Source organism: Sphaeramia orbicularis, chromosome 8 (genome assembly GCF_902148855.1).
Source record: "Sphaeramia orbicularis chromosome 8, fSphaOr1.1, whole genome shotgun sequence".
NCBI classification, from domain to species: domain Eukaryota; kingdom Metazoa; phylum Chordata; class Actinopteri; order Kurtiformes; family Apogonidae; genus Sphaeramia; species Sphaeramia orbicularis.
Genome location: NC_043964.1, coordinates 10,690,255 through 10,815,928, shown reverse-complemented (window position 1 = coordinate 10,815,928; position 125,674 = coordinate 10,690,255). Strand labels below are relative to the sequence as shown.

The following is a 125,674-nucleotide window of genomic DNA, read 5'->3' as shown; positions in this document are numbered from 1 at the left end:
TATGGACTATAAATAAAGACACTGTGTTAAATGTGTCGGTCCTAGTGGTTTTTCTAATTCCAGACATGTGGGTTTTTCATGAATCTCAGTCTCATTCCAGGTTTCGTGTGTAACCCATCGTGTCCACTTGCGTTACATGCAGAACCTGCCCAGTTAAACGCATATAAATCACAAATGATTTTGCAATAGCGGTTATTTTGGTGAAACACTCTGTCTTGCATAATTAGTTCAATTCCCAAAATGTACCTGTGAGAGAATAAAAAGATATCCAAAAAAAATGTAGCGTGTAATTTTCGTGTCCTTTTGACCATGTTACACGCAGATTTTTGTATTAACTATAATGTTAAATAATATAAAAATGTGTTTTATCTGAAAAATAGTTTCTCTTTTATCTCAGTCAATATTTTTTTTTTTTTAAATAGACCCAAAGTGCTTCCAAACTTGCTTCATAACATTAGTCTACATCTGGTTTGAATTTTTAGTCCCTCTGTCCTGCTTTTAGGGACCAGTTTCATAGAAGCACCTATTTGGTAATTTCCACAAACATTAACTATGGGGCCAGTCCAGTGCCTCAGTGAGGTCCACAAGCATGTTGGTTTTTATAACATTATACAGTGATTCAGAGAGATTTTATGGATATTTTGAAGCTGTGAATAGTGAATATGAGTGATTTTTGTCAGTTTACGACCTTACAACAGATGTTTTATTGCATGTGTTCACTTTTTAACAAGTGCTGCTTGGATGTTTTATGGCAAGAACAGGTAGATTGACAATATCCAAGAACACATTAAGGTTGAAATTTTGAAAGTCTCATTCTAGGTTTTGTGTTTAACCCATCGTGTCCACTTGCGTTACACGCAGAACCTGCCCATTTAAACACATATAAATCACGAATGATTTTGCAACAGCGGTCATTTTTGTGAAACACTCAGCCTTGGATGATTAGTTCTATTCTCAAACTGTACCTGTGAGAGAATAAAGAGATATTTTAAAAAAAAAATAGTAGCATGTAATTTTCATGTCCTTTTGACTGTGTTACATGCGGATTTTTGTATTAAATATAATGTAAAATAAAATAAAAATGTGTTTTATCTGAAAAATAGTTTCTATTTTATTCAAATAGACCCAAAGTGCTTCCAAACTTGCTTTATAACATTAGTCTACATCTGGAATTTTCGGGAATTTTGGGAATTTTTAGCCCCTATGTCCTGTTTTTTGGGACCAGTTTCATAGAAGAACCCATATATAAACATATGTATGAGTGTGTGTATAAATATATAAATATAAAAGAGTAATGTAAAAAGAAGAGGGTGGTAAATATATATTATTAATATTTTATGGAGAAGGGGCGGGGTTAATTAAGTTGCACTTCGTCCCGCCCCTTTTCATGCACATAAATGAAACTATTGTGCTGTTTTTCTTCCTAACATTGTCTTGATTGTTGATTTTATTTTGTCATTATTCCTGTTTTACTTGTTCACATATATATTAAAGTTCATTGCATGTTCAGAATAAATCACTAAATCACAAATCACAATTATTCAAGAGTTATTTTTTGGCGTAAACCAATCATGTCATTATTCATAAATATTAAAACTAATGTAAATAAGTTCTGAGATGCTTCTAACAGGTGTGTTTATAATGTGGTCCAGTATCTGATATGAGAGGCTGGATCCTGTTCAGGTTTAGTGGGATTGTTCAAATCCTCTGGTAATTATCCGCCCTCCTGTCTGTCTGAGTCAAGTTAGACAAAACGGAAGGAAAACACCGGATGTGACAACCTATCAAAATAAAAGCAATGTTTAAAGAACTAAATATAGCCAAGTTACAGTATGTGTAGCTTAAAAAGGGATCTGTTTGGTTCTGTGTTTAAAATACAATATAATAAATAGTGGTCTACATTTACAGGTATATTTAGGATGAAAAAAAAACAAATTTTATAACATGCTTCTTCATGTTATGTAATATTAATAAATCTATAGTAGTGTGGACTTGTAGTTTTTGATGAGATTACATGACCTTCCTATTTACTATAAACTTGTAAAGAGTTGCTGGTTTGATTCCCTAGATCAGCAGAGAAATTGTTGGTAAATGAGCCTTTGAGTCTGACACGGCAGTTACGGTTAATCTGCAGTGTGTGGTGTGTTCGCATAGGTTTAGTTAGTAAAGGGTTAAAAAAAAAAAAAGACGGGCAGGTTATGGTGTGTGTTGCATGAATGCATGTGTGATAAACTGACAAATGAAGAATATTTAGTCTTACATAAAAAAAAAAAAAAAACCCTCAAAAACAAACAAACATAACAGTCCTAAAAAATAAATAAAATAAAATAAAATAAAATAGATAAAATAATCCTAATAATGATTTTAAAAAATAAATAAATAAATAATTAATACATAAGTAAATAAATAAAACAAAAAAAACATAACAGTCCTGGTGGATCTGTAGGTCTGTTTCTATTCTTAGCTTTTTTTTTTTTTTTTTTTTCCAAGTCACAATTCTGTCTTTAATCACAGAATTCTGACTGTTTTAATAGGTTTTATCATTGGTCTGAAATGAAAGTCAGAATTCTAAGAAAAAAAAAAGGTGAATTCTTACTTTTTTCTCAGAATTCTGCCCTTTTTTTTTTTTTTTTTTTTTTTAGATTTCTGACTTTTTTTTTTCTAAATTCTGACTTCTTCCTCACAATTCTGACTGTAATCTCAGAACAATAATAAAAGAAAAAACTTTAAAACAGTCAGAATTGTGAGGAAAAAGTCTGAATTCTGACTTTTTTCTCAGAATTCTGACTGTTTTAAAGGATTTTTTATTATTGTTCTCAGATTACAGTCAGAATTCTGAGGGAAAAAAAATGTCTGAATTCTGACTATTTTCTCACAATTCGGACTTTTTTCCTCAGAATTCTGACTTTAATCTCAGAATTCTGACTTTTTTCTCAAAATTCTTAAAGTTTGAAAAAATATATATATATATTATTATTGTTCTGAGATTAAAGTCAGAATTCTGAGGGGGGGGAAAGCCTGAATTCTGACTATTTTCTCACAATTCTGTATTTAATCACAGAATTCTGATTGTTTTACTTGTTTTATCATTGTTCTGAAATGAAATTCAGAATTCTGAGAAAAAAAAGTCTGGATTTGTACTTTTTTCTCAGAATTCTGCCCTTTTTTTTTTTTTTTTTTTTTTTTTAGAATTCTGACTTTTTTCTCTAAATTCTGACTTTTTTTTCTCTAAATTCTGACTTTTTCATCACAATTCTGTTTTAAAGGATTTTTTATTATTGTTCTCAGATTAAAGTCAGAATTCTGAGGGAAAAAAAAGTCTGAATTCTGACTATTTTCTCACAATTCTGACTTTTTTCCTCAGAATTCTGACTTTAATCTCAGAATTCTGACTTTTTTCTCAAAATTCTTAAAGTTTGAAAAAATATATATATATTATTATTGTTCTGAGATTAAAGTCAGAATTCTGAGGGGGGGGGGGGGGGGGGGGGGGGAGAGCCTGAATTCAGACTATTTTCTCAGAATTCTGACTTTTTTCATCAGAATTCTGGCTATTTTAAATATTTTTTTATTATTGTTCTGAGATTAAAGTTTGAATTCTGAAAAAAAAAAAAAGTCTGAATTCTGACTTTAATCTCAGAATTCTAACTTTTTTTCTTAGAATAATAATAAAAGAAATATATTGGACCTTTTTTTTTTTTTTTTTTTTCCAGTGGTCCTAATCCTCTTCCTTATACATTCAAACTCTTTTATCAAATTCATTTATATCATTACAGATCTCATTGCCTATAAGAGATGCACATTATGAAAAAAAAAAAAAAAAAGCTTTAACCCAAATTAGACCCGTTTATTACTCTGTGTGATACCATTAGTTTTTTTTCCCTTCCTTTTTTCTATTATGACGCTGTCCTTTATTTTATTGTGAAAGGTCCTACCGGAAGCCCCTCCCCCTCCACTCCACTCTAGATAACTTGGAGCGGCTGTGCGCGAGCTCTCACACTTGGAGCAAGTGATTGGAGGATAAACTGAGGAGCGCGTGTCCTTCACCTGGCTCATCCTTCCATCGGGAGACTTTTCTATTCTTTTTTTTTTTCTTTCTTTTTTTTCCTTTTAATTTTACCCCAAATGTTTATTCTTCAGACAAATAAAACCCCTTTCTTAGTGTCAAGGCTGCGTTAAACCCGAGGCGTCGAAGCGCGTTTGTTATTTCTAACATCACTTTGAGGTCCTGTTGGTGTTTTTTTTTTTTTTTTTTTTTTTTTTTGGGAAAAGTGCGCAGGGTTTATCCAGGATTTGCGCCATGGCGGAGGAGTGAGGCGCACTGTGCCAAAATGCCTGAGAAGTGGAATATAAGTTTTTCTCGTCGGTCCTATGGAATATAGTCCGATTTTACACAATCTCCATGTTGTGCCATCACCCCACGTGAAAAACAAACTGTTCGTCTTCTGCATCATGCTGTCCCTGTGGGTCTATATGATCTATTGTTGCGTGGGCTACTGTTCAACTGTGCCAAACTTGACGTACGGTTCCATCAAAAGACACGCACACGACGCAGAAGTGGACCGCCAGGGTTCTGCGTCTGCGGGCGCGTCCAGAGATTTACTGAATAATGAGAATGAAGGAGTGGACAGCAGAGCAGAGGAGTGGGAGGAGAGCAGAGGAGAGGCCACTGACAATAATAATAATAATAATGCCATGTCAGGGTTCCTCAATGAGTCTGAAAGTAAGAGGCTGCCCCAGGCCATCATCATCGGGGTGAAGAAAGGAGGAACCCGCGCACTGCTGGAGTTTCTGCGTCTGCACCCGGACATCAGAGCGGTGGGAGCGGAGCCGCACTTCTTTGACCGCAACTATGACAAGGGACTGGACTGGTACAGGTACTGTGCACTAATATGGTTTAGTTAAAAAAAAAAAAAAAATATGACAAGGGACTGGACTGGTACAGGTACTGTGCACTAATATGGTTTAGTTAAAAAAAAAAAAAAAAAAAAAAAAACTATGACAAGGGACTGGACTGGTACAGGTACTGTGCACTAATATGGTTTAGTTAAAAAAAAAAAAAAAATATGACAAGGGACTGGACTGGTACAGGTACTGTGCACTAATATGGTTTAGTTAAAAAAAAAAAAAGAAATATGACAAGGGACTGGACTGGTACAGGTACTGTGCACTAAAATGGTTTAGTTTATTAAAAAAAAAAAAAAAAAAAAAAAAACTATGACAAGGGACTGGACTGGTACAGGTACTGTGCACTAATATGGTTTAGTTAAAAAATAAATAAATAAAAATAAAAAAAAAACTGACAAGGGACTGGACTGGTACAGGTACTGCGTACTAATATGGTTTAGTTTAAAAAAAAAAACAACAAAGTTAGTTTAATCCCTAAAGTATTTTACACTAATATGTTTTGGTAAAAAAAAAAAAAAAAAAAAAAAAAAAGTTCATTTAACCCATATAGAAACAAACATGCACTGGACACCAAAATGATCTACTGATATAAAAAGTTTAATACCTGTTGATGTTCTAATCCTATCAATACATGTAAATAAATAAAGTTTATCATCTTTTCATGGTCACCTATTCTCAATAAATCTCATTTCCATCAGTAGTCTGGTGGCTTTTACAGATTATATGAATGTAAACATCATACATTCTTTCCATATAAACAGCTGATATATGTATATACAGGGTGGGGAAGCAAAATTTACAATGAACATTTAGTTGTTTTTTCTCAGCCGGCACTACGTCAATTGTTTTGAAACCAAACACATATTGATGTCATAATCATACCTAACACTATTATCCATACCTTTTCAGAAACTTTTGCCCATATGAGTAATCAGGAAAGCAAACGTCAAAGAGTGTGTGATTTGCTGAATGCACTCGTCACACCAAAGGAGATTTCAAAAACAGTTGGAGTGTCCATAAAGACTGTTTATAATGGAAAGAAGAGAATGACTATGAGCAAAACTATTACCAGAAAGTCTGGAAGATACTATTAAAGAAGAATGGGAGAAGTTGTCACCTGAATATTTGAGGAACACTTGCGCAAGTTTCAGGAAGCGTGTGAAGGCAGTTATTGAGAAAGAAGGAGGACACACAGAATAAAAACATTTTCTATTATGGAAATGTTCTTGTGGCAAATAAATTCTCATGACTTTCAATAAACTAATTGGTCATACACTGTCTTTCAATCTCTGCCTCAAAATATTGTTAATTTTGCTTCCCCACCCTGTGTACATACATATATATATATATATATATATATATATATATATATATATATATATATATATATATATATATATATATATATATATATATATATATTTTTTTTTTTTTTTTTTTTTTTTTCATTTTTTTTTTTGGGGGGGGGAAATGATCTTGTTTTGTACAAAGGCAAAAGTTCCAAATGTCAGTTTAATAGCACTGTTCTTATTAGTTTCAATAGGAAATTGTAGGGAAAAAAAAGTTTAACCCATAAAGACCCAAACAGCCGCTGGCAACCAAAATCCTTCACTCATATAAAAGGTTTAATACCTGTTGCTCCATTAAGCCTATCAATACATGTAAATAAATACAGTTTAACATCTTTTCATGGTCACCTATTCTTAATAAATCTCATTTCCATCAGTAGTCTGGTGGCTTTTACAGATTATATGAATGTGAACATCATACATGCTTTCCATATAAACAACTGTTTTTATTTTTTGTTTTTGCTTTTTTCTTGTTTATTTCAGGGGGAAATGATCTTGTTTTGTACAAAAGTAAAAGTTCCAAATGTCAGTTTTAATAGCACTGTTCTTCCTTTAACTTTCAATAGGAAACTGTACGGAAAAAAACAAAAGAAAAAAAACAAAAAAACAACAACAAAAGTTTAACCCATAAAGACCCAAACAGCCACTGGAGACCAGAATCATACACTGATAGAGTAAGTTAAATACCTGTTGATGCACTAATTCTATCAATACATGTAAATAATTGGTGTTTGTCGTCTTTTCATGGTCACCTATTCTCAATACATGTCATTTACAAAAGTAGTTTGGTGGCTTTTACAGATTATATGAATGTAAAAAGCATACATTCTTTCCATATAAACAGCTGATTTTTTTTAAAAAAATGTATTTATTTATTGGCATTTTTTGTTCATTTGGGGGAGGGGGGGGTATCTTGTTTTGTATGTTAATATTAATTTAATAGCACTGTTCTTCATTTAACTTTCAATAGGAAATTGTAGAAAAAAAAAAAAAAAAATTCAACCCATAAAGACCCAAACAGCCACTGGAGACCAAAATCATTTAGATATAAGTTAAATACCTGTTGATGCACTAATTCTATCATTATATGTAAATAACTGGTGTAAAATACAGTTTGTCATCTGTTCATGGTCATCAGATATGACCATTCTGGGGGGATTTACATGTAGCTGAGTTTGAAGGAAAGTCAGTCAGTAGTTTGGTAGTTTTTACAGATTACATCAATGTAACAAGAAAAACACTCTGAGAGCGCAGACCTCCGCCAAGACAGATCTATGTGTCACACATTCTTTCAGTATAAACAGCTGAATTCTTTTTGTTATTTTTTGTTTTTTTGGCATTTTTTGTTCATTTTAGGGGGGAAATGATCTTGTTTTGTACAAAAGCAAAAGTTCCAAATGTTAATTAAATAGCGCTGTTCTTGTAACTTTCAATAGGAAATTGTAGGGAAAAAAAACCCCAAAAGCCAATCATTTACTGATATAAAAAGTTTAATACCTGTTGATCCACTAATTCTATCAACACATGTAAATAATTGGTGTAAAATACAGTTATTCATCTTTTCATGGTCATCAGATATGACCCATTTTTGGTGGGATTTACATGTAACTGAGTTTGAAGTAAAGTCATATTCTAAATAAATCTCATTTACATGGCCTTTACAGATTATATCAATGTAAAAATCATACATTCTTTCAACATAAACATGTGATTTATTTATTTTTCTTTTTTTTTGTTTATTGTAGGGGGGAAATGATCTCGTTTTGTACTAAAGCAAAAGTTCCAAATGTCAATTTAACCCTTTCATGTATGAATTACGAGAACCTTAATCAAGATTTTTTGTTTTCCTGAGTGTTTTTATTCCTCTTTAAGCATGAAAAAAAAAACAAAAAAACAATACGATTGAAAATTTTCTTCTGAACCTATTTTAAATGGACTTCCAAAAATGTCCATTCAGCTGGAAATTTTTGAAGCAAAGAAACATATATTTACTGATATATTGTGTGAAAACTATGAAATAAAAACATTTTTAATGCTGCTATTCTGATGTTTTTACACATTTTAACATAATCTAATACTAGTCACTTCATGGAGATAATATGCAAAAAAACTTTTTGTTAAAAAAAAAAGTTAATTGCAGTCAAACAATAATAAGCAACTGATTTACAGTCAAACATGTTAGTGCAGATCAGGTTATCAAGAACAGCAAAGTTACAGTAATGAATGAATGTATGGGATGATTCATAAGCGTTTATTGTGTTGGCTGATATGGAACTAAAACAACAAAAATCCATGAATATATAACAGAACACCTTTGAACAGCTGTCCACTGTAGTGACCACTATGCATGAAAGGGTTAATAGCACTGTTTTTCATAACTTTCAGTAGGAAATTGTAGGAAAAAACCCAAAAGTTGAACCCCTAAAGACCCAAACATCCATTGGAGACCAAAACCATTTATTGATATAAAAGGTTGAATACCTGTTGATCCACTAATTCTATCAATCCATGTAAATAATTGGTGTAAAATTCAGTTTTACATCTTTTCAAGGTCATCAGATATGACCCATTTTTGGCACGATTTACATGTAACTGAGTTTGAAGGAAAGTCCTATTCTCAGTAAATCTCATTTCCATCAGTAGTTTGGTGGCTTTTACAGATTATATCAATGTAAAAATCCTACATTCTTTCCATATAAACAGAAGTTTTGTTTTCCTTTTAAGGGGGAAATTATCTTGTTTTGTACAAAAGCAAAAGTTTCAAATGTCAAGTCAATAGCACTGTTCTTCATCTAACTACCAATAGGAAATTGTAGGAAAAAACCCCCAAAAGTTTAACCCATAAAGACCCAAACATCCACTGGCAACTACACCATCTACTGATCTAAAATGTTTAATACATGTTGATCCACTAATTCTATCAATACATGTAAATAATTGGTGTAAAATACAGTTTGTCATCTTTTCATGGTCGTCAGATTTGACCCATGCTAATAACATCACTTAATTGTTAGTTAAGCATGAAAGTGAATTAAAGCAATAGGAAAACGGTGCGTTTGCTAAGTAATTAATAGTTCATGGTCATCAGATATGACCCATTTGGACGTTCAGAGGCTCCGTAGTTACCATGGAAACAGCGTCATCTTCTACAACATTGATTCACCAGTAAAACCCATGGAGTTGGATCAATGACAGTGGATGGAAACACTGAGTTTATGTTCAGTTCTTGATATGTTTAGCTATAAAGTCACTTTTTCTTCAGTTTTCTTTGTTTCTGATATAATAAGCCTCAACTTTAATCGGAGCTTTAATGAACATTTGCAAGATCAATAAATTAAATTTGGGAAAATACCTGATTTTCATTTAAAAAAAAATGCAAAATACGGAGGATAATAATATAATAAACAGTGATAAATCACTTAAGAAAACTTAAATAAAGAAAAAAAATTAATCTGAGAACTGCCACAAAAGCAGCATTGGGTCTTTATGGGTTAATTGTTGTCTAATCAGATGCTAATTATGCTAATGCTAATAACAGCACATAATTGTTATTTAAGCAAATTAAAGCAAGATAAAAAATGTGTGTTTGCCAAGTAATTAATAGTTCATGGTCATCAGATATGACCCATTTGGACGTTCAGAGGCTCTGTTGTTACCATGGAAACACTGTCATCTTCTACAACATTGATTCACCAGTAAAACCCATGGAGTTGGATCAATGACAGTGGATGGAGACACTGGGTTTATGTTCAGTTCTTGATATGTTTTGCTGTAAAGGAGGATAATATTATAATACATGGTGATAAATCACTAAAGAAAAGTTAAATAGAGAGAAAAATATTAGTTTTTAGGAACTGACATGAAATTAGCACTGGGTCTTTGGGGTTAATTATTGTTTAATCAGATGCTAATTATGCTAATAACAGCACATAATTGTTATTTAAGCAAATTAAAGCAAGATAAAAAAATGTGTGTTTGCTAAGTAATTAATTGTTCATGGTCATCAGACATGACCCATTTGGACGTTCAGAGGCTCTGTAGTTACCGTGGAAACACGGTCATCTTCTACAACATTGATTCATCAGTAACAGTAGATGGAGACACTAGTTTTTATGTTCAGTTCTTGATATATTTTGCTGTAAAAGAGGATAATAGTACAATAAATGGTGATAACTCACTAAAGAAAAGTTAAATGGACAGAAAAATAATAGTTTTTGGGAACTGACAAAAAACTACCACTGAGTCTTTATGGACTAATTATTGTTTAATCAGATGCTAATTATGCTAATGCTAATAACAGCACTTATTTAAGCATAAAACTGAATTAAAGCAAGATGAAAAATGTGCGTTTGTTAAGTAACTAATAAATCATGGTCATCAGATATGACCCATTTGGATGTTCAGAGGCTCTGTAGTTACCATGGAAACACCGTCATCTTCGACAACATTGATTCATCAGTAACAGTGGATGGAGACACTAGTTTTTATGTTCAGTTTTTGATATATTTTGCTGTAAAAGAGGATAATAGTACAATAAACGGTGATAAATCACTAAAGACAAGTTAAATAGAGGGAAAAAATATTAGTTTTTGGGAACTGACAAAAAAATTAGCACTGGGTCTTTATGGGTTAATTATTGTTTAATCAGATGCTAATTATGCTAATGCTAATAAAAGCACTTATTTAAGCATGAAACTGAATTAAAGCAAGATGAAAAATGTACGTTTGTTAAGTAATTAATAGTTCATGGTCATCAGATATGACCCATTTGGACGTTCAGAGGCTCTGTAGTTACCATGGAAACACCGTCATCTTCTACAACATTGATTCACCAGTAAAACCCACGGAGTAGGAGTTGCATGGAGTTTTTATGTTCAGTTCTTGATATATTTTGCTGTAAAAAAAAAAAAAAAAGGATAATATTATAATAAACTGTAATAAATCACCAAAGAAAAGTTAAGTAGAGAAAAAATACTAGTTTTTGGGAACTGACGTAAAAGTACCACTGGGTTGTTACGGGTTAAAACCATGTGACCTCAGGAATGAAGTGTGTCAAGTGAGAGCGTAACATCCACAGAATTCCCAACAATGATCACTTTCCTTTGGGGGGGGGGGGGGGGGGGGCTTTAATATGAGTACCTGCAGGTATACTTAAACCCCTCGTGTTACACAACCACAGGTCACGGAGCTCAAATAGAGCAGGACAGAACTTGCACAGATTTTTCGTAAAAACTCAAATTCGCAGTGACATTTTAGGTTTGTCTATTTGCCGAGCGCATTGATTTTCTGCTTGTTTACACGACCTTCACCCAATGTTCCCTGACTGTTTATACACCTGCCCGTACACGGAGATTTGCTGTTCGGGACAGGGGCGCCGGGTAGTAAAAAAGAAAATGCACGGCAGCTCTTTAAGTTCAGACCTGAATGCTAAATGCATCTGGAAGAAGCGGTGGCTGGTGTGTGATGGTTAGGAGTCAGCACGTTACATCATACCATCATCCTTGAGCCGTTAGACGTGTGATTCAGCATTCTGAGCCCCCCTGTATTGATTCAGTGGCTGTAATTTGTTTAGATCTTCAGTCCAAATAGACATTAGCATCGAGGACAGAGATCAGGGATCTCCGGCTGCTGTCATCTTCAGCACTTTCCCTTTTTACCACTGAATCAGATGCACCACATGCTTATGCAACTCTGGACTTTTTATGAGAACATTAACCCATTAACCCTCTAGTATCCGGGTGCGCCTTTTAGGCACACTTTGCATGTCGTTTTAAAAAACTTCATATTATTTTTCAAAATTTAAATAAGGTTAGAATTCAAAAGTTGTTCATTTTTGCATGATCTTTAACCCTTTCATGCATAGCGGTCACTCCAGTGGACAGCTGTTCTATTGTTTATTCATGGGTTTTGTTGTTTTAGTTCCATATCAGCCGACAAAGTGGACTTTTATGCATCATCCAAAACACTGCAATTCATACAATTACTGTAACTTTGCTGCTCGTGATAAACCTGATCTGCAGTAACATGTTTTAGCGTAAATCTTTTCTTTTTTTTGCATATCCTCCTGAGACCCAGCAATGCATTTTGTCCTCTGTAGTGGACAAAACTTTGGCAGTTTTACTTTAAAAATGCTGTGCATTACAAAGGACATTCCATTAAAAAAAATCAATAAGTAAATAGAAATAATTTTAAAAATGTATCTGAAAAAACTGTTGCATTTTGCAGTTTGGGAACTGCCACAAAATTAGCACTGGGTCTTTATGGGTAACTATTGTTTAATCAGATGCTAATTATGCTAATGCTAATAACATCACTTAATTGTTAGTTAAGCATGAAAGTGAATTAAAGCAATAGGAAAACGGTGTGTTTGCTAAGTAAATAATAGTTCATGGTCATCAGATATGACCCATTTGGACGTTCAGAGGCTCTGTAGTTACCATGGAAACACTGTCATCTTCTACAACATTGATTCACCAGTAAAACCCATGGAGTTGGATCAATGACAGTGAATGGACAGACTTAGTTTATGTGAAATTAATGATATATTTGACAGAAAAAAGTCAGTTTTTCTTTAGGTTTCTCAATAACCCTCAACTGTAACCTCAGCATAATGATTAAAGTACATGATCAGCCAATTAAATATAGGAAAATACCTGATTTTCGTTCAAAAAATGCAAAATATAGAGGATAATATTATAATAAATGGTGAGGAATCAAATAAAAAAGGATGAATAGACAGAAAAATTCCTTTGGGAACTGCCACAAAAGTAGCACTGGGTCTTTATGGGTAACTACTGTTTAATCAGATGCTAATTATGCTAATGCTAATAACATCACTTAATTGTTATTTAAGCCTGAAAGTGAATTAAAGCAATAGGAAAAAGGTGTGTTTGCTAAGTAATTAATAGTTCTTGGTCATCAGATATGACCCATTTGGACGTTCAGAGGCTCTGTAGTTACCATGGAAACACTGTCATCTTCTACAACATTGATTCACCAGTAAAACCCATGGAGTTGGATCAATGACGGTGGATGGACACACTGGGTTTATGTTCAGTTAATGATATATTTGACAGAAAAAGTCACTTTTTCTTCAGGTTTCTCTATAACCCTTAAATGTAATCTCAGCATGATGATGAAAGTACATGATCAGCCAATTAAATATAGGAAAATACCTGATTTTCATTGAAAAAATGCAAAATATAGAAGATAATATTATAATAAACGGTGATGAATCACGTAAAAAAGGATGAATAGATGGAAAAATTCATTTGGGAACTGCCACAAAAGTAGCACTGGGTCTTTATGGGTAACTATTGTTTAATCAGATGCTAATTATGCTAATGCTAATAACAGCACTTAATTGTTATTTAAGCATGAAACTGAACTAAAGCGATATGACAAATGTGTGTTTGCTAAGTAATTAATAGATCATGGTCATCAGATATGATCCATTTGGATGTTCAGAGGCTCTGTAGTTACCATGGAAACACTGTCATCTTCTACAACATTGATTCACCAGTAAAACCCATGGAGTTGGATCAATGACAGTGGATGGACAGACTGGGTTTATGTTAAATTAATGATATATTTTACGGAATTTTCTCTGTTTTCGATATAATAACCCTCAAATGTAACCTCAGCATAATGATTAAAGTACATGATCAGCCATCTAAATATAAGAAAATACCAGATTTTCAGTGAAAAAATACAAAATACAGAGCATAATATTATGATAAATAGTGATAAATCACGTAAAAAAGGATGAACAGAAAGAAAAAATTAATTTAGGAACTGCCACAAAAGTAGCACTGGGTCTTTAGGGGTTAAAAACACACTATCTGTGGAAATATTGATCCTTTTTGTACCAAATGTCTTCACGGAAATGGTTCGTCTCTGAAAGCTTTACATCAGAGCAACCACATTGTTCATAAAAGATAATAGAGATTCTTCCATTTCAAGTGTCCAAATGACTGAGCGGAGGGATTAAGAGGCAGTGTCAAAGGATCTAGACACGGTTTCAAAGCTGGCTCCGTGATGCTACAATAGGGGAAGCCAAGCATTGTTCAAAGGACTTCTCGCTTAAGCTGCTTTAAGAATTTCCGGAACAGGTTTAAGGCATTTTTGGATGATCAACCACTGATGAGAGCGCTTTTGTCTAAGTGTACACACCAAGCAACCATTAAAGAAATTAAGGTGAATTGTTTTCCTTCAAGGTTTTTTCTAACTCTTCACTCTGTTTCAAGTTAAAAAGAGAGTTTGTACGTAAAAAAAATGAGATATGTCTGAGAGGAAAGTTGAGCCATCCAGTGTCAGTGTCCCCCTGACTCCAATTCACCCATTCATACACTTATATTTGCACTATTTATAAAACTGAGTAATTTGCACTATGTATAAAACTCCAACTCATTTGTATCTATCTATCTATCTATCTATCTATCTATCTATCTATCTATCTATCTATCTATCTATCTATCTATCTATCTATCTATCTATCTATCTATCTATCTATCTATCTATCTATGCCCATTATCATCCATCCATCCACTTTTTTTAAACCATTTTTTAAAATTATCTATTTATCAAGTTCACATTTTTCCATCATTATTGCATTTCTATTAATTTTGTTTATTATTTTGTTCATTTTCTTGCTCATTTTGGTCAGTTTTTATTCATTTAATCTCATTTTTGTTCATTTTTCATTGATTTTGCTGTGTATGTTTGTGCATTTTTGTTCATTTTTTAGTTTATGGTTATCATTTGTCTTCATTTTGTTAGTATCTATCTATCTGTCTGTCTGTCTGTCTGTCTGTCTATCTATGCCCATTATCATCCATCCATCCACTTTTTTTAAACCATTTTTTAAAATTATCTATTTATCAAGTTCACATTTTTCCATCATTATTGCATTTCTATTAATTTTGTTTATTATTTTGTTCATTTTCTTGCTCATTTTGGTCAGTTTTTATTCATTTAATCTCATTTTTGTTCATTTTTCATTGATTTTGCTGCTTATGTTTGTGTATTTTGGTTCATTTTTTAGTTTATGGTTATCATTTGTCTTCATTTTGTTAGTATCTATCTATCTGTCTGTCTGTCTGTCTGTCTGTCTGTCTGTCTGTCTCTCTGTCTGTCTGTCTATCTATCTATGCCCATTATCATCCATCCATCCACTTTTTTTTAACCATTTTTAAAAATTATCTATTTATCAAGTTCACATTTTTCCATCATTATTGCATTTCTATTAATTTTGTTTATTATTTTGTTCATTTTCTTGCTCATTTTGGTCAGTTTTTATTCATTTAATCTCATTTTTGTTCATTTTTCATTGATTTTGCTGTGTATGTTTGTGCATTTTTGTTCATTTTTTAGTTTATGGTTATCATTTGTCTTCATTTTGTTAGTATCTATCTATCTGTCTGTCTGTCTGTCTATCTATGCCCATTATCATCCATCCATCCACTTTTTTTAAACCATTTTTTAAAATTATCTATTTATCAAGTTCACATTTTTCCATCATTATTGCATTTCTATTAATTTTGTTTATTATTTTGTTCATTTTCTTGCTCATTTTGGTCAGTTTTTATTCATTTAATCTCATTTTTGTTCATTTTTCATTGATTTTGCTGTGTATGTTTGTGCATTTTTGTTCATTTTTTAGTTTATGGTTATCATTTGTCTTCATTTTGTTAGTATCTATCTATCTGTCTGTCTGTCTGTCTGTCTATCTATGCCCATTATCATCCATCCATCCACTTTTTTTAAACCATTCTTAAAAATTATCTATTTATCAAGTTCACATTTTTCCATCATTATTGCATTTCTATTAATTTTGTTTATTATTTTGTTCATTTTCTTGCTCATTTTGGTCAGTTTTTATTCATTTAATCTCATTTTTGTTCATTTTTCATTGATTTTGCTGTGTATGTTTGTGCATTTTTGTTCAATTTTTAGTTTATGGTTATCATTTGTCTTCATTTTGTTAGTATCTATCTGTCTGTCTGTCTGTCTGTCTGTCTGTCTGTCTGTCTGTCTATCTATCTATTTATCTATGCCCATTATCATCCATCCATCCACTTTTTTTTAACCATTTTTAAAAATTATCTATTTATCAAGTTCACATTTTTCCATCATTATTGCATTTCTATTAATTTTGTTTATTATTTTGTTCATTTTCTTGCTCATTTTGGTCAGTTTTTATTCATTTAATCTCATTTTTGTTCATTTTTCATTGATTTTGCTGTGTATGTTTGTGCATTTTTGTTCATTTTTTAGTTTATGGTTATCATTTGTCTTCATTTTGTTAGTATCTATCTATCTGTCTGTCTGTCTGTCTGTCTATCTATGCCCATTATCATCCATCCATCCACTTTTTTTAAACCATTCTTAAAAATTATCTATTTATCAAGTTCACATTTTTCCATCATTATTGCATTTCTATTAATTTTGTTTATTATTTTGTTCATTTTCTTGCTCATTTTGGTCAGTTTTTATTCATTTAATCTCATTTTTGTTCATTTTTCATTGATTTTGCTGTGTATGTTTGTGCATTTTTGTTCAATTTTTAGTTTATGGTTATCATTTGTCTTCATTTTGTTAGTATCTATCTGTCTGTCTGTCTGTCTGTCTGTCTGTCTGTCTATCTATCTATCTATCTATGCCCATTATCATCCATCCATCCACTTTTTTTTAACCATTTTTAAAAATTATCTATTTATCAAGTTCACATTTTTCCATCATTATTGCATTTCTATTAATTTTGTTTATTATTTTGTTCATTTTCTTGCTCATTTTGGTCAGTTTTTATTCATTTAATCTCATTTTTGTTCATTTTTCATTGATTTTGCTGCTCATGTTTGTGTATTTTGGTTCATTTTTTAGTTTATGGTTATCATTTGTCTTCATTTTGTTAGTATCTATCTATCTATCTATCTATCTATCTATCTATCTATCTATCTATCTATCGATCTATCTATCGATCTATCTATCGATCGATCGATCGATACATAAATCGGCTAAAATTTGCTTAGAGGTCTTATTTCTGTCTTTGTGCAGAAGAAATCCATCTAAGTGAATCCCTAAAGGAACTTTGTGTTGGTAAATACAAGTTCTGCAAATTTACAGGATTTCAGTTCTGTTCAACATGTTGATGGTCATATGAACTATGTTTTCAGCTCAAAAATGTCCAATTTCATCACAATTAATGCTATTTTTTCATGTCACAAATGGCCAAGTTATATTTGAACTGAATTTACCTGAAAAACAAATATTCTATTCTTTTAGATTCCCCAGTTTTTCTTACAGATTCTCTCCTACATATCACATGTTTTATTTTGACAGGTTCAATATGGAGTATGGTGCTGATCCATCCTGCTTATGTTACGCCAATACATACATGAAGAATGTCACACGTCACTTTTTAAATCAACAGTTTTCTAATAATAAGCATTTTTTATAAAGAAATAACAATTCTATATTGTTATTTACTCTTTAGTATGATGTTAAACTATACAATAAATAATTCTGATCCTAGTTTTTGCACAGGGATCATTTGTGGAAACGGTGACATGGCTGCCGAGCATCAGTCTGATGGGATCTGTAACAACCATGTCACATCTGTCCACTGCCACATTTTGTGTTTTTGTGTCAGCTGTTATTGTTTTAGATCCACAATACTAACATTTATGAATAAGAGGATAATTAGCAATAGTAAGTATATAAGTTTATTACTGATAAAGTACTGGTACTGACCAGAGCATCATGGGTAATGTCACGTCCGTCCACCAGCAAATTTTCACATACTTGTGCTATTCCAAATCCAATATTTCTGAAACTAGAGCTTCCACTGTCAAATAATATCAGTAGTCTGTGCACAAATGGATTAGCATTATTTCAACACAGTTCTATAAATTTCTTACATTTTTATTTTTTATTTTTGACAAAAATGGCCACTCATTTGACCCCCCGACTAAATTTTAGCTGATATATATATATATATATATATATATATATATATATATATATATATATATATATATAGTAAGACCTAGTATGTTGTATGATAAAATGTGAGAAAACATCAGATTAGCTGCATTAATATTTTCACACAGTATATCACTTTCTGTTAGTGCATTTTAAACACGTTTCTTTGCTTCAAAAATTAAATGCATGGTGTCCAGCTGAATGGACATTTTTGTAACTGCATGAAAAATAGGTTCATTAAAAAAATTTCAATCACATTATTTTTTTTTTCATGCCTAAGACTCAAAATCTTGACTAAAGTTTTCATAATTCATACTTCATTTTCTGCAGTTAAAAGCTCTTTGTTCATGTTGGTGACTGCATATTAAACACACAACAGCTACATGTGGGAAACATTTTATCTGGAGACGTGTATAATGATGGTTATTGTTCCCACAGAGGTGATGTGGCTAATTAAAACAACTTGGCTTGAGTTGTCACAGTGAGAGCGCTGTGCCACAGACTGACCCTGTACAGCAGAGCAGCATGACACAGTCAGCCCTTAATGATCATTTAGTGGAGGGAAAAAAAAAAAAAAAAAACGACACCAGCTGATGAACCATATCATCGTTGAACAAATGACTTTTATCACACGTCTTTGTGTGACATAGTCTAGTGTGAAATAGGCCAGTTAACGTATCTGTTTGGGAAAAATAAATAAATGTGTGATGTTTTAGGCGCAGGCCTGGTAAAACTTTGAATCTTTTCTAATCATTTTACAAGTATTGATAGAATTAGTGGATCAACATACACTGTAAAAAAAAAAAAAAAACTATCATTCCAGCAGCAGGGGTGCTGAAAAAATACTGTAAAAAAACAGAAAATAACCATCTCACAAAAATACGATAATTTTCCATAATTAAAATACAGTTTTTTGCCCTAACTTTACATGAGATTTTGCATATTTTTTGACTTTTTAATGTTTAATAAAGAATATTTACACGTATTAAAACAATCAAATTACCTGTATATATATATACATACATATATATATATATATACATACATATATATATATATATATATATATATATATATATATATATATATATATATATATATATATATATATACATAGAAATAATTTTCAACGAGACTAAGTTGTACAATCCACTGATAAAAACTGTATTTGGACAGTGTATCAGTGCTTATACATGTTATACATTCACAAAAACACATTTATTCAACATTTTGGTTGTGAATCCTTCCGTAATTACACAAGATATCTGTCAATTAACAAACAAGTCTTGTTAAACTGACAGAACAAATACTTCTTTTATGGTTAATTGTCAGTAAGTTTATCTCATTTTATTTTATTTTTTTTTACAGTATTAAACTTTAAATTAACAGTTTAATCTCATAAACAGAAAAGAAATATTTGTGAAATGATGATACATTTGCAAATGTATTTTAAATATTTTTCTGTGAAAAAATAAAAAATTTCCTTTAAAAAAAATGAAATTTTTTGATTATTCACAGTTACAGTTTTTTCATGTTATTTTATATTTGACATGTAAAATCACAGTCTGTTTTTGTCATTTTTCCTGTATCTTAAAAATACAGGAAAAATCTGTAAAATAAACAGTGAAAATTCTGTTAAATTACAGATTTTTTTTACAGTGTACTAGATCAGTAGATGCTTGTGGTCGATGATGGATGTTTGGGTCTTTATGGGTTAAAACAGACTCATAACCACTGATGTTTTCTAACCCTTAAAGACCCAAACTGCCTCTAACAACCAAAACCATCTACTGATCTAAACTGTTTAATACCTGTTGATCAACTAATCCTATCAATACATGTAAATAATTGATGTAAAATACAGTTTGTCATCTTTTCATGGTCATCAGATATGACCCATTTGGACGTGCAGAGGCTCCGTAGTTACCGTGGAAATGCCATCATCTTCTACAACATTGATTCACCAGTAAAACACATAGAGTTGGATCAATGACAGTGGATGGACACACTTATTTTTACATTCAGTGAATGATATCTTTGCTGAAAAAATCACATTTTCTTCAGTTTTCTCTGTTTTTGATAGGAAAACCCTCAACTTTAATCTGAGCTTTAATGAACATCTACATGATCAGTGAATTAAATAAAGGAAAATACATGGTTTACATTGAAAAAACTCAAAATAAAAAGGATAGTATTACAATAAATGGTAATAAAACACTTAAGATAGGTTAAATATAGAGAAAAAAATCTTTTGGGAACTGCCACAAAAATAACACTAGATCTTTAAGGGTTAAAAGGGATTCTTCTGGAAAAATAAAATGTATTGAAATGTAATGTAGAGATTTAATTAATCTTTTCTTTTCACAGTCTTCTTTTACAACATTGATTCACCAGTAAAACCCATGGAGTTGGATCAATGACAGCGGTCGTAGACACTTGTTTTATATTCAGTTAATGATATATTTTCCTGAAAAAAATCACTTTTTCTTCAGTTTTCTTGGTTTTTCGGTATAATTACCATCAGGTTTAATCTGAGCTTTTATGAAAAGTTCAGGTTTATGTTCAGCTAGGGATGTAACGACATGAAAATTTCATATCACGGTTATTGTGACCAAAATTATCACTGTTATCATTATTATCGCGGTGTTGTTAAAGACCCAAACAGCCACTGGCGACCAAAACCATCTACTGATTTAAACTGTTTAATACCTACTGATCCACTAATTCTATCAATACATGTAAATAATTGGTGTAAAATACAGTTTGTCGTCTTTTCATGGTCATCAGATTTGACCCATTTGGACGTTCAGAGGCTCTGTAGTTACCATGGAAACACCATCATCATCTACAACATTGATTCACTAGTAAAACAATTAAAATTTTTAAAAAGATGTACAAATGAACTATTATTCAAAAATACAGAGCTCACGATTGACTAAAGAAATGACTTGTTTAAAAGACCAGGATCAATATTGGCAGTTGTGATAAGGACGTGATTTACCTGAATTAAAACATGTATTCTCTTGTGTTGTATGATTATATTGATTTTTTGTTTGTTTGTGTGTTTTCTTGTGGACATATTGAGTTAATTGTAAATAGGGTTAGGCAAAATAAGTCTTAACTTCAGCCTGAACCCTTTTGGTTGCATTGTATATGGAACAATGGATATATTGTTTTTGTTTGTTTTTTAAAGTAATTAACCACCGAATAAACTACTACTACTACTACTACTAAAACCCATGGAGTTGGATCAATGACAGTGGATGGAGACACTTAGTTTATGTTCAGTTAATGATAGATTTTGTTGAAAAAGTCACAATTTCTTCATTTTTTCCATTTCTTATATTATGGAAAATCAACTTTAATCTGAGCTTTTATGAACATCCGCATGATCAGTGAATTACATTTGGGAAAATACCAGATTTTCATTGAAAAAAAATGCAAAATACAAAGGATAATATTATAGTAAACGGTGACAAATCACTGAAAATAGGTTAAATATAGAGAAAAAAATCATTTGGGAACTGCCACAAAAGCAGAACTGGGTCTTTATGGGTTAATCAGATGCTAATTATGCTAATGCTAATAACAGCACTTAATTATTTAAACATGAAACTGAATTAAAACAAGATGCAAAACGCGTGTGTGCTAAGTAATTAATGGCTCTTAGCCTTAATAATGCAAAATAAGTGTTTTTATCTTGCACTATTAAGTCGAAACAACAAGTAAATCTTAAAATTAACCCATAAAGACCCACGGCTACTTTTGTGTCAGTTCCTAAATTAATGTATTTCTCTATTTAACCTTTTTTACGTGATTTATCACCATTTTCTTCTAAAATTATCCTCTGTATTTTGCATTTTTTTCAGTGTAAATCATGTATTTTCCTATATTTACTGCTGTGATCATGTAGATGTTCCTGAAAGCTCAGAGTAAATTCAATGGTATTATATCAAAACAGAGAAAACTGAAGAAAATGTGACTTTTACAATAACTGAACATAAGCCCAGTGTGTCCATCCACTGTCATTGATCCAGCTCCATGGGTTTTACTGGTGAATCAATGTTGTAGAAGATGACAGTGTTTCCATGGTAACTACGGAGCCTCTTAACGTCCAAATGGGTCATATCTGATGACCATGAACTATTAATTACTTAGCAAACGCACATTTTTTCATATCGCTTTAATTCAGTTTCATACTTAAATAACAATTAAGTGCTGTTATTAGCATTAGCATAATTAGCATCTGATTAACAATAATTAACCCATAAAGACCCAGTGCAAATTTTTTGGTCAGTTTCCCAAAAATGAATATTTTCTCTCTTTTTAACTTTTCTTTAGTGATTTATCACTGTTTATTATAATATTATCCTCTTTACAGCAAATATATCAAGAACTGAACATAAAAACTAGCGTCCTCCATCCACTGTTACTGGTGAATCAATGTTGTAGAAGATGACAGTGTTTCCATGGTAACTACAGAGCCTCTGAACGTCCAAATGGGTCATATCTGATGACCATGAACAATTAATTACTTGGCAAACACACATTTTTCATATCGCTTTAGTTCAGTTTCATGCTTAAATAACAATTATGTGCTGTTATTAGCATTAGCATAATTAGCATCTGATTAAACAATAATGAACCCATAAAGAGCTACTTTTGTGGCAGTTTCCAAATACATTTTTTTTTTCTCTATTTAACCTCTCTTAAGTGATTTTACACCAATTATTTACATGTACTAATAGGATTACTGGCTATTAAACAGTTTACGTCAGTAGAGGGTTTTGGTCGACGGAGGATTTTTGGGTCTTTATGGGTTAAAGCAGGGGAGTCAAATATGCGGCTAGGGGGCCAAACGCGGCCCGCCAAAGGGTCCAGTTTGGCCCCTGGGATGTTTTTGCCAAGCGCAAAAATTCCACAGTCTTGAAATGCATTAAGCAAAACAAAACAAAAAAAAACAAACAAAAAAAAAATTGCTTGATTTAAGGAAAAAATCTTGAATTAAGCCAAAAAAAAAAAAAAAAATCTTCAATTAAGTAAAAAAATCTTGAATCAAGCCACAAAAATCTCAAATTTAGCAAAAAATCTTGAATTAAGCCAAAAAAAAACAATCTTCAATTAAGTAAAATAAAAATCTTAAATTAAGCGGGAAAAAAAATCTTCAATTAAGTAAAAAAATATTGAATTATGCCAATGATGTTTTTGCCAAGCGCAAAAATTCCACAGTCTCGAAATGCATTAAGCAAAACAAAACAAAACAAAAAAATAATTGCTTGACTTAAGGAAAAAATCTTGAATTAAGCCAAAAAAAAAAAAAAAAAATCTTCAATTAAGTAAAAAAATCTTGAATCAAGCCAAAAAAATCTCAAATTTAGCAAAAAATCTTGAATTAAGCCAAAAAAAAAAATCTGCTATTAAGTAAAATAAAAATCTTAAATTAAGGGGAAAAAAAATCTTCAATTAAGTTAAAAAAAATATTGAATTATGCCAAAACAATCTTTAATTAAGTTTTTTTGAATTTTGAATTAAGCCAAAAAAAAAAAAAAAAATCTAGGATTAACAACTTCAATTTTTTATCTTTGTTTTAGTGCAAAAAATAACATTATATTATGAAAATACTTACATTTACAAACTATCCTGTAAAACTAAAATGTGAATAACCTCAACAAATATGAACAACCTGAAATGTCTAAAGAAAATTAAGCACAATTGTAACAATTTTTCTGCCTGTTCCTCAGTGTTTAGTGTCTTTGTAGATCTGACCCATAATGCACATGTGGAAATGAGAATTTGAGGAATAATATTGTTAAAACTGCACTAAATTTTCTTACGTTTTTTTAAATTTAAATTTCAGTTTTTTCAGGGTTTTTTTTTTTTTTGATAGTTTATAAAAGTAAGTATTTTCATAATTTAATGGGTTTTTTTACACTAAAACAAAGACAAAAATTTGCAGTTGTCATTATTTGTAGGTTATTATGTTATTATTTTTCTGATCCGGCCCACTGCAGATCTAATTTAGCTGAATATGACCCCTGAACTAAAATGACTTTGACACCCCAGGGTTAAAAAGTCGAAACAAAAGTAGTCGAGTTACCTCATGTTTTGAAGGCACCGGGGGAGTTTAAATCGGTTTGATATATCTTACAGCGCAGGTGACTTTAGATCCGAGTTGTTGTTTTGACGTGTTTGCCGGTACGTTCACTTTGTTGCCCCTAAAGTAATAATGCACATCAGGCTTTGGAGAGTTTAGCCGTCTGCTGGGTGGTCTTATCAAACCCCCTGCGGCGGTTTCGGGAGTCGCGCCTACACTATTTATCTGCGGTGATTGGTGTGTCGGTCCTGCTGGATGTCTTCTGTGTCCATCCTGACCGAGCCCTCCACAGAGGAGAGGCCCCGGCACAGCAGGACTCCAACCACAATACAGCACATTTCACCCATAGTCAGAAAAAGGGGAAATAAAACGCAGAAAAAGCAGACAATTGTGCCAACAATTACCCACAGCCGAAGCACAAAAGGAAGTCTCGACAGCCGTGGGAACTGCTTCCTCCGTGGGTTCGATAAAGCATCATCCTGAACTTCCTTCCCTGTAACGTACTCTTTTGAACAGGTTCACTGCGTAGCTATGTGGTGTTTCAGATTCAGATTCAGAAAACTTTATTATCCCGTACGGTAGGGCTGAAAGATATATTGCAGGGTGTGCAAACTGATTTTCAATTCAGAGGCCACATTTAGGCCAAATTTGAATCTGAAAGGTGGGCCGGGGACCAGTGAATAATAACTATATATATAAATAATGTCAACTCCAAACTTTCCGTCTAGGGGCTGCTCCGATTGTAGAAAAAAAAAAAAAAAATCACGATTATTTTAGCAATAATTGAAATCACGATATTAAAACGATTATTTGGTAACCTTAAAGTTATTTCTTTTCTTGCAAAACAATGTAAAATATACCTCTTTAAACATAAATAAGCTTTTAACCACTAAACAAAGTATGTTCACTTTTGTACGAAACAAAAAAATCTTTGAATGCAAATAAGTGTACTGTAAATTCAAGTATGTTTCCTTTTGTAAATAAATAGTGCACTGGAATTAAACTGCTATAGACTTGCCATAGAACTGGAGCAATAAAAAAAAAAAAAAAAAAAAAAAAAAAAAAAAAAAAAAAGCTCACGTAAAGTGCAAATAATAAATTCAAGTATGTTCAGTGTAGTATGAAACACAGTAAATTCAGTGGCGTGCCGTGAGGTTTCAGTTCAGGACTTCTGTTTACATCAGCCATCTAGAAAATGCACGTTAGGGTTATACGGGTTAGGGTTAGGTTAATACGGGAGTTGCAGCGTAAAGAGATTCGGAAACTGAAGATTGCATTGCAGACGAAGTTGTAGACGGAGTTGTTTTTATGTGTTTTTAGTTTTTCACAAGATTATGATAAAGGTGGCGGTGGTTCAACTTTAGATGGTCACAAAGGTTTGTTGTGTTAGCGGTCGGTGCGGACACAACTACGAAACACTTTTTGCACGTGATGTGTTTTTGCTCTTCGTCTTCTTCATCAAACCCAAAGTGATTCCATACATTGAATTTGACTTGCCTTTTTTGTTTACCAAGCACTTCTGCTGTGATTCTCCTGCCGTTTTTCCAGACCGCTAGGTACACTTCCTCTTGGGGGACCTGCCGGCTAGCTGGCAGCAGTAGCTTAGAGGGGGGCGGGGCAGAGCAGCTCATGGTAGCTTGCGTGCGCTTGAATTAAAACGACTCAAAATTAATAATCGTTTTTTCTCGATTACATAATTTTTTGTAATCGTGCGTGTAATAATCGAAATCGTAATTGAATTTTGATTAATTGCACAGCCCTACTTTCTTCTATGTTTAGAGCAAAAAAAAGTAACATTATGTGATGAAAATGTTTACATATACCACTATTCTTTAAAACAGGGATTAAAGCAAAATTTTTCATCTGGAAAATTTTCTTCTGGTCAAAATCATTGGCCACTATTAAAATGATGCAATACAATACTACTATAGCGTACACGTTTATATAGTCAAATTTGGCAATACTGTAAAACACACTGAATGGAGAGTGTACAGGTAGAAGATTAGTAACATGGGTAGAAAAAATGTCATGAGTGGCATTGGTGGGGGGTCCGGGGGTCCTCGCCCAGAAAATTTTTAAAGCTTCAGGTCAGTTTTGGTGCTCTGTGGTTAATTTTAAAGGGTATGAAACCTTTGAAGCAAGTGAATATAATAACTAGAAGAAAACCTTACTGCAAAAAATGAGTGAAAAACTTTTTATTTAACAATTTAGGAACTTCTAAAACATAACTCCAACTCCAACAGCACATGAATTTTGGGGAAAATGTCTGTGTAAAAACCTAACCAACTAATCTTTTATTTTTTCTGCTTTATATTTATATATATTTTATATTCCGTCACAGATACTCTCTGAGGGTATTTAAAATACAGTGGCTTTGCAAATACCAAGGGTGTTACTCATTCATTCAATGTTATCTTCGTACTGTACCACACAGATAGAAATAAGATGCTAAACGGGTCAAAATAAAGCACTTATGCAGTCGGGCGCGTAACCGCGTAAGGCCGCGGCGCGCACACCGCACGCATGGGAAGGGCACATACACACAAACACACTAGTCATATACCGGCAAGAGGAGATAAGCTATGAACCCAAACATGAAGTAGATTAGTTCTCTGTCTTCTTCCCTTTTCGCTGTGGTTCTTTCATAATGAAACCTACTTGTTAGCACTAAACTAAGTTAGCGTCTGGAGGCTGAACTTCGGTAAAGCTGAACTTGTCCATGTGTTTCTGAGGCACAGAATGAGCAGCGTTTCCTTCCAAAGAGAAATAGTCATCAATCTGTCCTCCCGACATAAAAATAAAGAAGTCATCTTATTCTCATCACTGTTAAACCTATCCGCCCCCTGTGCGTGGCATGTCTGTGTTAAACACCTGCAGATCTAGGACAAGATCGCGGTGCCGACTGGACTCCGCGAAACACGTGGGGAAGTTACTTCAATATGACTCCCCCCCCCCCCTCAATTTTTCCATTTGACGGAAATCCATCGTGGTGACGGGAGAACTTTAATCCCTGCTTTAAAACAATGTGAATAACATGAACAAACTGAAATTTCTTAAGAAAACGAAGTGCAATTTTAACAATATTATGTCTCAGTTTATCATTTAAACATGTAAACACTTCAGACATTTCAAAATGTTTATATTTCTTGAGGTTATTCGTGTTTTGTGAAGTGTTAGTTTGTTTTAGTGTAAATACAGTAAAATGACATGAAAATTTTCACATTTACAAAGAGAAAAATTTGGAGTTGTGAGTATTATGGGTTATTCTGATAGTATTTACTGATCCCGAACCCACTTGAGATTAAATTGGTCTGTATGTGGAACCTGAACTAAAATGATTAATATCTTCAGTGTAATTTTTGAATTTCGCAAATTCATCCCAGGGGCCGGACTGGACCCTTTGGCGGGCCCCCGGGCCGCATGTTTGACACCTGTGATATATTGTTATCGATATCAAGATGTGAACATTCAAGATATTAACCCTTTCATGCACTGTCCACTCCAGTGGACAGTTCTTCTCCAGCTGTTCTCTTGTATATTAATGGGTTTGTTGTTTTAGTTCCATATCAGCCAACACAGTGGACGCTTATGCACCATCCCATACACTGTAATTCAGATCATTACTGTAACTTTACTGTTTTTGATAAACCTGATCTGCAGTAACATGTTTAGTGTAAATCAATTGTTATTTGTTAGACAAGAAGGGTTTTTTTTTCCTTATTATCTCCATGAAGTGAGTAATTACTAGCATTAGAATATGTTAATATGTGAGAAAACATCAGATTAGCAGCAATTAAAAAATGTTTTTATTTCATTGTTTTCATATCACTTTCTGGATATTGGGTTTTAAACACGTTTCTTTTACTTCAAAAATTAAATGCATGGATATTTTTGTAACTCCATAGAAAAAAAAACTCGATTGCATGTGTTTTTTTCATGGCGAAACACTGAAGAAAAAAATCTTGACTAAGGTTCTCATAATCGTGCATGAAAGGATTAATATCGAAAAAGCAACGATATAAACAATATCACTTCCCCCGTGCTCGTCCTGCATGTACAGCTCTGGAAGTCACAACAAATTTAATTTCTTTGTACTTTATGTTAATGTTGATGACTGGCAGTGAGTTCTTATAAATAAAACTGCACTTTCCACATTCTTTTATATTATGATGTTAGTATTTTCTGAAAAATGCTTGTTTTCACCGAACCCGTAGTCATATCGTATCGTACCGAGGTATCTGGCATGAATATCGAGATATGAAATTTTGTCCGTATCGTTCAGTCCTACCATACGGGCAATTCATTTGCCGCTTACCACAGACATTAGCCCACAACCAAAGTGCCAATGTAACAAACATAAATAGTGCACAAATATATTTTTTCATTTGTTTCATTTCATTCCATTCATTCCAATCTAAATGATTGGAAATAGGGCTGCATGATTAATCAATTTTAAATCGAAATCGGATTTTTTTAATAAGGAACGATTTTTAAAAAAGGGAAATTGTGAAATCGATTCATCTTTCTCGTGCCTCCGGGCCACATGCCTGCGGGCTACCGTACTTGTTTTTTTTTTTTTAATAATTAATTTAGTTCTCTTGCTAAATTTTTCATTCACAAATGTAAGTTCTGTAAACACAAACCAAATATTATTTATTTTTTGAAAGATGTTGAACTTATTTTAAAGCTTTTCGATAAATCTGGAAGCAAAAGGCTACAAAAACCATCAGTATTTGCTCTGATTTGGACATTACAGGGTGGGGAAGCAAAATTTACAATATTTTGAAGCAGGATTGAAAGACAGTGTATGACCAATTAGTTTATTGAAAGTCATGAGAAGTTATTTGCCACAAGAAAATGTCCATAATAGAAAATGTTTGTATTCTATGTGTCCTCCTTCTTTCTCAATAACTGCCTTCACACGCTTCCTGAAACTTGCGCAAGTGTTCCTCAATATTCGGTGACAACTTCTCCCATTCTTCTTTAATAGTATCTTCCAGACTTTCTGGTAATAAGTTTGGCTCATAGTCATTCTCTCTTTCCTTATAAAACATCTTTATGGACACTCCAACTATTTTTGAAAATCTCCTTTGGGTGTGACGAGTGCATTCAGCAAATCACACACTCTTTGACGTTTGCTTTCCTGATTACTCATATGGGCAAAAGTTTCTGAAAAGGTATGGATATAGTGTTAGGTATGATTATGACATCAATATATGTTTGGTTTCAAAACAATTGACGTAGTGCCTGCTGAGAAAAAACAACTAAATGTTCATTGTAAATTTTGCTTCCCCACCCTGTATATTGTGGTGTATTTCCCCTGGCAAACTTGTTACGTTATTTTCTTGTTGTATACATTGTTTTTATACTCTACTTCATTCAATAAAGATTTAATGAAGAAAAAAAAAAAAAAAACTTCTGTCGGTTCATCACGTAATACCATCACAGATTCGAGGTCGGAGCAGTGCCTCGCATTGTGGGCTGCTCATGAAAACGACATGCTGATTTCTGGTGTCCTTTGTAGTTTTACCCAAAAATCGAAATATCGAGTTTTTAGGAGGAAAAAAATCAGGATTTTATTTTTTGCCAAAATCGTGGCAGCTCTAATTGGAGAGGAGCAGGATGACGAAAACTTATAATACCTGCCCCTTTCTTGAAACATCTGCTTCCATCAGCTACGTTGCCATTACAGTTATTACAGTAAACAGTTTACATAATAGTCAGTGCAAATAAAACAAATCCAACATCCATAAGTTGAATTACGTCATTACATGCTTTCATAAAGCTTCTCTATTCTTTCCATATACAACCTCTTAAACTGAAAAATATTTGTGCAGCTCTTCTCTTCCACTGCCAAAGAATTCCACAATCCTGACACCCACAACAGAAATACACATTTTCTTCACATTAGTCCGACCCTTTGTTGTTAAAATGAAACCTCCTTCTATGTTCTTCATCCTGTGATACTAAAACAAATAATCTCTGTAAATTTGCAAACAAAAGTCCGTTTCTCGCTCTAAACACAATCCGCAATGTCCTTAATTCAGCCAATTCTTTAAACTTAAACAATCCTGATTTAATAACAACTCATTTGTATGTTCCCCGAAATTAACATTATACATGATTCTTATTGCTCTTTTCTGTATAAAAACAATGGCTTTGTGTTACCCATATATTGTGTTGCCCCATATTTCAATACAATAACTCAAATATGGCAGAATAAGTGAACATATAAATTATAGGATATAGGATCATTGAAAGCAACGACGAATAAATGCATTTAAATAATCAACAATAAATAACCAATAAATACCAATGCAGACTAACAGACCCTACTGGTTCTGCTAACCATTAAAAAAAAAAAAAAAATCATAAAAAATGATTAAAATGTGCTTCTGTCTGAGGTTTAAAAGTGTGATAGCTGAAGGAAATAAAAGATTTTGAATATCTGTTGGTTCTCCTCTGTGGAGGCATGGTAACGCTGGTGTTCTGTCGAGTTGAGCTGCTCCGTCGAAGTAGCTACCAGTAGCTTATATCGACGACGACGTCTATCGATTAACGCTACCCTATCAAAACATGCTACTTACATTTCCACACGCCTAGGCAAGGCATGGCAAGTTTATTTGTATAGCACATTTCAGCAACAGGCAATTCAAGGTGCTATCACACAGGACATTGAAATAAAAAGAAACACATTATAAAAGAAACATGTAAAGGTGATTAAAAACAGTAAGTAAGAAAACAACACTAAAATCAAAAAAAACCCCAAAAAAACAGACATATAAGTAAGAGTTGCAGTGCAGAGTTTTCCAAAGAGAATATAAAATTAAAAGTCAAAACGGTGAGTCTTTAACCTTGACTAAAACAACTCAGACCTCTCAGCAGACCTGATATTTCTGGTAGTTTGTTCCAGATATACAGAGTGTAGAAACTGAACGCTGATTCTCCATGTTTAGTTCTGACTTTTGGAACACAGAGCAGACCTGCACCAGATGACCCGAGTGGTCTGGATGGTTCATACTGGACTAGAAGGTCTCCGATGGATTTTGGGTCCAAACCATTCAGCGCTTTATATGCTAGCAAGAGAATTTTAAAGTCTATTCTCTGAGAGACAGGGAGCCAGTGTAGAGACCTCAGAACTGGACTGATGTGGTCCACTCTCTTGGCCTATTTGAAAATGAAATAATGCTTCTACTGTAGAAAAACGCCATTATTTACTTGGGTAAAGGATGCTCATTTTGACAGGCTTTTATAACTTCCATTAAATAAAGCTACCAAAGCTACCATTATTGGCGTTTGTTGAACTAACTTAAACAATAATCTAAACGCCGTTAACACCCACCTGACCCACATACTTAACGCTAATATCATACCATGGGTACGGTTACATGATGTTTTTTAAATCCGATTTATTTTTCCAGAAGAAATTAATTCAGAACTAAAGTATTTTCTCTTGTTTACATGGAAATGTTAAACCCGAATAAAGGTTTACATGAGGTATTAATGAGGTAGATAAGTGAGGAAAAGGGTTTGCGCTGCAGTGCTCACGTTGCCTTGTTCTTGCAGCCCTTCTGTTAGCTTAGCTTAGCATAGTCACTGCATTTCCATGGTCACACATAGCCAGTTTTTTAAAGGTGATTTGTTGTCTTTTGAAAGTGATTTTCTGAAATCCGATTCTCCCTAATTATTTCTTTAGATCTGCGACTTACTGCACTCATACAATCTTGGGACTGTTGTGTTGACGGAAGTTAGAAAATCTTTTTGCTGGAAAGGATGCATGCGCTAAATTAGCTTTGCTTTACCGTTTTAGCTTTGCATTAGTTTTTATTTCCCAAGATTTTATTAGTGCAGTAAGTCACATCGCCATGATTTGAGCCTCAATTTGTGATCATATTGACCCCAGCGGACTAAAGGAATGATTAGGGAGACTTGAATTTCACAAAATCACTCATAAAATACTGCAAATCACCCACAAAAGCCTGGCTACGTCTGACCATAGGAATGAAGTGATTATGCTAAGCTAGGCTAAGCTAAGCTAACGGAAGGGCTGTGAGAACAAAGCAGTCGGTGCACTGCAGTGCAAACTGTTTAGCCCACTTATCGAACTCATTAGTGCATGACAAATGAATGAATAAAAAACAAGTGGTGAACTCTTCCTTCAGGGTTTTCCAGGCTGGTAGATCCCATCAGAATAGCCCACTGGAACAGTTCGGTAAGACTAGACTGCATTGCATATTCTTCCGCCAGCGCAGAATGTGTGCGTCATCGCGACAGGACAAGACAACGAGCATGTGCAGAATGGAAGGAATAAAGTCCAAACGGAATAAAGGGTTTACATGTCCCAGGAATAATTTAGTTTGGAATAAAAGGTGGATTAAACCAGTGACTTTATTCGGATTTAAATTTAATCCGAACTATTCTTTTTCAACTGGAATAAGGTGTTTACATGGACATCTAAAATAGGATCTAACGTTTATTCAGATTAAACCAGGAATAAAAGTTGTCATGTAAACGCACGGATAAAGAACTTCCTTACGCTATTATCATCTCACGTCAATATTCTACGTCTATCTTTCGTGCACATGCACATAATTGCTTCCATGCTTACTGCTCAAAAGGCACTATAAAAGAAATATACTTATAAAATATGACTCACTTCTGCCTGGGGGAGCACAAATCGATGGGCATTTAAACTGTGAAAACGCTTAGGGCTTGCGCATGCTCAGTAGCGCTAGGTAGCTGAACTCGACAGGTAGGGTGGCTCGACAGGACACCGGCTTGAAGGCATCAAAACAAACTCCTGACGCAACACATGTTGAGGGTCCCTTGTTAAGGTGGTCTCTGCTTTTCTCACAACCTGAAGCTCCCAGAGGGAAGACAAGTCTCCAAGTCTGACTCCAATGATCTTGGAGTATATTTTTACAATAGCACGCAGACTGTTCTTGTCTTTCATAGTTAAAACATTGAACCAACAGATAACAGAAAAAGTTAAAAGTAGGGATGTCCGATAATATCGACCCACCGATATTATCAGCCCGATATTGGCATAAAAATGTAATATCGGTGAATATCGTTATCAGTTTTTTTGCCTATCATTAAAACCGATAAAATAATGCCTTGATTTCACCGGCATTTACCGACGCGTAAATGAAGCATTGTTTGTAGCTTAAAGAAATGTGCAGTTTTCAAAATTGTCCAGTAGAGTTGCCACACTGTAATAGACTCAGGGAGGGAAGGAGAGAAAATAAATAAATATGGCATTTATTCCACAACTTAAGTTGAAGTATGTATTCTTTGCACAGTGTTTACATTTTAAAAGACTTGTTGCATTTGAGAATGCATCCAATGGGGCATCACAATAAAATTAGGCATGATGTGTTAATTCCATGACGGGAGATATGTGATGTTACCTAAAATTAGTTTAATATCCCACATATATCGGCAGCGGTATCGGTAGATATCTGAATCGGAAATTAAGCAGTGGACAATATCAGCATATCGGTTTTTGGCAAAAAAGCCAATATCGGACATCCCTAGTTAAAAGGCTTTCAATAAATGAACAATAAAAGTTCCTTAAAATCTTTTCACTGACATTAACCCATAAAGACCCAGTGCTATTTTTGTGGCAGTTCCTTAATATTTTTTTCTCTATTTTTAACTTTTCTTAAGTGATATATCACCATTTATTCTAATATTACATTCAGTATTTTAGCATTCTTAAGTGAAAATCAGGGATATTCCTATATTCAATTTACTGATTATGATTGATGTCCATAAAAGCTCAAATTAAAGTTAAAAATTATTATATCAAAAACAGTGAAAATGTAAGAAAATGTGACTTTTTCAGTAAAATATATCATTAACTGAACAGAAAAACCAGCATCTCCATCCACTGTCATTGATTAAACTCCATGGGTTTTACTGATGAGTCAGTGTTGTAGAAGATGACGGTGTTTCCACGGTAACTACGGAGCCTCTGAATGTCCAAATGGGTCATATCTGATGACCATGAAAAGATGACGAACTGTATTTTACACCAATTGTTTATATGTATTGATCGGATTAGCGGATCAACAGGTATTTAAGTTTTTATATCACTAAATGATTTTGGTCACCAGTGTATGTTTGGGTCTTTATGGGTTAAAAGAGTTCAGTCTGCTCCTCAGATGGATTCTCTGTTGGTGTTGCGTACAGTACTCACTTCGAAATGTGTTTTTTTTTTTCCTCTTGAGGGTCCATATATAGAACAAAAACAATGAGTGGCCTTCTTATTAACACACTGAGGGTGTCAAGAGAAGACAGCATAATCCTCCTCAGAACCCCCAGGGAAACTTCGTACAGGCCAGTCGCAGATAGAGGGCAGTAAATTTAAAGTGAGTCTTTAGAAAAGCGCAACAGTATTATGGAGCTTCGGTGAAAAGAGATGCTTGGAGAACCCCTGAGGTCTGCATTAACCCCGACAATAAAAGAGCAGACAATTAGTGTGAAACATGTTTTTTCTGCCTTCACTTTGTATGCAAATGTGCTCAGAAGGGTGAAAGTGCCCTTTGACGAAGCCCAGCAGGAGTTCATCAGAAAGAGCATTCATTGGAACCTACCCAAGGAAAAAGACTCAAACACTAGACTTTTTTTTTTTTTTTAGCCACAAAGTTGACTTTCAGGGATCCGTGTGTAGAAACTAGCATTTCCCCCCAGAGTAGTTCTGTTTGAGCCCACTCGCAGCTTTTTTGCTTACTCAACACTTTGGGTTCTTTGTAATGACACGGGGGGATTGGTGTAAAGGCAGAAAGCTTGCCGTATACAGTAGTTATCTCCCAGCTTAAACTAATGTATCAGCGTATTCTGACAGGAACAGAAAGAAAAAAACGATGATAAAGATAAGGAGACGCTTCCCAAAGAAACGCTTCCCATCCCGACTGTCGTTTCATACATCCATAAATATTTCCACACATCGTAGCGTGTCGCCACCGAAACTTTATATTCGCTACAGAAAGCAATCCTATGCTTCTTCGTCGTTTCAATTTATCTTTAGCATTCCTAGAAAAAGTCGAAGACGATGTCAGTTCTGGTAAATGTTCACTCCCCCCCCTCCCCTTTATTCTGGAGATTGAAGATTTAATTTGCAAAATAAGTGTTTTTATCTTACACAATTAAGTCGAAACAACAAGTTAATCTTAAATTAACCTGTAAAGACCCAGTGCTACTTTTGTGTGAGTTCCTAAATTAATGCATTTCTTTATTTAACCTTTCTTACGTGGTTTATTACCATTTATTCTAAAATTATCCTCTGTATTTTGCATTTTTTTCAGTGTAAATCGAGTATTTTCCTATATTTACTGCTGAGATCATGTAGATGCTCCTGAAAGCTCCAAGTAAATTCAAATATTATATCAAAACAGAGAAAACTCAAGAAAAAGTGACTTTTACATTAATTGAATTGAATTGATCCAACTCTATGAATTTTACAGGTGAATCAATGCTGTAGAAGATGACGGTGTTTCCATGGTAACTACAGAGCCTCTGAACGTCCAAATGTGTCATCTGTGACACCTGTGTGTTAAAGTGTTTTTTGCTCTGCTAGTGCGTTGTATGTTAGCTATCTCCTGTTTCTAAGCTAATATTACTAGTATTGCACGCTGTTAAGGAGCAGATAAGAGGCATTTAGGAACCACTATAAGGTTTAGCCATTAAAAAAAGTACCCGAGTTATCCACACAGAAGTCAGTGTAAAGGCTGTAACCACTTCTAAGCTAACAACCAAGTCAGGCATTAGCTTAGAAGTGGCGTTAGCTAACATCAGCTTTTTGCTTACTTGACAGCTCGAAAGCTGGCCGTATACAGTAGTTATCTCCTAGCTTAAACTAATGTATCAGCGTTTTCTGACAGGAACAGAAAGAAAAAAACGATGATAAAGATAAGGAGACGCTTCCCAAAGAAACGCTTCCCACCCGACTGCCGTTTCATACATCCTTAAATATTTCCACACATCGTAACGCGTCGCCGCCGAAACTTTATATTTGCTACAGAAAGCAGTCCTATGCTTCTTCGTCGTGTCTAGTTATCTTTAGTGTTAGCATTCCTAGAAAAAGTCGGAGACGATGTCAATTCTGGTAAATGTTCACTTCCCCCCTCCCCTTTTTTTTTTGGAGATTGAAGATTTGATTTGCTGTGACACCTGTGTGTTAGAGTGTTTTTTTTTGTTCTGATAGTGCGTCGTATGTTAGCTATCTCCTGTTTCTAAGCTAACAGTAGCTAGTGTTAAACACTGTTAAAGAGCAGATAAAAGACATTTAGGAACCACCATGAGGTTCTTACACTAAAAAAAGTCCCCAATTTATCTACATAGAAGTCAGTGCAAAGGCTGTAACCACTTCTAAGCTAACAACCAAGTCAGGCATTAGCTTAGAAGTGGCGTTAGCTAACATCAGCTTTTTGCTTACTCGACACTTTGGGTTCTTTGTAATGACACGGGGGGATTGGTGTAAAGGCAGAAAGCTTGCCGTATACAGTAGTTATCTCCTAGCTTAAACTAATAAATCAGCATATTCTGACAGGAACAGAAAGAAAAAAACAATGATAAAAATAAGGAGACGCTTCCCATCCCAACTGTCGTTTCATACATCCTTAAACATTTCCAGACATCGTAACACGTCGCCGCCAAAATTTTATATTCGCTACAGAAAGCAATCCTATGCTTCTTCGTCGTGTCAATTTATCTTTAGTGTTAGCATTCCTAGAAAAAGTCGGAGACGACGTCAATTCTGGTAAATGTTCACTTCCCCCCCTCGCCTTTTTTTCTGGAGATTGAAGATTTGATTTGCTGTGACACCTGTGTGCTAGAGTGTTTTTTGTTCTGGTAGTGCGTCGTATGTTAGCCATATCCTGTTTCTAAGCTAATATTACCAGTGTTGCACGCTGTTAAGGAGCAGATAAGAGGCATTTAGGAACCACCATGAGGTTCTTACACTAAAAAAAGTCCCCAATTTATCTACATAGAAGTCAGTGCAAAGGCTGTAACCACTTCTAAGCTAACAACCAAGTCAGGCATTAGCTTGGAAGTGGCGTTAGCTAACATCAGCTTTTTTGCTTACCCAACACTTGTGGTTCTTTGTAATGACACGGGGGGATTGGTGTAAAGGCAGAAAGCTGGCCGTATACAGTAGATATCTCCTAGCTTAAACTAATAAATCAGCGTATTCTGACAGGAACAGAAAGAAAAAAATGATGATAAAGACAAGGAGACGCTTCCCATCCCGACTGTCGTTTCATACATCCTTAAACATTTCCACACATCGTAACGTGTCGTCGCCGAAACTTTATATTCGCTACAGAAAGCAATCCTATGCTTCTTCGTCGTGTCAATTTATCTTTAGTGTTAGCATTCCTAGAAAAAGTCGGAGACGACGTCAATTCTGGTAAATATTCACTTCCCCCCTCCCCTTTTTTTCTGGAGATTGAAGATTTGATTTGCTGTGACACCTGTGTGCTAGAGTGTTTTTTGTTCTGGTAATGCGTTGTACGTTAGCTATCTCCTGTTTCTAAGCTAATATTACTAGTATTGCATGCTGTTAAAGAGCAGATAAAAGACATTTAGGAACCACCATGAGGTTCTTACACAAAAAAAGTGCCCGATTTATCTACACAGAAGTCAGTGCAAAGGCTGTAACCACTTCTAAGCTAACAACCAAGTCAGGCATTAGCTTGGAAGTGGCGTTAGCTAACATCAGCTTTTTTGCTTACCCAACACTTGTGGTTCTTTGTAATGACACGGGGGGATTGGTGTAAAGGCAGAAAGCTGGCCGTATACAGTAGATATCTCCTAGCTTAAACTAATAAATCAGCGTATTCTGACAGGAACAGAAAGAAAAAAATGATGATAAAGACAAGGAGACGCTTCCCATCCCGACTGTCGTTTCATACATCCTTAAACATTTCCACACATCGTAACGTGTCGTCGCCGAAACTTTATATTCGCTACAGAAAGCAATCCTATGCTTCTTCGTCGTGTCAATTTATCTTTAGTGTTAGCATTCCTAGAAAAAGTCGGAGACGACGTCAATTCTGGTAAATATTCACTTCCCCCCCTCGCCTTTTTTTCTGGAGATTGAAGATTTGATTTGCTGTGACACCTGTGTGCTAGAGTGTTTTTTGTTCTGGTAATGCGTTGTACGTTAGCTATCTCCTGTTTCTAAGCTAATATTACTAGTATTGCATGCTGTTAAAGAGCAGATAAAAGACATTTAGGAACCACCATGAGGTTCTTACACAAAAAAAGTGCCCGATTTATCTACACAGAAGTCAGTGCAAAGGCTGTAACCACTTTTAAGCTAACAACCAAGTCAGGCATTAGCTTAGAAGTGGCGTTAGCTAACATCAGCTTTTTTGCTTACCCAACACTTGTGGTTCTTTGTAATGACACGGGGGGATTGGTGTAAAGGCAGAAAGCTGGCCGTATACAGTAGATATCTCCTAGCTTAAACTAATAAATCAGCGTATTCTGACAGGAACAGAAAGAAAAAAATGATGATAAAAATAAGGAGACGCTTCCCATCCCGACTGTCGTTTCATACATCCTTAAATATTTCCACACATCATAACGCGTCGCCACCGAAACTTTATATTCACTACAGAAAGCAATCCTATGCTTTTTCGTCGTGTCAATTTATCTTTAGTGTTAGCATTCCTAGAAAAAGTCGGAGACGATGTCAGTTCTGGTAAATGTTCACTTCCCCCCCTCCCCTTTTTTTCTGGAGATTGAAGATTTAATTTGCTCCAACAACCCCCTGGGCTTTTCCTTGAAGGCAATTTGTCAAACTGCAGCACTTATTACAGCACTTTGGAAACACCAAAACAAAACAAGTTCACTCCATTATATCCCCTAGAGTTGTTGACTTCCTCGTCTTTTCTTTTTTGTTGGATCTTCAGAGAGGATGTTGTTTCCTGCATCTATCCTCCTCTCCTCTGCAGAGACCCCCTAACAGCCAGTCAAAGCAACTTCAGAAGGCAACGAGCAGATATCTGTCTCAGCCATCTTTGTTTTTTTCGTCTCTTTGTAGTCTTGTTAGCTTCTGCTGATCCTCTCAGACCAGGCACGAGTCTACGGGGGAATTCCCAACCGTTACGTATTAATATGAAACTTCAACTTCACAAACTAACCACTTTGCATGTGTGTCAATGTGAAATACACTGTTTTTCGCACATATTTCGATGATGATGATGAAATTCTTTATCCGGTCATCACATAATGCACAGGTGTCAAACATGCGGCCCGGGGGCCAAATCCGGCCCACCAAAGGGTCCAGTCCGGCCCTTGGAATGAATTTGTGAAATGCAAAAATGACACTAAAGATATTAACAATCAAGGATGTTAAAATAATTTGAGGTTATTTCAATCTAAAGTGGATCAGACCAGTAAAATATTATTATAATAACCTATAAATAATGAAAACTGTACATTTGTCTCTTTGTTTTAGTGTAAAAAAAAAGTTACATTACACAAGAATATTTACATTTACAGACTAGCCTTTTACAAAAAATGTGAATATCTAAAATGTCTTAATATGTGGAATTTTAATAATATTCTCCCTATTACTTAATGTTTTGTATATTTTTAGATCCACTGTGATCTGTAAATTGTGACTGACATGTATAAATGATAAACTGTGGCAGAATATTCTTAACATTGCACTTATTTTACTAAAGAATTTTCAGGTTGTTCATGTTACGTTCGAGTAGATGTAAACATTTTCATTGCGGAATTTTAATTTTTTCACTCAAAAGTTATTATTATCCTATTATTTATATTATTTTACTGGTCCGGCCCACTTAAGATCATATCAGGCTGTATGTGGCCCCTGAACTAAAATGAGTTTGACACCCCTGCACTAAGATATTAACAATCCAATACAAAGTTCAGGTTCCACATTCAGACCAATTCAATCTCAAGTGGGTCAGACCAGTAAAATACTATCATAATAACATAAATAATGACAACGCCAAATTTTTCTCTTTGTAAATGTAAATATTTTCATGTATTTACACGAAAACAATGTATACTTTCGCAAAAAAAATGTGAATCACCTGAACAAATATGAACAACCTGAAATTTCTTAAGAGAAGTCAGTAGAATTTTAACAATATTCTGTCTGTTATTAAATGTTTTGTGTGTTTGTAGATCCACTGTGATCTGTAAGTTCTAATATACATGTGTAAATGATAAACTGAGGCAGAATATTGTTAAAATTACACTTATTTTGTCAGTTTGTTCATGTTATTCACATCTTTTGAGAGGATAGTTTGTAGATGTAAACATTTTCATTGCGGAATTTTAATTTTTTCACTCAAAAGTTATTATTATCCTATTATTTATATTATTTTACTGGTCCGGCCCACTTAAGATCATATCAGGCTGTATGTGGCCCCTGAACTAAAATGAGTTTGACACCCCTGCACTAAGATATTAACAATCCAATACAAAGTTCAGGTTCCACATTCAGACCAATTCAATCTCAAGTGGGTCAGACCAGTAAAATACTATCATAATAACATAAATAATGACAACGCCAAATTTTTCTCTTTGTAAATGTAAATATTTTCATGTATTTACACGAAAACAATGTATACTTTCGCAAAAAAAATGTGAATCACCAAAACAAATATGAACAACCTGAAATTTCTTAAGAGAAGTCAGTAGAATTTTAACAATATTCTGTCTGTTATTTAAAGTTTTGCGTCTTTGTAGATCTACTGTGATCTGTAAGTTCTAATGTACATGTGTAAATGATAAACCTGAGGCAGAATATTGTTAAAATTACACTTATTTTGTCAGTTTGTTCATGTTATTCACATCTTTTGAGAGGATAGTTTGTAGATGTAAACATTTTCATTGCGGAATTTTAATTTTTTCACTCAAAAGTTATTATTATCCTATTATTTATATTATTTTACTGGTCCGGCCCACTTAAGATCATATCAGGCTGTATGTGGCCCCTGAACTAAAATGAGTTTGACACCCCTGCACTAAGATATTAACAATCCAATACAAAGTTCAGGTTCCACATTCAGACCAATTCAATCTCAAGTGGGTCAGACCAGTAAAATACTATCATAATAACATAAATAATGACAACGCCAAATTTTTCTCTTTGTAAATGTAAATATTTTCATGTATTTACACGAAAACAATGTATACTTTCGCAAAAAAAATGTGAATCACCAAAACAAATATGAACAACCTGAAATTTCTTAAGAGAAGTCAGTAGAATTTTAACAATATTCTGTCTGTTATTTAAAGTTTTGCGTCTTTGTAGATCTACTGTGATCTGTAAGTTCTAATGTACATGTGTAAATGATAAACCTGAGGCAGAATATTGTTAAAATTACACTTATTTTGTCAGTTTGTTCATGTTATTCGCATCTTTTGAAAGGATAGTTTGTAGATGTAAACATTTTCCTACTGTAAATTTACTTTTTCCACTCTAAAACATCAAGAAAAGTTTGGAGTTGACATTATTTCTATGTTTTTATGTTATTATTTTACTGGTCCGACCCACTTCAGATCAAATTTAGCTGAACTAAAAGAAGTTTGACGCCCCTGCTTTAGCCCGTGAGCCACGTTTGACATCTGTATTAGAGTGTTTTTTCTTCTGGTAGTGCATTGTATGTTAGCTATCTCCTGTTTCTAAGCTAATAGTAACTAGTGTTGCACGCTGTTAAGGAACAGATAAGAGACATTTCGGAACCACCATGAGGTTCTTCCACTAAAAAAAAAACGACCCGAGTTATTTACACAGAAGTCAGTGTAAAGGCTGTAACCACTTCTAAGCTAACCACCAAGTCAGGCGTTAGCTTAGAAGTGGCGTTAGCTAACATCAACAAACGACCACCTCCCAGCCTCCAACACAAACGTCACATGGACAACACATGAGCACGCACATATCCGAACCTCTAAACACATCTACAGTGTTATGCCCAACTCCTCTAGGCCACAACAGCACATAGGTGAGACCACACGGTTGTCTTGCCATCAAAGAATGAACATTCTTTATTTTACAAGTACAAGGGGTCCAGCCATGGCTGACTAGATGTGAAGAGTAGCAGCCCAGGGAGAGAGAGAGAGTATCCAGCAGAAGCCTGGCCTATATGACCTCCCAACCAGGTGTGGCTCGTTTGCAATCCCCAGTCAGCCACACCTCCAAGGCACCAAATCATGTCCTCCTGGCAGCACCAGATGTATCCAATCCTCTGCAACAGAAACACACCAACAATACCCAGCAAACCAACTGGTCAGGGCCATCACACCCCCCCCCATAAAAAAAACGAAGACCCACTAAGGTCTTCGTACACAGAAACTTAAGCTCGGGAAAGAGCATCTGCCATTAAATTTTCCCGTCCCCTAATGTGACATATATTCAAATTGAACGACTGTAAGAACAGTAACCAGCGCATTAACCTCTGGTTACTATTCTGCATAGTAGACAAAAAAGTCAGCGGATTATGATCAGTGAACACTGTGACTGGTTTTGAGCCTGAACTTACATATACTTCGAAGTACTGAAGAGCCCAAATAAGTGCCAACGTCTCCTTCTCCACAACTGAATAGTTTAATTGGTGACGTTTAAACTTACGGGAGAAGAAGCAGACAGGATGGTCAATATCTCCCTCCCCTTCCTGTAACAGCACCGCACCTGCTCCGACGCCACTTGCATCCACCTGTATTTTAAAGGGTTTGTCAAAGTTCGGAGCTGCAAGCACAGGAGAACAGCAAAGCAGGTTTTTCACAGTATCAAAAGACTTCTGACATCGAGGAGACCATTCAAAAATTGCTTTTTTAGTCAGGAGGTTTGTCATTGGGGCTACCACGGAAGAAAAGTTCTTACAAAATCCCCGGTAATAGCCCACCAAACCCAGAAACCTCCCCAACTCCTTCTTTGTCCTTGGCACAGGATACTTATCAATAGCTTCAACTTTAGCCCTCACCGGACGTACTTCCCCTTGGCCCACAACTTTGCCAAGATAAGTCACCCTCGCTTTTGCAAATTCACATTTTGACAAGTTGACTGTCAGGTTAGCCTCAACTAACCGATCAAACAAGACTTTTAGACGCTGAACATGACAGTCCCAAGAGTCACTGTACACCACAACATCATCCAAATATGCAGTGCACCCTGAAAGACCATGCAAAACCCTATTCATAAGTCTCTGGAATGTAGCTGGAGCATTTCGCAACCCAAATGGCATGACATTGTATGAGAACAATCCCTTAGGTGTAATAAATGTACAAATTTCTTTTGCCCTAGGAGTCAGTGGAACTTGCCAGTAACCTTTAAGGAGATCTAGTTTTGTTACAAATTTTGCACTGCCAACCTCATCAACACAATCATCAATCCGTGGCAGAGGGTAACAATCTGGCTTTGACACAGCATTTATCTTCCTGAAGTCTGTACAAAATCGATCCGACCCATCAAATTTTGGAACCAGTAAGCATGGTGAGGACCAATTTGATGATGCCGGTTCTGCTATACCATTTTGAATCATGTACTCAACTTCCTTCTCCATACGTTTTTGCTTTTCTGCATGTACACGATAAAAGCGCTGCTTAATTGGTTTGGAATCACCAACATCTATGTCATGCTGCACAAGATGAGTTTGTGATGGAGTGTCTGAGAACAAGGAAAGATGAGTTTCAATCAGTTGTATTACATCTGCTCTCTGCACATCTGACAAATCACTCAGAAAACCCTCTAAATTGCTCAGATAAGCTGAGTTGTTAAGTTTACCTACAGTAGTCTGCTCTGATGGAACCACAAAGTCCTCAGATGGATTTGTCACAAGTTTTGCTGCAATACCTACAGTTTTGGAATGCACATTTTCCATGTAACCAACAGTGCCCCCCTTCTTCACTCCATCACTGGTCTGCCCACCATGATACGGCTTGAGAAGGTTCACATGACACCACTGAATTTTTTTCCTCCTGTCAGGCGTGTGAATGAGATAGTCACAGTCAGACATACGGCTTTTAACTGTATATGGCCCACCAAACTTGGCCTGGAAAGGAGAACCTACAACAGGCAACAACATCAAAACTTGGTCCCCTGGTTCAAACTGGCGGAACTCAGCTTTCCGATCAAAAAGATTCTTCATTTTACCTTGAACAGTACCAAGCTTCATGCGGGCAGCCGCACAAACCCTGTACAAACGACAACGAAAATCATTCACATAATTCAAAATATTGCCTGGAGGATCAACAGTTTTCCAGTGGTCACTTAACACTGCTAAGGGACCACGAACAGTGTGCCCAAAAACTAATTCATTTGGAGCAAAGCCTGTACTTTCCTGACAAACTTCACGGATCGCAAGCAAAAGCCAGGGAAGACCTTCTTCCCAGTCATGTGAAAGTTCAGTGCAATAAGATCTTAACATCGACTTTAATGTTTGATGGAATCTTTCCAGAGCCCCCTGCGACTCTGGGTGATATGCACTTGAGATGTTGTGTTTCACTCGCAGCTGATTTAACACCTGGGCAAAAGTGCGAGACATAAAGTTAGTCCCCTGATCTGTTTGTATTACCTTTGGGATTCCAAAAGTGGACATAAAAGTGGTCAAGGCTTTCAGAACTGGTTTTACTTTAATAGAGCGAATTGGAAAGGCAGCAGGATACCGAGTACTCTTACACATCACAGTCAACAAGTAACTGCTACCATTTTTACTTTTAGGCAGAGGACCAACACAATCAACGAGTAAATACTCAAATGGGTTTTCAGTAACTGCAATTGGGCACAAAGGAAAAGGCTTGACCGTCTGGTTGGGTTTACCAGTCATCTGACATGTATGACAATGTTTACAATATGCAGAGACATCACACTTCAACCGAGGCCAGAAAAAATGACGCAAGACCCGGTCATAAGTCTTCTTAACTCCTAAGTGACCAGCAATTCCATCATGTGCAACACTCAACACCATTTCTCTAAACTTGGATGGTACCACAACTTGTATGACTTGGTCCAGTTTTACATCATTTACCACATGAGTCCACTTCCTACATAACACCCCTTCATGAAGGAAGTAGCCATTTTCCAAATCCTGTATTTTGTTGTCAGGACAAACCACATGAAACAAAGAGAACAAGGATGAATCCCCTGCCTGTTCTGAAATAAGCTCCTTCTTACTTATAGTTGGCAAAGGCCAAGGACACACCAAAGGCCCACCTTGAACCTCCTGAAAAGTCTTGACTTGAGGAGACAATTTTGAAGAAACAGACGGTTTACAGTCCTCACTCTCATTTGAACTGGCCCTGCTCATTGCCCTAGTCACAGCACAGACAGGAAAAACATTTGGGTATTGTTTAGCACACTCATCCTGACTTCCAGAAAACTTAGGTAATGGTGTCATGACAAGAGCTGGTGGACCATCCTTCCACACCTTTGCCCCAGCTAAGTCATTACCCAGTATAATATCCACACCATCCATAGGCAGTGAATGGCGCACCCCCATGACCACCTCACCATTAACCAGATCTGAACATAGATTCAGACGGTGTAGTGGAACAGACAATGGAACTAAACTAATGCCAAGAACTGGGGTCGTGTTGCCGGTGTCTGTAATGGATGAAAATGGAAGGACATGCTTCAAAATGAAACTCTGAGAAGCCCCTGAGTCTCTCAAAATCCTAACTGGTTTCCTCTCACCACCATACAGAGAAACAAATCCATCTGACATGAAAGGAGCATAAATTTCATCAACCAGTGTCAATGGTTGCTCAAAAGATGTATCAGATTTTACCTGATTATGCATGGGAGACACAAGACCAGCAGACTTCACATACACACTTGACTGAGATGATTTATGGTCAGTATTGACAGTAACAATTGGACATTCCCCCTTCCAATGACCTTTGTTTTTACATGAATGACATACTTTACCAGGATCAAATCTTCCATCCGTCCCAGGCACACTCCTGACACTGGTCTGTGAATTCTGATGAGCATTAAAGAACTTACCCAGACCAGGCTTCACATTCTCCCTTGTCACACCATTTCCACTTCTACGCCATTCGCACCGTGTAGCATGAGTCAGCATGTACTCATCTGCCAGTATCGCTGCTTCTGAAGCTGTTTTGACTTTACTTTCATTAATATGTACAGCAATATGGCTTGGGACAGAATTTTTAAATTGCTCTAAAACAATAAGGTTGCACAGGTCTTCATAACCACCTACACCAGAGGCAGAACACCACCGTCCAAAATGAGCAGTAATATCGCGTGCAAACTCCACATGAGTTTGCCTATCACCCTTTTTCCAGTTTCTAAATCTGAGCCTGTATGCCTCAGGGACTAATTCATAAGCTTTAAGTACTGCAGCCTTTACCGTAGCATAATCCATACTGTCTACAGGACTAAGGGCAGAATATGCTTCCTGAGCCTTGCCTGTGAAAACACACTGCAGCATTAAGGTCCGATCAGCATCAGGCCAACCTCTGGTATCTGCAACCCGCTCAAACAATGCAAAGAAGGTATCTGGATCCCTCTCATTAAACTTAGGCAGTAAACGCAAATTACCAGCAACATCAAAACCTGCTCCACCTACAGGAGCTTGCCGTAATGACCCAGAGCCAAGGAGAAACTCACTAGCCTTCCCCTCTCTTACCAATTCCAGCTTTAACTGTTCGAGTTTTAACCTTTCCCTTTCCAAAGCTACTTTTACCTCTGCCTCCCTGGTTTTCTGTGCCTGCTCTGCTTTTATCCTTTCCTGCTCAAGCTGAAATTGAAATCTCTCCCTTTCCATATTTGCCTTTTCTCTTTCCAGCTGCATATACTGATCAAATGACAGATTTTCCATAACCCCTGGAACCTTTACATCAGGAACTTTACTCTGTTGAAGCTCCAAAATACCAACTGACACTGCCAGACCCTCTACAATAACCCTCAGCTCAGCCTTTTTAGGAACCTGCGCGGGCTTCTTCCACCCCAAATGCACAGCTAAATCTACCAAATCTGCCTTTGTAAACTGAGATAATGTGCTATGAGAAGCTCGTTGCAAAAACTCTGCAACCAAAGGATTACTGTGTTCAGTCGACATATTGTGCACCAAAAACACACAATAACACAGAAACTAACTTTATTTGCACTTGGGCCCACGTTGCCCTTGACAGAAGACTTCCCCCTAACTGCCTAGCCAAAAATACTTACCTAAAACTCAACCCTAGTCTTCAGGTGGTACTTGTGATGGGTAATTACGCACTACATTGACTGTAATAATCAAAATTATTCACAATCAATGATTTAGCCCGTCAGCCCGGAAAGCAACCATTAAATGGCGACCCCCCTGCAGCAGCGGATGTGCCCCCGAGACAACTGCTCTGCCCACTTTCCCACCGCCTAAGGTGAAACCAACGGACACAATCCCTAATGGACAGTGCCCTACAGCCTAACGGGGAGTTCTGTCCACAGTGCAAATAAACCAAAACCATTTACCATTATCTCATTTCCAACAGACTTGCAAAAAAAACCACAGAATTGATCTCCAAAACAAGCAACAAACATGCATTTCACAATTACCAGAGACCAACACAGCTCCAACAATGAACCACAGCAACCAGTGTGCAGGCAATCAAGTAAACGAGACACTCAAACCACCTACCCAAACAATAACCAGCCACTTTTAGTTTGGACGAGCCCCCATTTGTTATGCCCAACTCCTCTAGGCCACAACAGCACATAGGTGAGACCACACGGTTGTCTTGCCATCAAAGAATGAACATTCTTTATTTTACAAGTACAAGGGGTCCAGCCATGGCTGACTAGATGTGAAGAGTAGCAGCCCAGGGAGAGAGAGAGAGTATCCAGCAGAAGCCTGGCCTATATGACCTCCCAACCAGGTGTGGCTCGTTTGCAATCCCCAGTCAGCCACACCTCCAAGGCACCAAATCATGTCCTCCTGGCAGCACCAGATGTATCCAATCCTCTGCAACAGAAACACACCAACAATACCCAGCAAACCAACTGGTCAGGGCCATCACAACAGTCTTTAATTTTCGTTTTCTGCTTCGGAGTTTTGGCTCTGCTTGAGAAAGGTATTAAAACACTTAAAACAGCAGTGAAAACCCATCCATCTTATACCAGTGTTTTTCAACGTTTGGGTCGGGACCGTACGTGGGGTCGCCCGGAATTGAAATGGGGTCGCCTGAAATTTCTAGTAATTGATTAAAAAAAAAAAACTAACAACTTACTAATAAAAAATATATATTGTAAAATAAATAATAAAAAATATTGTTGTTTTTTTTCCAACTTCATTGAAAATATGTAGGTATACAAAACAGAGAAATTTGGGAAAAAAAACATCAAGATGTCAAAACGAAAAAAGCATCTAAACAAATAAATTAAAATAATGCAAAGACTTAGAGACACAAAGAAGAATAGACATAATAATAATAATAATTAAAAAAAAAAAAAAACTTAAAATATACAGATCTAAGAAAAATAGATAAATAAATACATCAGAGGGTAAGTTCAGTCCTTTTTTTAAAGAATTCCTTAGAAACTGTCAGAGTGCTTTTTTTGTTAAAGATAAATTCCATTGATTTAATATGTTTTTCAAATTCAATCAGAAAGACTTTAAAATTTCTAGTAATTGATAAAAATAATAATAATTTAAAAAAAAACCCTACTAATGAAAATATACAGGGTGAGTCAGAAAAAACGCTCTTTTCATTTAAAGAAATTGTACCACTGAAATGGAAATGCTTATTTTTCTTTTGATCATACAGTCATATTGATGTGGTTATTGAGCATGTCTGGCGATTGAATCATTGATTTATGGCATAGCATAACAGAGGGAATGTCCATTGTTTATTGTGCACCGAAATATCTGCCAACACAGTTTATGCCACCGTGAATGAAATTGAAATTGTCAACCATTACAGCATGTTTACTCGCCATCAAAATGTTTTGTCTCAACGAAGTCGTCCGGCACGACCTTCAACCTGGCTACCATTCAGATTGATGCAAATCTGTGCTCGTTGTCGCATCTCTAACACAGCTCTTCTCGCCATTCGTGTTCGTCGTAGGGCTTGGATTTCAGCCGTGATGCGATTTCGGAGTTCCTGAAGAGTTTGTGGAACAGTCTGATACACACGGTTTTTAAGATACCCCCACAAGAAAAAATCAAGGGGGGTCAAGTCCGGGGATCTAGGTGGCCACTCTCTCTCCTGACCCAAACAGACAACTCGATGAGGAAATAATACCTGCAATCGCTGTGGTCTTGCCATGATGAAAACTCCCTGGGCACTGTCATGTAGGCCTATGTCCTGAGTGTGAAAGCAAAACCCCGACTCTTGTAATTGTTGTCAATTTCAAGTTTGTTCACTGTGGCATACATTGTGTTGGCAGGTATTTCAGTGCCCAATAAACAATGGACCTTCTCTCTCTTATGCAATGCAATAAATCTATGACTACATCACCAGACATGCTCAATAACCACATCAATATGACTGTATGGTCAAAAGGAAAATCAGTGTTTCCGTTTTAGCAGTACAATTTCTTTAAATGGAAAGAGCGTTTTTTCTGACTCACCCTGTATGGTGAGTTAAGAGAGAAGCCCAATCCATAAAAGACATGACAAACTGTGAGTCTGAAACTGAAGCGCTGTGGTTCTGTTTACCTTACAAATGTTCATTGTGGTCAGTTTCAGATGCTGCAGCTCTTTCATTATTCATAGTTTGAGTTATTGGTTGTTCTGTATTAATTGTCAGCCTTGTAAATCCAAGCTGGACTGACTGTACATATACTCACTAGGGTTGTATATTGGCAAGAATCTGATGATACAATACAAATCACAATACTCCGATAACGATACGATATATCATGATACTGTTAAAAAAGCTATTTTTTTGTTTGTTTCTTTTTTAAAATGATTATTTCCTTGAAGAACTGAATTACACCAGAAATATGCACAAATATTAAACACATTTTTATTTGATCACAACAGGATCTGATGCTATTTCACAAAATGTTCCTGTGTTCAAACTTCAGTTATGTTTTACAGACATTACAGATTAAGATCCTGCTCAAATGTTCATATTCTATTAGTTCAGAACTAACATCAGAACATTATTTTTGTGCAATTCCAACAAAGGAACTAACATTATTTAATAAAAGAGTGTAAAATAATAAGTGATCAAATACAAACGAAAAAGAAAAACAAAAAAACAAAAATGAACCTCCACAATATCTGCTTTTGACTAAATACGTAAAAAAAAATCGATTCAGTACTTTTTAATATCAATACAGTATTGTGAAATGAAATATATATTGCAGAACCAATATTTTGTACACCCATAATACTGACCAAGGAAAATCAAATTCTCACTTTGTGCAGTAATCTACACCTGGCTTTTCCGCCTCCGTCCATAATAATATCCATTATATAGACTAAATGTCGTCTAAAATTAACGTTTATTTGCAACATTTATTAGCAAACTATTACATGATCAAAAACAAATGAATTTCAGCAAAAAAAAAAAAAAAAAAAAACATGTCTGGGGTCATCAGAAATTTGTGACGTTAAAATGGGGTCACGGGCCATAAAAGGTTGGAAACCACCGATCTATGCACTGATGCGCTTCCATTGCTTTCACGAGGAGTGCAAAAATGTTTTAGCGTGATTGGTTTACATTTTTTCCCGCACCATCACGGCAATAAAAGCTGCTGGCTGGTTCTCTAAACAACAGACTGTCAGAATTGTTACGTGTTAATGCAAGGCTGACAGTTGTGTGAGGGAAGCCAGGATGGCTCACACGCTGTTCTTCCTCCTCCTCCTCCTCCTTTTCTCAAATTGGGCCTGTCTCCATCAGACAGCCAGGTGGCCTTGGACTCTTACATACTGACAATAATAATGGAGGAAAGGGTAAAAGGCCCTCTGTGCGCCATCATTGGCGTTTAGGAATGCTGTCAAGATACTATATTCTGCCTAACGTCAAATCCGAAAACCCGGGTGTAAAGATGATAACTTTCACACTCGTGATAAGACAGGCTTCATTGGTCCGAGCACACCTTTCTTTAGAGATCCTTTCCCCTTTGATTTCTGTCTGGAACTCGTCTCTCGCTAAATTGCTCCGATTATTCTAAGTGGTCGCATACCACCACCTCTCATCCTGTCTTTGCAAAGAGGAACGATTCCCACAGTAGCTCCGCTGCTCTCAGAGCTGCAGCGTAAGATTAGAACTCATCATGACGTTAGATAATGCTGAGGTTTTTTTTTTTTTTTTTTTTTCCTACGGAGCAGTCCCTTGTCATAGTCGTCTGAAAAGCTGAAATACCGTATAGATGCCAATTAGAGTCAGTCAAGCGGAATACTGCAGGATACAAACTTCAACTAAAAGTCTTGTCGGAGTTTTTCCTGCGCCATACTTCTTTTTCCTACTTTGGGCATCATCCAGGAGACAGACACACAACGCTGCATGCGGTACCGTTGTAAATTCCTACCTTTGAACCGGCTTTCCTGATAGCGGTGAATGTAAACAAGGTGGTCGCTTTCGCACGCTGTCTCGTCAGCAGCCACTTTAATGGACACACCTGAGTGCCCAGCAGACAAAACACTGAGGCGTTACGCAACACAGCACTGCTGGATTAATATCTGTCTGCAGGTTGATGGAAGTGGGATCTGTCTTGTGTTGATGCTGAAGGAAAATGCAGGCGTAGAATCTAAATTGGCTAGTGACTTTAAATTTAGGCCCAATCCCAATTCACCCCTTTGACCTCCCACTTACATTTTTACCTCCGCCAAGGAGGTTATGTTTTTGCCAGGGTTTGTTTGTCTGTCTGTCTGTTTGTCTGTCTGTCCATTAGTGTGCAACATAACTCAAAAAGTTATGGACAGATTTGGATGAAATTTTCAGGGTTTGTTGGAAATGGGATAAGGAAGAAATGATTAAATTTTGGTGGTGATCGGGGGTGGGGGGGCCCACGGGGGGGGCACTGATCAGCCTTGGCGGAGGTCTGCGCTCTCCAAGTGCTTCTAGTTGTTTTTTTGTTTTTTTAATAACTTTTATTTAATTGAAGGAGATTTTACAAAGTATTACAAAACACAAGAACATACCCATCTATACTTGAAGGTGTGGGAGACTTTCGTGACCAATTTTTCATCAAATCTGTCAAACCTCAGTCATATCCTCAGTATCATGAATCTGTAAGTCTGTCTGTGATTACTCACCTGAATCTCTTGGATTACAGTGAACAATTTCGAAGTGCCATCCACCAGAAACAAACCATGTGTTTACAAACAGAGTCGAGCAGTAACTCGGGCATCTTCAGAATTTTGTCGCGATGTGCATTGTGGGAAGCAAAGGCTCGCGCTGCCGCTGCTATTATATGGATGAAACAAACATGACAAAGAAACAGCTGAAACGCGAAAACGGCTGGAGGAATACACATAGAGGGAAGGGAGCTCCTGCTGTTTCCGCCTCGTGTCTGTACCAGCTGCCGCTGTCAGATACGTCGCAACAAAATTCTGAAGATGCCCGAGTTACCTCTCAACTCCGTTTGTAAACACATGGTTTGTTTATGGTGGATGGCACTTCGAAATTGTTCACCGTAATCCAAGAGATTCAGGTGAGTAATGACAGAAAGACTTACCACCGCGCTTATCACTACGCCATGATGTGTTGACGAACTGTAAAGCTTATCTTATATCTTTATTTCTAGCTGCGTGATTTTTTTCATTTCGTCACAAATCTCTATCTCTATCTGTCCGTGTACAAGATAACTCAAAAAGCTTTGGACAGATTTGGATGAAAATTTCAGGAAATGTTGATACTGGCAAAAGGAACAAATGATTAAATTGTGGTGGTGATCCGGGGGGGCACTGATCTCCCTTGGTGGAGGTCTGTGCTTTCTGAGTGCTTTTCTAGTTGAAAATGTTAGTCATGTCAAATCATTATTAGAACAGTTCAGCTGCAGCAATTTCAGTTACAAAAGGACAAAGTTCCAATTTTTTTTTACTTCCATAATTTCCAACAGTGGAACTTCATACAGTTGAAGCACTTCCCTTAAAAAATGTATGCGTATTGTGTGCTACAAAATAGATTCCCAGCTTCGAAAAAAGGCATAAAAGAGCAACAATAAGTTCATGACTGGAAAAGGTACCTGATAATTGTCTGTGATGCATTGGGGCGTCACGTGACCAAAACATGATGACACAGTGCTTAACTCCGCCCACTCTCCTGAACTGTCACTGAAGTTAAGTAGACAAAATTTACTAAGGGCGTATTCACACCTACTGTGTTTGGTCCACTTAAAACAGACCAGAGTTCGTTTCCCCGGAAAGTCCAGACTTTTTTTTAGGTGTGAATACAAACATGCGAACTCCTATTTCAATCAAACAAGCAGACCGACTAGGTGATCTCGGTCCGCTTCCAAACGGACTCTGGGCCGGTTCACTTCTGGTGTGAGTATAACCGGCCTCGAGCCGAAACAAACCAAGGACTCTTGCGCATTTTTGTGCTTGACGAGCCACCGTAGCCTCTGGAAGTAGCTGAGGTTTACGGGTGGTCAGCGCTAACAGCAGCAACCATGAGCCGTGGACAGATGTGGAGCAATGAGGAGATTGAATGTCTCATTGATATTTGGTCAGATGCACATATTACGAAACTGGCTCCGAATGAGCTTTTCTGGAGTGTTAACATTATTTTCGTAAATTTGTGTCTGTAAAAATAGAATAAATATTCCAAAAATGATAACTGTATGTAGGAGCACCACGTCTATTTTCATCAACACCGGCCGTCTCTGATTGACCCTGCCCCTGACTTTTCTGTCCAATGCCAGCACAGTTCGTCACATGCGTGCTTCTGTTTATGTATTTTGGTCCACTAGCAAAAAGTGTAATGAGAATGCGATCCGACCCAAATGAAAAAAAGAAAGTCCACATTCGATCCGAATCAAATAAGCGGACCAAAGGACTTTTCAGGTGTGAATACACCCTAAGGTAGACAAGGATTTTCAAGTTAAGATTTCAGACACTTTAAACTTGTATTTTTGTGTTATCACAAGTCAAGTTACCAGCTGTTGTTCTAACACAGAATAACATGTCGGAACAACATTTCTATTTTACAGTGTACAGTTTCTCTCCCTCCTCTACTCTATCCTGCTCTTTTAACTGTCCTCTACACCTCCTGTCGTTATCCTCCCAGTCCTGTAAGTTTAACGGGACAGGTTTAGAGCACCAATTATAGGAAGAAACTTTTTAAAGTTTACGACTTTAAAACTAGACTTACCGCCAATTAGACGCTTAAATGTCAGAGTAAAGCTGTGTTTTTTGGTTTCATACTGTAAGTGAAACAAAACCTAAGAGGACAGTGTCGGAAAGTTCACGTCTTGCTCAGAGAAGTAGCATTTTTTTACCCTGTCTGGAAGCTGAATGATTATGCCTTTTCATGGCTGATTGATAGATGGGGATGCAATAAAAACCTATTGGTTCCAGGCGACATTGTTTATTAAGCAGAACAAATCGTGAAAGCTTGCTACGTTTGCCCCCCCCCCCCCCCCCCCCCCCTTAAGGCGACTCTCACTTCTTTGCACAGTCACAGAGGTTCTCCTACTCTCTATCTGCGCTAAGATGAATAATGCATGGACTTCTCACAGATTGTTTTGCTCGGGGACTAAGTGGAAAGTTTGATTGGTAGTAAGTTCTTGTATCTCTGGAGGCCCCAGGAAAGGCCTACAGCGCCCTGCTTGTGTATATGCAAGACAAACTGAGGATAATTGCAGTTGTTTGCGTCTCCCGTACCTACCTTGTGTTTTTTTTGACCACATGCAGTCGTGACTAAATCTCCCAGGGAACAGAAAAGTGGAATAAATGCATGAACCTAAGAAGTAGTGATGGGAAAGCAATACAGGTTGCAGACAAGTCACTAATGATTACATCCCCACAATGGCTTCGGGTATAGTTAGTGAACACTAGCCTGCTACCTAGACTTGTAATGGCTAAAGACTAGCAAGATATAGTCTTCAACCAGCTCTGGTTATAGGATATCAAACTAGCATTGTATGTATTATGTATTGTATGTTTGTTTTTTTTTCTTCCGGCACTGTCACAAGTGGTAGCCCTGCCAGTAGCTCCATGTTTTGCCGTGTGTTTGTTGGTGTTTTTAGTGTTAATTTTCAATTAGTGTTAATTAGAATTTTTTGTAAATTTCCCTATGGGATGAATAAAGTATATTTCTATCTATCTATCTATCTATCTATCTATCTATCTATCTATCTATCTATCTATCTATCTATCTATCTATCTATCTATCTATCTATCTATCTATCTATCTATCTATCTATCTATCTATCTATCTATCTATCGTTGCTTGAAACAACTTCGTGCTAAACTTTATTAGTGTATTTTCTAACAATTAAACTTTCACATTTTAAACGTTACAAAAATAGCTGACTTCAGATCGCTACATTCGCCTTGTTTTTTCACGATCTAATATGGCTTCTGTTGGGTCTTCTTAGTAGGGTTATCTAGTCTCGTTCAGCGGTTCAATAGACTCAGCGATTCGGCGATTTGCGAAATGATTCAGCGCGTCATCGATTCCAGAACAATTCAGCGATTCGTGAACGATTCAGCAAGTGATCGATTCCCCAACGATTTAGTGATTTGTGAATGATTCAGTGAGTCAATTCAGTGACATGGCTCTACTCGGAGGCTCTTTCATTCATTCATTCATTCATTCATTCATTCATAATAGAGGAATAGAACCCGGATTCGGACGTTGAAAGTATGTAAAGTTTCACTTTCACTTTTGTTTCACGCCAGAAGTAGTTACATTAGTTATGCCCCCCCCCACACACACACACACACTCGAACCAAAAAAAAAAAAAAAAAAAAAAAAAACATCCCCACAACAAATTGCACCCTGCACACACACACACACACACACACACACACACATACACAAAGTGTCCTAAACAGTTTGTTAGTTGACCTAAAATAAATAATTTGGTTCATTTTGTTGTCAATGTTGCTCTTTAGTTTGTTAAAAGAGAATACCAGTTTGCCCTCTTGTTAATGTTGCACTTCGTGTGGAATTTTTTTGTTGTTATTTTTCTGCAGAATGTGAACTGACAAAACTGTGATTAGATTTTTGTTGTTTGTTCAAAACTACCCATCAGGGAAAAGTGCAATAGTAATGTTTAAAATACATTTAGTAATATTAATTAGGGCTGTGTGTTGGCAAGAATCTGGCGATATGATACAAATCACAATACTAAGATCACGATATATCATGATACTGTTAAAAAGGCAATTTTTTGTTTCTTTCTTTTTTTTTTTAAATGATTATTTCCTTGAAGAATCGAATTACACCAGAAATCTACACAAATACTAAACACATTTTTATTTGATCGCAAAAGGATTTAATGTTATATCACAAAATGTTCCTGTGTTCAAACTGAAATTCTGTTTTACAGACATTACAGTTTCAGATCATGTTCAAATGTTCATATCCTATCAGTTCAGAACTAACATCAGAACATTATTTTACTTCAATCCCAACAAAGGAACGAACATTATTGAACAAAAGAGTGTTACATAATAATAAATAAAATAGAAACAAAAAAGAAAAACAAAAAACAAAAATGAACCTCCACAATATCTGCATTTGAATAAATACCTAAAAATATCAATACAGTACTTTTTAATATCGATACAGTATCGTGAAATGAAATATCGCGATATATTGCAGAACCGATATTTTCTTACGCCCCTAATATTAATAATTTATTTTATTTTCTATTTGATTTAAAGCAGCAGAATTATATTACTCCTGTCTTTTTATATTTTATTATGTCCAAAAATTGGGGGAAAATTGTTCAAAAATTCATAAATGTATTAAAGACATTTTGAGGGGTTGTCTGTTTTTTCTGTACCGAACTGAAAAAAAAAACGAACCGTGGCTTTCAAAACCGAAAACGTACCGAACCAAAAATTTTGTGTACCGTTCCAGGCCTAATCAGTACTAAGGACAGAAAAAGGACAGAGCAGGTGACAACAGGTGATGAAAGTGCACAATAAAAGCTTCACCTTGTGTGTTTGTGTGCCACTAATGAGGATGATGCATACTTTTCCCATCATCACTAAACCTTTTCCCAGTGCTCCTCATGGGAAAAAAAAAAAAAAACATCTTGCAGTCTATTTTCTGTTTCGTTTCCACCACATAAATTTGTAAGATGAAAGCTTGTTGGTTTGGAGAGATATTGAAGCTCCTTGTGCAAGTTCCAACAGATGGTTGGTTATTATGGTAATCACTTTAATGGCACAGCTTTTCTGCTTTTGTTCACTTTAGATAAACCACTCGCTATCAAAACATGACTGTTATAGCAAATACTGTAATAACCCAAGATTTACATTTTTACTGACAATCACAAGACGGTTTTTTGAGGCTGTTGCTGGAGGCCAGAAAGTGATGTCAAAAGCCCAGAGCTCATCCGTCAACAACAACTTATTAAGTACTTCTCCGATCCACTGACAAAAACAGAAATAACATGGATGTGTGAGTATTTTTCATTTAGTTTTAGCAGAACAGACTTAATAACTGGAGAATTATTATTATTATACTGTGTAGAATGTGATTATAAATAGCTATATCTACGAAGTCCTATATTTGTGTGAAAAATTACTTGTTCCAGTCTCTCTCTTCTGTATATTTCTATATTGTATACTTAATAGGGCTGTGTATTGTCAAGAATCTGGTTATACGATACAAATCACAATACTAGGATATATCACGATATATCGCGATACTGTTAAAGAGGCAATTTTTTTTTATTGGTTTCGTTCCTTTGTTTAAAAGATTATTTCCTGGAAGAATGGAATTACGCCAGAAAAATACATATGCTAAGCACATTTTTATTTGATCACAGCAGGTCTAATGCTATATCACAAAATTTCCCTCGACTGAAAGTTAATCACAATACTAGGATCATGATATTATATATCACGATATATCATGATACTGTTAAAAAGGTAATTTTTTGTTTGTTTCTTTTTTTTATTGATTATTTCCTTGATGAATTGAATTTCACCAGATATCTGCACAAATACTAAACACATTTTTATTTGATACTAACAGGATCTAATGTTATATCACAAAATGTTCCTGTGTTCAAACTGAAATTCTTTTTTACAGACATTACATTTTAAGATCCTGCTCAAATGTTCATATTCTATTAGTTCAGAACTAACATCAGAACAGTATTTTAGTTCAATCCCAACAAAGGAACTAACATTATTGAATAAAAGAGTGTTAAATATTAATAAATAAAATATAAACAAAAAAGAAAAAAAACAAAAAAAAAAACAAAAATGAAGCTCCACAATATCTGCATTTGAATAAATACCCAAAAAAAAAAAATCGATACAGTACTTTTTAATATCGATACAGTATTGTGAAATGACATATCACGATATATTGCGGAACCGATATTTTCTTACACCCCTAATACTTAATGGCATTTCAGTTACGACTGGTCAATATGGACAAAATGTTCTCATGATAAACATTTTCATCTGTTAATATTGATTATTATCACGATAAACGATAAGATTTCTGTCTAACAGACGTTTTGTTAATTGTGGTTTTTAGCTTTTTCTTTATGAACATGACACGACTTCCGAACATTTCAGACATATAGAGGAAGAAAACTGAAACTCAGAAAAAAAAAGAACACTGAAGTGGTTTTAATTATGAAAAATATTGCTGATAATATTTTGATAATACATAATTTAGAGAAATAGACTATTGTGCATTAATAATTCAAAGTTGTATTGCAGATTCATAGCTCATGATCTTTAAGGAGAATTATTATCATGTAAAATAAAATAAAAAAAAAAAGCAAAATATCATCAGAAATTGTGCAATGCATTATGCCTTTCAAAGATTTCTAGTTTTCATTAAAAAAAAAAAAGTTCTTCATTTCTGTTCAACTAGTTGATATTGACACCATAACTATGAAATTTGGTTTTGGGAAATATTTATGGGATAATAAATATAAGAAATACTATAAGAAATATAATATATGAAATACTATATAACAGGGTACAATTCAATATAAGTATAAAGAATGTAAAAAAGACAGTAATAGATTATAGAAAATGGTTTCAACCTGTGTAATGGCATTCACAAATGTCATGAAATATGAAAACTGGGTAAAAATACTATATATATATATATATATATATATATATATATATATATATATATATATATATATAAAAACCAGGGTATAATTTTATATAAATATAAAGAATGTAAAAAAAGATAGTCCTCTTTGACCACAGCAATGGCTGGACATTATAGAGGAAATATATATCATCGAAAATGAACATTTCTTCTGGGGATTAAGGTTTAATCAAAGAAAGAAATGGACTATATTCAAGGACACTAATTCTTGTTACCAGATCTGATGCAGAAAAACAGACGAGTGCATATGGAACTGCAAACACCCCCCCCTTGTTGTTTTGTGCTCTGTTATTGTTACTGTGTTGTAAAAGTGTTTTAAAAAAGTTAAAATTTAAAAATTTAAAAAAGACAGTAATACATGATAGCAAAACTCTTCAGGTTATATGAGGCTATCTGGAAGTATGGAATAAAAGTATGGAATACTACATAATATACGAAATACTATATATAACGGTATATTCAATGTAAATATAAAGAAAATAAAAAAAGACAATAATACATGATAGCAAATGGTTTCAATCTGTGTAATGAAAATATATGAAAATTTGGTAAAAAAAAATACTAAATATAACACGGTAAAATTCAATGTAATATAAAGAATGTAAAAAGACAGTAATACATGATAGAAGAACACACTTCAGGTTATATGAGGCTATATGGAAGGATCATAGATGATGGTTGTTTGTTTTATCCCTGATATTAAATGAGTTTTAACTGAATAACAAATGTTGCCGTTTCTGTAAAATGTGTTTGGCCTGTTGTAAATTCTGTCTGTACTGTGGTAGACATAGTGACAGTTGGTCAAAATAACAAATAGCCATACTCACATGCTGCATCTGCTGATTTATAACAGGGTATACTGCAAAATAAATATAAAGAATGTAAAAAAAGACAGAAATACATTATAGCAAAACACACTTCAGGTTATATGAGGCTATCTGGAAGTATGGAATTGAAGTATGGAATACTATGAGAAATATAACATACTAAAAACTATATATAACAGGGTATAATTCAGCATAAATATAAAAAATGTAAATAAAGACATTAACCCTCCGGTGTCCGGGTGCACCTTTTAGGCACACTTTGCACTTTGTGTTAAAAAACTTCATATTATTTTTCACAATTTAAATAAGGTTAGAATTCAAAAGTTCTTCATTTTTGCTTGATCTTTAAAATTCTGGCCACCAACTAACATTTGCACATTGTAAACAAAAGAAAATTACAAGACTAGCATCTGTCTCCCAAGTGTGCCTAAAACGCACTATTTCTTCCATTTGATATGTATGATTAGGGCTGAACTTGATTCACAAAAATAAAGTCAAATTAGAGCAGAAAAATAAATCAATACATAATAATTAATAGTTTGATTTATAGGTGTGCATTTTATGCACACTTGGTGACAGATGTAGTATTTTTGAACATTTGACCTAGCACCAAAAATAATAATGCAAATTAACCAATGTTGGAGTTAATCATTGACATATGCCAGGATGAAAAAATCAAATATGTGATCCACTTTTTATGTAGTATATTGAAAAAAAAATTTTTTTTTTTGTTTTTTGCATCCAAAAAAATTGTGTTTACAATACAAACACGGCATTTAAAGGGTTAAAAAAATGTGACAATTATTGAGTATTTGGTATTTTTCTTTACAGTTCAAGTTGATGAAATAGAAAAAAGTGTAAAAGAATTAAAAACAAACTATGAATTTTTTTTTGACATTATTCCACAAGTGTGCGAAAAACGCACACTTGGTGCTTAGTAAGGGCCTTGGTGGACGGGATACCGGAGGGTTAATACATTTAAACAAAACACACTTCAGGTTATATGAGGCTATCTGGAAGGATCATAGACTGTGATTGTTTGTTTTACATTAAGAAATACTATAGAAAATACAATATACGAAATACTATTTATAACATGGTATAATTCAATATAAATATAAAGACTGTAAAAAAAAAATAGTAATACACTATAGCAAAACACACTTCAGGTTATATGAGACTATCTGGAAGGATCATAGACTGGTTGTTTTACATTAAGAAATACTATAGAAAATACAATATACGAAATACTATTTATAACACAGTATAATTCAATCTAAATATAAAGAATGTAAAAAAAAGACAGTAATATATTATATAAAAACCCACTTCAGGTTATATGAGGCTATCTGGAAGGATCATAGACCGGTTATTTTACATTAAGAAATACTATAGAAAATACAATATACGAAATACTATTTATAACACAGTATAATTCAATCTAAATATAAAGAATGTAAAAAAAGACAGTAATATAATATATAAAAACCCACTTCAGGTTATATGAGACTATCTGGAAGGATCATAGACCGGTTATTTTACATTAAGAAATACTATAGAAAATACAATATACGAAATACTATTTATAACACAGTATAATTCAATCTAAATATAAAGAATGTAAAAAAAGACAGTAATATAATATATAAAAACCCACTTCAGGTTATATGAGACTATCTGGAAGGATCATAGACTGATTGTTGTACATTAAGAAATACTATAGAAAATACAATATACGAAATACTATTTATAACACAGTATAATTCAATCTAAATATAAAGAATGTAAAAAAAAAAGGCAGTAATATATTATATAAAAACACACTTCAGGTTATATGAGGCTATCTGGAAGGATCATAGACTGGTTGTTTTACATTAAGAAATACTATAGAAAATATAATATATGAAATACTATTTATAACATAGTATAATTCAATCTAAATATAAAGAATGTAAAAAAAAAAAAGACAGTAATACATTATATAAAAACACACTTCAGGTTATATGAGGCTATCTGGAAGGATCATAGACTGATTGTTGTACATTAAGAAATACTATAGAAAATACAATATACGAAATACTATTTATAACACAGTATAATTTAATCTAAATATAAAGAATGTAAAAAAAGACAGTAATATATTATATAAAAACACACTTCAGGTTATATGAGGCTATCTGGAGGGATCATAGACTGATTGTTGTACATTAAGAAATACTATAGAAAATATAATATACAAAATACTCTTTATAACACAGTATAATTCAATCTAAATATAAAGAATGTAAAAAAAAAAGACAGTAATATATTATATAAAAACACACTTCAGGTTATATGAGGCTATCTGGAAGGATCACAGATTGTTGTTGTTTGTTTTATTCCTAATATTAAGTGAGTTTTTTTGTATGTTGCCATCTCTGTACAATGTGTTTGGGCTGTTGTGTCAATTTCCTGGAAGTTTTTATGGATTAACTACTTAACATTGACTCTCCTGCTCACCCCCCTCTTCTCTCTCCAGAGACAAGCAGCCACCCAGTCAGCCAACAAGGCAGTCAAGCAGCCTCTAATGCTCTAGCGTGTTTGGCTTATTCCTAATCCCCCTTGGCTCACTTTAGCCATTATCCAGTCAGGGCTGCAGTTAACAGGCTATATTATGATCAACCAGAGCCATGCTGGGTCAGGACCAATAGGCACTTATGGGAATAGACAGCTTCCAAGCGTCGCATTTTCTTCTGAGGAATGTTAGGCTTCTCCAAATCTCACCGTTTTCCCCTCTAAAAAAAAATTAAAAATAAAAAATACAAAAAGAAGAGGTGCAGTCAAGACGAAAGGTGCAGTCACCGCCGTCTGTTTTGGCATGACATTAAGAAGCATAATACGACCTTTTTCACGGCTAAACCGCCTTTTGTATCATGTAATGAAGGTGTGGAATATTTCAATGTGAGGATTGAGAGGTTTGAAAGAGGATTGTGGTCTTAAGGGTAGATTAAACACAGAGGCAGGAGATGAATGTCTTCCTTTAGGGTTGAATTTAGAACATGTCATGAACTGTGTGTTATGTTCACACGCAATCATAGATGACTGATAGGATTCCAGCTCTACCTACCAGTCCCTGTCACTTTAGGTACGCTCACAGACTGTGTTAATGTCGCTCGTGGCGTTTGCAATTGTCTTCTTGATGATGATTGACTAGTTCCTCTCTGACACTATGTGAAATCTGCCACCGAGAAACACCGTCAAACTTTTACTTGTCTTCCCGCGTGAGAACTTTTCTAAGGAGCGGGGGTTATTAAAGTTAACAAAAACAGAAAGTAAGACCAGCAGTGGGAAAGAAGGATTTGTACTGAACTAAAGATGGAACAGAAAAAATAAAAAAAAATAAAAAATGAACACAAAGCAAAACCGACTGAAATCGGATCAAATTAGCTTCATTAGTTGAGACAGTTTACCTTTTTACGTGTTATTACGGAGCTTAGTTGTGGCTCAGGCAATGTTAACGGTTCATGATGTACAAAAATAAAACGAATTTGCATAAAATAGACCCTTTAAAAAAGACAGTTTCGCTGGTATCAATGTGATATCATGAATCGCGTACAGGTAACACACCACCTTTAATTGGCGGGTTATCTGTACGCATTATAAGCTTTCAGCGTGTATATTTACGCTGTGTAAAATTGCACGCCATTAGTGCGATTAGTGGCTAGCGCGATTAGCAGCTAGCACATTGACATGCCATCCAATGGCATTGAATAACACCAAAAGGATGAAATGCATATGTATAGCACGCCAAACGCAATGTGTTGTTCACGCCACATCAAATACTATGCGATTAGCGGTTAGGGTTAGCAGTTAGAGTTAGAAGTTAGGGTTAGATTTTGGGGTTAGCAGTTAGGGCTAGGTTTAGGGTTTGGGTTAGCGGTTAGGGTTAGCAGTTGGCAGTTAAGGCTAGGTTTAGGGTTAGCAGTTAGAGTTAGCAGTAAGGGGTAGGTTTAGGGTTAGCATTTAGGGCTAGGTTTAGGGTTAGCAGTTAAGAGTTAGCAGTTAGGGTTAGGTTTAGGGATAGCAGTTAGAGTTAGTAGTTAGGGTTAGGTTTAGGGATAGCAGTTAGAGTTAGTAGTTAGGGTTAGGTTTAGGGTTAAGGTTAGGGTTGGCAGTTAGGGTTAGGTCTGTGCTCTCCGAGTGCTTTTCTAGATGTAATTTAATTTTTTTTGACGACGTTAACCTTCCGCTGACTTCGCCCAATAAGGGAAGTACGTTCACTAATGAATTCAAACTAAACATGCATTAAATGCCAAACTAAAAAAGTAACAATTAATGTAAACATCAAAACTATACTATCTGTAACCAAAGAGATTTCATGGATAAAGTGTTCTTGTTGTAAACCACGGGTGTCAAACATGCGGCCCGGGGACCAAAACCGGCCCGCCAAAGGTTCCAATCCGGCCCACAGGATGAATTTGCAAAGTGCAATTTAGGGGATCAAACTCAAAAATAACATCAGAATAACCTATAAATAATGACAACACCAATTTTTTCCTCTTTGATTTAGTGCAAAAAACATTAAATTATGAAAATGTTTACGTTAACAAGCTATCCTTTAACACTAAAATGTGAATAACCTGAACAAATATGAACAACCTGAAATGTCTAAAGAAAATTACGTGGAATTTTAACAATATTTTGCCTGTTACTAAATATTTTGTGCCTTTGTAGATCTGATCTGTAATGCATATGTACAAATAATAAGTCGATGCATAACATTGATAAAATTGTACTTATATTTCTTTACAAATTCCATTTTTTTCAGGTTATTCACATCCTTTTTGTTTGGATAATTTGTAAATGTAAATATTGGCATAATTCAGTGGTTCTCAATCTTTTTCTGTCGGGCCCTCCTTTGGAGCACGAAAAATCTCCAAGCCCCCTCAACCCCAACAATATTGTACCTGTGGTGCAATTATTACTTTTATTGAAAGAAACATCAATATCACAAGAATACTTTTTGCTTTTCCTTGAATAATTTGTTGTGCAAATTAAAAATAACGAAGATTTTTGATTGAACAATACAAATGAACTCAACAAGACTGCTCCCTGAGACATTATTTTTCAAAATAAAAATAGGTAATGTGTAATTATCTTACAACTATAACTACAGGGTAATTTTTTTTTAAAACAACAAACACATTTTTGTAACAAAGATGAACATTTTAACAATATCAGTGGCTGCAATGAGCCCGTTTACATTGCACATCTCAGAACATCAAAGTGCAAACTGTACAAAAACAGAAACATTGCACATTTTTCTGTTCCAGTCAAATCCTTGTCCATTCTCCGAAACTAAACTCTTTGTCTAGTCTAGTGACAGATCACCATGGCAGTAGATTTGTTTGTTGTACGTCCCTAAAATGAGTCCAGGGTGCTCCAACGCTAAAACATTAGTTCCACCTGATACATGTTCGAACCTGAAGAAAAAATAAACACCTAGGAATGATTCCATGCCCCCCCCGGCAAGCCTTCACACCCCTCCAGGGGGGCCCGCCCCACTTTTTGAGAAACACTGGCATAATTGAATGTTATTTTTTTGCACTAAAACCATCTGGAGTTGTCATTATTTACTGGCTATCATGCTATTATTTTACTGGTCCGGCCTACTTCAGATTAAATTGGGCTGAATGTGGTCCCCGGAAGAAAATGACTTGGGCACTTGTTGTAAACTGTGCTTCATTGTCATAAATCACTGTCATTGTGTCGTTTACAGGGAATTGATGCCAAAGTCCTCCGAGGGTCAGCTGACCATGGAGAAGACCCCCAGCTACTACGTCACAAAGGAAGTTCCCGCTCGGATCTACACCATGTCTAAAGACACAAAGTTAATCGTAGTCGTCCGGGATCCCGTCACCCGAGCCATTTCCGACTACACCCAGACCCGCTCCAAGAAGCCGGACATCCCTTCTTTTGAGAGCCTGACGTTTAAGAACACGTCGGCCGGTCTGATCGACACCACGTGGAGCGCCGTTCAGATCGGAATGTACGCGAAGCACCTGGAACGCTGGCTGCAGTACTTCCCCATGGACCAGTTACTGTTCGTGAGCGGAGAGCGGCTCATAAGCGACCCGGCAGGTGAAATGGCTCGCGTTCAGGACTTCCTCGGACTCCGGAGGGTGGTGACAGAGAAATATTTCCACTTTAACCCAACGAAGGGCTTCCCATGCCTTAAGAGACCCGAGGGGAACAGCAAACCACATTGTCTGGGCAAGACCAAAGGCAGGACACACCCCAGTATTGACCCAGAGGTGGTCCAGACGCTACGGGACTTCTACAAACCTTTTAATAGGAAATTTTACCACATGACCGGTCAGGACTTTGGCTGGGACTGAGAGGCAAACATGAGACTGACTTTTTTTGGGGGGGGAGATTTTGTTATATATGTATGTACAGTATTTGGCAAATATGTAAAAAAGTTGAGAAATCTATTTTATGATAATTTATTGTGATTAGTGATTAACTCACTATGCTGCCTAACCAGGTTTACTCATGATCCACCAAACTTTTCATTCTTGAATTTCAGACTCATTTTTCGTAATATACATTGTTTTACGGGTATTACAAGCAGGATGATACAACGGCGTATTAGGACCACATAAGAAAAATTTTAAAAAACGCTTGTCACTACGAGAATAAAGTCGCTATATTTCAAGAATAAAATCATAAAGTCTTAGTTTTAAAAAACTCATTATTTAACGAGAATAAAGTCGTTATATGTCGAGAATGAAGTCATGTTTTAATGAGAATAAAGTTGTAGTTTCAAAAAACTCATTATTTAACAAGAATAAAGTCAAACTTTTATGAGTTTAAAGTCATAACAAGCAAAGCAGCAATGTGTTGATGGTGGGGGGGGTAATAGACTCAGTATTTGGCCTTTGTGCGTAAACTTCAAATAAAAGTAGAACTTCACAAAATGTTCCAAGTTCTACATTATTCAATGAGTGGGTGCAACTTTATTCTCATTGTATTATGACGCTATTCTCGTTAAATAATGACTTTACTCTGGAAATACGAGTTTATTCTCGTTAAATAATGAGTTTTTTAAAACTATGACTTTATTTTTGTTAAAAAATTACTTTATTGTTGAAGTATAATGACTTTATTCTCATTAAGTAATGAGTTTTTTTTTTTTTTTAACTAAGACTATTCTTGTTAAATAATGACTTTATTCTCGAAATTTAACGACTTTATTCTTGTTAAATAATGAGTTTTTTTTAAAGCCAGGACTTTATTTTTGTTGAATAATGACTTTATTCTCGAAATATAATGACTTTATTCTCGCTAAATAATGCGTTTTTTAAAACTACGACTTTATTCTCCTTACATAATGACTTTATTCTCGAAATATAATGACTTTATTCTTGCTAAATAATGAGTTTTTTTTTTAACTACAACTATATTCTCGTTAAATAATGACTTTATTCTTGAAATCTAACGACTTTATTCTCGTTAAAGAATTAGTTTTTTAAAACTACGACTTCATTCTCGTTAATGACTTTATTCTCGAAATATAACGACTTTATTCTCGCTAAATAATGAGTTTTTTTAAAACCAGGACTTTATTCTCGTTAAATAATGACTTTATTTTTCAAAAATAACAACTTTATTCTCGTTAAAAGTTGAGTTTTTTAAAACCACGACTTTATTCTCGTTAAATAATGACTTTATTCTCGAAATACAACGACTTTATTCTCGTACTGACAAGCGTGGGTTTTTTTTCTTACGTGGCCCTAATACACCGTCGTAGGATCAGTATCGTTTCTTCACAGGACTTTTTTTGGCTTCCTATGGATAACCACTTATTACTTTCCCAAACGCAGCTTTGCTAAGTATGTTAAGTTGAACCAGATCCAACTCCATAAACAACTGGTAATTTCCCCTTAACATTTGCCTGACCCTCGGAGGTCTGTGGACCCACTTAGTCAGGTCGATACAGGCCTCAGCTGATCCAGTGCCACTTGCCAGGTGAATCAATACGGTAATAGCTCCTCATCATGTCAATTAGACCTGAGTGATGGCACTGCCTTGATCTCTAGGACACTGCAATAAAACATGGCTCCATTAATGGCAGTGAGTTTATGGTTTGCCCTGGAAGCAACTTAAACTTAATACAATAATATTCATTTCCACTGCAGTGTTTTGACTTCATTTGTGTAGTTTATGCAACGGAATTTTGATTAGCATCCAATTGAGGGTCCTGTCACGGCATCATGTGAGGTGTTTTTATCCATTTCCCGAAAAAGCTGTTACGAAAGCTTCATTAAACCTAATCTTTTATGACTTCCCAAACACAAAATGATTGATACGCCCCATTCCCGTTCATTGATCTGTGTGAAACGGCTCTTATTGATCGTTCTATACGGCTCTTTTGCTGTTTTTTGAGGTGATACTACACGTGTCCTTACTCGTGATACATCAGTTCATCGACCAAAAAGCTAATAAAATCATTCCTTTGGATTTTTGTGTTTCATTTCTGTTAGGTGCAAAAAAAAAAAAAAAAAAAAGAACCAGAATTCTACATCAAAGTCTCATGATCAGTTGAGTTTTATTCAACCTTTGTAAACATACAGTTGTCAGGACTTGCCATCATTCTGCAATGGTATATTGCAACCCTGTTGTAGTAGAGGCACTATTTTTGCTGTACGCATTACATCACAAACATAAATATGAAGCAGATTTGACTAAGGCTACGTTCAGACAGCAGGTCTTAACGCACAATTCAGATTTTTTTGGTGAAATCCAACTTTTTTGTGCGCTAGTTCATATTACACATTAAATGTGACTTCTATCAGTTTTGAGAATGAACTGAATGCGACCCTGAAGTGACCCACATTCGCAAAAGAGGTCCTGATGTAATACGTGACCACTCAGGCACAGAAGTAAATATGTTTTTCCCGCTACTCCTCCTCCTGGGACGCAGAATTGTAACGTTTGTCGTATTTAAGTGACGTAAAGGTCAGATAAATGCGACCCGACAGCTCAGACTGAAGTCGCATTGCAAAATATCGAATACATATCAGATTTAGGACCACATACGAAAGTGGCTTGGGTCGGATTTGAAAAAAATCGGATTTGTACTGTTCAAACTGTCTTTAACCGATCGGATACAGGGCAAAAAAATTTTTTTTTCAGTTTTGAGTATGAACTGAGTGTGACCCTGAGGTGACCCACATTCACAAGACAGGTCCTGACGTAATACGTGACAACACAGGTACGCACTGTGTTACGAAAGTAAATACGTTTTTCCTTGATCTTCTCTTTGTGGGACGCAGAATTGTAACATTTGTCGTATTTCAATGACGTAAAGGCTGGATAAATGCAACCCGACCGTTCACACTGAAGTCACATCGTAAAATTTTGGATACATATCGGATTTAGGACCACATATGAAAGTGGCTTGGGTCGGATTTTTGCTGTTCAAACTGTCTTTAACAGATCGGACACAGGGCAAAAAAAAAGTGATTTGGGCCACAGTTGCCTGCAGTCAGAACGTAGCCTAAGATTAAAAGTTGCATCCATGTCATTTTTATAAAGCAAAAATTAAAAACCTTCTATTAAAATATAAAAATTTAGTGTGTCCTCTTTGTGGTTAAAATCCTTATTTTATTTACTAAATATGCTGCCTCTTCACCCATCTAACCTGCCTGGGATTCTTCATTCCTATGGGAAGGGTGCACCACTGTGTAATTTACCATCTTGCACATCGTCAAGCTAACGGGCTAATTAGCGCTTTGCCGTTCATTGCATTCAGTTATCTCAAGCTGCTGCTGCAAGAAGAGGCTTTTGTTGCCATGACCCCCACAAACACATAACAAAGTGTCAGGTTTCTCATCTGGAGAGGTGACATATAAAGAAAACTGGCATTCCTTTATGTCCCTGGTGACATTTAACACTCCACCGGGTGAGGTCATACCCTTAAGCTAGAGTTTACTACTTGCCGTGTTTACGTGGATGTAAACATGATGTATTTTCTTCCTGTCAGGTTGGTTGAGCCATGACCCGAAGCGCAAGTAATTACGATGTATTTGTAGACCATTGTGCCGCTGCTGATACGACAGATGTCTGTTATACACACTGTAAAAAAAATCCTGTTGTTTTTACGGAAAGAAACTGGCAGCTGTGGTTTCCAGAACAATACTGTAAAAAACACATCCAACTGTAAACATATTTACGGAGTAACATGTAGATTTAACATTTTAAACATGAAGATTAAACACTGGATTTAAATGGTAAATGGACTGCACTTATTGAGCGCATTTTCTACACCTTCATGGTGTCCAAAGCACTTTCCAAAACTACTAGGTCCTACTGGGAGCAGTTTAGGGTTCAGTGTCTTCCATGGACACATGGACAGTTGGACCCAGGATTTGAACCACCAACCCTTTGGTTATTGGACGAGCTGCTCTAGCAGAGGTGATTTCTCACAGACTGCAAGGGAAGCTCGGCTTCCCCTAAAATTACGAAAATTAGATGGTCAAATATGTTCGGTTGTGTTGACATTTCATTGACTCCAAATGTGTCAGAACACGTTCATCTCACAGACAAGTTCGATCAGAATCAGTTTTATCACAAACCAACAGATTTGATGTTCACTTCTCATACATTCCCGTTGCGCTGTTTTCTCATTCAATCTCTGCTCAGTGCATTTATCTGTAGACGCTCAGCGTCCATGCACTTCAATGGGACTGAGTGGAACAGTTTTTTCATTGCCTCAAAACTGGTCAGTAATTGGATAAATGCCACGATGTTGTCCCGCCCCCGGACGCTCGGCGTCTCTGGGGGTGAATGGAGCTGTGGGCGGAGCTCGGCCGGGCTGGACGCTGGGTTTCCACGTGCTGATTGGAGGATCAGTCAAATATCTGAATCCTGTTTGATTGACAGCTGTTTTCAGATCTCCTCCTTCACTGACACAGTTCAGTTTAATACCGTCGCACATTCTGCTGTGAAATCAGAGAGGAACCACTACGAAATGACTTGTTCATTTCTTGCACTGTAAATAAAACACACTCATTGTACTTCCTTGTTTCAATTTAACATAACTTCAATGTTTTCTTGTTTACTTGGTACAATAAGGTCACTGACCATTTTCTTAAAAAGGAACGGAGGGACGAATTTATGTTTAAATAACTTGACTTTTTTTTTTTATGTAAGCCGACAATGAGCTTCCCCTGTCTGAAAGACGAGCAGCTGCCACTGCACTCTACCAACTCTACCAACCCATTAATTTACAAATTTAAAATGTTAAATTGTCAAATGTTTACTTTTTTATACAACTTTTTTATTCCAAAAAAAAAGAGAAAAAAAAAAGCAAATAGGCCGTTATTTCAACATTATGGTCTTGCAATATAAACGGCACCACAATTTTTTTCAATTTACAGTTTTTTTTTTCTAAAAACAATAGAAATAAATAATTTCTACATACAAATCTGGTTTTGTTCACATACTCTTCCTGTAAAAACTACAGCTATATTTGAAGTAATCATTGACACAAAAATCTTTTCAGATAAACAACTTTGTCACTGTATTGTCACTTACAGTTTTTTTATGTTGCAATTTTACAACTTTCTGGTGTTAATTCTACAGTCATTTTTTACAGTGCAGTACGTATCTGCTTTTGTTGCCGAAGCGTTTAATAGGCACCGATAGTTCGATGCACTTGCTGCGAGCCACCTAGCCCATCCATCATGTGTTGCAGTGAACAGAAGAGTAAAAGTTACGGTTGAGGTGAGATATGAATCACCCCACTTGATTAACAAAACAACCTTTATTTAAGTCTCAAGCAAAACACCCTCATTTACCTGGAGCTGCCAGAGGTGATGAAGCCAGTCTCCCTGGTGGCAGGCTCGCAGTCTGATCGCTCAGGAAGCAGCTCCCTTTGCAATTACAGGGATAGAGGAGGGGCGCTGTAATTGCTAGGCTCCCAACTGTTGAACTGCTGTTAACACACAACCCTCCGGGCTGTTTGTGAGGGAGGCTGCTTTTGTTTGAAGGTTGGAAAGACAAGGAAAATAGACACCTGGCAGCCCTGAGCACCGAGCGACTTCACACATCCTCCTGGCAGCTACCACCGGGGAATAGAAGAAGAGCTGCTAAATACAAGTAAAAGAGAGTAAAACACCAAACAGTGGCAGACAATTTAACCCTTTCATGCATGAATTATGAACGCCTTAATCCAGATTTTTATCCCTCGAGGCATTAACCCTTTCATGCATAGTGGTCACTACAGTGGGCAGCGATTCAAATCTGTTTCACTTGTTCCATTGGCAGATTTTTTTTTTTTACTTAATTCAAGATTATTTTGCTTAATTCAAACAAAAAATCTGCCAATGGAACAAGTGAAAATGATCTTGGTAAGAGTTCTTGAAATAACATTTTCAAGATATGTTGTCTAAAAATTAGTTCTTATATCTCACTGAAAAGTTACTCTTTAGGTGATTATGTCGTATTTTAAGTGTGATGAGATATTTTGACTAGAAATGAGGAAAAAATACACTTGGTAAGATTTAGATTTTTGCAGTGAGATGCATCATTCATACACTGACATTCACACCATTACTGTAACTTCGATGTTCTTGATAAATCTGATCTGCAGTAACATATTTGAGTGTAAATCAAATGCTAATTGTTATTAGACTGTAATTAACAGTATTTGTTTTGTTTTTTGTTTTTTTTACAAGAACTTTTTTTTTCATACTATCTGACGAATAACTAGTATTATAGTATGTTAAAATGTGAGAAAACATTAAAAATGCTTTTATGTCATTTTGCTTCAAAAATTAAATGTGTGAGATCCAGCTGAGTGGTTATTTTTGTGAAAAATAGGTTCATAAAAAATTGTCAATCACATTGTTTTTTTCATGCCTAAAGAGGAATAAAAATACTCAGGTGAAAAATCTTGATTAAGATTCTTATAATTCATGCATGAAAGGGTTAAAAAAAAACAATGCGATTGAAATAGTTTTTACGAACCCATTTTTCATGGAGTTGCAAAAATGTCCACTCAGCTGAGCACCATGCATTACATTTTTGAAGCAAAGAAACATATTTACTGATAAACTGTGTGAAAACTATGAAATGAAAACATTTTTAATGCAGATAATCTGATGTTTTCTCACATTTTAACATACACTAATACCAGGGCTTTTTCTAGAAAAAATTACTAAGAGGGAGCACAGATAGGCGACGGAGGGGTGGGGGAGATGGTGCAGAAGCGGGGGGGTGTTTCCCTTTTGAAAAATTGAGGTAAAAATGGAACATTCTGAGGCTATCTGAGAGGGATATTGTAACTCTAGTGGCCCTCCTGCACTTTTTTAAAACAACCAATCAAAGAGCAACTTATTCTTCTGTTAGAAGTGTAATAATGTTGTAAATAAAGACAAACGTCACGACACATACATTGTATTGGCCAAGCTTCTGTTTACAAATGATCAGCTCTAGTGTTACTCCTCTTTTCTTTCACACTCTTTCTACTTATGTTTTTTTTTTTTTTGTATTTTTTTTTTTTTTTAACCTAACAGTTCACACAGCTCACACTTTTAACAAGTCCAGATTTTATCCATAATTTGTATCTGTTTCAGTTAGTTTTGTAAGCACACAATACAGTTTCAGTTAGTTATCATTTTTTTTCTTTTAAAGTTTTTTATTCATTTCAGTTAACAAAAATATTTTTTCAATTCTAGTTTTCGTCATTTCGTTAGTTTTCGTTAACAATAATAACCTTGCAGTGGACCAGTGGCGATTTCTCATAAACTGCAAGGGAAGCCCGGCTTCCCCTAAAATTACTCAAATTAAATGGTTAAATCTGTTCGGTTGTGTTGACATTTCATTGACTACAAATGTGTTAGAACAAGTTCATCTCACAGACGAGTTCGTTCAGAATCAGCTTTAGCACAAATCAACAGACTCCATGTTGTTCACTTCTCCTCCATTCCCGTTGTGCTGTTTTCTCCTCCATCTCTGCTCAGTGCATTTGTCCGTAGACTGCGGGCGTCTCTGGGCTTCAGTGGGACTGAGTGGAACAGTTTTTTTCATTGCCTCAAAACTGGACAGTAATTGGATAAATGCCATGATGTTGTCCCGCCCCCGGACGCCGGGCGTCTCTGGGGGTGAATGGAGCTGTGGGCGGAGCTTGGCCGGGCTGGACGCCAGAATCCCACGTGCTGATTGGAGAATCAGTCGAAAGGCTGAATCCTGTTTGATTGACAGCTGTTTTCAGATCTGCTCCTTCACTGACACAGTTCAGTTTAATACCGTCGCACATTCTGCTGTGAAATCAAGAGAGAAACCACTACGAAATTACTTGTTCATTTCTTGCACTGTGAATAAAACACACTCATTGTACTTCCTTGTTTCAATTTAACATAATTTCAGCATTTTCTTGTTTCAGTTACAAAATTTAATCATTTCTTGTTCGAGTTTAATATTGTTTTGTAGATAGTTAAATCAATCAAACTGTCGGCTAGGTCGGAGTGAAAGGAGCATCTGTAGTTTATAAAGGCTGAAGTCTTACACCCACAACACAATGGGCCAAGGCTGTCTAAGCAGCCCAGCTCTGCTGGACATTGAGAGGACACTGGTCCAGTCTCTGGAAAAGACGCCTACTTGGTACTTGGCTACTTGGTCACAGAGCATTTTCATAAAAAGTAACGGAGGGCCAAATGCATGGTTAAATAACTTGACAATTTTTTATTTTTTTTATTTTTTTTTATGTAAGCCGACAATGAGCTTCCCCTGTCTGAAAGACGAGCAGCCACAACTGCAGTGGACGCCAGAAAAAGGACAACCGTACAAAAAATGGCTTCCATGTTTGTTTTGCTACGGCAATGCTGTATTTGTCTGTTAAAGTAACAGTTGACAGTTTTCAGTTTCAAATTCAGGCTCTTTATTTGTCAGTACAAGGCTAATGATGTTCACTTTGTCTTTTTTTTTTTGTTTTGCTTTGTTTTGTTTTTGTTTGTGAGGAAGACTAGAGTCACAGTCAAAAATGTCAAGCAGGTAACATCTAAAAACTATACCTTGTCTGAAAAAATGAAAAAAGAAAAAAAAATAAAAGTATAGTATATTATACAGTTGCGGAAAAAATTATTAGACCATCAAAAGTCATCAAAAACAATGGTTATGCAATCCAGTACTAACTCCTGTGTGTATCATGTGACTAAAACAGACAGAAAAGAAAACATGGAATGCCTAAAAGCACTGTTTTTGTCAGTACAATGACATCCATTTACCAACACAAAGTTCCTTTTGGGGATTCACTTATATTGATTTCTTTTGCACAAAGACAGAAAAAAAAGACCTCTAAGCGAATTTTAGCCGATAACAGTTAAGGACGAACGTATCTGAAGTCAAAGAACACCCAAACTGGAAAAGACACTCTGAGATAAAGCTCGTTTCGGAGGTTATAAGACAATCGCCTTCCTCTCTGTCCCTTAATCTTTGTTCTGCATTGTCCAAACCCTTAATCCTAATCCTATGGGAAGGGCAAGCATTAATCTGAGACAGTAGACTTGGAGTTGACATATACGTGCTGACAAAGCTAATCCAAATCTAATCCCCATTCCGAAAAGGCCTTTTTCAACATTGTGTGAGACCGACTTGATTTATGTTACCTCAAATAAAAAAAAACCTAAGTGAAAATTTGTTTTGTGGTTGAAGCAGATGTTTCTCTCATAACCGAGCTGCACTTATCACACCCACACCTTGGGCTTGTCAGGTCAAATATAAGTGTTTAATTCCGTGCTTTCAGATTCACAGATTTACAGGGTATGGCGCTGTGTGAATGCTTGAACGCATCTTTAAACTCAGCGTATCTGAACATGTTTCTTTAACCCTTTTGTGCATGAATTATGAGAACCTTAGCCAAGATATTTTTCCTGAGTGTTTTTATGTAGTTATTTTATTTTATTTATTTATTTCGAACATGCAAAGGAACAAAATAAAACAAACACAAAGTCAAATAAGACAAAAACAAAATAACATTTAAATCAGGGGTGTCAAACTCATTTTCTTTCAGCCCAATTTGATCTCCAGTGAGCCGCACCAGTGAAATAATAGCGTAATAACATATAAATAATGACAATTCCAAAGTTTTTTAATGCAAAATATAACATTAAATTATCAAAACATTTAAATTTTACAAACTATCCAAACAAAAAAGATGTGAATAAGCTGAAAAAAACAGAAAATGCTGAAGCAAAACAAGAAGAAATAATAAGAAAACTTTGATTAGTATTCTGCCTCAACTCATGATTTCTACATGTGCATTACAGATCAGATCTACCAAGACACAAAACAGGCAGAATATTGTTAAAATTGCACTTATTTTTCTTCAGACATTTCAGGTTGGTCATATTTGTTCAGGTTATTGACGTTTTATTATTACAGGATATCAGAATTCGATGTTCTTTGCAGTAAATCAAAGAGGAAAAAATTGGTGTTGCCATTATTTATAGGCATAATGTCATTACTTTTTTCACATTAAACCAACAAGAAAATTTGGAGTTATTATTTCTAGGTTATTATGCTATTATTTTCAAGTTTGATGCCCTTGACTGTTTATATCTTCTTCACTTTGCAAAGCCATCCTGCGGGCCGGATTGGAACCTTTGGCGGGCCGGTTTTGGCCCCTGGGCCTTATGTTTGACACCTGTGATTTAAATGAACGCAATCTATGTTCAAGTGTGTGGAAGTCTGAATTTTGCATGGTCGAAAAGGAATAGGAGGAAGTATAAACTTATTTAATCCTACCCCTCTTTAGGCTTGAAAAAAAAAAATCAATGCGATTGAGTTTTTTTTTTTTTTTTTTAATGGAGTTACAAACATGTCCACTCAGCTGGACACCATACAATTAACCCTTTCATGCATGAATTATGAGAGCCTTAATCAAGGTTTTTTTCCTGAGTGTTTTACTTCCTCTTCAGGCATGAAAAAAACAATGTGATTTTTTTTTTTTTCTTTATGAACCTATTTTTCATGGAGTTAAAAAAAAAAGTACCCTCAGCTGAAGACTATGTTTAATTTTTGAAGCTCAGAAACATACATTTACTGACATACTGTATAAAAACTATGAAATAAAAACATTTTTACCCTCCTGAGACCCAGGAATGCATTTTTGTCCTCTGTAGGGGACAAAAGTTTGACAGTTTTACTTGCTGTCCATTGCAAATAACATTCCATTAAAAAATAAATAAATAAATAAAAATAATAATTTAAAAAAATGTATCTGGGGAAAAAAAAAACTGTTGCATTATGCTGTTTCCAATCAAGACAATTGTTGAATGGAAAAAAGCTAAAATTTTCATTTTCCTGGGTCTCAGGAGGTTAATGCTGCTAATCTGATGTTTTCTCACATTTGAACATACTATAATACTAGTTATTACTCACTCAGATAATATGCAAAAAAAAAAAAAAACTCTGTTAATTACAGTCTAATAACAATTAGTAATTGATTTAGATAAAAGAACAGGAAAGTTACAGGAATGTCAGTGTATGGGATGATGCATAAGTGTCCACTGTGTCGGCTGATATGGAACTAAAACAACAAAACCCATGAATATACAAGAGAACAACTGGAGAAGAACTGTCCATTGAAGTGACCACTATGCATGAAAGGGTTAATTTTTGAAGCAAAGAAACGTGCATTTAACCCTTTCATGCACAAATTATGAGAACCTTAATCAAAATTTTTTTCCTGAGGGTTTTTATTCCTCTTTAGGCATGAAAAAAACAATGCAATTGAAAATTTTCTTCTGAAAAATACATTAAAAATAATAATAAAAATAATTTCCAAAAAAATGTAAAAATACATTAAAAAAAATAATAATGAAAAAAGAAATTCTCATGAACCTATTTTTCATGAAGTTGCAAAAATGTCCACTCAGCTGGACACCACATGTTTAATTTTTGATGCACAGAAACATGTATTTACTGATAAATTGTGTGAAAACTATGGAGAGGGCTTGTGATTCTGGGGGTTTATGCTCAGGAGAGATCTACATAATGTTACCAATTCATGTCAGAAAAGATATGTAGTGTCTTAAAACTTTAATAAAGATATGTGTAAAAAAAAAACAAAAAAAAAAAAAAACAACGAAAAGAACAACAAAATCCATGAATATACAAGGGAACAGCTGTAGAATCGCTGTCCACTGCAGTGACCAGTATGCATGAAAGGGTTAAAACCTAATATCAGAAAGTGATAAGGAAAACTATGCAATAAAAACCTTTTTAATGCTGCTAATCTATTATTTTCTCACATTTTAACATACTCTAATACTAGTTATTATTGACTTCATGGAGATAATATGCAAAAATAAATAAATAAATAAATAAAACCTGTTAATTACAGTCTAATATCAATTAGCAATTGATTTACACTGAAACATGTTTGTGCAGATCAGGTTTAAGAACAGCAAAGTTACAGTAATTGTATGAATTGCACTGAATGAGATGATGCATAAGTGCCCATTGTGTTGGTTGATTTGGAACTAAAACAACAAAACCCACGAATATATAATAGAACAGCTGTAGAATAACTGTCCATTGTAGTGACCACTATGCATGAAAGGGTTAAAAAAAAAAAAAAAAAAAAATTAGACTGATTTCACTAGCATCAGTTCAAATGCAGCAAAAATGTTCTATTTAATTGTACAGATATCACTGCTGAACGTACGCTAAACATGGATTTTCACTCAAATTTACGTAACATTTGCACAAAAACCAAAGTCCTTCAAACTGCAGTTCATTGTATTTCAGATGTGAAGGTAATCGAGTCTGTGGAACATGTTCTATGGTGCTGGTACTCATGATGTTCTTGATCTACAACTTATATTTAGCTCATCAAAAGCTGAAACAGATGGGTAAAGAGTCCTCAGACCTCTTTTGAAAGACTTTTTTGATGTAGTAATTGCTTTGACTCTAATTAGCCTCCGAGCATTAGCATAGCTTTATGTGCATGTCACCGATGGTGTCAGTTTAACCCTTTAAACCCTCAGCCTAAAATGGTCTTTCCGGACTTTTTTTTTTTTTAATTTTGACTATAAAAAGGTTAGAAAATATGCTTTGAGTGAGTCCTTTTGTCCATGTTTTCAGAGCACTTAGAACTTTCAAAATCTAGCTGTCATTTACAATTCACTGCATGTTATAATTCTGCTAAAACGGCTTCTTCTGCAGCTTCTAGAAAAGCCGTGAGTGAAATTACTGTAATGACGCAATAAAGCCGATAAAGCGCAACATCTCAGGTTTCAGAAAGTGTTAGAATTTTTCCAATCGCACAAACAGTGATAGAGTTATAGCCATCCAAACTGCATATGCACAGGGTGTGTCAGCGATGATACGTCAGGTTTTAAAGACTTACAACTTTCACAACACGTCAGGGTAATTTTCAGACTGAAATCGCGTTGTATGTGACGCCAGTTTATTGCAATTGGCGTGCTATACGTACATATTTTCATCCTTTCGCATGTTATTTAATGCCATTTGATGGTGTGTCGATGCGCTAGCCACTAATCGCTAACCCTAACCGCTAATCACGCTAGCCTCTAATTGCACTAATCCTAAACCTAACCCTAAAACTAACCACTAATCGCACTAATCCCACTAATCCCACTAATCCCACTAATCACTAACCCTAAACCTAACCTTAACCACTAATTGTACTAGCCGCTAATTGCACTAACTGCTATTCCTAAACCTAACCCTATCCTAGCTAGCCACTAATCGCACTAATCACTAACCCTAAACCTAACCACTAATCGTGCTAGCCACTAATCGCACTAATTGCTAACCCTAAACCTAACCGCTAATCGTGCTAGCTAGCCTCTAATCGCACTAATCGCATGCTATTTTACGCGGCGGAATTATACACGCTGAAAGCTTATAATGTGTACAGATAACACACCAATTAAAAGTGGCGTGTTATCGGTACGCAATTCATGACATCAAGTTGTAATTTTGGAGTTATACTGCTGCATTTCAGAGCGCTGGAAGATGCAAAGTTTCTGACTTTCTACTAGGTAAAATGCATTGGAACACCTGTCCAAGTCACTAATAGCACTAATTGCATTATATTTTACGTGACGGAAATATACACGCTGAAAGCTTATAATGCGTACAGTTAACACACCAACTAAAAGTGACATGTTATCTGTATCACCTGTCCAAGCCACTAATCGCACTAATCGCTAACCCTAAACCTAACCGCTAATCGCTCTAATGGCGTGCTATTTTACGGGGCGTAAATATACACGCTGAAAGCTTATAATGCATACAGTTAACACACCAACTAAAAGTGACATGTTATCTGTATCACCTGTCCAAGCCACTAATTGCGCTAATCGCTAACCCTAAACCTAACCGCTAATCGCTCTAATGGCGTGCTATTTTACGGGGCGTAAATATACACGCTGAAAGCTTATAATGTGTACAGATAACACACCAATTAAAAGTGGCGTGTTATCAGTACGCAATTCATGACATCAAGTTGTAATTTTGGAGTTATACTGCTGCATTTCAGAGCGCTGGAAGATGCGAAGTTTCTGACTTTCTACTAGGTAAAATGCATTGGAACACCTGTCCAAGTCACTAATAGTGCTAATCGCATTCTATTTTACGTGACGGAAATATACACGCTGAAAGCTTATAATGCGTACAGTTAACACACCAACTAAAAGTGACATGTTATCTGTATCACCTGTCCAAGCCACTAATCGCACTAATCACTAACCCTAAACCTAACCGCTAATCACTGTAATTGTAGGATATTTAAGCATATTTAAGTGTATTTTTGCGCGTATTGTAGGATATTTAAGCATATTTAAATGTATTTGATTAGACTGTAATTAACAGTTTTTGGTTTTTTTTTAACCAAAAGTTGTTTTTTTTTGCATATTATCTGAGTGAGAGTACCAACTAGTATTATAGTATGTTCAAACGTGAGAAAACATCAGATTAGCAACATTAACCTCTTGAGACCCGGGAAAATTAAAATTTTAGCTTTTTTCTATTAAACAATTGTCTTGATTGGAAACCGCATAATGCAACAGTTTTTTTATTTATTTATTTATTTATTTATTTTAAATGGAATGTTCGTTGCAATGGACAGCAAGTAAAACTGTCAAACTTTTGTCCCCTACAGAGGACAAAAATGCATTACTGGGTCTCAGGAGGATAAAAATGTTTTTATTTCATAGTTTTCACACAGTATGTCAGTAAATGCATGTTTCTGAGCTTCAAAAATGAAACGCATGGTATTCAGCTGAGTGGACATTTTTGTAACTCTATGAAAAATAGGTTCATTAAATAAATAAATAAATAAATAAATAAATAAATAAAATCACATTGTTTTTTTCATGCCAAAAGATGAATAAAAACACTCAGGAAAAAAATCTTGATTAGGGTTCTCATAACACTGGGTTACAAAAAATGTTCTTTGGAAGTTGTCTAGGTTTTTTCAACTGAATTAGGACCATTTTGCACTGCGAAATCCAAAAATGACATCTGTTTTTCTCAATCAGGTCAGGTTTTTTGGCTAATTTGATTTTGAAAAATTTGATCTTCTCACAAAATTGATTAAATTTTTGTGACTTTATCAGTTGATTTTTTATATAGTTCTCACCCAAAATAGGTTTGAAGAGAAAAAAAATCATTTTCTAACAGGATTCCTGTTAGGTACAGTGGTGTATTCACCGCAGATGTAGCAGAATATGTCAGGCTTATTTTTGCAAGATCTTCTAGTCCAGGGGTGTCAAACTCATTTTAGTTCAGGGGCCACATTCAGCCTGATATGATCTAAACTGGGCCAGACCAGTAAAATAATATAAATAATAGGATAAGAACTGATAAATAATGTCAACTCCAACGTTTTTTTTCTATGTTTTGAGTGAAAAAAAGTAAAATTCCGTAATGAAAATGTTTACATCTACAAACTGTACTTGAACATAACATGAACAAATATGAACCCGAAAATTCTTAAGAAAAATAAGTGCAATTTTAGCAATATTACACTTTATTTTATCACTTATACTTGTGCACCACAACTCACAGATCACAGTGGATCTACAAATACACAACATTTAGTAGGAGACACAGCATTGTTAAAATTCCACATACTTCTCTTCAGAAATTTCAGGTTTTTCACATTTTTTGTAAAAGGCTAGTCTGTAAATGTAAACATGTTTGTGTAATTTTACTTTTTTTACACTAAAACAAAGAGACAAATTTACAGTTTTCATTATTTATAGGTTACTATGATAGTATTTTACTGGTCTGACCCACTTGAGACTGAATTGACCCAAAATGATTTTAACATTCTTGATTGTTAATATCTTCAGTAATTTTTACATTTCACAAATTCATCCCAGGGGCCGGACTGAACCCTTTGGCGGGCCAGATTTGGCCCCCGGGCCGCATGTTTGACACCTGTGTTTTAGTCGAAGCCATTTCATTCACCTGTAATATTAAAAAAAACATTAATCATAAATTGGCAAAAGTCAAATCTTCAGAACTCGTTTATTGCAAGAAATATGAAAGAGTTTTGTATCATATGATGTGAAAATGCCCATAAATGTAAGTAAAAATGTTAAAAAGCCAATATGTAGCATAGTTCAGAAAGTTGACCTGATTGAGCAAAATTAATGTGATTTTTGGATTCAGCACACCAAAATGATCCTAAATCAGCTCAAAAAACTAAAACAATAAATTTGTTGTTGACCAGTGTAATGAGAGATAGGAAAATCTGAGATTTTGTGACCTGGCTGTGACCTTGAACTTTGGGTAAAATTTGGTAAAAATGGTTGTAATAGTTTTCTCGTAAAGTTGCTAACAAATAAACAAACAAACACGCAAACAAACACACAAAGCAAAGTAATCACAATACCTCCTAGCGGAGGTAAAAAGAAGATCTGAAGTGGGCCGGACCAGTGAAATAATATCAGTGAAAAAAGTACAATCTCTAAAAATCGGAACAACATGAACAACTGTGGAATAATTTGGAGCAAAACTTAAAAATGTCTTTTTCAGTTTGTGCATTTAAAAGGATGTATAAATCCACTATAATATCAAAATATAGAACATTATCTGAGTAAATGAAAATCTAGTTATAACACAGAAGTACGCATAAAATAAGATATTATTGTAGTTAATTGGTTATCATAATAAAAAATCCTTTTCTAACAGGATTCCTGTTAGGTACAATGGTGTATTCACCGCAGATGTAGCAGAATACGTCAGGCTTATTTTTGCAAGATCTTCTAGTCGGAGCCATTTCATTCACCTGTAATATTAAAAAAAACATTAATCATAAATTGGCAAAAGTCAAATCTTCAGAACTCGTTTATTGCAAGAAATATGAAAGAATTTTGTATCATATGATGTGAAAATGCCCATAAATGTAAGCAAAAATGTTAAAAAGCCAATATGTAGCATAGTTCAGAAAGTTGACCTGATTGAGCAAAATCACTGTGATTTTTGGATTCAGCACACCAAAATTATCCTAAATCAGCTCAAAAAACTGAAACAGTAAATTTGTTGTTCACCAGTGTAATGCATGAAAGGGTTAAAACACACACAGAATAAGCGACTTCCCATAGAGCTGCTCCAGGCTTCATCCAATGAGATTACAGGACTTCACAAACGGTACTCTTCATCTCATTTTGGCAAATGTCCTCCTATATTTCATTTGGATCACATTTAACCGTTAACAATAGCAAGACAAACAGGCAGTGTGATGTTATAAGGTTGTGAAGTTGCATCACCAGTAGTGAAATCAACATGTTGCAACCGGAGACTCCCAGGAGAACAGGGATGAACGCAGGAGTGCCCCCCCCCCCCCACAGCACAGGCACTTCTGTCATTAATGTTCATTCTGTGGTCTCCCAGCACTATTTGCTGAAGTCGCCCGCCTGCCTGGTTCCTCTTGGACCATCCATTAGGCAGGACCGGTCCTCTCCAAATCCCAGTGGCGTACCATTTTAATGACCTTATCACACTCTGCCTCAATATTGAGTCCCCGCAAAACCATTTAAGCTTTAAAATCACAGCACACAGTTTACTATCTGTGTCCTGTCAAAGCATTAATAGTATCCTTTCAGGTTTTATCGGATTCAAACAGTGTTAGGACCAAGGTTATAATAGTTTTGGATTGTTCATTACACTGGGTTACAAAAATAATGTTTTTTGCAAGTTGTCTAGGTTTTTTCACCTGAATTAGGACCATTTTGCACCGCTAAATCCAAAAATGACATTTGTTTTTCTCAATCAGGTCAGGTTGTTTTGCTAATTTGATTTTGAAAAATTTGATCTTCTCACAAAATATAATAACACTGGTCAACAACAAATTTATTGTTTCAGTTTTTAGAGCTGATTTCGGATAATTTTGGTGTGCTGAATCCAAAAATCACATTAATTTTGCTCAATCAGGTCAACTTTCTGAACTATGCTACATTTTTGCTTACATTTATGGGCATTTTCACATCATACAATACAAAATTCTTTCATATTTCTTGCAGTAAACGAGTTCTGTAGATTTTACTTTTGCCAATTTATGATTGTTTTTTTGAATATTACAGGTGAATGAAATGGCTTCGACTAGAAGATCTTGCAAAAGTAACCCTGACGTATTCTGCTACATCTGCGGTGAATACACCATTGTACCTAACAGGAATCAAGGCACAAGTTTCAAAAAGTGTGCTTACCAATCTTATTTTGGTATTAAACTTGGTGACCAAGATAAAGTTTGGGCGCAGATTGTGAGAAGATCAAATTTTTCAAAATCAAATTAGCAAAAAAACCTGACCTGATGGAGAAAAACAGATGTCATTTTTGGATTTAGCGGTGCAAAATGGTTCTAATTCAGTTGAAAAAACCTAAACAACTCGCAAAAAACATTTTTTGTAACCCAGTGTAATTAATACCAAAATAAGATTGGTAAGTGGTGGTATGGTGAAAGTGGTATGTGAAAATGCCCATAAATGTAAGCAAAAATATTAAAAAGCTAATATGTAGCATAGTTCAGAAAGTTGACCTGATTGAGCAAAATTAATGTGATTTTTGGATTCAGCACACCAAAATTATCCTAAATCAGCTCAAAAAACTTCAACAATAAATTTGTTGTTGACCAGTGTTATTGTTTAGTTTTATTCAGTTTTGACTTTTTTTTCTCTAATTAAGTTAGTTTTAATTCATTTTTAGAGCAGGTTTGCTAGTTTTTAGTAGTTTTCGTTTTTTTCTAAATGCTTAGTTTTAGTTTTTTCCTATCTTTTCTCTTCTTCACTGTTGTATTCACATAAATCCCAGACAGGACTCTGCTGCTTTAGTCTCCGTGTTTCCGACTCTAAACCAAGTGACGAACCGTTAAGCGTCGTATGGTGCCACCAGCTAAAAACGATGGAGTGAAATAAATCAATTTCATATCAAGCCGACATTGACAAAAACGAAAATGAAGTGAATTTTATCCATAATTCTTTAAATTCCAAACTAAATTATTCCTGGAGGGATGTAGTTAACACCAAGTGAGATATATTCTACCTCCCAGCACTCTGGAATGCAGCATATTTTGCTGATCAGATGTGCAAAATTTGATACTCGTCTTAACCCTTTCATGCATAGTGGTCACTACAGTGGACAGTTATTCTATAGATTTTCTCTTGTATATTCATGGGTTTAGTTGTTTTAGTTCCATATGAACCACCACAGTGGACACTTACGCATCATCACATACACTGACATTGCTTTAACTTTCCTGTTAATTTATTTAAATCAATTACTAATTGTTATTAGACTGTAATTAACAGAGTTTTTTTTTTTAAACAAAAGTTTGTTTGTTTTTTTTTGCATATTATCTGAGTGAGTAATAACTAGTATTATAGTATGTTCAAATGTGAGAAAACATCAGATTAGCAACATTAACCTCCTGAGACCCAGGAAAATTAAAATTTTAGGATATTTAAGCATATTTAAGTGTATTTTTTGCGTGTATTGTAGGATATTTAAGCATATTTAAGTGTATTTTTGGACATGTAAACCCTTTATTCCATTTGGACTTTATTCCTTCCATTCTGCACATGCTCGTTGTCTTGTCCTGTCGTGATGACGCACACATTCTGCGCTGGCGGAAGAAGATGCAATGCAGTCTAGTCTTACCGAACCCTTCCAGTGGGCTATTCTGATGGGATCTACCAGCCTGGAAAACCCTGAAGGAACAGTTCACCACTTGTTTTTTATTCATTCATTTGTCATGCACTAATGAGTTCGATAAGTGGTCTAAACAGTTTGCACTGCAGTGCACCGATTGCTTTGTTCTTGCAGCCCTTCCGTTAGCTTAGCTTAGCCTAGTTTAGCATAATCGCTTCATTCCTATGGTCAGATGTAGCCAGGCTTTTATAGGTGATTTGTAGTATTTTATGAGTGATTTTGTGAAATTCAGTTCTTCCTAATCATTACTTTAGTCCGCTGGGGTCAACATGATCACAAATTGAGGCTTAAATCATGGCCATGTGACTTACTGCACTAATAAAATCTTGGGAAATAAAAACTAATGCAAAGCTAAAATGGTAAAGCAAAGCTAATTTAGCGCATGCATCCCTTCCAACAAAAAGATTTTCCAACTTTCGTCAACACAACAGTCCCAAGATTGTATGAGGGCAATAAGTCGCAGATCTAAAGAAATAATTAGGGAGAATCGGATTTCACAAAATCACTTACAAAAGACAACAAATCACCTTTGAAAAACTGGCTACGTGTGACCATGGAAATGCAGTGACTATGCTAAGCTATGCTAACAGAAGGGCTGCGACAACCAAATAAACATTTCTCATGTAAACCTTTATTCGGGTTTAACAATTCCATGTAAACAGAAGAGAAAATACTTTAGTTCCGAATTAATTTCTTCTGGAAAAATAAATCAGATTTAAAAAACGCCATGTAACCATACCCATTGGGGTGAATGTGGCCCCTGAACTAGAATGAGTTTGACACCCCTGCTTTACACGTAGAGCTGGTTGAAACCAAACTTTAAACCAATCTACAGAAACCCATGTCGATGACCTTACTTCCTTGGACCAGTAAACCCATCCTTGGTAAAGTTTGCCCCAGCTCTACCACCTGTAACCCCACCCAGCTCAGACATCTCCAGTCTTATCCTGCTTTCTCTATAATGAGGTGTGTGTAGCCCCCTACTCTCTATGGACCAGTGTCACCTTCATAATCCAAGATTTGTTCCTTAAAGGCTGGGGACATGTGGGACCCTCACAGGGATTACTGACTGGACTGTCTGTTGTATGGTCTGTCGTCTGTCTGCAGGAAGATAACCCAGGGATCCCTGCCCTTTAGCTGCTGCTAATCTGAAGTGTGTGGCAAAGTGCAGTGTAAGCTACATGAAACACACAGTGATCTGGACACCAGCCAAGGGGACATTTTTAACCCATAAAGACCCAGTGCTACTTTTGTGGCAGTTCCCAAATGAATTTTATTCCAGATCTAACCTTTCTTAAGTGATTTATCACCATTTATTGCAATATTATCATCTGCATTTTGCATTTTTCAGTGTAAATTGTGTGTTTTCTTATATTTAATTCGCTGATCATGTAGATGTTCATTAAAACTCAGAGTAAATTCAAAGGTTATTACATCAAAAGTAGAGAAAACATGACTTTTTCAGTAAAATATATCATTAGCTGAGCATAAATCTGAACTGGTCATGAAAGCTCAGATTAAACTTGATGGTAATTATTCCGAAAAACCGAGAAAACTGAAGAAAAAGTGACTTTTTCAGTAAAATATATCAGTAACTGAACATAAAACAAGCGTCTACGACTGCTGTTATTTATCCAGCTCCATGGATTTTACTGGTGAATCAGTGTTGTAAAAGAAAACTGTGAAAAGAAAAGATTAATTCAGTCTCTACATTACATTTTAATGTTTTATTTTTGCAGAAGAATCTCTTTTAACCCTTAAAGACCCAGTGTTGTTTTTGTGGCAGTTCCCAAATGAATTTTATTCCAGATCTAACCTTTCTTAAGTGATTTATCACCATTTATTGCAATATTATCATCTGCATTTTGCATTTTTCAGTGTAAATCGTGTGTTTTCTTATATTTAATCCGCTGATCATGGAGATGTTCATTAAAACTCAGAGTAAATTCAAAGGTTATTACATCAAAAGTAGAGAAAACATGACTTTTTCAGTAAAATATATCATTAGCTGAGCATAAATCTGAACTGGTCATGAAAGCTCAGATTAAACTTGATGGTAATTATTCCGAAAAAACCGAGAAAACTGAAGAAAAAGTGACTTTTTCAGTAAAATATATCAGTAACTGAACATAAAACAAGCGTCTACGACTGCTGTTATTTATCCAGCTCCATGGATTTTACTGGTGAATCAGTGTTGTAAAAGAAAACTGTGAAAAGAAAAGATTAATTCAGTCTCTACATTACATTTTAATGTTTTATTTTTGCAGAAGAATCTCTTTTAACCCTTAAAGACCCAGTGTTGTTTTTGTGGCAGTTCCCAAATGAATTTTATTCCAGATCTAACCTTTCTTAAGTGATTTATCACCATTTATTGCAATATTATCATCTGCATTTTGCATTTTTCAGTGTAAATTGTGTGTTTTCTTATATTTAATTCGCTGATCATGTAGATGTTCGTTAAAACTCAGAGTACATTCAAAGGTTATTACATCAAAAGTAGAGAAAACATGACTTTTTCAGTAAAATATATCATTAGCTGAGCATAAATCTGAACTGGTCATGAAAGCTCAGATTAAACTTGATGGTAATTATTCCGAAAAACCGAGAAAACTGAAGAAAAAGTGACTTTTTCAGTAAAATATATCAGTAACTGAACATAAAACAAGCGTCTACGACTGCTGTTATTTATCCAGCTCCATGGATTTTACTGGTGAATCAGTGTTGTAAAGAAAACTGTGAAAAGAAAAGATTAATTCAGTCTCTACATTACATTTTAATGTTTTATTTTTGCAGAAGAATCTCTTTTAACCCTTAAAGACCCAGTGTTGTTTTTGTGGCAGGTCCCAAATGAATTTTATTCCAGATCTAACCTTTCTTAAGTGATTTATCACCATTTATTGCAATATTATCATCTGCATTTTGCATTTTTCAGTGTAAATTGTGTGTTTTCTTATATTTAATTCGCTGATCATGTAGATGTTCATTAAAACTCAGAGTAAATTCAAAGGTTATTACATCAAAAGTAGAGAAAACATGACTTTTTCAGTAAAATATATCATTAGCTGAGCATAAATCTGAACTGGTCATGAAAGCTCAGATTAAACTTGATGGTAATTATTCCGAAAAACCGAGAAAACTGAAGAAAAAGTGACTTTTTCAGTAAAATATATCAGTAACTGAACATAAAACAAGCGTCTACGACTGCTGTTATTTATCCAGCTCCATGGATTTTACTGGTGAATCAGTGTTGTAAAAGAAAACTGTGAAAAGAAAAGATTAATTCAGTCTCTACATTACATTTTAATGTTTTATTTTTGCAGAAGAATCTCTTTTAACCCTTAAAGACCCAGTGTTGTTTTTGTGGCAGTTCCCAAATGAATTTTATTCCAGATCTAACCTTTCTGAAGTGATTTATCACCATTTATTGCAATATTATCATCTGCATTTTGCATTTTTCAGTGTAAATCGTGTGTTTTCTTATATTTAATCCGCTGATCATGTAGATGTTCGTTAAAACTCAGAGTAAATTCAAAGGTTATTACATCAAAAGTAGAGAAAACATGACTTTTTCAGTAAAATATATCATTAGCTGAGCATAAATCTGAACTGGTCATGAAAGCTCAGATTAAACTTGATGGTAATTATTCCGAAAAACCGAGAAAACTGAAGAAAAAGTGACTTTTTCAGTAAAATATATCAGTAACTGAACATAAAACAAGCGTCTACGACTGCTGTTATTTATCCAGCTCCATGGATTTTACTGGTGAATCAGTGTTGTAAAAGAAAACTGTGAAAAGAAAAGATTAATTCAGTCTCTACATTACATTTTAATGTTTTATTTTTGCAGAAGAATCTCTTTTAACCCTTAAAGACCCAGTGTTGTTTTTGTGGCAGTTCCCAAATGAATTTTATTCCAGATCTAACCTTTCTTAAGTGATTTATCACCATTTATTGCAATATTATCATCTGCATTTTGCATTTTTCAGTGTAAATTGTGTGTTTTCTTATATTTAATTCGCTGATCATGTAGATGTTCATTAAAACTCAGAGTAAATTCAAAGGTTATTACATCAAAAGTAGAGAAAACATGACTTTTTCAGTAAAATATATCATTAGCTGAGCATAAATCTGAACTGGTCATGAAAGCTCAGATTAAACTTGATGGTAATTATTCCGAAAAAACCGAGGAAAACTGAAGAAAAAGTGACTTTTTCAGTAAAATATATCAGTAACTGAACATAAAACAAGCGTCTACGACTGCTGTTATTTATCCAGCTCCATGGATTTTACTGGTGAATCAGTGTTGTAAAAGAAAACTGTGAAAAGAAAAGATTAATTCAGTCTCTACATTACATTTTAATGTTTTATTTTTGCAGAAGAATCTCTTTTAACCCTTAAAGACCCAGTGTTGTTTTTGTGGCAGGTCCCAAATGAATTTTATTCCAGATCTAACCTTTCTTAAGTGATTTATCACCATTTATTGCAATATTATCATCTGCATTTTGCATTTTTCAGTGTAAATTGTGTGTTTTCTTATATTTAATTCGCTGATCATGTAGATGTTCATTAAAACTCAGAGTAAATTCAAAGGTTATTACATCAAAAATAGAGAAAACATGACTTTTTCAGTAAAATATATCATTAGCTGAGCATAAATCTGAACTGGTCATGAAAGATCAGATTAAACTTGATGGTAATTATTCCGAAAAACCGAGAAAACTGAAGAAAAAGTGACTTTTTCAGTAAAATATATCAGTAACTGAACATAAAACAAGCGTCTACGACTGCTGTTATTTATCCAGCTCCATGGATTTTACTGGTGAATCAGTGTTGTAAAAGAAAACTGTGAAAAGAAAAGATTAATTCAGTCTCTACATTACATTTTAATGTTTTATTTTTGCAGAAGAATCTCTTTTAACCCTTAAAGACCCAGTGTTGTTTTTGTGGCAGTTCCCAAATGATTGTTTTTCCCTCTCTATTTAACCTATCTTACGTGTTTTATTACCATTTATTGTAATATTATCCTTTTTATTTTTATTTTTTTTCAATGTAAATCATGTATTTTCCTTTATTTAATCCACTGATGATATAGATCGCAGGTGTCAAACATGCAGCCCAGGGGCCAAATCCAGCCCGCCAAAGGGTCCAGTCCGGCCCTTGGGATGAATTTGTGAAATGCAAAAATTACACTATGACATTAACAATCATTTTTGTTCAGGTTCCACAGTCAGACCAATTCAGTCTCAAGTGGGTCAGACCAGTAAAATACTATCATAAGAACATATAAATAATGACAACTCCAAATGTTTCTCTTTCAAAATGTAAATATTTTAATGTGTTTATACTAACTAGCATAATTTCGCAAAAAAAATGTGAATAACCTGAACAAATATGAACAACCTGAAACGTCTTAAGAGTTTGTTTTTGTTTTTTTTTTCAATTTTAACAAAATTCTGTCTGTTATTAAATGTTTTGTGTATTTGTAGATCCACTGTGATCTGTAAGTTATAATGAACATGTGTAAATGATAAACTGAGGCAGAATATTGTTAAAGTTACATTTATTTTTTCAGTTTGTTCATGTTATTCACATCTTTTGAAAGGATAGTTTGAAGATGTAATCCTTTTCATTATGTAAATGTACTTTTTTCACTCTGAAACATAGAGAAGTTTGGAGTTGACATTATTTATATATTATTGTGTTATATTGTTATACATGTTATGTTATTTTACTGGTTCGGCCCACTTCCGATCAAATTTAGCTGAATGTGGCCCCTGAACTAAAATGAGTTTGACACCCCTGATGTCGATGTTCATAAAAGGTCACATTAAAGTTGAGGGTTCTTCTATCAAAACTGGAGAAAACTGAAGAAAATGTTGTGACTTTTTCAGCAAAGATATCATTCACTGAATATAAAAATAAGTGTGTCCATCCACTGTCATTGATCCAACTCCATGGGTTTTACTGGTGAATCAATGTTGTAGAAGATGACGGTGTTTCCACGTTCACTACAGAGCCTCTGAACGTCCAAATGGGTCATATCTGATGACCATGAAAAGATGAAAAACTGTATTTTACACTAAATATGAACATGTATTGACAGGATTAGTAGATCAGCAGGTATTAAACATTTACCTCAGTAGATGCTTTTCTTTGCCACTGGCTGTTTGGGTCTTTTATGGGTTAAAATGAGCAGAGGACAGCACGGCAGAGAAAAGCCAACATGTTGCAGAACATTTAAAACATGCGCCTGAGGAGACGGATAAAACCGCCAGATAAGTGGGAGTTCATGATTCCAGAACTTGTTGGCTTCCAACAGAGATTGTACAATAAGAAATTAACTGGGGACAATAATATGTGTGTCATGAGCATCAGAGAAACACTGCACACAGAGATAATTTCAAGGCTTTCAGGGATTTAATCTGACTTTGCAATTAATTGGTTCGTTAAACTCCTGCTCCTGGGATTAAACGGAAATTAAAGCAGTGCCAGAATGAAGCAAGGAATTTCCCAAGATAATGTCCCTGCACCACAGTCTGTTTATCCCCCATCCACGCAAACGCACTTATCTCGCTTCTAATACTTTCTTTAAGGACACAACTTTGTACTTGATATGTCAGGTAGACACTAAATATATGATCCTTTTTATTTTCAGGAGCCACAAAAAAGAAACAACTGTAAATCTTCAGTCTGTATTATTACATTGGTCGACAACAAATTTATTGTTTAAGTTTTTTGAGCTGATTTAGGATAATTTTGGTGTGCTGAATCCAAAAATCACATTAATTTTGCTCAATCAGGTCAACTTTCTGAACTATGCTACATATTGGCTTTTTAACATTTTTGCTTACATTTATGGGCATTTTCACATCATATGATACAAAATTCTTTCATATTTCTTGCAATAAACGAGTTCTGAAGATTTTACTTTTGCCAATTTATGATTGTTTTTTTTTTTAATGTTTATGTTTATGTTTATGCATTTGGCAGACGCTTTTTTCCAAAGCGACTTACAGGGGAAAACCAATTAAATCACCCAATCAATCAAATTTTATTTATATGGCGCCAGATCACAAAAAAAGTTATCTCTTGACACTTTATATATAGAGTTGGTCCAAACCAGACTCTAAGCCAATTTACAGAAACCCAACAGAATATTACAGTACAGAATATTATTAATATTACAGGTGAATCGGCTTCGACTAGAAGATCTTGCCTGACGTATTCTACTACATCTGCGGTGAATACACCATTGTACCTAACAGGAATCCTGTTAGAAAATGATTTTTTTTCTCTTAAAACCTATTTTGGGTGAGAACTATATAAAAAAATCAACTGATAAAGTCACAAAAATTTAATCAATTTTGTCAGAAGATCAAATTTTTCAAAATCAAATTAGCCAAAAAACCTGACCTGATGGAGAAAAACAGATGTCATTTTTGGATTTAGCGGTGCAAAATGGTCCTAATTCAGTTGAAAAAACCTAGACAACTTGCAAAAAAACATTTTTTTGTAACCCAGTGTTATAATTAGTATGTCCTCCTCAGTTAATAGTGGTGTAAATAAACAATAATTGTATCCAGTCCAAAATCATAAGCGAGATTTTATCTGGATTGCCAAATAAATGTACATTTCTACCAAACTTTAAATAAGAAAGACGTTTTTAATACAGGGTTTCTGCAGGGACCAGCAAATCTAATTTAACGCCCTTTTTAATGCGACTTTAAACAAATTTAATGCCCATATCCACCTGCAGATACAGTTTTAGATTAGGGATGTAACGATTACGGTTATCATTATTAGTGCGGTATTATTGAAATTGTGCTCAAAATGTTCAAAAAGTACTTATACACACTGAAATAATTTAACCAAGTTGTATTTAAACAAAAAAATAATAATAATAAAATAATTGGCACAATGTACCTTCTGTTGCAGAAACATTCAATTATTAACCCTTAGGGGTCTGAGTCTATTTTGGCCATTTTTCAGCACTTTTGATTTTGCCTTTATATACTATATAAACAAATGTTTACTATACCCATGTTTTGGGTCTTTATTTTCAGCACAATTTCATCTATCTCATCTGCCTATTATTTTTACACTTTAACCTACTATAAAAACATAAAAGGCCAGAAAACACAAAAAAATTATATTAAATCTGATTTGAAAGATGTATATAATTTCTTGCATAAATAACACAAAGATGCTTAAGGAACCTTTTCAAAGACCTTAAAAGTGAATATTGGTTCCAGATATTAGGTAAATAAAATCAAAATTGTAATAAATTAAAACTATACTCAGATACTTGACATAAAAGCATATCTTTACATAGGTGTTTTCCCCTAAACAGTTGCAGTTCCCATATGTTTTTTTTTCCCTCTAAGTTTATCCTTTAAGTGATTTATCAGCATTTATTGTTATATTATCCTCTGTGTTTTGCATTCTTTCAGTGAAAATCATGTATTTTGTTATATTTAATTCACTGATCATGTAGATGTAAATAAAAGCTCAGATTAAAGTTGAGGGTTATTATATCAGAAAAAGAGGAAACTGAAGGAAAAAAACTTACTTTTTCAGCAAAATACATCATTAACGGAACTAAAAACAAGTGTCTCCATTCACTGTCATTGATCCAATTCCATGGGTTTTACTGGTGAATCAAAGTTGCAGAACAGGGCTGTCAAAATCATTTTAGTTCAGGGGCCAAATTCAGCCCAATATGATCTCAAGTGGGCCGGACCAGTAAAATAATAACAGTGAAAAAAGTGAAATTAAATTCTGATAATGTTTACATCTACAAAAATCTGAATTACATGAACAACTGGAAATGTCTTAAGAAAAACAAGTGCAATTTTAACAATATTACGCCTCAGATTATTAGTTTATCCTTTACACATGTGCATTACAATTTACATTACAATTACAAATGCACAAAACATTTAATAACAGGCAGAATATTGGTAAAATTGCATTTACTTATCTGAAGACATTTCAGGTTTTTCACATTTTTTTGTAAAATAACAGTTTTTTATCTAAACATTTTCATGTAATTTTACTTTTTTACACTAAAACTAGGGATGCACTGATATCACTTTTTCCAGACCGAGTACGAGTACTTACATTTAAGTACTTGCCGATACTGAGTACCGACACAAGTACTTAATAATCCCATTCCAGTTCTTAGTTCCTTTAGTAAATGTGCTTTATTGTCGTTGTCATTAGTCTGACTGGAACAAAGTGCTGCTAATGACATTTAATGTGTTGGAATGAGCGTTTCTCAATTAATCCACCAGGGGGCACCGTTCTTAATTACCATACTGGACAAATACCACGAAGAAGAGTAAAGTTTTTTGAGAAGAAGAAGAAGAAAGTCAGTAATAACAAACATGGAGACGACAGAGGTAACACTAATGTGATACTAATGTTGAAGTGTTTTCACTGGTAAAGTTTAAAAGCTTAGCTTCAGCAGGAAGAGAAAAGAGAAATGAGTGATAAGTTTTGTTTTCACTTCAGCTGGTGGGGGTCTGCACCGCTCCGTACTCCCGCTGGTATTCTCCGTCTCGGTACGCATCCGTGAGTACCTGGAAAACGGATGGAATGTACGCAGAGGACGGACAGAACGCTGCGTCCGTCTGTATCTGTCTGTCTTTAACGTTACTTACAGTCAGCGTTACTTTTATCACCATCATTTATTTTGAAAAATCTCCACACTCTTCACACTCCACACACATTATTCCTCCTCCTCGTACCTGCTGAACTGAACTGGGAATGTCAAAGAGCTGTAGGTGGTATCAGGGCATTTGTATCGGATATCTTTTACGAGTACGAGTACACACACTGAGTATCGGAGCCGATGCCGATACTCGTATCGGTATCGGTGCATCCATAACTAAAACAAAGATACAATTTGCTGTTTTCATTATTTATAGGTTTAATATGATAGTATTTTACTGGTCTGACCCACTTGATATCTAATTGGTCTGTATGTGTAATCTGAATTAAAATCATTTTGACATCCTCGATTGTTAATATCTCCAGTATAATTTTCATAATTCACAAATCCATCCTACGGGCTAGATTGGACCCTTTGGTGGGCCGGATTTGGCCCCCGGGCCGCATGTTTGACACCTGTGTTGTAGAAGATGACGGTGTTTCCATGGTAACTATGGAGCCTTTGAACGTCCAAATGGGCCATATCTGATGACCATGAAAAGATGATAACCTGCATTTTACACCAAATATTTAGATTTATTGATAGGATTAGCGCAGGGGTGTCAAACTCATTTTAGTTCAGGGGCCACATTCGGCTAAATTAGATCTGAAGCGCACCGAACCAGTAAAATAATAACATAATAATATATAAATAATGTCAACCCCAAACTTTTCTCTATGTTTTAGAGCGAAAAAGTTAATTTACATTATGAACAGGTTTACATCTACAAACTATCCTTTCAAAAGATGTGAATAACACGAACAAACTGAAAAAATTAAGTGTAATTTGAACAATATTATGCCTCAGTTTATCATTTACACGTGTACATTATAACTTACAGATCACAGTGGATCTACAAATACACAAAACATTCAATAACAGGCAGAATTTGGATAAAATTGTACTTATTTCTCTTAAGACATTTCAGGTTATTCAATTTTTTATTTTTTTTTGCAAAATTATACTTCGTTTTAGTGTACATACATGAAAATATTTACATTTACAAAGAGAAAAATTTGGGGTTGTCATTATTTATATGTTATTATGATAGTATTTTACTGGTCCTGCTCACTATGGTTTATTTTAGTCAATTGGTTTATTTTATGGAAATAAAAGGATTGTTAATATCTTCAGTGTAATTTTTGCATTTCACAAATTCATCCCAGGGGCCGGACTGGACCCTTTGGCGGGCTGGATTTGGCCCCCGGGCCGCGTGTTTGACACCTGTGGATTAGCGGATCAACCGGTGTTCAACAGTTTAGATCAGTGGAAGACTTTGGACGTTTGGGTTTTTATGGGTTAAATACAAAAAAGGTCCTCAGGAAAAAAGTTTGGAACTAGCGAGTATTTACATAACTTCACACTTTTCTCACAAAGTAATGTTATCCACCATCACAGACACTGACCAAAGCTGAACTTTCTGTATGTTAAAGAACTTATTTGTGCGCTTTATTGCAGAAAATAAGCGGCTGCTATGCCTTGTGTTCTTCCACTACACTTGTTTTATCTGTTCCTCGGGTAAGGACTGAATTTGGGAAAAGAGCTTTCAGCTTTGCCGCCCCCTCGGCATGGAATACTCTACAGACTGAACTGAAACTCTCTGAAGTTATTCCACTCAGAGCCTTCTGTTCTATCCTGACAGACAGACAGACAGCGTGAGGCCATTGGACAATGCCTGTGCTTTTAAATTTTAAATTGTTTGTTATTGTGTTCTAGCTCCCGCACTTCTTGTTGAAAACACTATCGCACCTCGAAAATAGTATGTTTTAATCTATACCATCACTTCTTCGTAACTTAATAGAATTATGCATGTTCAAACATTTCCCTGTGCTCTACATAAACTGTAAACGCTACACCTGAGTCTGAATTCTTCATTAATTCAACTCCACAGGTCCATTTTCAACCCTATTTCTGAGTAATGACACCACAAAGGTCATTTTGAGCGCTGGCCCTTTAAATGCAAATGCACCACTTCAGGCCCCGCCCCCTCCAGGTTGTGTTCTCTGGAATTCGTTCACCAGAGGCCTTTCCAGTGACACTACAAGACTGTCATTAATGAGGAAGGAGGTAGTATTTTGCCAGTTTTGAAAAGGAATTACCCATTTGTTAGACAGGTTTCTGTTATATTATGTTTTTGTTTGTTCAAAAATAATATTTGAGCACTGAGACCCAATGTATCAAATATGATACAAAATTGAAACTTGTACAGGAGGTCCTCGGGTTACGAACGAGTTCCGTTCCTATGATGGCGACGTAACCTGAATTTCCGCATAAGTCGGAATTAACCCTTTAATACCCCCTAAACCTCTAAATAAATATCCAAATACATGTATTACGGGCTTTGTCCTTAATAATGGTCGCCACGGTCGACCGACTGAAGCCTAAGGCTTTACCGATGTTCGTCGGTGTCTCGCCTTTCCCCGACCTTTTGATGATATCCAGCATCGTTTCCATCGTAATGGCTTTCCCCTTGGCTGGACCAGCATCGCTAGAAGATCCTGCTTTCTTTTTTGGGGCCATGATGTGAAAAAGGAGGGTGAAACAGGCGAGGATACCGAGAAAATTACGGAGCACAAACACAGACACTCTACACTATGGGGCTGGACACAAACTGGCGGACGAGACTCAGGCGTCGTAAAGTCGAAACAGCGTAGGTCGAGTACCACGTAACCCGAGGACCTCCTATACATAGAAATTGATATTTGAAAAAAAAAAATTTGGGTTGTTCAGAAGGACCAATAAAGGCTCCAGTTTCAAAGAACTGGAATTTTCTGTCAATGATTTAATGCTTCAGGCTTTCCAGGGTTAATTAAGCTCCACAGGTCCATGTTCAACCCTATTTTTCAGTAATGACACTAGATAGGTCGTTTTGAGTGCTGGCCCTTTAAATGCACATGATCCCACCCCCTCCAGGTTGCTGACTGTGCTTTCTGTCCTGTTCGGCCGCTCGTGTTCGTTAATACAACCAACAACTGAACATTTTAGGTAATCTGCTCAAAGTTTGGACATATTTTCAGGTTTTACTACAACCACGGCTGCTGACAAACAATTATGTCGTACTCGAAGAAATGTTTGTCGGAAGTCTTGACCTTATATGTGCAAATGTCATGATGTAACTAGTTATAAAACGTAACAAATTAAGCAGGAATTAAAACAGGTTGTGGAAATCAACTCAATTTTTGCCAAAATGAATACAACGATAGCTTTGCAGCACCTGGAGGGTTCAAATTCAAACTTTATAAACTATTAGGGTCCAAATACACAAATAAATGAACCAAAGACTAATAAAAGTGGGTTTAGATAAATATGACTCATTTAAAATATTGCTTCCGTTGTTATTCCCTCACCCAATGAGAACACTGGTCTACAATTTTTTAGAAATGATTTGCTTCAGAGATTAAATGTGCTAAATGTTACGTATTTTAATAAGATTAATTGGGAAATAAATGACAAAAGTGCCCGTTTGCTGATGTTTTCAAGGTATATGATTAAGTGTTATTACACATATATACTGGTTTATGTACATTTATATAATAGTTTTATAAATCTTCCACTAAATAGAACCTGTAAAGTGAATGTATTCTAATGTGCAGACAGTGTTTTGAAGTAGATCTTGTAGCTCTGAGACAAATATTCCTTTTGAGTCAAACCCATTTTCTCGTTAATTCTTGAGTTTCACATTTTGACCCAAGGCTGTATCTTGGAAAGTTCAGCCAACCAGCATTTTTTACTTGATTTTTCTTTATCAATGACTCATGTGGTAAAATTTCATTACTTTTATTCTGGAAGCATTTTCCTTGTAGACCAGTGGAATCGATACGAGAATCAATAAGGAATTGGATTGATAAGCAAAATCGATAATGGAATCGGAATTGATAAATTCTTAACGATTCCCATCCCGATATCTCATGTTATCTTACATTCAGACTTCAACACAAACTTCATGGAAGCACACAATTATCTGCAAATCTGACATGGAGAAGAATCTTTGAAACCCTTTCTAACCAGTTCAGATGTGAACGAGCCCAGCTGAGTATTGCACTGGTATTATATCATTCCATTAATGCGTCAACTTATCTTAATTGTTTCGTAATAACAAGCATCCACTCCTTCAATGAACTTTTATGATTTATATAAATCTTGCCCACCGTTCCTCATCTGAGCGCCTCTGTCCTTGATCTCCCTCCCCCTTCTATCCACTGTTGGAAAGCAGTGAACATCAAGGTCCTGATTCGTCATGGGCTCTATTGAGTAGAATTCCTTGTGTTGCCATGGTATCAGGGGAGTGCTGTCACTCATTGTCACCGAGATGACAGGCTCTCACTTCCTTCCCTGCTCCTATATTTGCCCTTTTTGAGAGAGAGGTGGTGGCTCCAACTTGAAACAAGCGAGAATGAGGAACATGTCAGAAGATATGAGCGTAACGCAGATGCTCATGGTTATTTGCATACGACCAAACAAGCTCTAATCATTAATTTAACCGTGCAGCGGATCTACCCAAGAATGTCTCCAAAGTCAAGCTTCATCCCACACAAGGATCCGCCAAAGTAGGAGGAATTCACCCTGCTATCCTCCCCCTCTGCCTCCTCTTCCCTATAACCAAGCCTGCACTGCATCGTACCACATCAGAAAGCCTCAGCAATTATCCTGTAATTCATTCAAAACCTTACTCTCCGCTGCTTTTCCCTTTGATGAGTTTCATTAAGTCGCATAGTAAGACAACAGACCGAACCCTAAAGAGCAGTTTTTCCATTCTGTGGGTGTAGACCAGCTGGAGGAAGTTATGGAGAGGAACTATTATAGAACATCCTCTGATCTGCTCTGTTTCCTTGCTTCCAGCACAATGGATCTGCTGGAGTTCCACAACACACATACTGACACAACATATAGACACTTTTCCATCGGACATCTGCGCAAAACTTTACCGATATTTACTAAATGTCGACAAAACAGAAGTGCGTTAATGTCGGTTTTTCCATTAAATCACAAATGTGATGATTTGCTTATTTATTATCAAGAGATGACCAAGGTTATTATCGTTAACGAAAACTAACGAAATGATGAAAACTAAAATTGAAAAAACATTTTTGTTAACTGAAATAAATAAAAACTATAATTAAAAGACAAAACGATAACTAACTGAAACTGTATTGTGTACGTACAAAACTAACTAAAACGTAGGGCTGCTTGATTATAGGAAAAAAAAAATCATGATTATTTTAGCAATAATTGAAATCACAATTATTAAAAACAATTATTTGTTAACCTTAAAGTTGTTTATTTTTTTCTTGCAAAACAATGTAAAATATACTCTTTAAACATAAATAAAGCTTTTAACCACTAAAACAAAGTATGTTCACTTTTGTACGAAACAAAAAAATCTGTGAATGCAAATAAGTGTACTGTAAATTCAAGTATGTTTCCTTTTGTGAACAAATAGTGCACTGGAATTGAACTGCTATAGACTTGCCATAGAACTGTAGCAATAAAAAAAAAAAAAACTCACGTAAAGTGCAAATTATAAATTCAAGTATGTTCAATGTAGTATGAAACAGTAAATTCAGTGGCGTCCCGTAAGGTTTCAGTTCAGGCCTTCTGTTCACATCAGCCATCTAGAATACGTACGTTAGGGTTATACGGGTTAGGTTAGGTTAATACGGGAGTTGCAGCGTAAAGAGTTTCGGAGACTGAAGATTCCATTGCGGGCTAAGTTGTAAACGGAGTTGTTTTTATGTGTTTTAGTTTTTCATAAGATTATGATAAAGGTGGCGGTGGTTCAACTTTAGATGGTTATAAAGGTTTGCTGTGTTAGCAGTCGGTGCGGACACAACTACGAAACACTTTTTGCACGTGATGTGTTTTTGCTCTTCGTCTTCTTCATCAAACCCAAAGTGATTCCATACAATTGAATTTGACTTGCCTTTTTTGTTTACCAAGCACTTCTGCTGTGATTCTCCTGCCGTTTTTCCAGACCGCTAGGTACAACTTTCCTCTTGGGGTGGACCTGCCGGCTAGCTGGCAGCAGTAGCTTAGAGGGGGGCGGGGCAGAGCAGCTCATGGTAGCTTGCGTGCGCGTGAATTAAAACGACTCAAAATTAATAATCGCTTTTTCTCGATTACATAATTTTTGTAATCGTTGCGTGTAACAATCGAAATCGTAATTGAATTTCGATTAATTGCACAGCCCTACTAAAACGTATAAAAATCATGGATAAAATTGTCTTTGTTTTCGTCTTTGTCAACATCGGATTGATATGATTTATTTCACTCTAGCAATTTTAGCCAGCAGCACCATACGGTGCTTCATGAGCCGTCATTTCTTGTCACGTGTCGTTTAGAGTCGTCTTCTCGTCTCCACTCTACCTGGAAACGCGGAAACTAAAGTTCGGAGAAAGCAGCAGAGTCCTGTCTGGGATTTATTTGAATACAACAGCAAAGAAGATAACAGATACGACAAAACTAAAATTAATACTAAAACTAAAACTAAGCATTTAGGAAAAAAATGAAAACTAATAAAAACTAGCAAACCTGCTCTAAAAACGAATCAAAACTAACTGAATTAGAGAAAAAAAAAGTCAAAACTAAATAAAACTAAACGATAATGAAAAATCCAAAACTCTTATAACCTTGGTTTCTTCTTCTTCTTCACTTGTTGTAATGTCCGTCAACATCAGTTTTTTTTATTCACCTGACTCTAGTTGCATACAAAGGTTTTTCTTTTGCAATTTTGCGTGATAAACCATTTGCGCTTCGCCCGAAAAACCCCCTCTTCCCAGCGCAAAAACTTTTAATTAAAAAATGAGACTTTCAGCAAAATTGTCGTTTTTCCATTAGGTAAATTTTCATGCACAAGTTATATTTGCGCAATTTGAGGGTCAATAGAAGAGCGACTACTGTTTCGTGTCAGACGTGGCTGCCATTGCGAACATTTCCAGTATCTTTAATATGTTACCGCAGATTCTGACACGTATTTATTAAAGAAATGAGGTGCGCAACCAAGATGCCACGGTTCAATCTTGCACATTTCAGCCAATGCCTGACAAGTGGGACGACGCGGCTGTAGCAGTATGGAATTAATTTCAGCATTTTAACCACAGGAGAGAGCTTTATCTAGGTCATCCAACACATCTATAGGGCACAAACTGTCTTTGTTCCACGGCTGTTGTTTTCCTTCATGTGTCACCTCCTATTTAACTTTTCAGTGGCTGAGTGTTGCATTTACATCAGCTGTGGTGCTGATGGCTGCTGAGTGTCTCTGTACTAGTTGGAGAAGGTGACGCTACAGACCAGACCAGACCAGACCAGACCTGGGCCAAGGTTATAATAGTTCTGGATTTTTCGTTACAGTTTAGTTTTATTTAGTTTTGACTTATTTTTCTCTAATTCAGTCACTTTTAATTAGTTTTTAGAGCATTTTTGCTAGTTTTTATTAGTTTTCATTTTTTTCTAAATGCTTAACTCTTTCAATGCCATGGGCCGATTAAATCGGCTTTACGAATACAACCTTTAAAGTGCCACGGGCCGATCAGATTGGCTTTGGCGAACACGCCATATTTGTGTACAAACAAACCATCCACCCCCATTTCTTTCTCACATTTCGATGACGTTCTTTCAAATCTTCTTGCAAATTACGATCAATAATGAATCGGCTGCGTCCGGTGCGTTTTGAATCTAAGTAGCAATCAGTCGGATGTTACCGAGCGGTTTTTGACCAAGGAAGAGCTCGCGTTTCGTTTTCTGCTGGGAAATTTTATGAATGAATTTATGAATGAAATCATATGCAAATTAGATGGCCATTTTGTAGTAATATCGTAAACACAGCGATCTGTCAAAACAGTCCCATCTGCTAGAAAATGAGTTCTGATGACGATTCAGACTTCGATTATAAAAACGACACGAAATACTGAAAAACGGCCAAATTCTGTGGCACTTTTAAGGCTTATTAGCCCCTTAACTGTCTGGCACCGAAAGAGTTAATTTTAGTTCAGTTTTGATTTAGTGTTAGTTTTTTATATCTTCTATCTTCTTCACGGTCGTATTCAAATAAACCCCAGACAGGACTCTGCTGCTTTCTCCCGACTTTAGTCTCCATGTTGCCGGTAGAGTGGGGATGAGAAGACGACTCTAAACCACAAGTGACGAGGAGTGACGGACCATGAAGTTCCGCATGGTGCCGCTAGCTAAAATTGCAAGAGTGAAATAAATCGCTTTCATATCAATCCGACATTGACAAAGACAAAAACAAAGGGAATTTTATACATAATTTGTATCCGTTTTAGTTAGTTTTGTAAACACACAATACACTTTCAGTTAGTTATAGTTTTTTCTTTTAATTCTAGTTTTTATTTATTTCAGTTAACGAAAATGTTTTTTCAATTCTAGTTTTAGTCCTTTCGTTAGTTTTCGTTAACGATAATAACCTTGACCTGGGCCACATGCGGCCCGATAGCCGACCCTGACTGGCCCGCATGAAGTCATTAGCAAATTCAAAGTCAATGCAAATGGGTGCGTCTATGAAACAGGATAAGGGGGCTAAACATTCAAACCAGATGTAGACTAATGTTATGAAGGAAGTCTGGATTTCAAAAATAATGAGAAAAAAAATATACTATTTACGATACTATATACTATTTCTCAGATAAAACCAAGGTTATAATAGTTTGGGATTTTTCATTATAGATTAATTTAGTTTTGACTTTTTTTTCTCTAACTCAGTTAGTTTTAATTAGTTTTTAGAGCAGGTTTGGTAGTTTTTATTTTCATTTTTTTCTAAAAGCTTTGTTTTAGTATTAGTTTTATCATATCTTTTATCTTCTTCTCCGTCATATTCAAATAAACCCCAGACAGGACTCTGCTGCTTTCTCCCGACTTTAGTCTCCATGTTGCCGGTAGAGTGGGGATGAGAAGACGACTCTAAACCACAAGTGACGAGGAGTGACGGACCATGAAGTTCCGTATGGTGCCGCTAACTAAAGTTGCAAGAGTGAAATAAATCGCTTTCATATCAATCCAACATTGACAAAGACGAAAACGAAGGGAATTTTATCCATAATTTTTTATCCGTTTTAGTTAGTTTTGTAAACACACAATACACTTTCAGTTAGTTATAGTTTTTTCTTTTAATTCTAGTTTTTATTTATTTCAGTTAACGAAAATGTTTTTTCAATTCTAGTTTTAGTCCTTTTGTTAGTTTTCGTTAACGATAATAACCTTGACCTGGGCCACATGCGGCCCGATAGCCGACCCTGACTGGCCCGCATGAGGTCGTTAGCAAATTAAAAGTCAATGCAAATGGGTGCATCTATGAAACAGGATAAGGGGGCTAAACATTCAAACCAGACGTAGACTAATGTTATGAAGGAAGTCTGGATTTCAAAAATGAGAAAACAAATATTTACTGAGATAAAAGAGGAACTATTTCTCAGATAAAACCAAGGTTATAATAGTTTGGGATTTTTCATTATAGACTAATTTAGTTTTGACTTTTTTTTCCTCTAATTCAGTTAGTTTTAATTAGTTTTTAGAGCAGGTTTGCTAGTTTTTATTAGTTTTCATTTTTTTTCTAAAAGCTTAGTTTTTGTTTAATTTTAGTATTAGTTTTAGTTTTGTCATATCTTTTATCTTCTTCTCCGTCGTATTCAAATAAATCCCATACAGGACTCTGCTGCTTTCTCCCAACCTTTGTCTCCATGTTTCCAGGTAGCGTGGGGACGAAAAGACGACTAAACGACAAGTGACGAGAAGTGACGGACCCTGAAGTGCCGTATGGTACCGCTAGCTAAAATTGCTCGAGTGAAATAAATCGCTTTCGTATCAATCTGACATTTACAAAGACGAAAAAGAATGGAATTTTATCCATAATTTTTATACGTTTTAGTTAGTTTTGTAAACACATAATACAGTTTCAGTTAGTTATTGTTTTTTTCTTTTAATTATAGTTTTTTATATAGTTAGAGCCAAAAATAATAATGCAAATTAACCAATGTTGGAGTTAATCATTGACATATGCCAGGCTGCAAAAATCAAATATGTGATCCAATTTTTATGTAGTATATTGAAAAAAAATTTTTTTTTTTTGTTTTTTGCATACACAAAAAAAAAAAAAAAAAAAAGGTTTGTTTACATTACAAACTTATTTAACTTGTTTACATTACAAATTTAAAGGGTTAAAAAAAGTGACAATTATTGAGTATTTGGTATTTTTATTTACGGCTCAAGTTGATTAAATAGAGAAAAGTGTAAAAGAATTAAAAACTATGAATTTTTTTTTTTTTTTTACATTATTCCACAAGTGTGCGAAAAAGGCACACTTGGTGCTTAGTAAGGGCCTTGCTGGATGGAATACCGGAGGGTTAAAAAAGCAAAATATCCCTCCTTTAAAATAAATCATACATTCTGACGGTTAAAGGGTTAAACTTCGTGCGTCTGGATCGTGAGAGATATGAACCTGGATTTTACTGTAATGGTGAAAAAAATAAGAAAGGATTAAAATACGGCACATTCAGATTGAATTAAGGAAGAAACAAGAAAAAAAATAGATTCACCAGAAACCTTTTTCAGCTGGAGGCCAAGGACATTTCTTAACCTCATTCTCAAAGATGTTTTATAGAGTGAACTTGGACACGACCACCCGTTAGATCCCTCTGGCTGCCCAGTCTAGCTCTCTAAACTTGGCCCACGGCTGCAGCCTTCACGACTGCCCAGAGAGGAAAGGGTGGGAGGCCCGATAATAGGATGGATGGATGGGTGGAGGGTGGGGGTGGGGGGATGGCTTGTCTTTGTAACTCATGTGCTCCCTAACACTCACACACACTCCAGTTGATGTCATCCCACATTTGCAGAACTAGAACATTATCTGCAGTTATTAACTTCGCACAGTTAAACAGTGTGGGTCCCAGAGTAAAGCAGTTCCACCCATGGCTGACCCATGGCTCTGGGGCCTGGGACCGGCTCTGTATGAGGACAGACAAGCAGGCTAATTCAATTATATCTGCAGGGATACGCAGGCTATTATCATCCTAAAGGTTGGATTATAGTCCCACACAGGAGGCCGCATGCATGAGCACTAGACTCAGTTTACACTTTCATTCTTCTCACTCAGTCTGTTCAGGTTTGACTTCAACTACAACAGTGTGATGAAGGTTTGAGCTGATGATGGATGGAGCAGCTACTGAGCATGATGGAAGGAGAGTTACTTTTTCTCCTTCTATTTCTCCGTTTTCTTTTTCTATTTCTTCTTCTGCTTCTTCTATTTCTCCTTTTTCTTCTCCTTTTTCTCCTTGTACTTCTCTTTGTTTTCTCCTCCTCCTGTTCTTTTTTTCATCTTCCTTTTCTCCTTCACCTTTTTCTTTCTCCAACCTCCTCTGTCTATTTCTCCTTTATCGTCTTCGTTTTCCTTTTCTCCTCCTCCTTTTTCTCCTATTTCTCCTTTTATTTCATCTTCTCCATCTCCTCCTTTTTCTTCATCTTCTCCACCTCCTTTTTCTTCTTCTTCTGCTTCTTTTTCTCCTTTTTCTTCGTCTTCTTTTTCTATTTCTTCTTCTGCTTCTATTTCTTTCTCTTTCGTCTTCTTTTTCTATTTCTTCTTCTGCGTCTTCTATTTCTCCTTTTTCTCCTTGTATTTCTCTTGTTTTCTCCTCCTCCTGTTCTTTTTTCCATCTTCCTTTTCTCCTTCACCTTTTTCTTCCATTTCTCCAACCTCCTCTGTCTATTTCTCCTTTATCTTCTTCGTTTTCCTTTTCTCCTCCTCCGTTTTCTCCTATTTCTCCTTTTATTTCATCTTCTCCACCTCCTCCTTTTTCTTCATCTTCTCCACCTCCTTTTTCTTCTTCTTCTTCTGCTTCTATTTCTCCTTTTTCTTCATCTTCTTTTTCTATTTCTTCTTCTGCTTCTTCTATTTTTCTTTCATCTTTTTCTATTTCTTTCTGCGTCTTCTATTTCTCCTTTTTCTTCTCCTTTTTCTCCTTGTATTTCTCGTTTTCTCCTCCTATTCTTTTTTTATCTTCCTTTTCTCCTTCACCTTTTTCTTCCATTTCTCCAACCTCCTCTGTCTATTTCTCCTTTATCTTCTTCGTTTTCCTTTTCTCCTCCTCCTTTTTCTCCTATTTCTCCTTTTATTTCATCTTCTCCACCTCCTTTTTCTTCTTCTATTTCTATTTCTCCTTTTTCTTCTTTCTTCTTGTATTTCTACATCTTCCTTCTCTCCTCCTCCTTTTTCTTCCATTTCTTCTCCTCCTCCTCTATTTCTCCTTCTCGTATTTCTGCTTTTTCTTCATCTTCCTTTGCTCCTCCTCCTTTTTCTTCTTCTATTCTTCTATTTCCCCTTTTTCTTCTTCATCTTCTCCTCCTGCTTTTTCTTCTATTTCTTCTTCTGCTTCTTTATCTCCTTTTTCTTCTTTCTTCTTGTATTTCTTCTTTTTCTTCATCTTCCTTTTCTCCTCCCGTTTCTTCCACTTCTTCTCCTCCTCCTGCCTCTATTTCTCCTTTATCTTGTCCTCCTCCTTTCTTCTTGTTGGATTTCTCCTTTTTCTTCATCTTCCTTTTCTTCTCTTCCTTTGTCTTCCATTTCTTCTCCTCCTATTTCTCCTTTTTCTTCTCCTACTCCTCTCTTCTTCTTGTATTTCTGCTTTTTCTTCATCTTCATTTTCTCCTCCTCCCTTTTCTTCCATTTCTTCTCCTCCTCCTCCTTCTATTTCTCCTTTTTCTTCTCCTCCTCCTTTCTTCTTGTATTTCTCCTTTTTCTTCCTCTTCCTTTGTCTTCCATTTCTTCTCCTCCTCCTATTTCTTCCTTTCCTTCTTCATCTTCCTTTTCTCCTCCGCCTTTTTCTTCTATTTCTCCTTTTCCTCCTCCTCCTCCTTCTTCTTTTTCACACCACACATGTGCCTCATGTCTGGTACACATTTACATTTTTTACCCTGTAACATTTGCACTTTTTTAAACTACTTTTATATATTTTTAAATTTTTACACTGTCATACAATTTACTAATTTGCACACATTTCATACTTGTTTATATCTCATATTTTTCTAATATATGTCTGAATTCTTTTTCTTCCATTTCTCCTTTTTCTTCTTCTATTTCTCCTTCTTGTTTTTCTTCTCCTTCTCCTCCTCCTTCCTTCAAACCTCCTTTTAAAGGTGTTGAATGGCCGATGTGTCATCATAATATGACGGACAGGTGGAACAGCTCACACAGCTGGTGTAAAATCAACAGGAGATGTTGCAATAACAGAAGTGTTTACACATCACTACCTGAAGTTTTGTAATTCTTGCCTTTTGTATTTCTATCCCATCTTCCTCACCTCTTCCTCCAATCCCCACATCCTTTCATCTAAAGTTGTACAAATCAAAAATAAGTAAGAGCTTATACAAACACCGGAAAAGTAAGAAAGACAGAATGTTCTCTCCGTATCATCTCTGGTTCCTGTATGTGGTAGTACACATTTTTATATTCAGTTAATGATATATTTTGCAGAAGAAGACATATTTTTCTTCAGTTTTTTCTGTTCTCATTTAGTAACTTTTCAATTTACTTTGAGGTTTTATGGACATCTACATCACAGGTGTCAAACATGCGGCCCAAGGGCCAAATCCGGCCCTCCAAAGGGTCCAGTCCGGCCCCTGGGATGAATTTGTGAAATGCAAAAATTACACTGATAATAACAATCCTTTTAGTTCAGGTTCCATATTCAGACTAATTCAATCTCAAATGGGCAGGATTCAGTAAAATACTATCATAATAACGTATAAATAATGCCAAGTCCAAATTGTTCTCTTTGTAAATGTAAATATTTTCATGTATTTACACTAAAACAAAGTATAATTTTGCAAAAAAAGTGAATAACTTGAACAAATATGAACCTGAAAAGTCTTAAGAGAAGTAAGAGTCTGAAGAGTTTGTGTATTTGTAGATCCACTGTGATGTATAAATTATAATGTACATGTGTAAATGATAAACTGACGTGTGATACTGTTAAAATTACACTTATTGTTTTCACTTGTTCATGTTAGTCACATCTTTTGAAAGGATAGTTTGTAGCCGTAAACCTTTTCATAACGTAAATTTACTTTTTTCGCTCTAAAATATAGAGAAAAGTTTGGAGTTGACATTATTTATACATTATTATGTTATTATTTTACTGGTTCGGCCCACTGCAGATCAAATTTAGCTGAATGTGGCCCCTGAACTAAAATGAGTTTGACACCCCTGATCTACATGATCAGTGAATAATAACTGCCTGATTTTATCTGAAAAATGCAACATGCAGAGAACAATATTATAACTGGTGATAAATCACTATGAAAAGGTTAGATGTGTAGGAAACATTGTAATATTTTATGTCTTTAAGGGTAAAATTGGAACACTAAAACTGTTTTTATCAGAATCGTATGACTCAGCTGTAATATAACGCACTAATGCTGGTGATAATGCGCAAAAAAAAAATCAACTATGTAAAAAAAAAAAAAAATGCATGAAACACGAACCTAAACACAGAGAACACAGGCTGCAAAAAATACTCTTTTTCTCTGTGAACTTTGATTGGTTCAAGACGCTTCAGGGCTCCAGCTGACTGTGGGAAAAGACTGAATAACGGCAAGAAATAGCGGTGAACATACTCTAAATATAACATCCATGTGAATAAATGCTGATTTTTAGGCAGACTTCTCTCAGTTGTTAAAAACAGTACAAAAATTCAAGCTAATCCTTTCGGTGCCTCATATGGTTCTATATAAGTATCTGGTGATTTTCTGTTTTACAGATGTCCCTGAACTACTCCCCTCTCCCGGACATTCAGACACTGATCACCTCCATCTCAGCTGCTCTCTGATTTTGTAGCTGTTTTCAGAATCAAGCGGCGACTGGAGTTCGACTTAGAATGAGGCTAGTGTTACACTTAAAGTCTCCTGTCTGGGTCCAGGGTACTGACTGTGATCTGGAGTCAGGGTCCAGGGTACTGACTCTGATCTGCAGGGTCCAGGGTACTGACTGTGACCTGGAGTCAGGGTCCAGGGTACTGACTCTGACCTGGAGTCAGGGTCCAGGGTACCGACTGTGACCTGGAGTCAGGGTCCAGGGTACCGACTGTGACCTGGAGTCAGGGTCCAGGGTACCGACTCTGATCTGGAGTCAGGGTCCAGGGTACTGACTGTGTCCTGGAGTCAGGGTCCAGGGTACCGACTCTGACCTGGAGTCAGGGTCCAGGGTACTGACTGTGACCTGGAGTCAGGGTCCAGGGTACCGACTCTGACCTGGAGTCAGGGTCCAGGGTACTGACTGTGATCTGGAGTCAGGGTCCAGGGTACCGACTCTGATCTGGAGTCAGGGTCCAGGGTACTGACTGTGACCTGGAGTCAGGGTCCAGGGTACCGACTCTGATCTGGAGTCAGGGTCCAGGGTACTGACTGTGACCTGGAGTCAGGGTCCAGGGTACCGACTCTGATCTGGAGTCAGGGTCCAGGGTACTGACTGTGACCTGGAGTCAGGGTCCAGGGTACCGACTCTGACCTGGAGTCAGGGTCCAGGGTACTGACTGTGACCTGGAGTCAGGGTCCAGGGTACCGACTCTGACCTGGAGTCAGGGTCCAGGGTACTGACTGTGACCTGGAGTCAGGGTCCAGGGTACCGACTCTGATCTGGAGTCAGGGTCCAGGGTACTGACTGTGACCTGGAGTCAGGGTCCAGGGTACCGACTCTGATCTGGAGTCAGGGTCCAGGGTACTGACTGTGACCTGGAGTCAGGGTCCAGGGTACTGACTGTGACCTGGAGTCAGGGTAAGTAAAAACCATCTCTGAGGCATTCTGAAAAAAAAGATAACCATTTAAACCAAACTAACCAACACAATGATATTTTTGACAATATAAAACTATATTATAACATTTGTCATTATTGTTTTGTATCCCAGACCCCTGTTAGAAAAGAAACACTTGAATTCAACATGTCCCAATACTTTTGTCCATATAGCGTTAAGTATATATAGCTATATATATATAAAATATACATATTAAACTCTGTTAAATACAGTTAGAACAGCTATTTGTACCATATGAAGACAAATATTATCAATATGATAAAAGAAATGTAGCTAAGTAAGCTAAAGACGTGAACGGGATATTGACATTTCTAAAACTACTGGTAAATTTTAATTATTATTATTATTTTTTTTTTTTTTTTAAATCTCTATATGTAAAAGAAAGAATAACACCACAGACTGTTTATCTGTCATCAAGTTGAACAGAAAATGAGTTCAGTTGTATTAAAAGTGCTGGTTTGGTTTTAGTTTATTTTGTAGATTAAATCGTTAGCCTTTCAAAGTGTCCCAATATTTTTGTCTATATAGTGCAGGGGTGTCAAACTCATTTTGGTTCAGGGGCCATATTTAGCCCAATTTGATCTCAAGCGGGCCAGACCAGTGACATAATGACTTAATAACCTATAAATAATGACAAATCCAAGTTTTTCATTTTGTTTTAGTCCAAAAAAACCCCTCAATTAAATTATGAAAATATTTACATTTTACAAAAATGATGTGAATAACCTGAAAAAACAGAAATTTCATTTGAAAAATTAGTGCAATTTTAACAATATTATGCCTCGACTTATTATTTATACATGTACATTTACACACAATGTTACATAAACATTTGGTAACAGGCAGAATATTGTTAACATTTTGGAGTTTGGAACTAAAATTTGAACAATTTCCACAATATTTCATCTCTTATTATTTTATTAACACAACTCCAGATCACAGTGGATCCATAAATGCACAAAACATTTAGTAACAGGCAGAATATTGTTAAAATTGCACATTTCAGGTTGTTCGTCTTTGTTTTTATTTATGTATTTATTTGCATTTTATTGTGAAAGAATAGTTTTGTAAATGTAAATATTTTCACAGTGTAATGTTATTTTTTTCACTTCAATTTTTTCCACATAATTTTTCACAAAGAAAATTTGTCGTTGTCATTATTTATGGGTTATTGTGTTGTTATTTTTACTGTAGATCACATTGGTCCGTATGTGGAACCTGAACCAAAATGATTTGGACAACCTGGACTGTTCAGGTTCATTTTTGCACTTTCATCCCACGGGCTGGAATGGAACCTTTGGCGGGCCAGATTTGGCCCCTGCACCACATGTTTGACACATGTGATATAGTGTATGACTTAGGCAGTTATGCTATGAGGCTAACGATATGAAACATGTCATCCAGAAGAAAACAATCAAAGTTAGAAAACAGAAGAGAGCGATCGTACAAATATACTGAAGAAGAGCAGACTCACAGTGTACGGACTAGCATTAGTACGGTATGGTTTTGGTATAAGCGAAGGCACAGAAAAATGACTGTGTTAGAGTTCTAAGGCAGGGGTGTCAAACTCATTTTCTTCTGGGGCCATATTCAGTCCAATTTAATCTGAAGTGGCAGACCAGTAAAATAATAGCATGATAACCAATAAATAATGATAACTTCAAATTGTTTTAGTGCAAATAATAATGTTCAGTCATGCCAGTATTTACATTTACAAACTATTCAAACAAAAAGGATGTGAATAACCTGAAAAAAATGAAATAAAATAAATAATAAAATAAAAATAAATAAATGAATAAAAATAAAAAATAAATAAAAAAAACAACAACAAATAAATTAAAAATAAATTAAAAAAATAAATTAATTAAAAACATTAAAAAATAAAAATTAAAAAATAAAAATAAAAAAAATAATTACAAATAAATTAAAAATAAATGAAAAATAAATTTAAAAAATAAATAAAAAAATACAAAAATACAAAAAATAAATAAATTAAAAAAATAAAAATAAAATAAAATTAATAAATTATTATTTTTTTTTTTTTTAAAAGTACAAAAAAAAAAAATAATAAAAACTAAAAAAAAAATGAAACTTGTTAAGAGATATAAGTACAATTTTATCAATATTATGCCTCGACTTATCATTTAAACATATGCACAACAGGCAGAAAATTGTTAAAATTGCACTTAATTTTCTTCATTTTGTTCAACTTATTCACATTTTATTGTTAAAGGACAGTTTGTTAATGTAAACATTTTCATAATTTAATGTTTTTTGCACCAAGTCAAAGAGAAAAAAATTGGTGTTGCCATTATTTATAGGTTATTATGATATTATTTTTGAGTTTGATACCCTAACTTCCACTTTGCAAATTCATCCTGCGGGCCAGATTGGAACCTTTGGCGGGCCGGTTTTGGCCCCCAGGCCGCATGTTTGACACCTGTGCTCTAAGGGCTGGATTTTTGACTTTCTTGAACTGTAAGCTATTAATGTTAAACCCTGACCATATTTTCAGGGGAAAAACACCTAAAAAGACATACCCAAAGTAAATGAAGAATTACTTCACAATAATAAGGTTCATATGGATGTTCTTGGTGTCTATGGACATTTAGAGACCTCACAGAATCTATTCCCATCGTCTAAAATATTGTATCTATTACTATGCCTGAGTAAACTGTAACAAAGTAAAAGAGAAATTCAAATTTTTTATCCTCGCCTGTTTTTTTTCCGCTGGATTGACGATGATATGGATAAATTAATTGTTCATGTCGGAGATTTTTTAATAGCGTATATTTCACCCCACAAAGATTAAAAATCATGTTTGTACATTAAAGTTTGCACTAAAATACACTTTTGATGTACTTTTATTAAGATTAAGGTCTAAACTTTAAGCAAAAGTTGAAAAAAACATCCATTGTCCTGATTTATTATATTTTTATAGTAGATGAATATTAATAAAAATTTTTAGGCCCGCCGGCGGGCCGATAAGGCTAAAGGATATTAAAACACACACTTTTCCTCCATATTCTAATATTTTAGACTGAACCTCTATGTGCATGTACAAAATGAACAGGCTCCTCGTATTGACGTCTATGATTTTGAATAAGTTTGTGTTTCCATGTAACTGAGAAAGACTTTCAGAGAATCACTGATAGGAATTGAGTGTTTTGAATCCGAAGAGCAAAATAGAATAAAATAAAAATACTACGTCTGATATTAATCTTGGAGCATTGTTTATTATGGTGTGGCTTCAAAGTGCATATTTAGACACTATGTAGTAAATGTTGAGTGAAACCGCTCTCCAGTGGTATCAGAGTAGTGGATCTGTTATTTTGTGCATTCTTTCCTTATTTTGTATTCTCTCACATTTTGCCTTAAGGATGACATTTTTCTTTCCTTGTTCTCCAACCGAGAGGAAAACAAGCTGTGTTCCCTACAGCGCTGGGATGCAGTTTTGGTTTTTTCACTTTTTTATTTTTTTTTTTTTTGTATTTTTGGAGTGAGCTTTGACTTGGCGTGTCTCATATTGGGCTGTCAGCAGTGTGTGACTGTGTTAGGGCGAAGGATGAGTGTGTGTGTGTGTGTGTGTGTGTGTGTATGTGCGACAGGAGGGATTGTATCCACATGAATGAAAAGGACCAAATTCCACATTAATCAGAAACAAATCATGGGAAACCACAGGATCAAAGCGCTGTCAGCTTTAAAGATGGCTTCATGCCCTCAGAACTTTGAAAAATGGCTTTTAGCTCATGGACAACTCAACTTCCACTCGGAGACGGGCCGGCACGGCTGCAGCTCAGAAGGTTCAGCTCCTTTCAAAGGGATTTTTCTTCCTCCTCTCGCTTCTCTTTTCCTCACTTTTCCTTTTTCCTCCTCTTGTCCTGCAAATAATGAACGGACTAAAATAAAACTCGATATCTGACCTACATTGTAAAAGCCTGCTCTGAAGCAATTAATCTTTCAGAAAGCTTCTTAAGACAGGAAGCAAGTGCACACCACCAGTTTAATTTAAATTGAAGGCTGAATAACAGCTGACGGAGCGGTACTGGTCTGCACAAATCCCCCCCCCCCCCGGATCAGCAGCACCCCAGGGTGAACACAGATCATCACAGTCTAATGGGGTTTGATTTGCAAATTCATTCTGCAAATTGCATGACTTTTTATACCAGGTTCACGTCTTAATTAATTACTAAATCCTGTTGAACAGTAGTTGGCTCGGTTTTGCGCTACATTTTTGCTGACTTACTGCATTATTTCCTTGTCGATGCTAACATAAGACGAATTTAGCTTGATTAAACTATGTAGTAAAGGGGTGTCAAACATGCAGCCCGGGGGCCAAACGTCGCCCGCCAAAGAATCCAGTTTGGCCCCTGGGATGTTTTTGCCAAGTGCAAAAATTCCACAGTCTTGAATTGAATTAAGCAAAAAAAAATTTAGCTTGAATTAAGGAAAAAAATCTTGAATTAAGCCCAAAAAACCTTCAATTAAGTAAAAAAAAAAGTCTTCAATTAAGTAAAAAAAAATCTTCAATTAAGACAAAAAAAATCTCAAATTTAGCACAAAATCTTGAAATAAGCCAAAAAAAAATCTTCAATTAAGTAAAAAAAAATCTTGAATTAAGCCAAAAACATCTCCAATTAAGTTAAAAAAAATCTTGAATTAAGCAAAAAAAAAAAAACAAATCTCCAATTAAGCCAAAAAAAATCTCAAATTTAGCACAAAATCTTGAAATAAACCAAAAAAATCTTATATTAAGTTAAAAAAAAATCTTGAATTAAGACAAAAAAATATATTCAATTAAGTTAAAAAAAAAATCTTGAATTAAGCAAAAAAAAAAAAAATCTTCAAGTTAGTAAAAAAAAAAAAAATCTTGAATTAAGCCAAAAAAAATCTAGAATTAACAACTTTTTTTTTTTCTTTGTTTTAGTGCAAAAAATAACATTATGATAATATTTACATTTACAAACTATCCTGTAACACTAAAATGTGAATAACCTGAATAAATATGAACAACCTGAAATGTCTAAAGAAAATTCAGCACAATTTTAACAATTTTTCTGCCTGTTCCTCTGTGTTTAGTATCTTTGTAGATCTGATCCATAATGCACATGGAGAAATGAGAAGCTGAGGAATAATACTGTTAAAACTGCACTAAATTTTCTTATGTTTTTTAATTTAAATTTAATTTTTTTCTTTTTTTTTTTTTTTTCTTTTTTTTGGATAGTTTATAAAAGTAAGTATTTTCATAATTTAATGGGGGGGGGGGGGTTGCACTAAAACAAAGACAAAAATTTGGAGTTGTCATTATTTATTTATAGGTTATTATGTTATTATTTTTCTGGTCCAGCCCACTTCAGATCAAATTTAGCTGAATATGGCCCCTGAACTAAAATGAGCATATACCTATGCAAAATACATTTGAACATAATGTTAATATTATTTATATGTCAGACTGATCTCATGAAATCGCGCTGTATGTGACGCCAGTTTAATACATTTGGCGTGCTATACGTATGCATTTTCATCCATTCGCGTGCTATTTAATAGCATTTGATTGCGTGTCAATGTACTAGCTACTAATCATGCTAATCGCTAACCCTAACAGCTAATCGCACTAGCCACTAATTGCACTAATGGCGTGCTATTTTACACGGCATAAATATACACGCTGAAAGCTTATAATGCGTACAGATAACACGCCAATTAAAATTCTGCAAATTGCATGACTTTTTATAACTGGTTCACGTCTTAATTAATAACTAAAACCTGTTCAACAGTAGTTGGCTCAGTTTTGCGCTACATTTTTGCTGACTTACTGCATTATTTCCTTTTCGATGCTAACATAAGATGAATTTAGCTTGATTAAACTATGTAGTAGCATTTTGACGACGGTTAACCCTTTGGGGTCCACAATCACGGGCCCGCAACTGAATCACGTGACATTTTCAAAATGTCGTAGTGTCGGAAGTCGGTCACGTAGACCACTGGGGATAAGTACAGTCGAGGTGGGGACTCTCCCACTTTTTATTTGATGTTGACAGAGCAAATACAACTGGTGATATAACGTTTTGAAACGGGAGCAAAAAAACAATATAGCGTTATAACAGCGATATAAAGCAAGTATTATATTTCTGACCATATCTTCGTCATTTTTTGTCCTTTTTCAAAACAGAAAAAACTGTCAGAATCTGCGGATTCTAACACAAACATCTACATTTACATATGGACACATATACATATACACACACATATATATTCACATACATATACATTTAGATATACACACATATACATTTACATATACGCATACATATACACACATACATACATATTCACATACATTTACATATACACATACATTTACACATACACACATACATATTCACATACACATACAGTACAGGCCAAAAGTTTGGACACACCTTCTCATTCTTCGCATTTTCTTTATTTTCATGACTATTTACATTGTAGATTCTCAATGAAGGCATCAAAACTATGGATGAACACATGTGGAATTATGTACTTAACAAAAAAGTGTGAAATAACTGAAAACATCTCTTATATTCTAGTTTCTTCAAAGTAGCCACCCTTAGCTCTGATGACTGTTTTGCACACTCTTGGCATTCTCTTGATGAGCTTCCAGAGGTAGTCACCTGAAATGGTTTCCTAACAGTCTTGAAGAAGTTCCCAGAGATGCTTAGCACTTGTTGGCCCTTTTGCCTTCACTCTGCGGTCCAGCTCACCCCAAACCATCTCGATTGGGTTCAGGTCCGGTGACTGTGGAGGCCAGGTCATCTGGCGCAGCACTCCATCACTCTCCTTCTTGGTCAAATATCCCTCACACAGCCTGGAGGTGTGTTTGGGGTCATTGTCCTGTTGAAACATAAATGATGGTCCAACTAAACGCAAACCGGATGGAATGGCATGTCACTTCAGGATGCTGTGGTAGCCATGCTGATTCAGGTTGCCTTCAATCTTGAATAAATCCCCAACAGCGTCACCAGCAAAGCACCCCCACACCATCACACCTCCCCCTCCATGCTTCACGGTGGGAACCAGGCATGTAGCATCCATCCGTTCACCTTTTCTGCGTCGCACAAAGACACGGCGGTTGGATCCAAAGATCTCAAATTTGGACTCATCAGACCAAAGCACAGATTTCCACTGGTCTAATGTCCATTCCTTGGGTTTCTTGGCCCAAATAAATCTCTTCTGTTTGTTGCCTCTCCTGAGCAGTGGTTTCCTAGCAGCTATTTGACCATGAAGGCCTGATTCACGCAGTCTCCTCTTAACAGTTGTTGTAGAGATGTGTCTGCTGCTAGAGCTCTGTGTGGTATTCATCTGGTCTCTAATCTGAGCTGCTGTTAATTTGCGATTTCTGAGGCTGGTGACTCAGATGAACTTATCTTCAGCATCAGAGGTGACTCTTGGTCTTCCTTTCCTAGGGCGGTCCTCATGTGAGCCAGTTTCGTTGGAGCGCTTGATGGTTTTTGCGACTGCACTTGGGGACACATTCAAAGTTTTTGAAATTTTCTAGACTGACTGACCTTCATTTCTTAAAGTAATGATGGCCACTCGTTTGTCTTTACTTAGCTGATTGGTTCTCGCCATAATATGCATTCTAACAGTTGTCCAATAGGGCTGTCAGCTGTGCATCAACCTGACTTCTGCACAACACAACTGATGGTCCCAACCCCATCAATAAGGCAAGAAATTCCACTAAGTAACCCTGACAAGGCACAGCTATGAAGTGAAAACCATTTCAGGTGACTACCTCTGGAAGCTCATCAAGAGAATGCCAAGGGTGTGCAAGGCAGTCATCAGAGCTAAGGGTGGCTACTTTGAAGAAACTAGAATATAAGAGAGGTTTTCAGTTATTTCACACTTTTTTGTTAAGTACATAATTCCACATGTGTTCATTCATAGTTTTGATGCCTTCAGTGAGAATCTACAATGTAAATAGTCATGAAAATAAAGAAAATGCGAAGAATGAGAAGGTGTGTCCAAACTTTTGGCCTGTACTGTACATACATACATACATATACGCATACATATACACACATATTCACATACATATACATTTACATATACACATACATGTACATTTACATATGCACACATACATACATATACATTTACACATACACATACATATACATTTTCACATACATACACATTTACATATACTCATACACACATACATATACATTTACATATACACACATACATACATACTCATACATATACACATACATACACATTTACACATACACACATACATATACACACATATACATATAGACACACATACATTTACATTACCATATACACATTCATATACATATACACACATATATATACCTTGCATCCAGTGGGCGTAAGGGGCTCATAGATTAAGTACCAAGTATAGTGTGACCAACAGAACTCAACACTGACCCCACGTATTCATAACAGTCATGACAAACACAGGGTTCATAGTTTGACCAGTTCACATGCAAAGGAATGTGTTCGTGACTATGTTCAAGATGTGTGAGGGCACTTTTTTATGGCCACATCAGATTTATGATGCTTACTGTGCCCATGGGAAATACAGGTCAGAGGCATAAACATGCGCTATACTGTCCTGTCCTTCCAGAGTCCTTCTATCGCACACTGAGAACAAATGGGTCAGTTTGATGAAGGCAGAAGACAAATGACCGCCTTTATGAATACGGTTTGTTCTGTTGTTTATGTGTTTGTTTACAGAGTTGACTGTAGATAAATAGCGGACAAAGCCTTTGTGAAATCACCTTCCGTTTTGTTTTCAGGTTGGAGAACATGCTGAAAACTTCGACCACATCAACTAACAATATAATAATAATAAATGCTACCAGGTTATTTCAGCTGTGTAATTACTGTTAACACATGTTGGATATTTAACAGGCTACCTGACAAACAATAGAATCCAAAATGAATTAAAGTAGTAATATCTGAAATTTTCTCTTTGGCAGCCTCTATTGGTGATAAGTAGGGGTGTAAGAAAATATCGGTTCTGCAATATATCGTGATATTTCATTTCACAATACTGTATCGATATGAAAAAGTACTGTATTGTTATTTTTAGGTATTTACTCAAATACAGATATTGTGGAGGTTCATTTTTGTTGTTTATATTTTATTTATTATTATTTAACACTCTTTTATTCAACAATGTTAGTTCCTTTGTTGGGATTGCACAAAAATACTGTTCTGATGTTATGTCTGTAAAACATGATTTAAGTTTTAACACAGGGAAATTTTATGATATAGCATTAGAGCCTGTTGGGATCAAATAAAAATGTGTTTAGTATATGTGTAGATTTCTGGTGTAATTTAATTCTTCAAGGAAATAATCATTAAGAGAAACAAACAAAAGAAATCACATTTTTAACAGTATCATGATATATCGTGATATATCAAATCGTGATCTTAGTATTGTGACTTGTATTGTATTGCCAGGTTCTTGCCAATACACAGCCCTAGTAATAAGTGATAATTGCAAAATGGGAACCTGTGTTTTGTCATTCAGCGTCAACATCACCCATCAGACAAAACCCCAAAAGAGATTTCAGTGATTTCCACGAAGTTAGAAGTGATCTATGGTGGTGTGTCCACTCTGCCAGGGGGAAGGTTAACATGTGGTCAAAAAAATTAAATTACAATAATCTACAACAAGTTTATATTTTTAGGTAGGTAATTACTTATATTTTCAGGAAAATGTATTTTGAAATGAGAAAAAAATTGTAAAAAAAAAAAAAAAAAAAAAAAGAAAAAAAGACGAGTTGTATGAGTAGGGATGGGAATGAAGAACCGGTTCTTTTTGAGAACCGGTTCCCAGTAGCTCGATTCCTTGGAATCGTTTGCCTGCCTGCTTAATGATTCTGCTTATCGATTCCGCCTTCATTGCACATGCATGATGACGTCACACTTACACTGCATTGTTTTGGTCAGAACGTAGCCAACATGGCGTTGAGGCAGAAACAGTCTAAAAAGACGACACCAGGTCCACTTGTAACACTTGCAAAGCTTCCATATCTTCAAAAGCGTGGAATCCCTCCAATATGCTCAAACATTTGTCCACAGCATGTGAATCATTTACAGGAATGTCACGTATTTGATATGCTACTTAGCAGCGCTTGTGAATGTAGCGGCAGAGTGAACGCCAGGCCGGTTCCGGTTCCGGTTCCGGTGCGGGCAATAAACGTCATACCCAAATACAAGTTTACGAAGGTAGGGGAAAGGAAATGAAGTGCTCAACAACAGGAGACAAGCCAAGCCGAGTCGAACCGGTTCCACATAGTAGAAGTGCGGCAATAGACGAATTAGTAAAGCGTCTTTAGTTTCACTTTCACTGTACCACCACCCCCCCAACCGGGCCCGGCGTCATCTGTTATTATTATTTGTACATACTGTATATGTTATATTTTCTGTGCAGAGATGGAAATATAAAAGACAGTTAATACAAACACACCCGTTTGTACTCTTTTATTCCCTCACCCAATGAGAATCAATAAGAGAATCGATAAGGAATCGGATCGATAAGCGATATCGATAATGGAATTGGAATTGTTAAATTCTTAACGATTCCCATCCCTATGTATGAGTGTGAATGTTTGGAAAGTTTCCTGCCGTCATTCTGGGTTCGTTTTATAAACTCACAAAAATAAACGACATTTATTCCAGATACACTGATATTTGACTATTGTATTATTCATGTCATAATCTAAAAACAGTGTTGAAAATTAATAAATGCATATACCGATGCAAAATACATTTGAATATAATGTTAATATTATTTGTACGTCAGTGATCTCATGAAATCACGTTGTATGTGATGCCAGTTTATTGCATTTGGCGTGCTATAAGTACGCATTTTCATCTTTTCGCGTGTTATTTAACACCATTTAATGGTGTGTCAATGCACTAGCCGCTAATCGCGCTAATCGCGCTAATCGCTAACCACGCTAATTACTAATCATGCTAACTGCTAACTCTCAACCTGACCCTAACCCAACACTTAACCCGAAAAATAACCGCTAATCGCGCTAATGGCGTGCTATTTGACGTGGCGTAAATATACACGCTGAAAGCTTATAATGCGTACAGATAACACGCCAATTAAAAGTGGCGTGTTATCTGTACGCAATTCATGATATCAAGTTGTGTATATTGTAAATATTGTAAAAAAAAAAATTATATGATATTGATAAATGAAATAAAAAATGTTTACTTTGATATTTACTTTTGTTGTCCATCCGAGACGCTGCCATTTTTCAAAACTCTTTCTATTTAGGTTTGATCAAATATTTTTTTTCCTCTAATCAATTATTAAGTTGTAAAATTGAGGGTTTAAGGTTTACACTGAATACATTTTATTATGAAAATGTCATAGAAACTTCACTTCTGAGAACTATAATTCTTGCAAAAAATTAGAAGTTAATTTTTTGTCCATCCGTGATGCAGTAGTTTGATATTTTTCATTTAAAAATATTTGAAACTTTTTTCTTTTTCCTGTTTGGCGTGCTATATATACTTGTGTGCTCTCTAATAATATTAATAACACCACATGTCCATAACTTGCGTGTAGGATGTAATTGTGAAAAAGCAGATTTGTCTACTATTAGGCTATTTTATTCCCTTTCTTTGCTTTTATTATTTTATTCTCTCTTTTTCTTTCTTTTTTAAATTATTTTATTCTTTTTTGGATTTTTTTTTTTTTTTTTTTTTTTTTTTTTTGTTCTGTGAGTACTTGGCTATTTTTTTTATTACTATCATCAAGTATGTCATGTAGGACCTGGGGTGGGAAGAATAGGACATGCTCTAAAATTGAATATTCAAATATTCAATATAACTTAAATCTGTACGAAAAAATGACAAATAAATGTTAAAAAAATAAATAAATATGTGAAACTAAATTTTGCCCTTTGTGTATGTTTAAGATGGCATTTAGACCTTTACAAATATGTGTAATATTTGTCTTAAACTAGTCTGGTTCAAAAGTTATGAATCAAAAAGTAGCGGGCTGTCCATCTGTGATGCCCTTGACCTCATCCCAGGACTAAAAGGGTTAGTTTAGTCCATTTTATGTTAAATATTTGTATATAAAACAGTGTGAAATGATCTTCCAGAGGAGAGAAGATGCACAGATTCAGTCACCTCCATTAAATGATGTCTGAAAATGCATTTATACACGTCCTTATCTGATTTTAGTGTTCATTAAATATGTTTTTTTTTTTTTGTTTTAGTATCATGTATTCCTTTATTTTGCATTTTTACTTTATTTTGTTGCTTTTACCATCTATTGCTTTAGTAGTTTGATGCTTTTATTACTGAAATCTGTTACCGCTTTCACTATTTTGATGTGATTCTGTCTCTTTTCTGTATTTTAACCCACTTTTCTTTGGATATTATACTGTGTTTTGTGACAGTTTTTTCCCATTTTTTATTTAAACTCATTACTGGTTGGTTAATTTGTTGACGCTGCTGCATTCATCAGTTCTGAGTGAACTGTGTGCTTTGACTCAAAAAGCACTTTGTAAATTTATTTTATAAAGACAAAAATGATGCTACTAATCAGAGGTGGGTAGAGCAGCCAAAAATTAGACTCAAGTAAAAGTACTGTTACTTTAGAAACGTATTACTCAAGTACAAGTAAAAAGTAGTCATCCAAATAATTACTCAAGTAAAAGTAAAAAAGTACTTAACGAAAAAATTACTCAAGTACTGAGTACTTCCTGAGTAACATCCTATTTATTGTTCTTTTAAATTCAACAATTAATAAATGAAATGTTAAAGTAAAATATCTAGAGTATATATGGGAACATTACAGCTAGTTACAAATATACCTCACAATAATCGTTGTTGGTTCCATCACTTTAATATTTCTAGTCTGTTCTTATGGAGGCAGATACTGTGCATGTTTTTCGATTTACTTTTACGAATTAGCCTAGATATCTTTATCTTAACATATCTTCCCCTTCTGTCGATTTTCTTTAACTCATGTGAGTCATGTGATTTTTCGGCGGAAATCTTTCTACCAAAACAAAACAAATGGTTCGTCCATTAACAAATGACCAAAAATAAAAGTAACAAGTACAATGTGCACCATTGTAATAGAGTAGAAGTAGCGTTTCTTCTTCATAAATATACTTGAGTAAAAGTAAAAAGTATGTCATATTAAAAGTACTCTTAAAAGTACAATTTATGTAAAAAGTTACTTAAGTAAATGTAATGGAGTAAATGTAATGCGTTACTACCCACCTCTGCTACTAATGATGATGATGATGATGATGAGAATGAGGAGTTGGTCATAAACTATCACCAGTTTTAACTCATCTGATGATTAATAGTGACTAAACAGACATGTATATCAATGAAAATGACTGGAATGTGTACTTCAGTGCTAACATCACGTAGGTTTTTCCAGGTAACGTACATAAGTAAATATAAACTTAATAACAGAACCCTCTGCTTCTGCACGCCTCGTTAGTGTCGCTCCTTAAACACAACCAAAGCAGAGCTG

General features: G+C 35.4%; 1 protein-coding gene and 1 long non-coding RNA gene across 2 annotated transcripts; one reads left to right on the top strand and one right to left on the bottom strand.

Annotated features, from left to right (window-relative positions):
* The first annotated feature begins 3,986 nt into the window (after window positions 1-3,986).
* On the top strand, window positions 3,987-66,840 carry hs3st3b1a (heparan sulfate (glucosamine) 3-O-sulfotransferase 3B1a). The gene is made up of 2 exons (XM_030141342.1): window positions 3,987-4,877; window positions 66,139-66,840. The coding sequence occupies exons 1-2, from the start codon at window positions 4,372-4,374 to the stop codon at window positions 66,755-66,757; spliced, it is 1,125 nt and encodes a 374-aa protein (XP_029997202.1). The 5' UTR covers window positions 3,987-4,371; the 3' UTR covers window positions 66,758-66,840.
* Window positions 66,841-98,518: 31,678 nt separating this feature from the next.
* LOC115424583 (uncharacterized) lies at window positions 98,519-116,775 on the bottom strand. Its single transcript, XR_003936104.1, has 3 exons — window positions 116,764-116,775; window positions 110,527-110,535; window positions 98,519-98,629 (listed from the first exon to the last, which is right to left on the bottom strand). It is a non-coding gene; the product is annotated as an uncharacterized LOC115424583 (long non-coding RNA).
* Between the last annotated feature and the right edge of the window lie 8,899 nt (window positions 116,776-125,674).

What these genes read in the sequence shown, in the direction of transcription:
- hs3st3b1a (XM_030141342.1), top strand. Translation starts at nt 4,372, where the DNA reads ATGGAATATAGTCCGATTTTACACAATCTCCATGTTGTGCCATCACCC. An exon ending in AAGGGACTGGACTGGTACAG is followed by an intron (nt 4,878 to 66,138) that starts GTACTGTGCACT and finishes TGTCGTTTACAG; the next exon opens with GGAATTGATGCCAAAGTCCT.